Source organism: Cydia amplana, chromosome Z (genome assembly GCF_948474715.1).
Source record: "Cydia amplana chromosome Z, ilCydAmpl1.1, whole genome shotgun sequence".
Classification (NCBI taxonomy): Eukaryota; Metazoa; Arthropoda; class Insecta; order Lepidoptera; family Tortricidae; genus Cydia; species Cydia amplana.
The window spans coordinates 7708612-7852790 of record NC_086096.1 but is presented as its reverse complement, the minus strand read 5'-3'; the positions used below and the strand labels follow the sequence as shown (position 1 = coordinate 7852790).

The 144179-nt window shown below is 37.7% G+C and overlaps 2 protein-coding genes across 3 annotated transcripts; one reads left to right on the top strand and one right to left on the bottom strand.

Annotated features, from left to right (window-relative positions):
• Positions 1-42418: 42418 nt before the first annotated feature.
• On the bottom strand, positions 42419-118039 carry LOC134661689 (homeobox protein caupolican). Of its 2 annotated transcripts, none has more exons than XM_063517853.1 (5): positions 117331-118039; positions 84463-84789; positions 76312-76421; positions 43554-43852; positions 42419-43423 (listed from the first exon to the last, which is right to left on the bottom strand). In XM_063517853.1, the coding sequence occupies exons 1-5, from the start codon at positions 117370-117372 to the stop codon at positions 42909-42911; spliced, it is 1293 nt and encodes a 430-aa protein (XP_063373923.1). In that variant the 5' UTR covers positions 117373-118039; the 3' UTR covers positions 42419-42908. The 2 variants fall into 2 exon arrangements, with proteins under 2 accessions (XP_063373923.1, XP_063373924.1); XM_063517854.1 differs by having other exon boundaries at positions 84463-84773.
• On the top strand, positions 46981-49822 carry LOC134661584 (uncharacterized). Its single transcript, XM_063517713.1, has 2 exons — positions 46981-48657; positions 49049-49822. The coding sequence occupies exons 1-2, from the start codon at positions 46981-46983 to the stop codon at positions 49073-49075; spliced, it is 1704 nt and encodes a 567-aa protein (XP_063373783.1). The 3' UTR covers positions 49076-49822.
• Positions 118040-144179: the final 26140 nt, after the last annotated feature.

Sequence of the window (144179 nt, the reverse complement as noted above, 5' to 3'; positions counted from 1 at the left end):
TTTAGAAAGAATAAAAAACGGTTATTCCTTCTAACTTTTGAAAAATCGATCCAAAAAATATGAAAAAAATCATAAAAATAGTGCTTAATAAACTCATTCAAACAAAATTAAAGCAAACTTGATAAGTTAAGCCGTTTATGAGTTATCGCTAATAGTCTTCCCTTCTTATTTTATTTAAAAGCCTGGCAACCCTTATTTGTGACCGGATTTTCGCAAGAAACCCTATAACCACATAATAGTGACCGGAAAAAGATAGGCAACCTAGTTGATTTATATTGTACAAGTTGTATACTTTCCATTGGAACTTATTTCGTTTGTCAGACAGATCGGTGAAATTTGAAGAAAAAAATTTTTTTTTTCAAAAAATAATTAAAAATAGTCTTGACCATATTTCTTTAAGCAACCCTATTTATTTATGTTCAGGAACATATTTTCTTTCATAATATGTAAGTTTCATCCGTCAGACATATCGGTGAAGCTCGACCATCTTAGACTACAAAGGCTCCCCGGTTGGGCTCCCCTATTATCATATACAGTTTTAAATGTTATAACAACGTAATATTTATAATAACTAAGCCTCTTTCCATTAAATGCATTGCCTCGAATATATTATCATTACCTTCTTAAGTCATTCATTACCTTCCCCAGTAAAATTGGAAGGAAAAGAAGTGAATGAAACCGATATGAATGAAGTTTTGGAAGTTTTTGTCGCCTACATCAGTTGGCATCGGACCTTAATTTTGTAGAATAAACCATCTGAAAGGCGACACTAAAACACTTCATTACGTATAATTATAATAATGTACACTTGCTACTTACTGTATAAATCATGCGATGGCGATGAAGACTAACGAGAACCACACTCCTTCCCGACCCGAGAGATCGTATATATTTTCGCTAACAGCGGCACACGGGCGTCCGCTACGAGATCACGCGGCCAACTGACTGACGAACAATGTGTTGCATCGACGGTAGGCGCTATATACCCTCGCTATATAGCAAAATATAGCTAATCTATTTCTCGCGTCGGTAATGAAGAAATTACTTGAACCATACACTTATAAGGCTGTATAGTTTTTATTATTTATTTCTAGCTTCTAATATTATACGATTTAAAACATAACTAAATAAGTCATTTATTGAACAAACAACGAATTTTCTATTTGTAGTATCTTAAGGTTAAAATGTAGGTCAAAGTTATATCTTCACGCGTTACATGTAGAGATGAATGAAAAAATTGGGTGTTAATTGTACATATAAAGAAAATACATACCTTTTTAGAATTGTTAATTGGAGAGACATATACTTTAGGCCCTATGTTACAACCTTGCATTAACAGATATTTGAAAACGCCACCACATTTTTGGTAAATTTCCGAAAACACCGATTTGCACGAAATGCGAGAACGACCCTAGTATGTATGTATATGTCTACAAGAGATCGATTTTTAGAGATTGTACTTTAAATAAAAAATAAATAAAAAATTGAAAAAAACAATAGGTACGAGTACTTACCTAACAACTACATCCGACTAGCTATAGCAAAAGCAAGCTGTAAATAAAACTAAACTTTGGAGCTGCGCATGCACTATGGGTGCTAGTGCTGCACTCTGGCGGCAGAACATTGCAGTAATACCCCCTATTCACGAAGCCGCACCGTGGAAATACACGGCGTCGTGTCACGGCGCCATCACCGTTCACGGTTCCGCGCGCCGCGTCGTGGAGATTCACGGTGCCGCGTCGTGGAGATTCACGGTGCCGTGCCGTGGAGATTCACGGTGCCGTGCCGTGGAAATTCACGTCGCGCTTCATCGTAAAATATATATATATAGGTAGATAAAGATATGGTCAAACTTTTGATTTCCTGACAATTATGGTCAAAATTATAAAAATCTGTGTAACGTGAACCACTCTTAGCCACATTGACCTTATTCTTATACATATACTTATGCCTGTAAAATAAAACACATTGAGATCAATTGGGCAATACATAATACAGGCTGCTTTTGTAACATCTCATCTCAACTCAAGAACAGATAGCAGTTATGATAATTCCCTTGCGATGATTGGAACCCAGGACCTCCTGCTGCTCATAATCAGGCTAATAGGCCAATTCGAGTTTTAGTTATTCCATCTGTTTCCGATATGATACTGATCTGTCAGTGTCAAAAGTGAGATTTCTTCAACCAAAAACATGTACGTCCGAATTGGCCTAAGGGTCACTACCGACTAGGCTAGGAGTCCGTTACCAACAACACACACACTTGACAAAGTGTCAAAATATGATGAATATTATAACACACTAGCGACCCGCCTCGGCTTCGCACGGGTTAACAAATCAAATTATACAGAAACCTTCCTCAAGAATCACTGATCTATCGATAGCTGAAAACCGCATGAAAATCCGTTCATTCGTTTTTGAGCTTATCGCGAACATACAAACACACAAACGTCTGTTTGTGATGAGTTTACGGCGGGGGACTTTGTTTTACAAGGTGTAGTGATTTTGTCACGTCAAAGTCGTTGCACAGTTAGCTTGGTCCGACAAAGTATACTTAGTCGCTCTCTCTAGCGACTCACTCACTCAATTCCAATCGTATAAAATATAACCGCATAAAATTACGGCCTTAGCAAGTATGATCTTTAAAATCTACCCTAATATCTATTCGTACAATGCTACTGCATGGTGCACTAATTTAATAGGTAAGTAGTTGTATGTTTTCATGTTTGTATTCTCAATACCCAAGGAATAAATAACGATATAAAGTAGGTAACAAAGTTCAAATTCTTAACACTACGATATGATTGCAACACGCCGTCTCATCTATAATGTGCATACAAATGTGGGTGGAACACGCGAATATACGGTAGAGGCCACACTGACTAGTCTATGGCACATCCTTATGATAAGAAGAGAGGAGGAACGTACACATGTACGCCCAGTGTGACTACCCCTCGCGCCGACACATGTAAGTGGATGCTGACGGTTTTCACTCCTATTCTCTAGTATTACCGAATATTTGACTGAAAGCCGTAGCCCTATCTCCTTCACGCTTGTTTTATAAGAATGAGATGGAAAAGAGAAATCGAACCCGAAACTAAAGCGACGTCCGTTTCGACAAGATTGTCTTTCAGAAATTCGGCACTGTTCAGACTTTGTCGCGTACGTATTTACATGAGACGAGTAAGATTTTTGTATAGGATGTAGGCGAGAGAGGCTTCCGTTTAGCTGCGAGCGGTTACGGGAAAAAATTGTTTGACAACCACCACAATCGCTGCTTTTTTGTATGTCTTTTGTTTAGTGAATACGTTTATGTTACATAATACTTGTTCATAGCTTTAGTCCCAAGAAATCTCGAATACCCCGTTAATGTTTCTGTTTACATGACCTTTCCCTACCTTCATACAAAGATACCTAGTCCCTGATTAACGAGTGTTACTTAAATGAAAAGGAACCCGTCATGATAATTCATGTCACTCTGTTTGTACACCGCCGTCGTTCAACAATGCACGACGGGGGCAAAAGGGGTGATATTAAACTCAAAATCAATGCCGACTCCATTGTATGCACAACACGTCTGTACGAGGGGGAAGTTATGTCTTTTGCTTATACTAATAACACCACCTAAAAGGGTGGTTCGTTTCTCCGTGGCACCTAAACTTTGTATGTTAATATAAACACTCGTGTAGGCCTCCTTGCGAACACGAGAAATTCAATGTACATTAAATGGATATTATTATATAAGCGGACCCGCCGCCGAACCGGAATTATTTGTCGGGGGCTTGTTAGTTTGAGAACGAATTTATTACTCCGGTAATGGTGCCAAGTGCTAACTTTATTTCGTAAAGAAGCTGTTTTGGTGGATATGGGTTAAATTTTAAACTCTTTAAAATTAAACATGCGAAATTAACTCTGCCTCTTTGTCTGTCTGTGACGCTTAAACTGCTGAACCGATTGAGATGAATTTTGGTATAAGTATAAGTACTATAAGTAGATAGTTTGAGGACCGGGAAAGGATGGATAGTTTTTATCAATGCTCATCATTACACGCTGAATAAGTGATGGCAGAAGCTAATGAATATGCATCTACAATCAACTCTTGTAAAAATTAAGCTGATCTTATAAGCCTAGGTTCAAATAATAAATATTGGCTTACCTACCTAAATACCTCGAAAGATCTTATCAAAAACTCAATAATTTATTGCAAGATATAGGTAAATTACATACGATGATAACATTAAAAAAGCCTTATTGTTAATAGCGTTATAAAGCGTTGTATAATGCGTGTACAAAATAATATAAAATCATTCAATAAAAAATACGTGTGCTTGTTGGCCAAAATTACTATTTTCGTCAAAAATTTACGTTTGTTTTGATTATGAAGAGCACCACTGCTATTCTACGCAGGCCTCTCATCAATATACCTCTAGATACTTGAGTAAAGCTATTGTTTGAACACAACGGAGGAATGTAGCAAAAAGGAAGTTTCCCGTGGCGGGATCATTACAAAACCGCCCCATTTTCATTAAACGGGGCCTAGCCGGTGTCGGGTCAACTTTGAACAAATAGAGAGCGACAAACAACGACTTTATAGGCATTCACTGGGAGTTCATTACTTTGCTACATTACTCGATATTGAGTCGGTATATAGGTGCTTGTCTATGTAGGTACAATAGAGTTTGGTTGGTTGAATCTTCTATAATCAATTAAAATTACATTATGAACTAGAAGTAAGCAATACAAAAAATATTATTAAATAAATCTAACCGGATGATCCTAAATAACATTAATGTCCTATTTAAACTTACCTGCTTTGAACTGTTTGTCAATAGCGTAATCCGTAAACACCAAACTGTTAAAATCCGCTCTTTGACGGAATAGAGTTTGCTCAGGTGTATACCCTTTCATAATAACCAAGTTAAATAATATTGAGCCTCTTGAATGTAATTTCTTTAAATCTACATCCTTTATGTCAATTGGTGACAGCTCCAATGGCGATTTTAAATGGTTGTCGCTGTCCCAAATTGGATGGTATCATTGTATTTTTTTCTATGAATATATTTTATTCATTGTAGTGAACACGTAATTTGACTTGTCATTTTTAATTTAATAACTACCTATGAGCAGCTATCTATAGTCCAGTATAGATATTAAACAGAATGCCGAAAAAAACCTTCCGCATCGAATACTTATAAACGTTTTCAGTAGAACATTTAATTTCTATTTGTGGGAAAGCCGTGCGATAAAATTATAACGGAGCGTGAAACATCGCCTCGCTAAAGCCCCACAGGCTTACTAAGTCAACTCGACTGTAAAAAATACTTTACGTTCAGAGCTTTTGTCCTTTTATTCATATTTAATCTCCGGAGCGTCTACAAAAAACAATGATTTCACGGTACAGCATTAACGCATGTAGGCATAACAGAGTGGTGCGCCCGAACCAAAGTAAACACGAGACCATATATTAAAATGTTGTCAATCCTATTTACAGACATTTTACTCTGTGTTTATCTTATAAATCTATTGTGTGCATGGCGGTCGAAATTGTAGGATTTTGTGTCAATATTGACGCCCAGCGGGTTTGGTGCATTTAACAAGTCCCACCGGGACCGGGAGAGCGGCGATGCGCCGACAGCTGCGCCTGCCGCCTAGAGATGGCGCTACGAGCCACGAGGAATAATTTCCCTAACTTACAAGTTCGTCACTTCTATAACTCTCCACAGACTTGGTGCCAAAATGTGGATATGTTAATATCTTTGTACCCGTTTATGACTAATATCACAGTAATATGTCTAAAAATATCTATGTAATTATGACGTTTATGGGCATTTTCACTTAACTGTGTACCTACCATTAACGGCCGGTTAGCAATCGTTCCAAAACTGACGGTCAATGTCAAATCTCATTTTGTCAGGAATGTGACGGTTAGACGTTACTGAAACACGATAAGTAGCGCTTTAAAGTACAAATTAAAATGAAATTGACTTTATTATGGCACTCCACACTTTATCACGACAAAATCGGCTCAGAGTTAGCTCGATCCGACGTTAGTTAAATGTAATTACGTACATATCTAATAGGAGTAATAGGTTACGCATCGTATCGGATAAATACATTTCAATAACGTAAAGTATTTTGTGCAATAGGTAGGTACCTTACCTACATACCTACTTAATATCATTTTATTCATCCAATAACGAGTGCCCTTAAGGTGACAGTCCATTTCCAACCGCAGCTGCACTAATGCTCATTTTACTATGGAAATTGACAGTACCAGCGACGCGTTCAGTACCAGTAGTGCAGCTGCGGTCAGAAATGGAATGTTACCCTTACACTGATATTTTCCTAAATTTTATGATGCTACGAACCGTTATCGACACAGTAACTCATTACATTAACCATTTCAAAGCGAGCTTCATATTCTGCGTTAAAATTGAGTAATACAAAGACTTAATCAAACGGCGAAAATCCACACACATTTAAAGACATGGTAGTTAAACGCTTCATAAACTGAACTGGCTTGAACAAAGAGTTGTTCAGTAAAAATGTCGGGGGCATAATGCGAGTCGGGATGTCATTAGCGAAAGCTCGGCCTTTCTAATGCCTAACTGTGCACCGCCTTCCATTGTCAACTCAAATAATGAGCAACTAACGATTAAGCTTCTGCACTCCGTTCGTGCTACGGAAAAATGCCTTTTAAACCGCCAAACAACATTTGGAGCATCATTAAAATCAGTTTATAGAAGAAAGCTTCTTTCTCGCTTTGTAACTGTTAACCGTGCTTTTTTCACGATCGGAGTGTATGAAGTCCATTTCATAATTCAAAAAATTCAATAGTATTGGAAATAAAGTAGCGTAGAGATTTGGAAATTTTGAAAATAGACGTTTCTATTAGGAGCAACGAGGGTCATGAATAACCTACCTAAGTAGTTTGAACAAAAGTTATAGCGCTGTAAAGGAAGTCTGGCGTTACATTCGTTACCAGTACTTATACCGATGACATACAGTTTTCCGAGGTCAGGTCATCAATCATTATATAGGCTCAAGATTTCAGTTAGGTATGTAGCACAATCTTTAGTCTGTGCGGAAAGACCAAGAGTCGTGAAATGTATGGGATCGAATACATTCTACGACTCTTCTCTTTTCGCATAGACTCTTAACTACTTATTTTATCTTTCGTTTGTTCTTAGTTATGATCCGTTTAAAAATGTAAAAGGAAAATTATTAAAATATCTACTACATATAAAGTTGTGCTAACAGCTCCCAGCCGTCCGCGATGCATATATTTCTGTAGGTGCCGGCAATTATGTAGTAATTAGCTTGACAGTAATAAAAGGCGATGCCCGTTAGACCTCGGATCTTTACTATTTTTACCGCGTTTTTTCTCCCGGTAGACACAAATAGCAATCATTCAGTGAGAATGTTCCAAAATGTATCCAAGCCACACCGGTGTGGGCTTACCTACCGAGCGAACGTACCCTCTTGTTTGCATTCGTGTGATATATCAACGCCGGCGGATCAGGGCCGTCACATCTCAGCTAAGGTCATCCCCTCGACAAACAGTGCTGGCAAACATTGTCGGGATTGCTTTTCAAAAACTCCGCAAATGGCATGTCTGCTGACCTAAGAGCCGTGTCTGAGGCTTAGAAGTTTTGGTTTGATCATTTTGTCAATTGTTTACTTGGCGGGATTAGTAATATTATATTATGTGTTATAAAATTATTAAATCGTATACAGCCTGAAATTTGACGACGGACCTTTCCGGAAATGGGAGATAGTTTAGCCTCAGCTCTATATTTTCTGGTGTACCCTTGTTTTGTCGACAAACTTTTCATCGAATATTATTTCATCGACAACGATTCATCGAAACATTAGTACTCGTAATATTGTTTGGCGTTATTTTGTTTCATATACTATTTATTTCAATTTTTCTTACTGCGTAGAAATACTATTCAATGAATATTATTTGATCGCTGATTCGTTTCAAATTATTTTAATTGACATAACTACTAAACATTGCAATTCGACGTATTACTTTAATATATTTTTATATGTCGTAATACACATTTATACATTTTTCTGTTGTAAGAATTTTCAAATTATGTATATAATTTTGTCATACAAATATGTATAATAAAACTAAGTAGGTTTCGGTTAGGTTAGGTTAGAACTGAGAACCTACACAGAAACGAACGGCTTTCAAAGTACGTTTAGGTTAGGTTAGAACTGCGACCCCACACAGAAACGAATGGCTTTCAAAGTAGGTTTAGGTTAGGTTAGAACTGCGACCCCATACAGAAACGAACGGCTATCAAAGTAGGTTTAGGTTAGGTTAGAACTGCGACCCCACACAGAAACGAACGGCTACCAAAGTAGGTTTAGGTTAGGTTAGAACTGCGACCCCATACAGAAACGAACGGCTTTCAAAGTATTACAAATATTAAATAAATATGAAATATTACAAATTGAAATAATATTATGCGTAATAAATTTTATTAAATGCAATCCAAAATTAAATAAGAAAACCCGTAAAGAAATACCACGATATAAACTATATGCAAAAGAACTCAAGTACCAATTAAAAGTCCGAGATTTAAATTAACTAGTATCGATTCCTCGACGCAATGACTTGTCGATGAAATGAAAATACTTGAAACGTTGTCTTCGAAATAACATTCGATGAAATGTCTGTCGGCAATTCAAGGGTAAACCATATTTTCTCCATAGAAACTATGTTAATATGGGCAACCGTTTCTAAATTATGGCCTTTTAAACATCCATGCAAAAAACTACTTTGTTCTAACCCTAACAGGGTCAATGAACTTGTAAACAATCGTTAGACGACAGGTATGTTAAGTTTTGCCCCTTAGGTAGGTAACCTTTCTTAGGTCTTCTGGCTACTCGGTAAGAATCGTCGCAGGATTTATGTAAGCGATTCCAAGCGTGGGTCCCTTGTTTAGTTTTTGGGTGAAGTATGTACGTAATTTCTCAATATTAAATAAATAGTACTAACGATAATAAACAGTGCAAATGGTGACATTGATAATCACTTTAAGAATAAATTTAAAAGTGGAACGGACTAATGTAAAAGCGGGCGGGGCGGCGGAAAGCGCCGAAATTTTAAAACGTAACAAATATACGAGGGGCGTTCAAAATATTCTCGGTATTGATATCTTACGACCTCTTCTAAAATTTCTTTCGTTACTGGCCGTTAAGGTTTATTCATTGACATTAAAAAAAAGTATAATTCGAACCGAGATAGTCTTTTGTTTTTCTGCAATTGCTGAACAAACATGAACATCATGTGCGAATTGACAATGTTAACTAAATTAGAACATCGATGCGTGATAAAATTCTTGACAAAACGGTAAAAATCAAAAAACCATAAAAGAGGAAATGGATTGTGTTTACCGTGAGTCTGCTCCTTCTTTATCTACCATTCAAAAGTGGTCAAGCGAGTTTAAACGCGGAAGGGAGAGTATTGAAGATGACCCTAGACCTGGCCGGCCTGTAGTAGCTACTTCACAAGAAAATATTGATAAAGTGGAAAAACTTATATTGGAAGATGGTCGAGTGAAGGTAAAATCTATAGCACAAGTAACCAATCTCTCTATTGGTACCGTACATGATATTATACATGACCATCTTAATATGTCAAAAGTAAGTGCAAGATGGGTTCCGCGAATGCTGACTCGGCTTCAAAAAGACTTGCGTGTAGCTTGTTGTTCCGATTTTATTGACCTGTGCGGTGAAAATCCTGATGAGGTGCTGCAAAGAATAGTTACTGGAGATGAAACCTGGGTTCATCATTATGACCCAGAGAGTAAACAAGAGTCCATGCAGTGGCACATTAAGGGTTCAGCTCATCCCAAGAAGTTCAAGGTCATCCCTTCAGCTGGCAAGGTCATGGCCACGATATTTTGGGATTGTGAAGGAGTATTACTAATCGATTATAAAGAAAAAGGTGTAAATATCACAGGACAGTACTACGCTAACATTCTACGTCAATTAAAGGATGTAATTAAAGAAAAGAGGCGAGGAAAGTTAACCAAAGGTATTCTGCTTCTGCATGACAACGCCCCCGTCCATACTGCTCATATTGCCAAGGCAGCTATTGTTGAATGTGGGTTTAAAACTGTTACTCACCCACCGTATAGTCCGGACTTAGCCCCCAGCGACTTCTTTTTGCTCCCCAATCTTAAAAAGGATCTGCGTGGAAATAAATTTTCTGACGATGAAGCATTGAAGGCGGCAGTGGAGGAGCATTTTTACACGAAAGATAAAAAATATTTTTACGAGGGATTAAAAAAAATAATTGATCGATCTTTTAAGTGTATGAACATAGGGGGGGAGTATATTGAAAAATAAAAATATCAAACTTTTCGTACTTGTTTGTTTTCATTCTCATACCGAGAATATTTTGAACACCCCTCGTAAGAGCCTCGGTAGAGAGTACCATTTTGTACCATTTGGAGTTGAAACTCTAGGTCCATGGGGTCCTAGCGGGCATAAGTTGTTCGCAGAAATCGCGAAGCGTCTGGTTGACGTAACTGGTGACCGAAGAGCTGGCGGCTACCTCGCACAACGTATCAGCATTGCGATACAGCGAGGAAATGTCGCCAGCATCCTTGGTACAATGCCTCAAGGGCCTATTTTAGATTTAAGCTAGTTTTTAATTTCTTTTAGTAATACACTGTATATATCTTGTTTGTAAATAAATGATTAATCCAAAGTGAAAAAATTACTGCCTTGGGTGAGACTTGAACTCACTCTCCTCTGGATCGATACTCCAGCACTCTGCCAACTGGCTCAGTCACCAAGACCTCATCCAATGCCAGCAAATCTTTCCACCATATGGGTCTAGGGGACTCTAGCGACATCTCATAAAATAGACAAGTTTAAGGTCCCTTTTTATAGTTTTTCGTAAATAACTCTTAAACGGTGGCCGGTATCAAAAAATGTTCTATCACATAAGTAATCTATATACATACAATTTTCTACAAAAAACATTCAGTTACACTTTTTCGCTAGGATCAATATTTTAAAATATATTAAGGTGGGAAAGTCACGTAAATTTGTTCTAACGTAATCTATATTAGATTCCTTATAAAATAAATGCTACGTTTTTTCTCTAGGATCAATATAGATTATTTATGTAAAAGATATATTTTTGCTGTGGGCTACCGTTTATGAGTTATTTACGAAAAATTAAAAAAAAAAAAGTTCTTAGAACAAATAATACGTGTCTTTCCCACCTTAATATATTTTAAAATATTGATCCTAGCGAAAGAGTGTACTGAATGTTTTTTGTAGAAAATTTTATGTAGATATTTGTGATAGAACTTTTTTTGCTACGGGCGACCGTTTAAGAGTTATTTACGAAAAACTATAAAAAGGGACCTTAACCCCCCCCTACCCGTTAGCTTCACCCTCACCCCGTGGCGCAAAATATGATACTATAACGTTTAATTGAACTGCCCATACTTGCTAACCACTCCGCTTTCATAATGACGAACCCAACACAAACTGCGCATCAGGACACGGGCGACATTAAAGATTGCAATACCCTCCAATGTGTGACTTCGTGTGATTTACTGGCTTCGTAGGATTTAGAGACACGCCACACTCAGTGCTAACCTAGCGGTGTAGTGTTACTGTCTCCCCTGCCATAATGTACCTATTGAATCACGGCTGTATCAGGGGCATCAGGCGACATAAGTTAAATTTAATAGAGGTAGAGTCTGTTCGGAGAGAGAAGAGTCGTGGAATGTATTGGGCCCCATACATTTCACGACTCTTCTCTTTCCGCACAAACTCGAGAGGTGCTGAGCTCGGAACTGGCATAATGAGCGTACAATATAGGTAAAACTGCGGGGCCATTATAAAAGCCGCAGCACATACGTCCCTTAAAGTATAACAAGCAGCCAACGGCGCCTACGACCGAGCGGTTGGCTCGTACAATGAAGAGGAGGGAACTCCGCTGTCATCTGCTCTCAACATAATTAAAATCACTTTAAATAATGCCACTAAGCACCCAACCCTGCTGAGCTTTTATTTTAAAAAGTGCTATTAGCATTAAATTTAGTTTTGCGGATGATTATGTCGCTCTCAGGCCACGGAGGACGTTAACTGCTCACAATTTTTGTGAATTATTGTTCAGGCCGGTACTCCCTCGCTTTTATAACAGGCGTATTCCATTTTTTGGCTACTCGGAACATTAAGGTCTTGTGCACGAATAATGGAAATTGAATTGTTTGTAATAAAGTCAGAGTTTACATTTTTTTATTTCTAAAATACGGTAGGTATGTTGTAAATTTATATATTCTGTATTATCGGCTACTTGAAAACAATACGTACTTAGACATCTTTAGCCATCTGACATTAGCTATGTCAAAAATGTACCCTATTTAGATGAGTTTTATTGTTTTTTTACACACATATACGGCTTTTACACAGGTAACACCACGTGCAATCAGAACATAAAGTGTGCGCACAACACGCTTATCTGCTAAATCGGAGTCAAGGAGGCAAAGAGAAAAACAATCCCGAATCGAATTCTTTTAATTTATCCGGCGAAGTTTTAAATCGGTGTTAAGATTCAGCAGTCGTAACGTTTCTTCAATTATCAGCGTCGATCTCTACGCGCCTTACGATAGCTACCGAGCGAACACGCCAGGAGTTGGTCCCCGCTCCAAAAAGAAATAAAAACTAACATACTCTTGGCCATTCAATTGAAACCAATCGAAAGATCAATAAATAAAATTTCACCTGTTTCTTTGACTCATACAATAGTAATAATACCTATTCTTATTAAATTTAAATTCTTACCTTTAACTTAGATACTTCATTTGCGCAATGCATAATTAAAGTGGTAATTGTTGTTAAAACTATTTGTTTTGATAAGAAGCAGGATTGTAAACGTTTTTTCTCAAATGTGCACTACTTCTTCAATTGGAATAAAACTTGTTTCCGTTCCTGGAGCGGCTAAAGTGTTATATAATGCAATGTATATATATATTAGTATGCCAATAATTGAATTAACCATTAAATGCATAGTGTAGGATGCAAGCTACTCAATAAAATCTAATTGTATGCACAAGTATACATACGTATTTCGTTTTTGGGGGATTTTAAAACCGGTCATCTTAAAAATAAAAACCATACCTATATTTACAAGCATGCAACATAAGTGTTGTAATTGTAACTAAAGAAGTATGGCATTGCATGATCTGGTATATCTTTTTAACGAATGCACATTTTCAACCAGTTATTATATTTTTAATAATTTGCAGATATAATAATACTATAGGTAAGCAAAGAGCGTGGGCTCGCTAAGTGTTCAGGACCGGGGAAATGAAGTATGTTGAGAAAAAATGGACGGGCAGCAACAAACTGTCATTTACTTCTTGTTTGCCAAAGATGAATCGATCGTAATCCAAATATTGTATTAAATAATTACATCTAGGTATCTAAAACAAAATGCATGCAACCAAATATTTTCAGTTTTCCGGGCTCCCTGGATTTAAATAAGATTAAAACAATGACATTTCGTATTACCTTTTATGTCACAATAACGATAGAGTTATATGAGCAGTAAAACGTCCACGCGTTGCGGCTTTTACCAATGCACTATCTATAATTAAACAATGGGGCTGACCCGCGCCCCGCCGTAACAACCCAACAGCCGACATTTAACACATTCGGATAATCTCACTAAATCGCTTTAATCTCAACTTGGGACGAAACTTAATTCAATTCCACGTTAATTTACTTATTTGAAAATGAGAGTACCCGCGATACAGTTATCAGGGTAGGGCCAAGGGAATTAGGCCTAGAGGATGATCAGGATAATCTTTTTACGAATAAATGATTATATAGGTAGACCTTCGCGTTTAACGACGGTACGTTCAAGTTGTTTGTTTTTATGATTAGGTTGGACCGGAAGAGCCCGCTCTATTTGTTTAACTATGATTACGTGAGAATACTGTAATATCGCTTAAATTTTATTAAGCCGCTATATATACACGATGATTTTTAATCGGTGATCAGGAGTAGAAAAATATTAATTACTAGCCCAAATTAAACTTATTAGACTAGGTCTCACGCAATTGTCTCATTGTTTAATTAATTAAAAGTTAAAACATATTTAAAAGTAATAACCACTAAATACATGGTCATCCTACATGAAATAACTACGATACGTCAAAGTGCCATCGATATGGCGGGAAATTTGACGGATCTATGTCAATAAAGTGCATTAAACTTTATTAGCAAGCTAACAACTCTAACAAATAAGTAAAACGATTTGTTTTTCAACTGTACAATTTAATAAATAAATAAAAGCAACTGCATACTTAACCTAAAACATAAAAAAAAAACTAATTTTTAAACATAATTTAACAAGTGTTCAAAATGAGCACTGTTTTGCTCTTGACACAGCTCCGCTCGACGCCTATAATTGTTTTTTATTCTGTTAAGAGCATTGCTGCCCTTATTTCATCAAATGCATTGCATATTCTTTGGCGGAGTTCTTGTACCGTATTGGACTCTTGTGCATAAACAAATCGTTTCACGTCGCTCCAAAGATAAAACTCCAATGTAGTGAGATCTGGACTGCGTGGAGGCCTTGGGATGGGGCCGCCTCGGCCGATCCACCGCCCAGGGAATTCTGCGTTTAGGTACTCGCGAACCCTACGTTCGAAATGTGCAGGGGCACCATCATGCTGGAAATGTAGATTGTGTAAACTCTGCAGTGGCACTTCTTCCCTCTGCCACCATATGCCGTAGCAGATTAAGGTAGTTCCCTCCATTTAACCTACCTTCAGTGAAAAGGGGTCCAATTAATGTTCCATTAATTATCCCTGCCCACACATTTACCGAAAAACGCAATTGGAAAGCGTTTCTTCTGGTGAGACGTGGATTTTCTGCAGACCAAAAGTGCTCATTGTGGATATTAAATTGACCAACACGCATAAAGGTCGATTCATCCGACCACAAGATATTGGTTTCGAGATTTCTCTGGAACCACTGACAGAAAGCAACCCTTCCTTCAAAATCTGCTGGTAAAATATCTTGCACTGGCCGAAAATGAAAGGGATGTAAATCTGACGAGTTAAGAAGCCGCCACACGAAGGATTGACTTACACGAAATCTTCTCGCTGCTTGCCTAGTGCTCTTCGAGAATCCCGAGCAAAGAATCTTAAGATGCGTCGATCCAGATCGTAAGGATATGACGTCGAGGTCGGCCGGGTGCTTGAGCGTGTTTTGGAACTGTGAATTGTTCGAATTCACGTTTTGGTGCATGCGGTTTATGAAATTGTGTGTGGGAATGGGTATGTTTGAATTTCATGAAATAATTCTTAGGTTCGTCTTGAGCTGTTCGTTTGTATTGATAAACGTACAATATCGTAACGATATTTGAGTACAGATATGGCGCAGGCATGGTTTTTGTAGCAGATTAATTTACTTTTCTCATACAATATCATGACATGACAAGTTATTAGGTTATTTACTCATAAATTATCAATTGCCATTAAGTTTGTAAAGAGGCTATAACTCATAGATACCGATTAGTAGAGTGACAAGGATTTTAGGATAAAATTGATCTCAAAATTAAAATTATGCTTTAAAAAAACAAGTTTGTTTCCATGTAATTACGACTTCAACGTGATCTACATCAATTACTGAGTTGAGAAAAAATTGTTCCTGATCAGCGATTAAAAGTCATCGTGTACGTATATGTGTGAAATTGTTTTCGAAAATACAGTGGAACCTCGACAACATAAAACTTAAGAGTTGGTTTGACGATTTTTCATCCCATGGAAGGTATCGAGTTAAAGAGTATTTTATAGGTTCAAATGCTCGTCTTAAACAGGTTTCGGTTCTATAAGAATTTTTGACTTACAAAGGTAAAATCATTGAAAAACTTTTATATTACTTATTAGAGTTACATTGTTGATTTATTCGATTTACAGAGGGTTTATAATATATGATTATATACAACTTAACAATAAATCCATTCAAGTTAAACTTTTTGCCATTTTATTTTATACTTACACAGTATAGAGGCACCTAAAGCAACTAAATAGGTAGTAATAGTCTTATCATGGGTGTAAAATAATCGGTTATATTTAGAACATATTTAAATGTAATTTATCGTAAAGTTACTTCAATTTGTTACTGTGTGAATTTAAGTCAAATGGAAATAGCTTGAGTAAATAGGTATCAATTTGTCTAACGATAATCGCAAGCAGCATTCACGTACAATCAGTGACATCAGTAGGCTTAGATTTATGACGGAAAATCAACGTTAAGACGGAGCCGTAGGCGGCGAGTCGACTTTGGTAAACAGATATCTATCTACGAACATCTATTTAGTTAATGCAGCGTTCAGATTAAAAACAGATGAGGGTAAAATATCAAATAAATCTACATAATCTAATTACGCGGATAGGTTACACTGTACAAATAACGGAAATCAATATAATACTTACCTTAAATTTAAGTATACTTCCTTATATTGTTATGTGTGAAGCTGATAAAATATTTAGTCCTCTTTTCTCCCTGTGATTTCACTGTTTAGGTTGCCGTAGTCAACTAAGAAACCCTTTTAGTTTCGCCATGCCTGTCTGTCCGTCTGACATGTAGCTAAATGATCGTTATATGTTGTTGAATGATACGCAGACGTTGGAAACATAATATATGTATATTTAAAGTAAATCTTCATAAGATTGTAACACAATAACAGATATTTATTTTTGTAACGCTGTGAGTGCTGTGACACTTGACATAGAACTCTAGTCAAGATTCATAATAACCAACCTGCCAGTATAAATCTATACATTCTCAACACGCCTCCTTAGATTTATACATGGCAACACATTACAATATCAGTGGTTCGAAAGATGGAATCTTGAGCGTTACGAGGGTTCAATTCAAGGGTTAAACAAATTTTGCCGCCGAATGAAATAATTTTTCACTACACCAATGCGAGGAAAATACTAACTGTAAAAAGACCCCCAAATGGATCAAATTTCTTTGCCACTCTTGATATACCTACCTAACATGCATCTTTCTCATCAGTTTTTGAACAATAAAGAGTCTTTACGAGTTGGTGTGGTGAAAAATCTAATCTAAAGTAAAGATTCTAATCTAAAGGGTCGACTAGGTGCAATGACGGGAGGTTCTGGTAACAGGAGTTAACAACCTAATAACTGCTGTATTAGGTAAATTAGGTTATAGGTAGCTCGTTTACGGTCATTATTAGGTATATGTTTAAAAGGATACTATTAAAACTATTGTGTTTATAATAATTGTTTTTGATTTCTCGGTCGAACTCATATTGATGTGGGTAGGTTTTTTGTCTCATTATAGTATAGGTGTACCTAATTATATTAAGTAAATAATACATCAAAGCTTTTACGTGTCTGTTTGTTAGAAAAGATAAATCTTACTACCTGAATCGGTGCGACAGATAGTTGAAGCTGGTTGGAGCGGCGAGTATTTTTAGGTTACGTCAGATCGGTCCGTCTGCCCGCAGATATGCTGCCGTGTCCCGCTGACGTTAACAAATTACATCGACTGTCGACTTTTTGAAACAATATACAGTTGGCGTTTAACTTATCTCGAGACTTTTCGTTTCGTGTAGATAAAGTGTTGTAATACTAAAATGTCATTATACTCCGACCGTTCGGTACTCGTAAGTCACACAAATAGGCGACTATAGGCACCTTGACAAATAGTGAAAGCACGTAAAGCCATGGAATAGAGATTAAATTGGAGTGATTATGTCGCATTGTATGGAAGCTGTAGATAATATTTCTCGGCGACCCTCGGCGGGCATATCGTTTTAGTTAGTATCACAGTTATCGAAGCGATTTGTTACGTTATCTCAGTTACTTTGTTTGAGGTTGATAGGTTAACGTTAAGGTATGGTTACTTGGATCTACTCGTACCTACATATAAGTCATGGAGTTGTAAGCTTAAAAACAAAAATCCGTTTGATGGAGTTGGCTACATACATATCTCCTTTATATATGTAATTATGTATATGATGTACGCCTATGGTATGACCCGAACCTGCTTCGCTGACGTAGCGCAGCGTGTTTACTCTGCAGGAGTCATTAATACCAAGCCGTCGGCAACCTATGTCGTTACCTACTGTTTAATTAGACGACACTGGTTACGGGGTCCTTAATTACCTACCGACTCACCTGCGTTCGACTATTTGTAAGCCTTCGTCAACCACATTAAATACAGAATGTTAGAATTCTGAATGCATGACTAATAAATACTATTAACAGTATTGACCCTTACTACTACCTATGAAACGCGAATGAGGAAAATTTAAAAATGAACATTAGAACCAACCGGTGCTTTGTTGGTAGTGTGTATAATTTTGAATAGGATTAAAGTTACTAATCTGACACAAGTCTACGTAAGATAGCATCGCGGACATCTCGGCTCTTCATGTAACATATTGCCTTTTTAGACAAACGGTACGACACAGCCCACGTTCCCTAACAATCGGTGGGCCGTCTTAAAAAACTAATCACACGACGTTTTTTATTAGTCGTTGGGAGAGAAGTTAGAAGTGATTTGTCCAGGGCAATCTATCATTCGAGGCACTATGGGAATAATTAGTGTCAGCGAGCGCATCCGGACGGAGTGCGCGCCAACAATGAGCCCCGTGACGCACCATTCAAACAAACCATTAATAATTCTGAACGCTAGTTTTTCTTAGACGGATTCACTCTTGTAAATAAATGGTACAGTGGATTTGTAACTACCTACTTACGAAGACATTTTTTAAAGAACGAAGCTGTTACGTTAAATGTTACCGTCACGTCGCACATGGTGCTAACGCTAAGCAAGGCCATGCCAGTTCAGTTCAGCCAGTCTATGATGAGCAATTGACTCCTTCTTGGCCCATGACAATATTAACACTTGTTATATGAAGAAAAAGCATCTAACTGTTGAGTGATTCCATTTTGCAAATATTCACAAGTTGTTAAGGATTACTAACACATGAAGTTAAAGCATACGGCAAAGCAAACGGTCACGGTCGCACACCACGTTTTATAGGAACTGAACCGGTGTGAACGACCTCAGTTTCGAGATATGTTTTAATATGCATTTTAATAAAGCTTGTATTGTTTAGGCTGCCGGAATACATTAAGCTTTATGTCGTTGTAAGCAGCCGTTGCGGGCGGTGTTGAGCATTGTTCAAAAGAGTAATTAGATGTGTTCCTACATTACATTAGTGTACAAAATTTACAGATCCTCCATATTCACCGTGTTTGTTCGCACAGTGCTCAATGCAAGCCTTATAATGTTTAGACAGATTTGTCCAGTTGCAAGCCACAGTTAAGTTATTCATTGCCGTTTAAGGTAAAATATTGTATCTAGTTAATTGATCAGGTAAAACAAACCTATTATGACTATATAGTTTAGGATTTTATTAATTTACGGGATCTTATATTAACACCTAAAATAACGTATTAATTAGGTGCAAAAACTTACCGCGACGACACCATGCGCTGGTCACAAAGAGCATCATTAAAACATATTATAAATGAAACAACAATGGTGATCGACCTCAAACATTTCGGGAAGCGCATTCTCAGAGTAATAAAGAGTCCGTTCATAATTAGCGCTGCTTATTTAATATAATATCTAAAACGTGATAATAAGGAACTAATGTAAGCAAGATCGTTATAATAAAAATAGAGATTTCTTTATGTGTACAATTAAGTGGGCGAGCGTGTATTAATTACTTTACAGCAGCTGTTAACGTGTATGAAATACAGCTAGGTTCGCGGCGGGGAACCGTGTCGTAATTTGACTTTTAATAAAACGTACACGATTTCTAGCTTTTTTTTAAAGATAATTGAAGTCAAAATTGTAGACATTGAGAAACTGTGAAATATCTATTTGACTTGAAAATGAGTGAACCGATGTGCATAGAACGTGGGTAGTACAGTTATTATTAAATTATACAACGGGACTTAATCGCGTATAATTCAATAATGTGTAAAAATCGTGAAAGTTTAAATCAGTGTGTAGTACAGTTATGTTCATAAAAATGAATTTATATTTTCAGCGATGTTATTGAGTATGTCAGTTGTTGTGATACTAGCTGCTGTTAATTTACTTATAACAATATAACAACAACAATAACAATATTTTTATTTATAATTATAGTGTAGCAGGAAGGTTACATTGAACCCCGCACTAGGCATGGCCTGTGTCGCGGGGGTCATGATCATCACGAGTTACCAGAAATAAAATTTATAATTATATTAAACATAAGAATAGGAATAGGAAAGAGAGAGGAGTGTGTACTTGTATATGTGTAAGGTAGTTGTGAGGAGGTAGTGAAAAGTGTGTGAATGAAATCTAAGAATGTGTGAGTGTAAAAGTTTGTTAGATTTAAGTGTGTTCGAGCGTTAAGTATTAAAAACTGAAACTGAACTCGAAGAGGAATGAAGAAGTAATCCTATGAGAACGTGGAGTTAGGAGTTACTTGGGAAGGATTCAGAATTTCTTCTGATTCGTCGAAGTTCCAAAACTTTAGCAGGTTTAGTATAGAGTCAGACCGTGAAAAGTCTGCAGCGATTTTGATAGCCCACGCAGTGCAAGTGTCATTTTAAACGTCAAACTTCTATGAAATTATGACGTATAAATAACACTTACACTGCGTGGGCTATCAAATCTGCTGCAGACTTTTCTTGGTGCGACTCTACGAATTTTTGCCTCATTTACGTTACAGTGCCTAATGTCACAAATTTTAACTACTTTATTGTAAATGTGCGGGAAGAGAAATGCTGAGAAGCGCTGCGCAAAAGAAGTGAGAACACGAGGTTTAGGGATACTGTAAACTCTACTTGAGGTGAGCGATTGATGTTCCGGCAGACGACTGGCCATAATATGAGTATATAAAGTAACACGTAGCAAATACAATTTGCGAACACTCAGGACTTGGGCTTCTTTATAGAGGTCAACTGTTGGATATCGACGGGGTCGCCCCAAACAGACCTTCAGAACCGCTCTTTGTGCGCGCTCCAAAATTATCATAAACGATTTACCAGAGCCTCCCCAGGCTAGTATACAATAGTTTAAAATTGATTGACAGAGGGCTAAGTACACAGCTTTAAGTATCTGACCAGAAGCAGATTCACGTAAAAGTTTAAAAGTGTAGATGAGTTTACGAACCCTACCAGTAGTCGTCGAGATATGGTTTTTAAAATTAAGGTTTTCATCAATAATTACGCCTAAATATTTGAGTGAGGTGGTTCTGTTTATGCAGTTACAGGAACAGGCAGAAGATTGAGGGTTCGGTGGGACTATGCAACTGTGGCTGTGAACTTTCAAATGGGACAGAATGGATGATGGGCTGGATGCCGCTGTTTTGTGAAAGGCTATGAATTTAGATTTATCAGTGTTGAGAGTAAGAAGGTTTAGATTTAACCACTTTGACAGACGTTGTAACCCTGAATCAGCCGCATCTTGCGCATCCTGCCAAGAGTCGCCATAGAACAAAATGGCTGTATCGTCAGCGTAGCACAAGACTTCGCTGTTCATCAGCTTCAGAGTGAGAATATCGTTAACATACGCAGTGAAGAGCATAGGGCCAAGAATGCTACCTTGCGGTACGCCGAAAGATACAGGTTTGGAGGAACTGGTTAAATTTGCTATTCTGACACGTTGGCTTCTGTCCGTCAAGTAGCTAGAGAACCAGTTTAGGGATATTCCACGAATGCCAAAGCCCTCAAGTTTACGGAGCAGAATAGGAATAGACACAGTGTCGAAGGCTTTCGCCAAGTCGAGGAAAACGCCGATGCAACCTCTACCTTCGTCTAGGTGAGAAGCGACGGTATCTGTCAGTAGTTTAACAGCGTCCTCCGTAGACTTGTTTCGGCGAAAGCCAAATTGATGTTCTGACAGGAGGTGGTTCTTCTCCAGAAACTGGACGAGTCGCTTGTTCATAAGGCTTTCAAGTAATTTGGAGTAAGCCCCGAGAAGGGAAATGGGGCGATAGTTATTTGGCGTATCAGTAGGCCCGCCTTTATGTATAGGGATTACGACGGCAGTTTTCCATTCCTGAGGAAATGAACCCAAAGAGAAACTGAGGTTAAATATAGCCGACAGTGGGAGAGATATGATATCGCCGATAGCTCTCAAGAGAATATTATTCACTCCGTCATGACCAGGGGCACTGTTCGGGTCAAGACTGTTAATAAGAGTTAGGACTTCGGTCGGATCTGTCGGTTCTACACTAAAGGAACCTGAGGCATTATTAAATTTGGCAGTAATTACATTTGAAGCTAAATTATTCTGGGTGTCATTTAGTTTTAGCAATATTGCCTCTGCAAGTTTTGAACCGACAGTTGAAAAATGGATGTTACATCCATCAAGGGACTCTAAAGGGGTAGGTTTATAGTGAAGTAAATTATCAGCTGATTTGGAAGTTGTAAATGTTAATGAGAATAAGTTTACTTTAAGTTAGGTATTCACAGCCATTGTTTGCTTTGAGTTCTATAGAGCCAACACCACATACCTGTAATTGGGTGCCGTTACAAACAGTAACCCATCTATTTTCCACCTGTGAGTTTAGAGTAGAGATCCCGGAATTTGCACATGTGCTCGTTGGCTCCCGAGTCGATCACAAATGCACGTCCAGTTCAAGAGCTCTCCATTATGTAGGTAGGCATTAGGAGTCCTCGACACTCTTGGGTGTTGTCTTGCCCTGCAATCGTTAAAAAGGTGCTCTACCTTTCCGCAATAAGTGATTATAAATTGTTTTTATTATATTCAGTAACAAAGGGGCTTAAATAACATATTAAATATATACTAACTTATTAAAATAAACTAAAACTACAAATAAATTAAAATTAATACTAAAATAAAAGAAACTTACCTATAAAATAAAAACAAATCATAAGAAGAATACCCCATCCAGCAGGTCCGCCTGTGGCATGGTGCCCATTACGCTAGCGGCGTTTCCTCGCTGAACTGCCAGGGCGATTCGTTGCGAGAAATACGCGCCAGCCCTGGGGTCTCCTGTGGCGTCAATCAGTCATTCTTAAAATGTCCGGCTTTTTCACACTCAAAATATTTCAAACCTTCATTTTTATCACCCTTCTTGATGACTCTTGTGTTGTTATGTTTGCTCAGGAGCGACCTTGGCTTCGACTTGCACTTTACTGGCTCCTCCTCCACCAGTAAACGCGCTTGAAGATTCTTCAAAGTCCGCTCATCTGCTGCAACTGACTCCCACGCAGTAATAAAGTGCTTGTAGCACTCTGGTAGGCTAATGAGAGTATTCGTTATAACCATCTTCTCTGAAATGTATTCCTTCATCGTCTTCAGTTTATTAACGATTTCATCAACCGTTGTCAGATATTTCGCCATGGGCGCTTCATATTTAAGGTTGTAAATCCGTAAATTATTGGAGGTGACTAAAAAACAGCATGTGCATGCATAAAGGCCTCCAGATATGCCCTTCTTTTATGACTTATAGTATGCTACCTTATAAGGTAGCATACTATAAGTCATAAAAGAAAGGTACTATAGTACCTAGGTAACCTTCTAGTAAGGGAGAACCATTCGACAAATCGTGTTTGGTCGTCATTTTTTTCTTGGTACCCTCCACTGTCGTGACCTACCCTCATCTGCTTTAAAATGCTAAAACTACCCGCACAGTACAGATTTACTGAGAAACGAACATTTATAAATACTACTTAAGCTATAACGTAGTTTTATTTAGGTATCTTCTTCCACTTCCCTTGGGTCCTGCCTGATCACGAATGTTAAAAATATATTTAAATCTTAGGCTACGCTTTATGTATTGCGCATTATGTTAATATACGTACGTGTACTTATTATGTAGATATTACAATAAGCTGGCAATACAAAATTGGAAAGCGCGGCAGTTTGGGTTTCATAAATGTTATTTCTGCTTTGAGCTGAATATCAAAGTTGCAATGAAATCCGGTCGGGTTTTTCTGTACCTATCATTGGCGCGATTAAACAGAAGAAGACACGGATCCGTCGACAGATTTAACGAGGCGACCAAACAACGCCCTCTCAGAAATCTTTCACCTGAATATTTAGCTCTTTGAGTAAAAATAAATCCTTCCGTTTCTCGGAATAACAACAGTGTCAATTCGACGCGCTTTAGAGCAAAGATTATATTTGTCATCAGCGATCGCATTAACCGCGTCCGCGCAGTGTCTCGGTAGCTTCGCGGGCTGAAGGCTCCCACACCGAACAGATGTTTTGTCATCACGCCTTCACTATGAACGAGACTTTTTCCCCGCGGAAAAAATGTATACACACAGAAGACGCCTGTCTACTATTTATAGAGCTGTCATCTCAGCTTAAAGACCTAATGAGGCGTTTCTAATAACGTTCCGGGCTCATTCGGTCTCCCTGTTTGTTCACGTAATTACTATCCACACGCCCCGAGCCTCTTCATAGCGCTTTAAACACTCAATGGAAAACGCTCCTTCCTTTGCTAGGAGTCCAGAGAGTGATTCATCGATTAAGTAGATTATAGGTGATTATTTAAGTAGGTAATCATAGGTTCATGTATCTCCATCCCACCACTGTATTATTTATCGGTAGCTACTTTTTGACATTTGAATTCAGGGTCATTCGTCGACACGAGTAAGGCGAGTGACAATTTTATTGGCGTTCCTTTTATTCAGGATGCAATAATTGCACGCACGCAACGCATTCAAATAGTGACTCGCGTTACTTTTTCGTGGAACAACTCGTTATATCAAAAATAATCTAAGTACATAATCATACATATTGACGTAGACTGAAGATTGCTTCAGTAAGAAAACTTGCGTTTAGAATTGCACGATCAATATTTGGAGAAAACAACAAGTAGTAAGAAATCTGGGGCCCATTTCTCGAACGGTATTAGACTAACATTATTAGTCCACAAACTGGCAAGTCGTATGGGTTACCATGGCAACACACTAGTTTATAATATTAGACTAATACCGTTCAAGAAATGGGGCCCCTGTACGTGACATAATGTAATTTATGTAAATACAACTTAAATTCCAAGGTCTTTTCCTTAAACTCACAATAAGTAGGTATTTTTCACGTTAATGATCAGCATTGTATTCGCAAATCGCGTTTGAGATGGTTAGGGAAATAAAAGTGGATTCGGAAAGCCATCAACGGAAACAAGTCGCCGCGGAGCAAAATTCGTCGGGAGAGCGCGCGGCGCGGCCGCGGCGGATTTGAGAAATATTCCGGCATTAGTCCGGCCACCTGCCCGTTCACACTCAACCTCCGGAATTTTTCAGTATTTCCGATGCAAAGTTTCTCGTTAATATGCAAATTAACAGTTATCTGCACAGGGATGCGCGGATTTAGGGTCACTTTCCAACGCAAAGTGCGCATAATGAAAATTGGAAGTTCACGCCCTGTTTCTATTCCGACCCGTGTAACGATTTAGCATAATTATGAGGATTATAATATCACTGTTTCTCTTTTTAACATAACGATGTTTGCGTTTAATTAAAATAAATATGTAATTAAGCATAATTTAATGTTACTCGCGGTCGTAAAGCTGCGTATGTAATGTAACTTTCTGGTTTTTTATTGATAATTTTAGTTTCAGATGTTTACTATTGTGTATTGTTGTTATAAAGTAGGTACCATTTATTGGATCTTTAACGTTGGTCTCGTGTTTAATTGGCCTTTTTAGGGTTATTACCTGTCCAATGTACGAAATCTGCATTGAAGGTCGACAGCAACTTATAGACGCTGCGTCTGCGAAGTAACACTTCAATTCAGTCATGCATTGCCAAGCCTCATCATAAGCAAATATCAATATTCTGTTATCGTATCGTACAGTCAGCTGCAGAGAAAAAGTACCACCCCTGCATATAAACTTCTATGCAGGGGGGACCCCCCTCTGGTGACCACCTCTCTCTGCAGCTGACTGTATATGAGATGGGCAGGCACCATAGCAAAAGACATGAGGGCCTGCGACGTTTCAGGAGACGACATATCGTGATAGTCGGCCAGAAGAATTGTTTGCATTTTCTGGTAGTTGGACGTCTTTGTGATGCTTACAATGAGTTATTGCGTAAATTGTAGATTGGCCATTTACCTATATACATGTCCAATTTCGTAAAAGTGACTGCCACATTCGGGGACACCAAATTGGTGTTAAATAATCGTAAAAAAAGACATCAATCTAACACACTTTTTGGCAACAACTTTACCTATAGTTCGTTTTTTTTAGCATTAGAAAGAAGGTAAGCGATCTTGACATGTCTTTTAATTGAAAAACGCTTTTTAAAAATCAGTAACTTATACTTATGAAAGCAGAAGAATATAAATGATCGTATTAGATTCATAATTGTTACATATTTGCCGTGACTTATTTTTAAAACATGTTTTTCAATTCAAAGACACATCAAGATTATTTACCTTTTTTCTAATGCTAAAAATAACGAACTATAGTCAAAACTTTTTTTGACAACAACACTGCACACTAAATTTATTAAATTATATTATTGATTTAGCAGAGAAAAGTTGCGTTCACAAAAAAGTAGGTATATAGAGAATTAAATTTTGACATAAAATGATTTGAATCATCTTGTATAGGGCCTGTTAACATGATAATTATACTGTTATGTTGTGTTGTACCTACTAATAATGCAGTGTTGGGTGATGACGTTCCCTGTCTGTAACCCCGCATTACTTAAAGTCACGAAACTAAGCGAAGAGCACGTACCAACCCCGTGACGGAATTAGCCACATTAAGGCCCAACGAAAAATTGAGTATGTAGTCAGTACGGCCCGTAGTCCTACCAGTAGTACTATTGTTTTATACTCATTCAGACCCAAGTACTTAGACGACTTTTTTCATGTTATTGTATTTTATACAGCACCTACTACAGCACTTTGTTTTTTTTTTGCGAATTTGTTAAAGGGCTCACAGACAAAACAAAACAGTCCTTTAGAAGTTCGTAATTTAAAAGCGAGTAATTTAAAAACAAAATGATGGGTTTTCTATTAAGTCCTACTGATAGGACCGTGGTTCGCTATGACTACACAATTGTTGAAGGAGCTGGGCCTGAATAACAAAGTTAATAAGTACTATGGGTAGGACCTTGGGCCTTAGGAGGATATGTAACAATTATGAATCTAATACGATCATTTATATTCTTCTGCTTTCAAATATCAAATATCAACATTTATTCAGTAAATAGGCCACAAGGGCACTTTTACACGTCAATATGGAATTTACATACAGCAAAAAAAAAAACCATCAACAATTATAAAATACAACTAAGCCGTAAATATCAAATCAAACTAACATAGAGATGTATAAAGTCTCTAAATGTCGAATTACAAAAAACGCAATAACAATAGTACTTATTGAAAAAAAAAACCACAAAGATACAAAAACTATAATCTAAAATTATTTAGAGATGTAAATGTCTCTAAGTGTCATCATAACTAAAAGATTACAATATATAGTAGTTAATCAAATTATCCTTAGAGATGTATAGGGTCTCCAAGAGTCAAAATCCTGTATACCTAATTAAAACATTCATTAAATTAAAGAAAATGATAGTAAAAATAAAATAGCATACGAGAACCGAATGAGGTGTGTCCATGTAATTATCCTCAAAAATAAAGTTACTAAATATAATAGCTCGTGTTAGCTTAAATAGACCAGTCTCCACAAACAGCACCCGTTCACGAGTATGACGCGTATCTCAGCCATCGCCTCTCTCAACCTTCATTCGGGAAAGTGGCGACCCGATCAACAACGCCACCGTAAGCAAAGACTTTTAAGCGAGCATGACATATTCAAGCTGCCGGGCCATATTAATATTTAAATTGTAATAACGTATAGCTGTGAGACAACAATTTGTTCTTGTATGTTACATAAAAAACGGTATATCTTCACATAATTACTAAGCAAAATGCCCTATATTGACTAAGATATGTATAGGTCTCTCAAGTGTCAGAATCATTAAAAATATAAATATGTACGGGAACGCTAGACTGCCCACAGCTTTTGCAGCAAATATATTGGACTGTTCCGCGACAGCATTCTCGACTGGCTAATTTTCGGCCTTTCTTATGTAGAACTTATAGAACAAATGTTGGTTCTCATAGTTTAATACCTAGAATTTGTAGAGAGCATAACCTATTATATAAACAGAATAGACTTGACATATTAAAGATGACACTAAATCAGTTCAAAACATATCTACATAGACTCAAGACAAAACCGTAAATTCCATATTAAGTGTAACTTTTCTCATGTAATTATTTAGAATCCATCATTTGCTTCCTAGAGAACCTAACTCAAAAATTGTAAACTTATATTAATTTAGACTATGGAAAGTAGTATCAAGGTCATTAGTTATTAAGCTTATTTTCTGTATTCTACTACCTAATTTCAGCAACCTTGATTTATATTTAGTACCTACTAGTTTAGTACTTAGGATAAAAAAACATATGCAAGCAACATCTGTTACAAGCATGCCGTGTTTGCCTGTAATTGGGTGAATACTCTAGCAATATTATTTTATAATTTGTTATTTATAAGTATTTTTTGTATTGCACCTGTTGGCGAACCTAATAAATAAATAAAATAAAATGTACAAACAAATTAAAAATAAAATTAAAACTTAGAGATGTATAAGGTCTCCAAGTGTCAAAAACTAAAATTAAATTAAGCAATATAAACAATATACCTAATTAATCGAGAACATGATGGTCTCATGTGTCAATTCTACTGGACACTAGCATGATTAATTCACAATGAAAAGAAAAAATAAGAAAAGAAAAACAATACATATTAACTCTTATTATACTATCGAAATCAAGCTGCCGGCTTAAAGGCATCTCTATCATCTATAAAATCATTTACAGTGTAGTACGCCTTACTCAACAAGGAGCGCTTAATGTGTGACTTAAATTTGTTAAGTGGTAAATTCGCTATATCAGTGGGAACTTTGTTATAAAAACGTGTACAGTTTCCGACGAAAGACGTACTAACCTTACGGAGGCGGTGGGCGGGCACAGCAAGTTTATGTTTGTTTCTAGTGTTATAGTTATGGATATCACTGTTAAGCTTGAATTCGTGGACGTTTTTCCGAACATACATAATATTCTCAAGTATGTATTGAAATGCAAGGGTAAGAATGTTCACTTCTTTGAATTTCTCTCTCAGGGATGCTCGAGCGCCCAGTCCATAGATAGAACATAAGTACCTATAAGTTACTGATTTTTAAAAAGCGTTTTTCAATTAAAAGACATGTCAAGATCGCTTACCTTCTTTCGCTAAAGAAAACTAACTATAGCACGGTGGTGGGAACGTGGCCACTTTTCGTTACAAACGTGGTGACCATTTTTTTCGAAGTGCTCCGTGAGCGTATTACTTTGGTCGGTTTTGGCTCATCTTGGAACACCCAAACAGTCGACTGCTGTTTAGAATCCGGATCGTAGGCATATACAAGACTCGTCGCCACTGATAATGTCGTAAACGTGTTTAGAGTTTCCTCGGTTGAATTTTCGTAGAGTTTTGCGACACCATCTAACGCGAGCCGTTTTTTGGTCTTCACTGAGTAAATGTGGTATTCAGCGTGAGATCAATTTTTTTACGCCTAAGTGGTCATGCAAAATATTTTGAACACTAGTCCTTGAAATGCTCAATGAAGCTTCTATATATCTCACGGTATGTCGCATGGCGATCTTCGACGATCAGTTGCCGTACAGCATCAATGTTCTCCTGAGTCACGGCTGTTTTTGGTCGACCTTCACGATGCCTATCACTAAAACTAGAGCAACCACGTTGAAATTCTAAATACCAACGTTCCACGGTGCGGAGGCATGGTGCTTCATTATTAAAACAGTAGTCAACTCTCCAAAGCACTGAAGTCGCGTTAAACCTCTTTTGAAGTTGTAAAAAATTATCGCACGTAAATTTTCCTTCGAAATTCCCATTTTCACAACTGACTTGTCAACTTTGAACCGACGCTGTTCTGGAACGATACGGCCGATCTCGAGACATTCTTTTGTTTTCGAGTTCTAAATTCAAATATTTTACGATGATACTAGTTTTTTTTTTATAAAATCGCGGGAGGTTTGCAAACGACAGAACTTAAAAGGCAGCCCTCGTACTTATACTCTTCTGTGAGGCACGTCATGTTTAGTTGTATAGCATTTAATATTTATAAAAAAATAGCACGAGAGATTAACAGACCGAATATAGACAGAAGACATATTTCTTTTTTTCAACAGTTATCAACCATTCAAGTCACAAGTAGGTAAATAGTTTGGATAAGTACCTAGCAGTATTAAAAGTATTAAAACTCTTTTAACCAATTTGAGTAGGTATGTTCTAATATAGAGTCTATGCGGAAAGAGAAGAGTCGTGGAATATATGGGGCCCAATACATTCCACGACTCTTCTCTTTCCGAACAGACAACATTTGTTTGAAACTATTAAAAAATATATTTTGAATAATAATTCACTCTCCCCATCAAGCAAAAATTTGATAAACTAATGGAAACAATACTAATAGAGTTAAATTTGGACTACAATTACGAGTAGCTATGATTTTCGAAGATTAAACATGCATGCGCTTAATGATTCAGTTTGCATTCCGATTTCTCATATTGGCAACTATCAATACTGCAAAGATGATAAAGTGACATATGTATGGTCGGAATAATAAGTAGTAACTAAGGCAACATAGGTGATATAATTAAAATATAAACTTAGAGTAATCAATTACAGTATGATTTATTTTAACTGCTAATTTAATGTTGTTTTATTTATTTACTAGGATAGGATATCTAGGGGAAACTGGGGAGGGTTGATCACCCCTTTTGTTTTTTGCATACATTTTCTTAACTATTTGTAGTATTGAAAAACTTTATAGACCATACGATTCAGAATTTATCTCTTCATTAATAGTTTGAATTAGAACAGATTTGTGCAATAAATTAGACCATTATTTAATGAAAACCCATACTGTTGACTTTTACCATGTGTCCCCTATGTAAGGGAGACTTGTTTACCCCTGGTCGGGAGCCTTGATCCTAGGGGGATCAAGTGACCCTGGTTCTTGGGACACATGGTAAACAGATTTTTACCATGTCTCCCCATACCAGATTCTCATTGATTATATAACTCGGATCGCTATTAGCAATGCATCTATAATTTGTAAAATACACAGCAAACATATATATATTGCATCTTCCATGCTTTGAAGTTGTATTTCCGGTAATCAGATGTCTAAGCCGAAGGGATCAAGTCTTCCAGATTTGGGGACACTTGGTAAAAAGATTTTAAGCGGCAATGTCATATTTCGAGGGTAGTATCTACATTAATTTTTTCACTTTATCTACAGAAAATTAATATATGAACATATCAAACACATATTAATCCATAATCTTGTACTTTTAAAAAACAATGTAATCGTATTATCCATAAAACAACATAAAATAGGGAATCAATTTTTGAACCAAAAAAAAAGTTAAAAAAAAAAACAAAAATCTAAGTTATTAACATAAAATTTCTTGTAACAAGCTAAATTTTTTAAAGTTATTATGAAGGTATTTTTAGCGTCAGATACCTACAGCAATTTTAAATTTTTTACCCATCTCTGGTCGTTATTGTTTACTATAATAAATAAGTTTAGAAATTTACTGCTCACGTTTCGAGGACGGTGGTTGAGCTGCATAATCCTAAAATCCTTTCTATGGACCGTCGGTTCTATAGTACATAAGGTCGGAAAGCCATTGAAATAGCATTTCATCCATAAAAACAAATATCGCCGGTTGAAAACCAAATATCGTTATAAGTGTTGTTTGTCGACCGAGTAACATCCCCTGTGTGTAAAACGTTTAACTTGATAAACAAGACCATGTGCGGGTAGTTCGTAAAATGTTGATGTCTACTTTAGTTAGTCTTTTCAAAGGCCACGGGGATAATTCCGTTTTCGGAGTTCGGAGTCGGTTATATAATTAAAAACTGAATTATACGCCATTAAATCCCGTTTTAATAAACAATAATGAGTCAAAAACCTTGAAAGTTTAAATCAGTGTTTCTCTGGTCGTACTTTTGCGGCATGATTTACTAAAGAAAAGAAAATATTTATGATAGCTCTATGAATCATTTTGTAAGTAAATTTATTACAATGTATACTTAATCGCTTTGGGGGTGACATGATCCCGGAATCATATCTCCCCTGAAGAAAAAGACAAAGTCTCCCCATACATAGTAAGATTATAAAACGTGCCGTACTCGAAACGTGTGTTCGCGTATATCAATGTAATCCAAGTTAATCATCACTTCAATAAACAACAAATAAAATAAGCACACTTACTAACATCATTTCCATCTCATATTATAAAATAAATCCAGTTAAAGCTTACCGAAAATTGAATATAGTACGTAGAAAATCTTTCACCGTCCGCCATTTTTGAACCACTGACTTTTCTGATACAGTGCCATGACAGAACGTGAAGTTAGGAACGAATGAATGAGTGTTACCAGTGCAAAAAAATGTATCTCGTTTGGTTTGATTAAAAATGAAGTTTACCAAGTGTCCCCTAGGGATCGACCCTCCCCACCCTCATATTATGTGTTCAAAACCCGAACATTTCAAATGATATTGATTATAGTATCCAGTTTTTCTAAAGGTGACTTTCAGTGGACCGTTGATGTAAGAGGTGAAGAGAAGCTCCGAAAAGCTCGTTGCATTTTACCTAGAGATAATTCTTTACATATTGAAGAGACTTGACAATACATGTAAAGAACATTAGGTACCTATCTTTAACCTACTTTTGCCGAGATACCAAACTTCGTAGTAGACAGTGCCAATTACAGAAGGAATTATTTTAGTAACTACACGATGGCCATAAATACGTTGACAAAAATGTTTAGGTACGAGTAGGTACTGCATATAGTTGATAATTTAAAAAAATGTCTGCGTTTACGTATCAATGCTAAAGGAGAATATTTTGAAGATAACACGTTTTGTTTTAGTTAAGTAAATGATTTTAGTTTTCATTTTTCATGACTTTTTGTAAAACACGTATAAGTATAAAATTATTTCTAAAAATTGTTCGGTAACGTACTTTTGGGCCAGACTACCCCGTAATTACTAAAATAATGTTTCTTCTCGGTGAGCTTGCAGCGAAGTGTCGCCTCTGTATTTAAGCAGTGAATACCAAGCTTGACGTACTTACGCAGAGTCGCAGAGAATCCTAACATTAAGGACAATCGATTAATAGGCTCGGTGAACCCGCACAAGTGGCCCATGGCGGGTCTTTGGCAGCACGCACGGGAGATCGCGCGTCGAGTGGTGATTTATCGCAGGCCGCGTGATCTGCCGTTGTTTAGCGATCTATAGGTAAGTACTCTACACACCCTGCACGCTGAAGTCCTACAACAGTGCATTTCTACTAAACATGAAGAAAATGCATTTCATACGTAGTTTTTTAACGACTGTAGCATTAGGTACCTACATAACTTGGTACGAATTTAAATATGATTTTTTTTCATTTTCTGTGCCTATTTAAGGTAGTTCGTTTTTAGAATACCGTAAACGAAACATTAGAAAAAAACTCCGCAGAAGTAAGAACAGAATTATACTCTTATTACCCTACAGCCAGGTGCGTAAATTATTATAAATTAAATCCAATGTCACAGGAACCTACACTCTGCAGCGTCCCAACAGAGGTATTTGCACTACACGTTTGCAACAAAGTGACATGTCAATCAATGAGATTCCATTAATAAACATCTAATCGCACTTGATAATACTTTGGCCTCATCATAATCCTAAGTGTTTTAATTATGGCTTACAAATTAAGTTGTATATCTGAAACCAAATAACAAAGAAATAATGTTATGGTTTTAATTCATGAGCGCTCTAAATATGCCAGCTTCGCTTCGCCAGCGCTGATTGAGTCCCGCATTAATTATATTATAAATAAATCCTTTGAAAAAAGTCAACAATTGTTTATTTGAAATTCCAACAAAATAACATTTAGTCGGTATGACAAAACCAACGCTGCTCAGGATTGTTGGCGGAATACTAATATGGTTTAAAGAAGAAATAAAGAATCGCATAATGCTGTGTCGTATTTGTAATATGGACATCGATAAATCATAGGGAACCGACCACAATCGTTCCGATGACATGGTATGTCCACAAAAAGTAATACAAGCCATCATTCAGATGCCCCGTAGTATTGGGTGGGAGCCCGCTCTCCTGTTGTAGGGTTGAGCTCGGCTCGCCCCGAGGAGCGGAACAGGTCTACTGCATCGTGCATTTGTTTCATTGCAAAACCCAATTTCATTGCCCTGGTGCCTCTTGCAAAGTGGTAGACATAGCCTGAAGGTATCAAGAACCCGAGAACCCATAAAAGAAACTATACCCGAGTATAAATACCTAGTAAGTAGACCTCTATTCTTCTTAATTTAATTAAAACCCCGGCGTACCTAGTTGACAGCTTTGGGATTGGGCCACTTTACACTAGCAAAGGACGGGAGCAATCAAAGACAACAAAAAAGTCAAAAAACATTTAGTAGGTAGGTATGCGTTTTATTAATCAGGAAGAACATAGTTTAATCACATTTGTTAAAACGATCATAAAATATGACTTATTGAATGTGAAAAACTATGGAGTTAACGCCAAAGATTAAGTCTTTTGCCATCCTTAGGAAGCACGACTAATCCGGCGACAAGCGATATACAATTTTTGTTCTTCCTAAATGTTAATATGATGACCCTCGTCTCTAATTTATTTTCCTATTGTATCGACGAGAGAACAAGAGAAATTAAATGTTATCATAACAGGAATCGAATACGTTCGCGACATATTATTGATCGTGTGAAATTGGCGGTATCAGATTGGCCCATGAATACTAATTACCTATATGGTGCCCTTAAGTTGGCTTTGATTTGGCTTATTAAAAATGGTTTATTTTGACGTAGCTTATATTTTTCTGATTGTTATTCACCTGAAGATTAAGATTTACCTCCGACGTTTTGAAGACGGCGTTGTCCCCTAAAATACGCGATTAAATCCCGTTTTACAATTTAATTATATAAGTCCTTTTTTCCTTTTTCGTTTGAAAAATATGTTATGTACCTACTAAGTCTACTAACTGATAAATAATGCAGACTAAATTAACTGTCAAAACATAAAAAAAACTTTAGATGGGATAAGAGAAACATTGGGGTGAGAGAAACACTTGTGTATGAATCAGGACCTTATTGTTTAAATACGCTTTCCTACATTAGGTAAATATAATTAACAGGCGTCGATTGAAATTTATATTTAAAAAAATACCTATTATTTCGTTTAAAAAAACTAACCCATAATCGAAAAGTACTACATACCTACATATAAAAGGATGGTAACGTTTTAAAATATGCATACATTCCCTTGACGATTCCGACTCATTGTTCGTGTCTAAAGAAAAAGCAAAACACCAAGCAAGATGGAGATGTCCAATATTTTAGATGGCATAGCAGTCGCCGCTACGAAATCAGAATTCCTGCTCCAAGGATTCGTGCTAAACGTAAAATGAAAAATAGCCTGTAATTCAAATTGGTGTAAGTCTTTATTACCGTGCACGACATGGGACAGTATCGGATGTTCGAACAACGCTTTAGTAACCAAGTATGCAATAGATAACCATGTTTTATGCTAATCTTTTAAACAGAAACATAGCTTACAAATTTTCGAGAGCTATCGAAACGTGGACTCGCCTCACGGAAAAATGGGATATATTAAGAAGTTTCTGTAGAGCACGGAATTATGGGCAATCAGTGCTTGGATTGTTACGTTAACTTTTGCCCGTCATCGACTATTAAGTTTTCTTTGTTGTAGAAACATGTTGGACTATTTACACAACACGGGCTCTGAGTGAGCCTTTGTAAAAATAACTTGAGGCTTTTTACCAGCCGTCCCTGTCGGTCAGCACATATCGCTCTCACGAGTTTGAATGAAATGTTCAAGTCATTTGGTGGTGTGACGTTAGAATTTGCTTTTAATATATGAATCGTTTTGATAGCTTTATTATAGGAGTTGAACGACGGCGTTATAGACGGTTAAAGATACAACAAAGCGCGCATCTAGAGGTGACAATGAGTGGTGATTGCCTCGTGAGACTGTAATTGAAATGGGAAGTAAATAGTCGGACATGACGCATCGTACAAAAATGTTGATTGGCCTTGGGAACGTCTTGTTAAGAACACTGTAGAACTATCAACGTAACAAAACAATTACATATAAAAGAAAGTCAAACAATGAACAACGAAAAGCAATTATTTTGCAAACTCATTAAACATGCATTTATAGCTGGTCAAGCAAATCTTGCCAGTAAAAAAAGGCGCAAAATTCAAATTTTCCCTATCCTATATCCCTTCGCGCCTACATTTTTCAAATTTGCCGCCTTTTTCTATTGACAAGATCTGCTTGACCAAGTATATTTTTAATTTACAATAAATGTTATTGTTGTGGTAGTTATAGGACCTACACACGTTGCAGCAAAATGCTAGGTAGTTTACTTCTTATGAAGGCAAGCGATTTATTGCTCAATTGTTGTAAAAGATATACATTATAATAGGTACATAAAGTCAATTAGCTTGATCGTAAGGTTTGGCATCAGAATAATTTTAATTTAATACTTTTTAATATTATATATGCTACTTCAGCTATTACTATTTAATAGTATACCTACTACCACCCTACTTATTTACATGTATGTTCTTGCATTGGTCGACACTACAATTTTTGCAAAGGAGGTCAAACCAGGGATGTTGCGGATGCCGATTTTTTGACATCCGCGGATGCGGATTCGTATGTGGATTTTTAAAGGCTCACATCCGTGGATGCGGATGTCAAGATAGATATGTACATAAAAAACGTCAAATATTACATTTTAGTAATTTTTATTTCAAAAAACCGGCCAAGTGCGAGTCGGACTCGCGCTCCAAGGGTTCCGTACATTAAGTCCCACTCACGCTTGACTGCTCATTTCTAATAGGTTTTTTTGGCTAATGACTAAATTACCTAGCAGTCTAGCACTTACGCCGATGCTAAGACGTTCCTGTACCGACCTGTTCCACATCTGCATCCACATTAAACTCCGTGTCGATTTTATGCGGATGCGGATGGTGAAAATAATGCGGAAGTTCCGCGGTTGCGGATGCGGATATTCGCAACATCCCTGGGTCAAACCATCTTGAGTGTAAAAAGTGTGAGTATACGTACGGCCGGCGTCGGAACACATTTGGCAATATAAACAGAAACTGTATTTTTTTTACATATTTAACGGTTTAAATCCAAACCCACATCAAAGAGATTTTATTCGTTGTTTTCATCACTAAATTTGATTGTTAAATATAATGATCAAACTTAAAACTTCGTATCAAAATAAAGCGATTCAAATGTTTTTATTATTGTTTATTGAGCAAGCTGCTCATATCCGTTCATTTTTCAGAATATTTTCATTACAGCTTCACTGAATAGATGAAAGAGCAGCGTTAGTATTTTGTCTCGGCCTTTCATCTCACTCGGATTCATCGAATGTCAGTTTTTCCACGCGATATAATTTCATACTTTAACAAGCTCATTTAACATAAAGTTTTAAATCACTCATGAGGCAATGCTATTAAAACATCGTGAACTCTATTAAGTTCCAGCGGTGGATAAAAGTAATCGGTTCTCATGAACTCGATTATAATTCCGGCGTGTCCCTTACAACATTGTCACAGGCTGTGCTTCACACTACTTGTTTATTTAGACTGTGGTAGCCTTTCATCTAGTATACGTGAGCAAATAATGAATGTAAGACATGGCTGTCAGGGTTGCAAGCCACGGAAGCAAGGAAGAACGCAACTTTGGCCCATAGATAGTTATGGCGTGAAATGACACCCGAACAATTAGTCATACAAAAATTACATGAGTATTTTTAAGAGTAAGGAAGTGAGAAACATCAATCAGTCGTACAAAAATTACATGAGTAATTTTAAGAGTTAGGAAGTGAGAAACATCAATCAGTTTTTTAATATCTTAACTTATAAGCAATATAAGTTACTTTCATAAACTGTTAGAAGGATCCTTTGTCGTTCTTTCCAAAGCATTCATTGGCAAGAGCGAGTATATCTTCGATCCTCGACAACCCTAGCCGCTGACGTCAGGCCGGACACGGTACATCAAAGCTCGCCACTTCAATGATTTATTTAGGTACCTATCTATTTGCCGCGGCCCAATTACAGGCACGTACATTTCGTGCTTTTCCATAATAAAGAGTTCACCATCGAGGCCTTTGATGTCTAATTAGATGGCTAGATGAGCTGGTATTGTGGTAATTGATTGATTTATTCACGTGTGCTCCCCTTGTTTCCAGTGATTTGGATATGGGCGTTAGTAAAAATTAAATTTAAAACATAAAACCCGGGGTTACCGGTTAAGCCTGGAGTTACCATGGTTACCAGTAAATATTCGGTAAAATTTATCATTTAATGATAACGAAATGACGAAGGTAGCTCTAAATTAAAGAATAATGAACAAGACAAGCGGGAAATCTGAATACTACTAAGTGTGTCTATAAGTAATTCATTTTTTTTGTCTACTCTGCTTACTTGCCAATGATGGAACTAAAAATAAGATTTACTTAAGTTAGCAGAACATATTTACTTCAATTTTTTTTTATGAAATATGTTATAGGTAACTCATAGTTTTGTAACATTGGAAGATGGTTGGTAGCATATTACTTTGTTGTAAAGCTTCTTCGCTTTGTTTTGACGTCTTTTTTCCCGGGCCTATTATATACGTTATTTTATAATACAGTCATAATAACACTGCTACTTACTCTGTAGTGTTGTGTTCCTGATTGTAACGTTTCTACTGCTCCTAAGGATTAATAATACACAGGTCACAGGCGCTCATAGACCGCGGTGAGGTACTGTCTGTGATGAGCTGAGCCTATCTACATATCACGATTCGTTGGGCAAACTTTAGTGCGTGAAGTAGCAGCAGTAGCAGTAGCAGGAGGAATACAACTAAATGTTGGTAGAATGAGCATATGCATGCGTTATCTTGTATACTTGGCTTAGTAACAACTAGAAACTAATTTTACGATGACGACGTAAGTTGGGTTTATTTAATGAAAGGATGACAAATATCGTACTAATTAGTACTTCAGTGCAGTAAATTATAATTAGCGACTTCCTAAGCTAAAAGGGTTTCTGTTGAGTTTGTGGAAATGTGCGAGCAATCTTTTAAGTTTAATGAAGTTAGCAATATTTAATTGGAAGCGCTGGTGGCCTAGCGGTAAGAGCGTGCGTCTTTCAATCCGGAGGTCGCGGGTTCAAACCCCGGCTCGTACCAATGAGTTTTTCGGAACTTAATGTACGTGTGAAGGAAAATATCGTGAGGAAACCGGACTAATCCCAACAGGTCTAGTTTCCCCTCTGGGTTGGAAGGTCAGATTTCAGTCGCTTTCGTAAAAACTAGTGCCTATGTCAATTCTTGGGATTAGTTGTCAAGCGGACCCCAGGCTCCCAAGAGATGTGGCTAAATGCCGGGATAACGCGAAGAAGAAGTTAGCAATAATTGACTTAGTTTTGTGTTTCGGTTGAACTTGAGATCTCAGACGTTATTTATTCACTTATTTATTAATCTCAAAGTCAAATGGCGTTCTAAAAGATTTAATCATCTGTCGAAAGATGGCAGTAAATTTACTGTACCACAAAATGTACTATGACAATAACTCTCTATTACACTCTATTCTCTTTGCCCATATAGTAGTGTGATTAACCTACTTAAAAGAACAAAATAAAATATGTTATTTGTTTTGGATAGATGGCAGCACCATCTCTCTCGCTATACCGTTGTTAGAGCAAAGGATTCGTATAGGAGGCGCCCTTAGAGTTGTTCAAAGACGCCTAGCCTTTCAAAGATATCATATACCAGCGAATTTGTGACCGGTACTGCAGTGGCTGGGTTAACTAGGTCAGGACGTTAGTCGCGTAAGCTGAAGATGCGGGTTCGACCCGCCTCGCCTCGGCCACCGGTGGACTTGGTCACTTTTTCTTTAGTGTATGATATCTGTATCAATTTATAATGCTGGGTAAATCCGATAAATTATAACTTCGGTTTCTATGTTGAGTCCCTTTCAGCCCACAGTGCGCCGGGTAGTTGGCTACCCCAACTATTATAGTCGGTAGGTATAGGTATATTTAAGTACATCCTTAATTAGAATACATCCTTTTAGGCACCTTCTGGGCAGGCTCGCTCCATCGTAGGCCACGTCTTTGCCTCGGCTAGTCTGTGGCCATGAGTAAGCCCATTAATTATATATTAAAAAACATATTTTATTTAATGAAATAACTAAAGAATCATCAAGTCTCATAAAATCATTGACATCGCACCTTATCGGTAACACTCATCTCATTACCGGTAACATACAAACTTACTGGTTAGATTCCCAAATGGAAAGATACTGGTATCGAGAATTAATATTCTACAACCCGCCACTTACCTACATAGCTCTTTTAATTAAGAAAATAATGCTGCGTCATCTTTCTTTGCGATAATAAGGTGACATGTGTTACCTAGCAAAAAGACAAATAAAAAGCAATTATAATATTTCTGTATTAAATTTAATTGCATCTATTCACACACCTTTCTGGGGTAGGTTTTCAATGAGATTTAAGCTAACAAAACACAGTTTATATAGCCTTACTCGAAAACTTATATTGCATTTATAACTAAAACATGAAATGGGAGCTCACTTAAACAACAATAACAACAATTAGTTTTCGATGTTTTACAGTCAAGTTTCAGACAGATTTATTTACCTGTTCAAGAACGTACTTGTGCTGGCACAAGTACATAGTCAACAAGTAACACTTACATGGAACTAATGCAGTGGATCCCGAGGAGTAGGTACCTACTAACATTACTGATATGCCAACTAGGAAACGGCCTTTACCGAGAAAATATATGTCTGCACTCTAATTGCCGCGTCTGCAAATTTATGCGTTGGCAATTAAACGTCGTTTATTCACATTTTTTCACACAAAGGACACATCCCTAATTACCATATTTAACAACTACTGGATACCTACTCCAAACTGGACGTACTTATATCAGATTTTATTTCTATGAGGAATTGTAGAAAACTTTTATTTAAGTAACGGTGTTGACAACATAATTTTAAGGCATATACGTATGTGTAAATATACACAGAACAATGTTCAACTGACTAAATCATCCATTCAATGAGTCCCACTCGGATCCGAATGTATCCATCTCTGCTTAGAGAACTATTTCGTTGTTTATGTACAACTAACTCTCAGGGTTCACAATGTCATCTGTGCAGGTAATGTTATTTATTTACATCAAAGAGACCTCTAATACAGAAAATTTATTGCGTTTACCTCTCTTAAATATTCGCATTATTATTACAATATATACTTACAACAGGGACAGTATGTACAAAACTATAGACTCAATTTTGGACTTTCAGTCTCTACTTTTAAAATATTTTACAGTGTTAAGGAAATAAAACGAGGACACAACTATCCATCCATCGATCAACTTTCATACAATAATACAAGGCCATCTTAGACGTATGTAAATTCAAGTTACTTCGGAGACCAAATTCTAGTTAGTATTTTCGAACGGAATACTTGTGCAGGAGAAGCGCGACGCGGCGGGCTGCGCGTGCGCGCGACTCGGTCGGCGCGCCTCGGGGCTGCTCAGTGCTCTGAGGGCCTACCACGAAAACTGAAATTCGCAAATTGCGGGGATCTTTCTCTTTTACTCCAATGAAGGCGTAATTAGAGTGACAGAGAAAAATGCCCGCAATTTGCGAACTTCGATTTTCGCGGTTATAGCCCAGGTCGAGCCGCGCGGCGAGCGTGTGGCCCCGAGCCGCGCTCCTCCTCCTAATGTCTAAATTCTTTACTATATATGTATGTACCTACAGTATGTTAAAATATTTACGACACTCTAACGACAAATGAAACGTCATCAATAATGAAATTTCATTTATGTTTAACATAGACGATCATAGTCTTCTGACTAGAAATGAATTACTCAGATTTCGAAAATTCTCAACAAATCTGGTACTGGTAGTTATTTAAACTTAATATAAAAGGTTAAGGCTACTGACCTCGTAAAATAAATAGTTAAAATGCGATGTTAGATTTATCTAAAAACATTATTAAACAATATACATAATGTGGACGTAATTAAGAAGCTTATTTAGAAACGTGAAATTTAATATCAATATGAATTAGGTATATATCAGTAGGTACGCAAGTAGGTGCAATGCGCATGTTGCATATTGCTCTTGTTGTACATTATGTATTGTCATTATTTTTGACGTTTCTGAATACGCCTCTAGGCACTAAAATATATGGGAGGAATTTGAAAATAATAATTTACACTCTACATAGGTATAAATAAAAGTTTAAACAGTGTTATTTTATCTAAAAAAACGTAACACATGTTAATACCTATTCTTCAATTATAGATCACTTTGTTTAACCACCTCCGAATATAAATACATCAACGTGTTTGTTGCAAGGTCCAACTGGTTAGCACCTAGTATTGTCGGTCAGTCGGCCCGGCGCGGCGCGCGCGGAGCGGCCGGTGGCCCCTCCGCTCCACTATCACATTATTAAGCTTCTCTACCGGTGCACATTTATTATTATCATGTATAATGTATGTATACATATTTATAACATTAATCTATAGATTTATTTACAGGTGAGAAGGCCCTCGCGTGGTTGCGTGGCGACCGGCGGCACGGCGGCGACGGCGGGTCGTGGTTATTGTCGGTGCGCCAGCGGCGGGCGTGGGGCCGGCGGTCAGGCGCGCGGCGGCGGCGGCTCGGCCAGCGACGACGTGGACGACGAGGAGGGCGAGGGCGCGGGCGGCGCGGGCGCCGGGGCCGCCAGCGCCAGCGACCGCGAGTACTCGAGCAGCGCCACGTCGGCCGGAGTGGCGGGCGGGTACAGCCCGCGATACAGCTCGGCGCGCCCGTACGGGTGCGCGAGCCGCGCGGCCGCCGCCGCCGCCGCCGCCGACTGGTAGAAGGCCGAGGCGGACGGAGGCGGCGGAGGAGCGTCGCCGTCTTTACTCGCCATGTCCGCCAGTGACCATATTCGCGGCTTGGCGGAGGCGGGCGTGCTGCCGGGGGGCGCCCGTGAAGGCAGGTGCTGGTAGGCCGGGTGCAACGGCCGCTCGTACGGCTCCGGCGACTCAGGCCCGCTGTCCGCGCGCGACTCTGACCACTCCGACTCCGTCCTTTGTCCTAGCATATCCAACCTTTGCTGTGGCCGGTCTCCGTCTTCGCTCGAACCGGTTCCAGAATCCTTCCCATCTACAACAAAATTTATTACATTGTTTTCAATTCCTACATTTTAATTAAAGGTACATTAGTATTTCCCACATTTCGCCGAGCAATTGGGTCATAACGTGGGCTTGATTTAGGTACAGCTTATAATACATACCTAATACATCCTTGCCGTCGTTGCTCTTGTGGTCATCGTCATCATTATTATTGTCATCGTCGTCGACCCTGTTCCGTGGCTCCCACGTCATCTTGTTCTCCTTCTTGAGGCGGCGGCGCGCGTTGGCGAACCACGTCGAGACCTGCGTGAGCGTCATCTTGGTGATGATGGCGAGCATGATCTTCTCGCCCTTCGTCGGGTACGGGTTCTTCTTGTGCTCGTTCAACCAAGCCTTGAGAGTGCTCGTCGTTTCTCGTGTAGCATTTTTTCTTCTGGCTCCGTTTAGGTCCATTCCGTATCTGTTAAAAATAAAGAATTATGAGTAAGGATTAAATTTTAAACTGATTATGTCGTAATGGAATTATGAGCGTCACCAATCTTCGATAAGAAGACAGGCACGCAAATTTTCACCCCGGTCGAGGTGCTTAAATTTTTTATGGGAACAATCATGCATAAACGGCAGAGTCTGATTTGGGCGAGATTTAAGATAACAGTTTTGGAGACCGCCGGGCGGGACCCTCGCCGCTGCCCAATGAGAGCACCAGCATAATAATTGAAATCGCGATAAGCCATCGACTGCTGCGCCAGCGCTAAGCCCGGCTTATCTTAGACACAGCTAGCAGCACGCATTTGTTGGACCGTGCGCCCTTATTTGAATTGCCCTATCTTTATTACGATGCAATTCTCGTATCGCCAGCCGGCTTCAGTAAGCATTATTAATTAATTAAAATATTATCGTTAAGTTAATACAAATGGTCAATACTGCTACGACACTAACTAAATACATACCTATGTGTAGGTATACCTATACAAAAATACTCAATTTTGCAAACTCGAGTTTATCATAGCCGCACATTGTTTCAAATTTTATAACATTTTTGTTGTGGAGTGCAAACGTTCTGCCGGCTCCATATGCCGCCAATGCAACAGTCGGAAATAGAGTAGGGTGGAAACTGGGTATGAGTTGTATGGGAAATTAATAAAACTGTCACTTAAATCGTATAAGTGACGGGCATCGCCCCTTATCGCTGCACTCCGCGTTCCGTTTTGAGTCTTATGCCCGCCTCCCAGGGCTCCGATCCGCGCCTTCTGCGGCCGCGGATCAACTCGTACTACCCATTGTTAAGCTCGTTGTTGACTTAATAATACTCCTCACCCCGATCGACTAAAATCCTTATAAATAAACATAAATGAATAAAGTTTTTCTTATTTAGCAACGTGATAATCTACACATCTCTTCGTTAGGAAGAAACTTCGAGTGCAAAAAATCCTGCGGCGTTATGAAAGAGTGGCTCAATAGAAAGTTAGTTCACGTTAAATGATTATCTGACCGTAAAACACCGCTTAAAGGCGACATAAATTTAATGACGTTCGCGTCGGAGCGGGCCCCATGAATGAACTAACATCCATAGAATTGAAGTGACAATACGAAAGTGGAGCGACGCCAAGCTTAGGCGTATTCCACAAACAAAAAAACCTTCATTTATCCACGGCGTGCCACTTTCACAGCATCCGCGCTCGCGGGGGATACCGCCGCAAAGCGTGCATTTTTTTATTATTTTCCTTCCCCCGGCGCGGCGCAGCGCCCCGGCCGTTGCGGCTTCCCCTTCTCACCCTCACTCCTCCTTCAATTAAATCCCTATCTAACCCACCACCTCATGCTTCCTACTTAAACTCATAAAAATGAGATAAACACAAAAATATTGCTGGTACCTAAAGCTGTTGATATTAAACCTATTGCATCCGCGGTTAATTTGGACGTTTAAATTAATTTTTTTATGATTTTAATCACGAGAGGGGAGGAAGCGGCTTGATATAATCGTCATGAAACGCTTTAGCCGAGCCATTTCATAAAAACGCAAATCCGCTTATTTTCCGTTTGGATAAAACAGTTTGTGCTTTGTATCGTTAAAATGTAGGTACACATCACGAACATTAGGGTTTCCACGACAGGGAGGACTCCAAAAGACTTGTAAACCCCGATAATTAAGTAAACTCAAACCTTGAGTACTTAATTCACCGATTGAGCTGTTAGATTCTACATAGTTTATTTATTTTAGTACATTACGAAACAAGTGCGAATTACCTTTTCGCACGTGTATTGTACGACGTTTTACAGTATATAAATAAAATAAAACACATTAAAAAAAAAAGCCATTTATTCCTTAATATCGCTACATTATAAAAAAGAATTGACGGATACGAATGCATGCATTATTTACATTTTAATTTTAATTCATGAACAATTTACTTATAAATACATTCAAAATTTTTACATTTATGTCATTTATTTAATACTTAATTTGATTGAAATATGATTAAATTAACTTAATACAATTTATAAACTGAAATAAATGTCATATACTCAGAAAAAGTGACCCAAGCCTCTAGTACACAGTAGTATGACATTTATTTCAGTTTATTATTTATATAGTAGTGTGACTACTCGAAATAATAACAAATTAAAATATTTTCTGAAAATAATTTAATTTGTCCTAGTATATTAATAAAATTTAATTGTCAATTTGATATATGTATTATGTCTAAGATATTAAGGACCTCTCTCGAGTATAGGCCTCCTCCAACTCCTTCCATTTATCTCTTATTTTGCCTTTCTCCACCCATTGTTGTCCTGCTATTTTAATAATTTCATCTGACCACCTTTTTAGTGGTTTTCCTTGCCTTCGTTTTCCCGCTGGACCCGGCCATGTTGTCACTGTCTTTGTCCATTTGTTGTCATTCATTCAAGAAACAAGAATGAATTACAGTACATATGACCCTTTAAATTTTCGACATACGCACGTATAGTGCTAGTTACCGCAATAGGGCGGTAAATTAGCACCATATGTAGGTACTGTAAAAGTAGTTACAAGGAGCGGTAATTGAATTAATCGGTATACCTCTTTGGGTCACTGAGCCAGTGATGTATGTATGTATGTATGTTGTATGTATGTATGTATACTTAGGTGCAGCTGAAATCTAATCTAATACCTTTAAACGAGCAATTCTTGCTTATTTATTTATTTATATGTATATATATGTAGGAATGGAACGTAAGGGGATAGCGTGAAACGGAACGTAAGGGAGAGAGAAGGATGACAAGAGGTGCGAAAGGGACGGGGAGAACGATTTGAATGGTGAGCGAGCGCACGTGGATTACGGTGTTAAATATTCATAAAATTAGTTTATCATAGTTAAATAAAACAAGTAAAGTGATATTTTGGTTTTTAATTACGAGGCCTAACATAATCCCACATAATTTTGGGGGCTCGTCCGGGATTGCCTCTAAAAACCAAATAGTTGTTCGACGGTGGCACGTGGTCGCGCGCAACGTACCGGCGAAAGACGGCGGCGGTACCAGAACACGGCAAAAAGAAGATTGTTCTCCATTCCAACACGAAGACACGACGAAAAAATAAGAAGGTTGATGTACGACGATCAAGACGAAGAAAGAATTTTGAGTATTCTAAGCTCAGAAATTGGAGACGAGAAAATGGCGGCCGACGCGTGTGCTAGCCTTTTAAACCTCACTGTCATGACGGACAGTATTACGAAGTTTAGCGGCGACGATAAAGCGCACACGGCGTCGAAATGGGCGCAAGATATAGAAGATAACTCAGAAATCTTCAGCTGGACGGAGGCGCAGAAGCTCGTGGTGGCGCGTAGATCCTTGGTGGGCACGGCGGCGTTATGGTTGCAGTCCGAGAAAACCTTTAAGAAGTACGACGAGCTTAAGGCGGCATTGCTTAAAGAGTTCCCGGATGCAATCAACACTAAGGAAATGCACGAGCTTATGGGCAACAGAAAGAAGAGAAGAGAAGAGTCTTACTATCAATACATGCTCATTATGAAGGAGCTCGGTAAGCGAGCTAAGTTTCCGGATTACGTCGCGATACAATACATCGTTGACGGCATTACGGACTACGAACCTAATAAATCTATATTATACGGGGCTACTACTTATCCCGTACTCAAGGAGAAGTTGCTTTTATATGAAAAAATGAAAACTAAAACGAAGAAAGAAGACAAAGAAGCTAAACCTAATAAGATAGAAAAGGACACGAAGTATAATAGTTCATCGTTATCATCAAGTCGAAAAAGGTGCTACAAATGTGGTGAAGAAGATCATCTGGCGGTAACATGTACTAGAGGGGTGAAATGCTATTTTTGCAACGATTTTGGTCATATAAGCAGAGAATGTCCATCGAAATCCAAGGAACGCGGCGGCGGCGGCGGCGGCGGCGGCGCCGGCGCGGCTGGCGGTGCGGATTCGTCGGTAAAGCAGTCTCGCATAAGCGGCGCGGGTGAGAAAGCGAGACAGCAAGCATCTCCGTCGGTAAAGCAGTCTGCAGCGGTGGATATTCGTCGGCAGTCGGCCATGTTTGGAATACTGGCCAATGAGGAGGCAGACGTCAACATGGCGGATGACAGCGTTGACAGTTACCGGCATGATGTAAACATTGCGACTAAAGTTGACGAATCGAAGACGAAAACTAATAAGAAAAAGCCGATGAAGTCAATTAATTTGTGCGGAGTGGAAATACAGGCGTTAGTAGACTCTGGCAGTGGATTCAATTTGATAAATAAGGACTCGTTCGACGAACTTAAGGTGAAAATGTGTGATGATGACTCTGTGTTTACCGGACTCGGTATGAAGGATATATTTCCTTACGGCAAGTTCTACGCTAATATGATCATCGACGAGACGTGCTATGATGACACAATATTTCATGTTGTACCTAATGATTGTATGCCGTATAAATGTATTGTAGGTCGGGAATTTCTTGACACTGTGACCATGGTTATGTGCAAAGGTTCCGTAAAGTTCTTGCCACTTGAGGATGAGGGATGGCTGGCGCGTCTGGATTGTGTGTGTGAGGTATTCACTGTTTCAGATCACGTACGCGATGGTACGGTAAGGGAAGAGGTCGAGCGTCTGGTCGCCGAATACAACCCCGTGCAGACCAGAGAGGTGCCGATCGAACTGAAGATCATTCTCAAAGATGATGTCCCAGTGGCGCAGCGTCCCAGAAGGCTTTCCATCGTGGAGCAGAACATTGTGGAGGAACAGGTTAATGAGTGGATGCAAAAAGGAATTATACAGGTGAGTTATTCCGAATATAGTAGCCCGCTAGTCCTTGTCAAGAAAAAAGATGGTTCAACCAGAGTTTGCGTTGATTATAGATTGTTGAATAGTAAGATGGTTAAAGATGAATTTCCCCTGCCACTGATAGAGGATTTAATTGACAAGTTGAGAGATGCTAAGTTGTTCAGTGTGCTAGACCTTAAAAATGGGTTTTTCCATTTAAGGATTAGTAAGGAGTCTGTGCCCTATACTTCATTTGTGGCCCATCACGGCCAATGGGAGTTCCTGAGAGCCCCTTTCGGGTTATCAGTCAGTCCGAAGTATTTCATGAGGTTCATTACCACTATATTTAAAGAGTTGATGCAAGAAGGTGTTATGATGGTATTCATAGATGACATTATAATTCCAGCCCAGACGGAGCAAGAGGCGCTACTAAGGCTGCAACGGGTGTTGGAGGTTGCTGCGGAGTATGGACTTGAAATTAACTGGAAGAAGGCCAAGCTGATATGCCGAGAGATTGAGTACCTAGGCCATCTGGTTAAAGAAGGTCAAGTACAGCCAAGTCCAGAGAAGGTAGAAGCAGTAGCGCGATACCCTGAGCCTGTGAATGTCAAGCAGATCCAAAGCTTCATTGGATTAACCTCATATTTCAGAAAGTATATAAGGGACTTTGCACAGATAGCAAGACCCTTAACGGATTTGATGAAAAAAGATGCAAAGTTTACCTTTGGTCCTGAGCAGCAAGAAGCATTCAATATTTTGAAACAGAAGTTAACGAGTGAGCCAGTGCTCAAGATTTTCAACCCGAAGCTTCATACCGAACTTCACACTGATGCGTCAAGCCAGGCTCTGGCAGGTATACTTCTGCAGACCAGTGAAGATGGAGAACTGCACCCTGTATACTATAGAAGTAGACGTACAAGTGAAGCTGAGAGCCGATATTCGAGCTATGAGCTCGAAGCTCTAGCTATAGTGGAGAGTGTGAGGAAGTTCCACCACTATCTGTTCGGTATACATTTTAAGATTGTGACAGATTGTCAAGCTTTTGAGCTTACTTTGAAAAAGAAGGAGTTGACACCGAAAGTGGCAAGATGGGTGTTACTACTGGACCAGTATGACTATGAGATAGAGCATCGAGCTGGTGCCAAGATGCCGCACGCAGATGCACTTAGCAGGAATCCATATGTGGCAACAGTGGTAAGCCTACATGAGAGGATCGGTCAAGCTCAAGAAAGAGATGAAGAGCTCAATGCCATTAAACAGCTGATTTTGAAAGATGGGCATTACAATGACTTTTATGTGGAAAATGACATACTATACAAAGGAGACCAACGGCAACTGGTGGTGCCTAAGGTAATGGAGAAAGAAGTTATCAAGAAGGTGCATAGTAACGGTCATTTTGCTATGAGAAAGATGAAGGAAGCTATAAGCAAAGATTACTACATAAGAAACATGGATAGAAAAATAGAAGAGGTAGTGACAGGCTGCATACCATGCTTATTAGCAACAAGAAAGGAAGGAAAGCAGGAAGGATTTCTAAATCCTATTGCTAAAGAAGGTACTCCACTGCATACATTGCACCTGGACCACATAGGACCGTTGACAGAAACGAAGAAGCTCTACAATCATATACTTACAGTAGTGGATGCATTCACGAAGTTCGTGTGGCTCTACCCGACGAAGTCAACATCCAGCGCAGAAGTAATTAGTAAGTTGCAGCTACAGCAGCAGACGTTTGGTAACCCCACACGTATCATCACAGATAGAGGTACAGCATTCACTAGCGGAGCCTTTCAGAAGTACTGCGAAGATGAAGGAATCCAGCATGTGACGATTACCACTGGAATAGCAAGGGCGAATGGTCAGGCGGAACGCATTCACCGTATTATGATCCCCATGCTAACGAAGCTATGCATAGAAGACCAGTCTACTTGGTACAAGCATGTCGGGCGAGTACAGAGAGCTATAAACAGTACTTACCAAAGAAGTATAGATACCTCGCCTTTCCAGCTGTTGACCGGCACTAAGATGAAGTGCAAGGAGGATGTAGAGATATTGAACCTTTTACAACAGGAAACCATATCCCAGTTTGATGAAGAAAGAGAAAGTCTAAGACAGAAAGCTAAAGAACAGATACAGAAAATTCAAGAAGAAAATAAGAAAAGTTTCAATAAGAAGAGGAAAGAGAGCTCCAAGTACGAGGTAGGCGATCTCGTCGCAATTAAGAGGACGCAGTTTGGGCCAGGGCTTAAGCTCAAGCCAAAGTTCCTCGGACCCTATAAGGTAACCAAGGTGAAGCGCAACGACCGATATGACGTGGAGAAGTTGTACAGCGGCACCGAGGGTCCCAACAAGACAGCCACGTCTGCGGACTTCATGAAAAGATGGCCTGAGGAGGACTGCGAGTGATAAGGTAGTAGTCTAGCCCTTTTTCTCTTATTTCTCGATTGGCAAATGTTATAATTAGTATAAAAGACGGACCTTCTGCATATAAACTTGATCTCGTGTAGAAAATTCCTGGTTCCTAAAATTTTAAGCTAAGATGCATATTTTGTTATGTTATGGTTGGTTACATTTTAAAGGCAGCTAAAATGTTAAAAAGTTGTAAAATGTTCCTATGTTACTTATGCTGCCAGCTGTTTTCAATATGTTTAAAACGTACCATGAGAGTTAAAAATATTAGCAGTGTTTTCTAGATTTCAGTAAATTGTTAATGTGCCATATTAAGATGCTCAATTTTCTTAGATGTGTAGTATGCAGCAGATGTGCTTAAATTAATAGTAACTTTTTATTTCAGAGCATGGCACTATACTGATGTAAGATAGAGTTAAGATACTTACCGTGTACTTACCTTTACAATGTTGAATGAATGATGTGCAGATGAATGAACGTGTGAGTATATCTGGGGGCAGATAATGATGTGCAGGACAGCCGAGAATGTAGGAATGGAACGTAAGGGGATAGCGTGAAACGGAACGTAAGGGAGAGAGAAGGATGACAAGAGGTGCGAAAGGGACGGGGAGAACGATTTGAATGGTGAGCGAGCGCACGTGGATTACGGTGTTAAATATTCATAAAATTAGTTTATCATAGTTAAATAAAACAAGTAAAGTGATATTTTGGTTTTTAATTACGAGGCCTAACATAATCCCACATATATTTCGGGGATCTCAGAAACGGCTGTAACGATTTCGATGAAATTTGTTATATGGGGGTTTTCGGGGGTGAAAAATCGATCTAGCTAGGTCTTATCTCTGGGAAAACGCGCATTTTCGAGTTTTTATATGTTTTCCGAGCAAAGCTCAGTCACCCAGATATTGATAAATAAAATAGCAACCTTTCGAAAATTAAGAGGCAGGCTCTTATGGGACAAATAACTAAAGTGTAATTGTATACTTAGGTTTAAATATGAGTGATCATGCCGCCGGGGGAGTGACGCAGGTTAAAGGCTTCGGGATATAATGTTACTACACTTCGATTTAACCAATGACACCGTCGCCGGTATAGAGTTACACGGTGCCATATTTTGAGAGGTAATAGATGTACACCGTTTTCTTTACACGCCAGTAGGTTGAGCAACAAATTAATCTATGGACTAGAACTTCGAAAAAAAGTTGACACGCCGACAGGTTTTGTGTTAAAAGTGACATGGGACAGTGTCATATGAGGGAAGATCGTGTTACTGGCAGAACTCGTTCCTTCCCGCACTATCGCGGACAGACAAATTGTGATAATGTAGCCGTCAGACCCGTACATTATTTAACTGTGAAACGTTTTCAATGAAAACGTACTTAGGTAGTTTATGTAAATGCCATTTACATAAACTATCTAAGTACTAATTATTATAAAACGAAATATATACACGATTGTGTTATGAAACTTGTTATGCCAACATGGGAAAATAAACCAACAAACATCGCCTTTCATGCTACAAGTAAATTACTATGTTCGTAAAAATGATATGAGATAAAGCTAATTATTTTGCCTCGTAATATAGGAATGGGCGCACGCAACGACCAATCTCGGGGTTATGGACGAAGTTGTAAAAGGTACGATACAGGCCCTAAATATTGGTGGGTAGATAGGGCGGTCGGGGGCGCGGCACGCCAAAAACACATTATGAGCGGGCAAAGCGCCATTACGGCCAACCGCACGCGTCGCGCAAGCGATACCCGCCACCTGAACATGCTAGCCGGCGACTAATTGGTCAGCCCCATGCATAAAAACCCTTATAGAACAACTACGGGGGAGCCTCATGTTTCCGCCTAAAACGTAAATAAAACCCGAAACATTATAAGCCGAGTTTGGAAATAATTTAGATGACTAGTTACTTTGTGGGAAGGTAGTAGAGGTAACGCGCGCGGTGGCTGTGTAGGTGTAGCCACTGTAGCCTGAAATTTAGGAAGAGCTACGAAGCAAGGTGTTTCCGACGACACGACGCACCTTTGGACTGTGGTGCCAACTAAATGGCAACCCCTTCGTTCTAGAAGAGTAGACAATCAATACGAGTAAGTAAATTCATTGATATGAAGTCGCAAATAACGAGTTCACTTCACACATTACATTAGATAAAAATATCGTAGATCAATATGAGTTATGCACTGACCATCCAGCCTCTAGACATAGCATAGTCGCGCTACCCCCTCTGCCACACATACGGTAGCGTTACTCCATCTTCGAGTCACGCCTACACCGCTTACTTCAGTCGGCGGACCGGGCTCGGTCTAGAAACTTCGGTAGCTCGAAGAAGTTTTTGCTATCAAAAATGCATTATTGTTGTGTCAAATTGTGTGGCAAGAACACTAAAAACTCTGGTGTACAAAAAATGGCATTTCATTTCACAGGTAAGCCGATTTTTTAGAGAAATGGATAAAAAATATTTTAATTTAAGCGTCTCATCAAATTTGACAGCGCTTGAAACTCGATGACGTCTTTTAAGAAAGTCTCTTTCTATCGCGCTGCATCCGTATACATCCTTTCTTGTCTTTTATTACGTGACATTCCTAAGCCCAAACTAGTGATGTCCATATCCATAGAATGTGATTGTTTACTATTGACAAGGTAATTCAATTCAAATCGCATAGGTATTTGCGAAAAATTCACTATAAAACAAATAAATAATATGAGAATTACACTTACGGTCAGGTACCAATTTTCCCTTGAACATAAACGATATTGTCAATTCAGCACTACATAGGTACTCGTATTACTTTTAGCGATTATAAAAACATTGCAAATTTAAATTAATCACAAGACCAATTTTATACAAAAACACACGGTTGCAATTTAAAATGCATTATTTTGATTCCATTTTTGTTGAGAATAGTGCGCGTCGGTTTAACTTTTTAATTTTTGCTTTTTTTCTGTGTACGACTGCCAACATGGCAATGATACTTGAACATTCGGCCAAATAATTTAAACTTCATTTAGTTAGATTGTGTTAAATAACATTTCATTTACATAATAACAAATAAATATTTGATTTAAACCATGTAATAACTCTTAATAGAATTATACAGGGTGTTTTTTACAGAAGAATATTTAAGCACCCTTGTAACATCTAATGAATAGTACCTAGTAATTTTTCATGTCATGTCTTGCCCTAGCTAATACTTATTTATATTTTTATTTTTTCCCATGCCCTTTTTTTCTCTTGCCTTACCTTTGCTAAGTTATCTTAGACTTAGTAACTAATACATTAAAAAAACACTTTGTTTATACTTTAATATATTATTCGTAATTAGGGGTGAACTGAAAACCAGCGCTGTGACAGCTAGTCTGTAACACAGCAAATGCTGAGTCCATTCCTTTTGTCACACCATTGTTATAGACTTAAGAAACTATGTTATGTCTCCTATCTACATGTATAATTGTTTGTTTTTCTCTTATCGTTTGTGTATTCTTGTATGTGTGTGGCAATAAACAATTTTTATTCTTATTCTTATTCTTCTATTCTTTTTAATGGGTGGGTATACCTACTATAGTAGGATACCGCGAATACAGGGTGGATTTTCTTTTTGGCTCAGTGAGGGCAGCTACCAGATCCCGTACTGCTACGAGAAAACGGTCTTAAGAGACCTTCCCTCGATTTCAAATTAATGAAGATTGGCATTTACAGATTTTGGAAAAAACATACAGGATACGAGAAAAAGGTCATTTTTGACAAACTTTTTTTTTTATGCCAATCGATCCCATTCCTATTGAGGATCAAAAGCTTGTATGGAAGCAAAAAAAAATTTCCGGCTAGAAAAGCCACAAATCGAGGAAAACTTTTCCCATAATATTTGGCCAATCAGTCCTGTCCTGTTACATTTAAGAACCATAATACTGTATGAAGACATTGCTGTACGAATGATGGGCGAGGTAGAAAATTGTGAATAAAATTTCACATTTTTTTTTTTCTATACCACATAGGTGGCAAACAAGCATACGGGCCGCCTGATGGTAAGCAGTCACCGTAGCCTATGGACGCCTGCAACTCCAGAGGTGTTACATGCGCGTTGCCGACCTTTTTTTAAAAACCTGTACACTCCTTTTTTGAAGAACCCCATATCGTAGACCCTCGGGAAAACCTCGGAAGGGAGCTCATTCCACAGCCGGAGCGTCCGCGGGAGGAAATTCCTCTTAAACCGCACAGTACGCGACCATTTAGGTTCTAGGGTGTGTGGATGAACACCCTGCCGATGGCGAGCGGTGCGGTGATAGAAAGCTGCCGTTGGCATCATGTCAAACAATTCTTCAGAGCACAGCCCATTGTACAAGCGGTAGAACACACATAAGGAGGCAAGGTCTCTCCTCAGACTTAAAGGTTCAATACCGCTTGTGAGTTTGGGATCATCGACGATTCGTACAGCGCGCCTTTCTCGTCGAAGGGGGGGGGGGGTTGTTTTCTCCATAGTAAATGTATGGAAAAAGTTTTTATTAATTTGTGGCTTTTTAGTACATTACCGTAAGTCGACCCCTAGGAAACTATTGATACTGGATAGGAATGGAATCGATTGGCATACAAAAGTAGCATGTGAAAAATAAAAGTTTTCATTTTCATTCAAATATTATGGGAAAAGTTTTCCTCGATTTGTGGCTTTTCTAGCCGGAATTTTTTTTGCTTCCATACAAGCTTTTGATCCTCAATAGGAATGGGATCTAATTTGAAATCGAGGGAAGGTCTCCTAAGACCGTTTTCTCGTAGCAGTACGGGATCTGGTAGCTGCCCTCACTGAGCCAAAAAGAAAATCCACCCTGTATATAAAGCCGCAACCCGACTGATTAATTGACATAATTGCTCTCCCAGAAGGGGGTTCCTGGGGTATTTGACTTTGATACGGTCGTATAGAGGGGGTGGTTTGGTGACTTCCAGAAAAATCCGACTTTTGGTCTACCGGATTATCCGACTTTTGGTCACTAAACGGTGACAGATACGTGGGAGATGCTCGACCAAATGTCATAGAGGGACGCTGACAGTTTCTGAAGCCGCCATTATTTTTTCAAAATGGCGGATTCAAAATGGCGATCATTTTTCAAAATGCTCCCAGCGCGCTAAAATTTTGGTCACGAAAACTCGGGGTCACCTAGCTGTATTCCTATGGATTTTTTTTTTTAATAAAACCAATATGGCGGTAAAAATGGCCACTTATTTTTTATGAAAAGCTTCAAAGGTGAGAGATAGGTGGGGGGTGCTCGACCAAATGCCATAGAGGGCCCGAGACAACACAAATTGCATTTAAAAAGTTTCAAAATGTACTAACTAACATAAGAACACCTTGTAATACCATGGTTGCAATAAAGAATTATGATTATAATAATAATAATAATAATTCATTTATTTCGACCAACATAGGATCATATTACATTATAGTATTACATTAAAATTAAATATAAACTAAACTAAATTACATTGACATAAATTAAAATATAACAATTATATTACCTATATAACCTATTCTAACACAAAGCTTTAGAGTGGCTTGGACACCAGTACGTGAATCATATGACAGTGATTCAGGTACTGGCAGTCAAACCTCTCCGCGAACGCCCTCAAGATGCCGCTGGAACTAGCCCGCACTCTGCGCACCAGGGATGTACAGCGTTTCCTCATTGTAGTGTAGAAACAGTCTACCCTGGCCTCCGCGAACATCCCCGACGCACTACAAAAACGAGGTAGTCCCATCAGCACCCTGAAGGCGTTGTTATATTGTATACGAAGAGCGTTGTACTGCTTTTGCGTATAGCACGCCCACAGATTTGCAGTGTAAAAGGTAGTACAGAATGCTCTGAAAAGAGTCTTTTTCACCTCAGTGGAGCAACTAACAAATCTGCGGGCCACCATATTCGCTCTAACACACAACGCTCTCCGCTCCCTTTCAATGTCAGCATCATCTTTCAAGTCAGAGGTTACCACATGCCCAAGGTATTTGAATCGGTTCACCCTATTCAGTGGAGTTCCGTTTAACTTAATAGGTGGTACTGGTGGTAGTTCTTTACCTCTAACTTGAAAGACCATGCATTCACTTTTTTTGACATTATATGTCAAACCGTGACTGAGTGCATATTTCTCACATATATTTATTAGCTTCGCCAGACCACAAGGAGAGGCACTCAGCAGCACCATATCGTCTGCATAGCTTATATTATTCAGACAAGTATCGCCAATGTCTTATCTTATAGATTATGATTATGATATGATTTTTTTTTTCAAGTTGGTCTGAGCGCGTTGAGATTTGGCATGCGGCGAGCTTGGGGGCCCAAGATTAGTATGTGAATTATTTTGTATTAACACTCAAAATGGCGGCGGACACGGGCAAAGGAAAATTTCCAAGTAGGTTAAGCGAACCCGAAGAGCGAATATCAGGCTGCGAGGCCGAAGGCTGACCCGCCGAAGGCCCGAAACCTTCACCCCGACTTCCAAGCGTGCAACCCTCAGTAATTTAAAGCGAGGCCGAAGGGCGAGCTGCGTGAATGAAGTGCTTCCAAGCAGGGATGTTGCGAATATCCGCATCCGCATCTCGTCTCGTCTCGCGCTTCTCTAAATCCCATAAGACGCCTTTTTACCAATAGCTTATTTTTAAATTAATTATATAAAGCAGATACACCTGCTAACGAAACCACAACGTTATGGGTTAATGTTTTCGAACGAACGAATCAACATAGCATTCAAAACATGCTTGCATATTATTACTGTTATTACATTATTGACCGTGATTGACAATGTTATTATTCAACGTGTCACATCACTAGCGCCCGGCAGATATTTCTGTCTGACGCCCACGTGTGTTTGAACGGACCAATCACGGCACGGGACTCGCTCACCTCGTCCCCCGCACCCCTGTATTTTTGGCAGCATCGGTTTCATGAAAGAATTGGCCTAAGTTGAGTCTAGAGGCTGGATGGTCAGTGGAGTTATGCAAGTTAGGCAGGCAAAACTTATGTATGTGCCACGCCGGATTTTGTTCCATTCAATTGAAGGGATGTTTACAAAAACAACATGACTGACTACACTGGTTGACACCTGACACGATGAACAATGTTCTTAAAAAAGTGTCAACCGCTCTAAGCAGTTATGTTGTTTTTGTAAACATCCCTTCAATTGAAATGGTATTTTAATCGATTAAAGATTTAGGTTGGGTTGAATTGATAAAATTAAATATAGAATAATAAGTTTTTGTTTTTAAAAGTCAGTAATATATTTATTTGGTGAAATAAACTATAATAAAAGAACAAAGCATGAATATATAAAGATAACTAAATGAAAAAAACAAGACATAAATTGTCGTCATTATCTGTGGCAAATTATTTTTCTGTTAAAATTGTTAGTTGACCCGACCGACGTCCGAGCGCTGATAACGTAATAGTGGGCATGTATGTCGTCCGCACAGTTAATTAATTCAAGTAACAATCTGTCTTTGTACGTGTTTACTGGCTGTAAAGCAGCTGCACCTTTGTCATTGGCAGCGTAATCTGACTGAGAAACGTGACCCGCAAAGGTGGCGCGAGACGGGGGATCGATCAACCGCTTCAAAAACTGACTAGTTTTATCAACAATTCGATCTCCTTTAACTCCGTAAACAATGAAATAACTGTACATACCTTTATCCAATATTGAGTCTTTGTTTCTCATTCACAATAGCCAAAAAACGCTTATTTGATTACATTTATATTCTCAAAGTTACAGGAAGAAAAGCTAAAAGTTCCCATTGCATTAGCCGCCTATTGTTATCCGGATTAAAGATAAAAGCGATCTATCATATCAGGCTTTATTAATTCGATCATATTTATAACGAGCTGCGGCCCGCACTTGCTTCTTGCACTTTATTTCCTTCTTCACGTCTACCGCATAGCCGACAGATATATGTTCCTCCTAGCCACCTGAAGCCATAATCACCTGAAGGTAAGGCATGTCCAGGTTGACGTGTGCTATTTGCTATATTTCAAGCTACCTATTCGTATAACCGTTTCGTATTGTCGCTAGTGAAGATCCGACCTAGAATCACATAAAGTTAGCTCGTTGAAAATCAAATCGTATAATATCACCTATCGGCCTGGGTATATCTAGCCTTAAGATAAGAATTTTAAATAAATAATATAATATAGTCGTTACAGGTTATGCTTCGAAAAATATCAATAATATAACCATTATATATATTTCATTAAAATTGTCCTAGTACATTACGTTTTCACAATAAAACATAAAAAGTATCTGATAAGGAGGTTGTAAGGTTCAGCTGTAAATGTAAAATTGTGGTGACACTTTCCACCTTTTATATAAATAAGTATACGCTTTCTTTGTTTTCATAATGTTACATTAAAATAAAACGTTAAATAAAAGAGAAATAAGTGAATAACAATCAACATCAAGAGACAACATTACCGGGAGACGCAATTACGATAAGTTCTTGTTTTTTACAAGTTGAAGAGCTAAGGGCGGTCACACTGTTCCTGATGTCAACATTGAAGATAATTAGTAAGCTCCAAAGTACATTTAAAGAATATATTGTCGGGAGCTGCATCATAAACAGAATTTACGATGTACGCAAGTAAACATATGTTCTTCGTGTGCGATATTTGAAACAATTACTTATCAATTAATGTTCCGCAGTTTAAATGTATTTGTTTACGGTGACCAGGGACAGATAGAGTTCATCTGGGAAGATGACAAGAGATGTTATTTATCAAGCGTCAGTCGGCAGCCCGGGCGGAGCGCAGCCCGGGACGCGGCGCGGGAGCGGCGCCGGCGCCGATACGGGACCTCACAAGTCGACTAATGTGGAACGAATAAACTAGTGAAAATTAAGTGTCGCGACCACGATTCCTCTGCTATCTCGGGTCACGTCTCATTTTATTGCTGACATATTATTAATATCTCTGTGAACATTGAATTTTATGCCTCTAGGAGGCATTGTTTCACAACACGACCTAAAGTGAATTGTGCAACTTGTTTCATCAGCAGTCTGTGATTGATTAAAACAACATTTTAAGGAAATAAATACTTAACAGCATTTTTTTACATTTCATTTTCATGGAAATTCACTGAAAAATTTAAAGCATGCCTGTAGTGCATCAGCTAGCTAGAAAAGTTATGAAGTAAATGGAATCAACATAAGTAGTTGCCAATATCTTAGGCCCTCAGAGTAAGTAGCCTACTTCATCCATTTTAAGATAGTGACTGTCCAATACTAAAATATCTTAGATATTTAGGGGTTGAGAGTAGAGTTTGTTTAAATATTTATAGGAATGACCACTTGGACTAAAATGGACGCTTGACCTCTCTGTTGACTATATTAAATTTAAAGATCATTAAATGTCAGGTGGCAAGAATATTACTCTACCTATTAGGTATATTTATTTTTACTTTACCAAATTTACTACAAAGATAAAGATAAAAGATAATTTATTCAAGTAGGCATAATTACAATGCGCTTATGAACGTCAAATAAAGCTAGGTAGACCGGCTCCAACCCTACACCTCTGCCCCGAGAAGATTTAAGTCCCCCCTCAATTGGAGGAGGGTATCGGACCGGCAACAAACTCGGCGGAACACATCTTTTCAAAAAAAGATACATCTTATAATTAATATTGTCAATAATTATCATCGTAATGTATGTTGCATTACGAGAAAATAAGTAAAAAAAAAATACAATTTTAATTATTATAGAATTCACAACTTCAAGGGCGCTTAGAAAAATAAAACATACTGGGTAATTTTATCTTTCTTGGCATTATTTTTTTTTAATTCCATTCAGAGATCTAACGATAGTAAATGTTACCATACTGAATTGGCCTATCTATCAGCTTAGCACACAAAAAAAATCAAGCATCTACCGCAATAATTCACGTCACCATAAATAAAAATCTCATCGTACTCGGCGATAGGTGAAAAATTAAAAAAAATCATAACTCCAAAAATACGAAAAATCGCGGAACTTACATGGGGGTGATTCAGATAGCCCTCTAGGTCCTCTACCTCCCAGCTTCAGTATATCACTACTTCTTGGGACACCTTGTATAAGGTGTACAATTTGTATGGAATCATACAAACGTTTAAAACACCATTTATTATAATCTTTTTTTACTTATTTATGAATTAAATAACTCCACAACGGCAGACTATTTTTTCTTTCGATCTCAATCACCCAATTTACTAAATTCTTATTGGAACTTCGATTAATTATCATATATGTATTATGCATATTTTACAAATATTACAAAAATAATTGCACTAAAATTAACTATACTGGACAATATGAAATCAATGGCAAAATCGGCAATCATAGAGCAGATCTATAAATTCAACAACCATCAAATTTATTTTTACTCTGACTGGTAACAATTGACTCCAGCTGGTAATTATGATACTTACTGGTGACAGCAACCATAACTTGTAACAAATGCAAGGTAACCAACAAAATACATACATTTCCTATTATTAATTTACCTGCCCCGTCTCGGCTATCAGCTGATGGCGACACCATATAGTAGGAGATCCGGCATATATGGTCGACCTTCACCGATCTGTTTGACGGATGAAACTTACATATTATGAAAGAAAATATGTTCCTGAACATAAATAAATAGGGTTGCCTAAAGAAATATGGTCAAGGCTATTTTTAATAAATTTTTGAAAAAAAAAAATTTTTTTTTTCTTCAAATTTCACCGATCTGTCTGACAAACGAAATAAGTTCCAATGGAAAGTATACAACTTGTACAACATAAATCAACTAGGTTGCCTATCTTTTTCCGGTCACTATTATGTGGTTGCCTAGTTTAAACAGGTGAGTTTTTATCGATAATTGCACTCATCTGTCTGACGCTTGAATTATACATCAAAATGATGGTAATTTTATTGCGAATACAGTGGCATAGGGTTGCCTGCGAAAATCCGGGCACAAATAAGGGTTGCCAGGCTTTTAAATAAAATAAGAAGGGAAGACTTTTAGCGATAACTCATAAACGGCTTAACTTATCAAGTTTGTTTTAATTCTTTTTGAATGAGTTTTTTAAGCACTATTTTTATGATTTTTTTCATATTTTTTGGATCGATTTTTCAAAAGTTAGAAGGAATAACCGTTTTTTGTTATTTTTAAATTATTATTTCCGAAATAATACACTTTATCAAAAAATGTTGTTTGCAGACCCCCATTTATTTTTAAAGACCTAACCAACGACACCCCACACATTTTTTGATAAAGTGAACATTTTCGAAAATAATCGCTTCTAACGAAACAAAATGTAGGTGAGCATTCTTTTTTTCGGTTCAACCATATGATGTGGGAAAGATAGGCAACCTAGTTGATTTATGTTGTACAAGTTGTATACTTTCCATTGGAACTTATTTCGTTTGTCAGACAGATCGGAGAAATTTGAAGAAAGAAATTTTTTTTTCAAAAATTAATTAAAAATAGTCTTGACCAATTTCTTTAGGCAACCCTGTTTATTTATGTTCAGGAACATATTTTCTTTCATAATATGTGCGTTTCATCCGTCAGACAGATCAGTGAAGGTCGACCATATATGCCGGATCTTAGACTAATAGGGACACTGCTGGGTGTAAAGTACTCATCACTACATAGTATAAAACAAAGTCGCTTCCCGCTGTCTGTCTGTCCCTATGTACTCGTATGCTTAGATCTTTAAAACTACGCAACGGATTTTGTTGCGGTTTTTTTTTAAATAGAGTGATTCAAGAGGAAGCTTAATGTATAATTTGTAAACCAGTGCGAAGCCGGGGCGGGTCGCTAGTTGTGTAATAAACCCATCATCAAGTTATGTCTGGCTGTTGGCTTCCGGCCTCCTCGAGGAACAAACTTATTACATTTAACTTCTTCTAATAACCAGAAAGCTGTTTGTTCAGAATCGGAAGTACCTAGAACCGATTAGACTATTTTTTCTAAAGTAAAATCTTAAAGTTAAAAAGCACATAGGTTAACATATTTCACTGTGATTAAATTACTCAAAGACGTACGACGGACATTAAGGAGTAACTAAATGTAGATAGAACGACATTATATATGATGTGATATGATATGATATTTGTTTATTTCAATATATGTGGCTACATACGAATACCGATCGATGTATGTTTAGAATACCTGCGGTTTTCAGTAGTTGATGTTAAACGTTGTTTATATCTTAAGGTAATTAGGGCCTCAACAAAACATGGTGTAGGTAGAGTGTAAGACACTATCTCTGCCAAAACAGTTCGTGTTGTCATCAGTAACAGCCGACCACTAGCTAGTTAACAACAATGGCGGTCAGGCCGATACATAACCAGAACGACTAATTGATAGTAGACGGCGTAACATAACAACTAGGTATAGTAGGTATAGTAAGATACAGAGTTAGCCACTATCTAGTTTCAGTCAAAGTGAACACGCCTCCAATTTTGTCTTAGTAAAACGCGTCACGTTCTTTTGAGTTTGATTTATTCATATTAGGTACGTTAGTTCTTACAAATGCTAATTATTGCTTATCGTCTTATAGACGGACAGGGGCTATTCATGTTTCTAAAATCATAACCAGGAAAAATTTAAATGAATGACATCAGCCACGTACGTTCGTGGCGAAGCATGAGTCTCGTGCGCGGCTGACCGATAGGAAAAAGGAAAGAGGAAGCGTCCAATGCGCCTAGAATGAAATTAGCTTGTCGGTCAATTACTCCAGGCCCGGCCCGGGTTACTAATGGCGCGCAAGCGCTACCTGAATACGATACCGCTCATTGGCATGCGTCCGCGCGCACCCTTTATTGTTCTATAGATCGGTAATACACGGGAGGACTGGCATTTTGTGCTGTAAATCGTTGTCTATACACGTATCCTCGATTAACTGTGTGGTGCGGCAGTGGCACAGTGTTAGGACAAGTCGCGAGCGCTCCGATGACATCATGTCCGGAACGCGCCGCTGTTGGCCACACAGGAACGCGAGCCTTTGAACGCAACGGCGAGTACCTATCGTTACGAATCGCGGGTGATGACGCATCACCCTTCGTCGACCTCATAATGGATAGTTACGTTACCTAGCTTGTTGGGAAGCTATGTGCCTAGGTAATTGCGCGGTAATGTATTTTATGCAGAAATCCCGCCAATTGCTTTGGTAGCACTTAGCCGACGACATTGCGTTAATAATTACGAGGACAGTTTACTATGGCGGCACTGCTTATAGACTTTTATTTTTTGACTTCAACGAGGCTGCTCGGGGCTGGACTGGATCCACTGGCTCATTTATAGGCTCTAAAGTGTAATGCACTGTAGTAACCGTAATTACCAGAGGAGGTACCTATTCCTACTCTTAAAAGCTGTTTTACCAATTGAAAATAAATAAGCATAACTAAATACCTAGTCATTTGTTTCATGAGTATGGAACGACATATCGTGTTTTTCGTAATTTTTACGCAATGTATTATTATTTGTTTTATATAAAGCCACAGATGTATGCAACAATTAATAATGATATAATGAATTACTGTTCATAGCTTTATCATCTGTTTGATGTTTCGTATACCGTACGTGCTTACTCAGCGTTGACGACGAGGAAAGCGGGCTGGCCTGACCCGATTTCCCGCGGGAGCGAGATTGACAAATAGTCTTATTCTTACCTAACGGTCCTGAATGTCCTCTTTATATTACTCGCACTTTAAGCTTTTAACGAAAGCAAAGGCTTTTTATGCACTACTCTTTGTGAAGATGAAAATAGAGCAGTTAAAGTGATCAAGTTTGATAATACCTATGACGATGACGGAAAAAGAGTAATAGCAATACATATTACAAGCCTCAAAGATCGCAAGTTTACTTTTGAGAGCAACCATGAAATCACAAAAAATAGGTGTCATGTATATTTAATGTTTTTTTTTATATTCGATTCTATTGTCAAGGCGTTAGAGTGCGTGTTCAGATAATTTTGAGCGCCTCGGCCGCTCCGATACCTATATCGGAGTGCACAAGTCGATCACGATTCACGAAGCTTTAGGTATTCAGGCAATGAATCGGGAAATCGTGTATGAGCGAAAACATGATGTTGGTTCTATGTTCTAGAGATGTATTGACAAATCTATAAAATTTTAAATGCAGAGTAGTAATTGACAGTCCAGGATCTCCATCGTTCCGCGCTTTCGCGAGCTCATGTTCATGCATAAAATATGCAAGCATTTTTTTAACGAAATGAATCTGCCTAGAAAGCGACGTTGTTTAGTTAAAAATATGACTAATGTTATTGAGTTCTGTATTGTAATTATCTATTTTTCTATAGTTATAGTATCTTGTTTTTTTTAAAGACAAAGTTTAAATAAACAAATGCCTATCGCGAACAGGCCGCCAGGCGCCGTGTCATATTGGGAAGTTATAACCATTAAAAGAATACAATCGCAATTTCTTCCTGTCATAAATAAAGTTCGGCCGGTATGAGTAATCGTTACTTTGTGTGCACAATATCGGGCGGAGGCCAAATAGACTGGGACGTGCCGGGCATCCTGACGCTCTCTCGCATTATCACTTGCTTCGACGAAATTCGTCGACGTACCTACTCTTATATGGTGTGAGTAGTTGAATTTTCCGTTTGTAATTATGTCGGTGAGGAGCGGAAGTGTCGGCGTTGGTTGTTACACCGGTCACGGCGCGCCGGGTGACGGTGACGACCGGCTAACGGACACGCCGCCTATGGCGCGCCTTGGGGACCGTCCAGTGTCCGCCTCCATTAAATTTGTTGGTCCCGGAAAAGATACATTTATCTTCATATATTGGTTTCCCTTGCCCGTTGTCCTAGCTGAACCCTAAAATCGGCTGACCTAAACATGTTTGCATCGATCGATCGATGTAGGTACCGATGATGCCGAAAATTGTCCCGAGAGGAAATAAAATCCCACAAAATCGTAAAAAAATCCGTTCCAATATTTGATGAGTACAGATTTACAGAATCAATAAACTAGTACCTAATTACTAATTATGTTAAATCTTTCCATGGTAGCCGATTAGAACCCAATAAGATGAGACTGGAAATTATGGTTTATTTATAATTAATTATTATGTTGGGACTGTAGCCAGCCTTATGAGACTTAATGTAACTAGGTGGGTGTAAGTTTTAGTTTCTGTAGTTTATAGTTATTTGATGTAAAAATGTCCCAAAAAGGACACAAGATTTGAAATTTATTAAAAACAGATTTTTTTTTTCGTTATAATATATTTGTATATTATAAAATCTTGAAATACATAAAATAGGGTTATCTGTGGAACGGGTCACTGTTTGGTGCGGATTTTGGGCTGGAGGCATTATTGGACCATATTTTTTTCAAAATGAGGCCGTAACAAGCAGTTACTGTTAATGGAGCTCGATATCGCGACATGATAACAAGGTTTTTTCAAGCCGAATTAGAGGATATCGATGTGGAAGCCATGTGGTTTCAACAAGACGGGCCACTTGCCACACAGCCAGAGAAACGATGCAATTACTGCATGAAACATTTCCTAGTCGTGTGATCTCTCGATTCGGTGATCAGAATTGGCCCCCTAGATCTTGCGATTTAACGCTTTTAGACTTCTTTTTATGGGGTTATTTAAAGTCTAAAGTCTATGCCAATAAGCCCACAACCACTCATGCTTTAAAAGAGGAAATTTGACGCTGCATTGGAGAAATTCAGCCGCATCTATGCAAAATGGTCATAGAAAATGTTGACAAAAGAGTGCGTATGTGCCAGCAAAGCCTAGGAGGACATTTGCTTGACGTATTATTCCACAAATAACCCTATTTTATGTATTTCAAGATTTTATATACAAATATATTATAACGAAAAAAAAAATGAGGTTTTTATCAATTTCAAATCTTGCGTCCTTTTTGAAACATCCTTTATTTTGTAAATTAGAAATAAATATCACTCCATAATATTTTGTTTCTGTTATCAGCAAATCTGTATTTTGTACCTAATGTTAGAGATACTTTAATATCGAACAGACTGGTACATATGTATGTCAATTGTCAATTACGATTTTACGGAATAGTTATCTTGACGCATTGTCACACCCGTAAAACGTGTTACAGCTCTTAGTCAGCTCTTAAATATCAATAGACGTCAGTGACGTAGCACGTAACGTAACGTAACGTGTGAAATAAGGGCACTTGAAAATAAGTCAGTCATCGCACACTATAAATTAAGAGGCCTACTCGAGGTTACACCTATGACTGTGTTCCTGTATAAAGTGACTGGGGACGTGGGAGCGCGTTCCTACGGGTGACACCCGGGTGCTGCGTTCGAAGAGGGTTTGTTTGCGAGCGAGGTGCCGCGCCAGTTGTCCTCGCGCTAATTGTCGGAGAAGTGCCGCTTTATTATAACAGATGAAGGTGAACTGAACGATTTTACAAACTGAGGGCTTTGTTGCCACGGAGGGTAATTAGGGCTTTTAAATATGTTTGAGCGGAGTGTTTGCCTCTTGACCGTCCTCGAGCTTTATGGAGCAGCGTCGAGTGAAACGTTAGCGAGAAGGGACGTACGTACACTTTTTGTTGTTTAAATTATTTATGTCAGTATAGCTGGCCAGGTTTTCTCGTCGTGTTTGGTGGGAATTATATAACTGGTACGAGTTTGTGTCAAATCTAAATAGTAACTGAGTTACTTTTTAAAACACCGGTACGAAGTAAGTAAATAAGATTATTATGATAATGATAATTACAAATAGTACCTACTCAAGTTTATAAAAACATCATGTGTATATTATCAAACCATTTTCTATTCAACTTATTTAATTAAATTACCATAACCTTCTACCGTGTACGTATAATATTTATAAACCGATAAACAATTTGATACCACCCCTGACAAGCGAGGTGTTTAAACCCGAAAATAGTTAATTACACTCATTGACGGTCAGTTTTGGAGTGTGTTTAGTAAATATCACTACGAATTGTTGGAGGGAGTGATTAAGGTGTGAGATAGGTATCAGGCGGCAGGGCTGGCAAAGCCGGAATTTTTCAAGTTAAAATAATTAACAGTTTACCGTCGACTGTTTGTGTGTGATTTCAACCTCACAACAATTAATTAATATCACGGTGTCGTTTAAGAAACATTAAAAAAATAATTAAGAAATTGTCGAGCAGTCCATAACGTTGTATTTAGACACAGAACGGTATAATACATTATTGCCGAGGCTCGGAAGTAGGTAGCTACTTGCTGGCTGAGGATTCGTTTTAAACGGACGACCTTGGGAGTCCGTTTAATTGAATCCGGTCAGCAAGTAGCCTTCCAGCCGAGTCATATATAGTGCTTTTCTCAAAAATGGTGCAAGAAATGGAAATATTTTACAGAAGCAACGTTCTAATTTTCACAAAAAAAGTAAAACCATTAAAAAGATTCGCTTTGCCGCCTTTAAAAAAAATTGAAGTGTATTTTTCTGCTGAAAATACGCCAACCTATTTGAGACACCTAAAATAGTCGCGGTACCAACATTATAATAATAAGGGCTGATCATCTGTTTGGCTGTTTAATGGACGTATGCCTTCATTTCATATGGCCATTTAAACTTTTAAAAAGTTAGGAACTTGTTAAATAATGGAATTTGTATGCAACATTGCAGTCCCGAAATAGAGACTGCAATATTTTTAACTTTTTAATTTTTTGACTGACCTAAACTACACACTTCGCGACCTATTTTTTAACCGGCAACGTCGACTTTGCCGTCTATTTTTGAGAAAAGTATAATATTGTTCAAATTAGACTGTTAGGAGCCCATTGTGTTACTCATTTGTATTTAGACACGTCGTAAATAAGGAAATAATTAACTGCAGGTCGAAAGTGTCGAAATAAGGAGTTCAATACCTACTTGCGTATTGATATTTAAGCTAGCTATTAAAGTAGTAAGATGTAAAGTAAAAAAATATAAGTAATGAGCTTTCGAATAAAATATGGCATCCATCAGGTGCTGGAAATTAGCCGCCACTGAAAATACGACTTTATAAATTAGGCCAGTGGACAAGAAGTTAAAATTGGAATTTGGTACAAAATTTGTATTATATAACCTAGATATTATTCCACTGGACACTGGACGCCGCAGGGGTTAATAAGGCGTTGAAAGTTGGAAATGCGATGAACGAGTGCGGTAAGTTGCGAGTAAAGGTAATATTGAGCAGCGTGCCGCGCAGTGGCAACCCTAGCAGCCGCAAGCGCACCTGCCGAGCCGTCCTGAACCTCGTATTACCTCGTTATTAGCCCGAAGACGCCCCATATTTTATGACGTTTTAATTGTGTTATTTAACGCTTGTTATTTTTTCGACAGCTTACTTATACTTAGGACTTGAAAATAGATACCAGTCGTTTTTGCACTTTTAGATATACTGTTAATAAAATACGAACACAGCAGGGTCAATCAGAATAAGTGACGTGCACGTTCCGTTTTTAGATTTTTAGTTTATTATAAAGTTCAATTTATGTTGGTACCTATAAAATCCTGGATTATTTTTTAATTTGCCTATAAGAGTGTCCTACTGCTGGGCAATATTAACCTTATTAAATATTAACCCCAAATATTGGTTTCCTCCTTTTTTATTTAAGTCAATCAGAAACGGATCTTCCATATATCTTTTTTTTCTAATTAAAATTATTAATAAACTTAATTTACAGAGTCTAAGTAATCGAACGAGCGAGCGAAGCGAAGCGAAGTTCTTACATTCGACTTTGAACACGCGGCTGGCTAGCGGCACGTCTCGGCATTTCGATGTTTTTAAGCTGAACTGTCAGAAGATAGTTTGATACTCAATAACTTAAGTAAATTTGTTCTAATTTAAATGAAATTGGGTAAACGTGTAGTCGAGGGCATTATATTTTAGTCATTAAATTATGAGCAGGCCCGATCAAGAGGTTATTGAGCTAGAAGAGCTTAGAAGGCCAAAAAGCTGTTTGTGAGAGGTCTTGCTATTCTGGTCATTTTTTTGCAAGAAACATGGTCGAGTTTAGTATCAAATGAAAGTGCTCGACTTACACTTTTATAATATCGTTTTTAATATATACCATTTTGAAATAATTAGCAAGATAAAAATAAAATAGAATAAACATAATATATGTATTGACATTTGACAGGAAATATTTCGGCTTATCACAGATACAGTTTATTTTAATCTCTATGGTGGCGACTGTAATCCAGGGTAGGGACAGCCGTATACGAAGCCCTTTATTCGAAAAAATAGCGCCATCTATATTACTTGACGCTAAACTTGTAAAGGCGCTTTAAAATTGATGCAAAAAAGCAAATCTTGTCAGTAGAAAAAGGCGCGAAACTCAAATTTTCTATGAGACCATATCCTTTCGCGCCTACATTTTTTCTACTGACAAGATCTGCTTGGCCAACTATATTATATATACATACTACTCTTTGCTTAAATCAATTAGTTAAGGGCTCCACAGACCTTGCAATAAATCCACGCGATCTTTGATCCATTGCCGCCTATAGAGCGACATAAAATAGTAGAAATTAAATAAAATGGAACTCAAAATTGTCCATACTAAATTGTTGCCATGTGTAAGCATTTTACGTCAAAAATGTGACAGTTACGTAGAAAGTGGCGCCCTCATTTATTTTCTATTATTTTATGTCGCACTATACGAGTACCTACTTAGGTGCAACAAAGTCAATCGCTATTATAATTTTTGGTTAACCGCGAGTTCTCAGTTCGGGGCGAACTACTAGTTTATTAGATTCCCGCATTTTTCGGTACTGGCCGCCAGCCAACGTAGCCAACATGCCAATAGCTACCGCTCCGTAGCGATCGAAACGCAACTGTCATTATCACACTAATATAGAAGAGAGACAAAGCGATTCGATGGCGAAGCGATAGCGATTGTCACCTTGGCTAGGCCGCCAGGTTAGTGAACCTGTTCTGGCCTGAATTTGGGCACGACTTGTGACCTGCGACTGAAAGGGTCTTGTGTCGTAAATGTAATATCGATTCATTTTCTGTCGACCTTCGCGTGTTGAGCAACACTAATCATCTCTATAAAACTGTAGGTAATAATTGATATAAATACGGCTGCTTACAGTGATAAGTATGATCGACTTATACATGGTCTCATTTAAACATTAAAAATTATTATTCAATTTTAGTTGTCTAGGTTAGTTTTATTTTAGACTAGTTTGTATATCGTTTAATTGTAATTTTAAGTTGTTTTTATTTATTGTTTTTTTTTGTCATGTTTTTGTACCTTATATATGACTAAATTATTCAATTTTAACTTTACATTCTCCTATGACACCCCAAGTGATATAGGATATATATACTCGTAAGCTATATTATCCACGGCTTAAATACTTGAGGAGACTGGGTTTCGCTCAGTTACCTAATCCCAAGAACCTAAGACGTCGGACTAAAATGATTTAATTAAGGTGGATTTTGTACGTAAGAGGCACGTCATTTTTATAGTTTGTATCTCAGGTATAGTGTGACTGTTTAAAATCACTTATTTATAGGTAGGTACCTAAGTATCATAAAACTCATAAAAAAAGAGAATTTTAATTTGACTGTTTTTTGGAAATAAGTTTTTATTCACCTGACTGCTACTTTTTCTGTCAGAATTTATACTAGCGCCTAAGATCCATCTTATCTACCCATAGTCTTCTTTTACAAGTTTTTCCCCCAAAATCTTGGCCATATCTTTGCTCCCAAGCATGACGTGAAGCGTACTAAACAAGAACTAGCGACATCTAGCCATCAGAACCATGAAATATTTGGATGGGCAATCTCCCCTTATGGCCATCTACCCCGGAATTACCCTAGCTATTTCGATTTTAGTACGTGGTTTACGCCTTACGGTTTAAGTTTTTACTTAATGTGGCTTAAGGGTTTGCGCTTAAAAGTGTTCCTGTTGCGAATAGATGTGTTTTCAGAATTCATTTTTTTTAGAAATAGAAAAAAACACCTTATGTATTTACAGCTTAGAATAAATTTTAAAGTGGAAAAATTACTTGTGTGGGACTTGAACTCACGGCCTCTGGATTCTAAGCTTAATAGCATCGGTCGCAGACGTTTCTGCTTGTTAACAATTAACACCATTACAGCCATTTTATTCCATACTATATTACAACCAGTAGCAGATACAATTATTCATTAATATTTAACTAAACTTGAGTTGACTTACTTGACACGGTTAAAACTAACTCGTCTAATCCGAGCATTACGGAGGGGATTCTAATTTAAGGTAAGTATTCAGTCGGTGGTTGAAGTGCACGCGTCGTTAATCTTTATTCAGGGAAGACGGCCTCGCGGTGCAGTGGCAATTAAAAACGAATAAATCACCCCCATCGATCCCTCGCCTTAATGAGCTCTTAATAACAACTAATATTTGTTTTGAAAACTTCAACAGGTTTAAAAGTGACGGCTCCATTAGATGTAAAAACATGCGAGTCTTGAAAATAAGTTTTTACTATTTACATTTAGGTACCGACGTGATTATATGTTTTGAAAACCACCCTGTATATATAATTTTACAGCTCTATTAGATGTAAACACTACATACGGAGCTGAGCTAAACATAAAATTTTATATTTACCGAAATGATTATACAGTTAATGCGTAAAATACAGGAAGTCCTATAGGTACTATACGAGTTATCTAGTTATAAATTATTCTTTATTACAATTCACGAGCCTTGTTAAAAAGTTTTGTGGAACGGGCAGGCTACTTTTTCAAGGGAGAGCTAGGTTGCATATTTTAGGCCTTATTGTGAAATAAAATAAAACATTAATCACACTAAAATGTAATAGATTAGGTACATATAGTAGAATAGGTACATCTCAGAACAAAACTTGTAAAATACATAAACATTAATACTATACCTTGTGCACTCGTATTTGCGTCATTTGACACATGACACTGACAACAGCAATAGAACGTAAAATATCTTGCACATCGAAATTACAAAGGAAGACAATTGCACTGCGAACGTTTACGTTCTACGTCTTTTTTTTTAATTTAGGGTTGGCAGACACCACCGTTATGAATCGTTATGAATCGGTAGTCCTCTAAGTAAATCGATATAAATTTTTATTTTAGGTCGCGACAATTCAATTCAATTCAATGTTTTATTCATAAAATAAACATTTTACACGTCAACTTTTGAAACATGATTAAATATAGGTAAATGTTGTTATAAATCATTCATATTACAATAGTTATTCGATATTTATAACAAATGATTATTAAATTTATTATATCGTCGTATTATTATTTATTAACCATATAATTCTGGCTTTATTTAAATCTCAAATAAAAATTCATTAAACGTTACAATTCGATACCTCAGTCTAGGTGCCATCCAATCGTAATCGCTTGCTGTGACAAACGATTTGGGTTAGTTACATCTCTATATACGTCAGTCATAATGTGTCAAAAGATGCAAATAAAAAAAAATATAGTATAGCGTTTCTAAGGATTGCCTTGTGGTATCAGAAGACGGTCAGAAACAATGTCATGTACTAACAACAATAACAAAGTGGCCCCAGGGAAAATGTTAGTGATACCTACTCGTACCTTGTAATTTTCTCCAACAAAAAGTATATTATGCACAAACTAGGGAGCCTGTTCATTCACTGTCTGTCACATTATACGACAAGATCGTTAATTACACTTAATGGCTAATTATAATTATTCTCTTCTGTATAATTACATGAATTGCAATTGCCTAGGGCGTCGGGTTAGCCGTAGAAAAAGCATGAGAACTATTTTTTCATAAGTTTTTACGAAGATATGAATGACAATTGCATTATGGATGAATATCGTATGATCGGGTGAGCATGTAATTTGTCGCCTTTTTAAATATATAAAGTGCAAACCTATGCAAACGTTAAATTATATTGACTATATTTGTAGGTACAGCTCTTAAAATGATGTATTGTATTCTGAGGAAGTTACTAAAATATACTAACAATGCTTTAGAGATTCTTTTTTTATTTAGTTGATTGTGTTGTAAATTAATTATTACAACTGTTTTGCATTACACAGCATGGTCGAACACACTTTGATTGTAAATTAATCCGTATCCGTTTATCACTATAGCTGTTAATGTCATCAGCTATCGTCATTTCTCGACTGCTGTCTCTTATCAAAACGAATCACTGCTTCTGTTACAAACTGGATGATTAGGATTATATTAGACCTAGGAGCTGTGGTAGGATATGGGAACAGAATACACCGGGATATTTGCGAGTTAATGCACTGATAGTTAACCATCTGCCATCAAGCAAGTCACAAAGCATCAGGGTAACCCGGAATAGATATTAACTCTCAACAACAGGATTTTATACAGGATTCTGACTCTTGGAGACCCTATACATCTCTAAGGATAATTTGATAAACTATGTTATCTTATAGTTCTGACACTTAGAGACATTTACACCTCTAAATAAGTTTAGATTTTATTTTTTTCCATGTATGTTTTTTTTAATATTATTATTATAGTTTTTTAATGTAATTAACCTTATACATCTCTAAGTAATTGTAATACGTTAGTTTGATTTGGTAGATGGAGTTAGTTGTATTTTATAATTGTTGATGTATTGTTATTATTTTTTTGCTTGTATGTAAATTCAATGTTGACGTGTAAAAGTGCCCTTGTGGCCTATTTGCTAAATAAATGTTGAAGTTTGACAACAAACATACTCTACCCAGCGTAGGTACTACTAAGCCAGAGTTTATTTGTTATACGAATCATTAAGATAATAATGAAAATCGGTTGATTGCGATCTCAGGAAAGTAATAAATTGCCATAAACAGATGTATATTCCGCATTGCACATACGGTAAGTAGGTAGGTACGCGGCAACTGTCCCAATCTGATATCCGATACAACATTCATATCTAATAAACTCATGTTTTGTTACCTTTTTAATTCACCGCTATCAGCTTGCCTACACAAGCGTCCTGTCTACATCGCCTAACATATAAATACGGGCACTGATTAACTGTATCAATCGTTATAATAATGATAAAGTGCTTACTTATCGCTTTAACACGTTGCCTTGGAAATTCTGATGCCTTTGATTTTTACGGTTGAATCAAAAACACTCGATACAGGGTAAAATCACTTGTTAGTAACTTAGAGTCGGTTGCACCAAACTGTCTGTCACCGCTAAAGCGTTCGCAAATTTTTATTATATGTGATGTGTGAAGTTTCATAGTTGACTGCTGAGTGGTGTTGATCTGTCCATCGTCCGTCGTTTCTGGTTGGTGCAACTGGCCCTTAGTGTTAGTAACTGTGTCCCGTACAAAAAATAGCGGTACCTACAGCAGCGATTGACCCTGTTTATGATTATTGAGAAGTGACGAAGACTAATAAACAGAAAATATATATAGAAAGATAATTAACATAAAGCTCAGTGATTACTAGTGTACTTTATAGAATCTTTATAGGACAATCTTGATCTCACGAAGTGACAGAGGTGACAACTAGAATTACATACTTTAATTCATATACGAGGGCTGGGTGCCTAATAGCAGTAATAGCCAATATCGAACGATAGCGACGTTATAAAATGTCTCTCTCGCACTAATATATAGAGTGATAGAGATATTACATTGGCATCTTGGCTAGGCACCCTGGTCAGAAAGTCGTTTCAAAGTTGGTTGTTTGTTTGTAGGACTGTAGGTACCTAAAACTACTGTAATAACTAAGGCTTGGTTAGGTACTTACATAGTTAAGGGAACTGGATAACTAAAGTTATTGGTTTGGTAAGTAATATACTGTAGGTATATGCCTGTGTTCGAAGTACCGCCATATAACAAGCAAATGCGATTTCGTTCTGGAGTGACCCAACGTAGTGGGATAAAGAGAGTAACACGTGGGCCGGACACGTGAAGTGACAGTGGACGGGGCCCGGGTCGCTCGGACGCGTCGATGCTCATTTGTTCCTTTTTCATAGATTTGGACGTTTATCCTGTCGATAATGCACCCGACGGCGACTTATGTCCGTATGGCGAGAGCTCAATACTGTCCAGTGACGCTCCGGTGGGAGGCCGCTCAAAAATTAATTATGCCTGGCTCCAAACTCCCCGATACTGTCACTGGGAGTTAGAAATCAGGAGTGGCCCACGAGCAACGTGCATTTTAGATAGCTATAGGTTCATGAATACTGCACAATCATGAACTCTCGCAGTTGTGCCCAAACTGTCACGGATTGTTGACGCTATCTCGTTACATAAATATATAAAAGTACTCACCCGTTGAAGGGGTAGCCGGCGAATGCGGCGTCGTAGGGGTGGTACACAGTCGGGTAGGGCCAGCTCGCAGCGCTAGCCGCCAAGTTCTCCTTCAGTTCGATACCCGCTGCCTGTAAAAAAAAACATACATTTGTAACACCTACATGATCTTCCTACTTATATTCAATCAAAAGACTGATCTTATTATCTAAGCCGCGGCATAAAAAGCGCTTAAAATCAAATTAAAATATTTACTTATGCTTAACATTGGCGCATTGAACACAAAAACTTTAATTTAACCGGTTTGAAGTCCGAAGTGAATCTATTAAAACATCGTTTCCGGTAGCGTTAGCGCGATCCATTACGGGTCCTCGCCGGATTGATTCCCTGATCGATCGTTTAAAGTCCTCGTCTTAACTATTATACGAGCTAATGGGCCCAGATACAAGATGAGGGCATCAATCATCTACGAGACAAATGCACCTTTTTAAAGTTCCGTCACCGGGTTACTACTTTAATTTAATAACTAGGTACATATATTACTCTGTTACTAAGTTTCGTCACTTACCGTAAAATGGGATGAGTAGGATTCGCGGGGAGAGTTGGGTTATGAATGGGGAGAGAAGGGATGGAAGGGGGGTGAGATGGGATTTTAAAGCTACTGCTACAAAAATAATGTATTCCAATTTAAAATGGAGCTATTGTAATACTCATAATTAAAAAAAATCGATCCAACAAAGTTCCAAAATCCCCTTTTTATGAAAACCCAACTTACCCCAAATACGAGGGACTACGGGGTGAGGTGGGATTTCCTGTTTATCGTCAAAGTTATGAAATGGAACTATCCAAAATAAAATAATAACTAAAATACAAACGTCTGGAACACTTAGGTATTATATACCTACACCATTCAGTATGCATATGTAAAAAAAAATGTTATCGAGCTTTGAATGTCAGTTTTGCACCTACTCACCCCATTTTACCGTACTTTACGTGGCTGCGTTTGTTAAATAATCATGAGACATTTTTTAACCCTAAAACGAATTATAGGCACTTATAGGTAAGTATGTATAGGTACTCATGATAAGGCTAACATTTTTTAGCAAAGTGTAACATTACAACGGTTGATAATAGGAATTAGGAATAACATGTTTTAATATAATATTATAAAACCAATAAAAATGATATGAACATGAATAAAGTTTAATTGGTACAAGTTATCAAAGAAATTGCGTAAAAACTCTGACAGTAACAAAGGAACTGAGGGTCCAAAAATTTATAGCGACGCATTAAAATAACTCAGGAGCGACTCTTAATGCGGTCAGCCAGGATAAATCTATCAAAAGATTTTGTTGTCCAACAACTTCATTGGTGGCCGAATCGAAAATCCGATAATAAATTTTACTCAAGTACGACAGCGTAATCCAGGCGCTCTGTCGCTCTTTGTTGCTTAGACCTTTCTGATATAATTCCAGTTTTCTGTTACTACAAATAATCGGACTAAGCCGTGACGTGACGCGATTCTGCATTCGGGATTTATTGTAACGCGTCATGTTGTGCGGCTTGGCGACTTCGTCGATTTATGCAAATCTGCCAAGCAGGAACCGAAGCGACATTTACCTAAATACTTTTATATTAATATGATTATAATTATGCATTATTATAATTGATACTCTCTAACTTGTAATTTTTGATCGTTTTTCCCATTGATAAATCATAAAAATTATGCATAAAGAATAAAAAAGACAGTTTTAATATATTTAATTTATGGTTGATTACTTATTATTAGGTAGTCGGTACACTCGGTACTAACAGTTTACAAAATCACATTTTGGTCTTGACAAAAGTTTGAAGGCGATATTCCGACATACGTTGTAGGCTAAGTTAGATATTTTAAGGGCACATATCGAATTACATACTCAGCTTTATATTTTACACATACCTACTCGTAATGGGCAGTAATTACCTATATGATTGACTTTAATGGTTATTTAACATCATAAGTGTGTATATTGTGTATAAATACAGGAGTTGATTTATTCATGGGCCTAACTAATATTTTAGCCTATCAAATATACACTAGTTATTAAATAAAGATATAGGTAAGTTTTAAAGATAAACCGGCACTTAAGATGCAATATACTGGTGTTGTGTTGTGATAGTTGGTATCGTAAATATAGGTATATAAGATAGATATAATCAAAGGAACATGCTACCTATTAACTTTAAAAATAATGAGTCGTAGTCATAAAACCATTTACATTAGCATGGTGAACTTTATTTTTATGGAGCATAAATGTTTAGCCGTCAAATGATTCAATGGACGCACACGCAAAGGTATGAATAATTGAAAGTAAAACACAAGTTTCTACAAAACATCAATTCTTATATAAAATATAGTAGACTTCAGAACGTTTCTTAACTATGTATTTGTTTCTCAGCATTTTTTTACTAGAATTAGCACGTATAATGAACGCTGTAGGGTAGAGGTACCTATCAACTAAAAGTAAATCGGATAATAGTACAAAGTTGTATAACTATAATAAGTTGTTTTCAAGATTAGAAAATGTATGTTTGTTTACAGTATTCAACGCCCGCCCTTACAAAGACGGCATAGAACCATTTTATAATCTGACAACGAATTCAACACAGTACAAAAAAAGGCTATAAAAACATAACATTAGACTACCCTTAAAGAGTAAAAAAATAATGAATCGTAGACAAAATAAAAGGCGTGAAAAAAACACGGAGGCAGGATCCCATTGAAGGCGAGCAAGGAGCGAGCAAGTTCACACTTTCGCCACCGATGATATACGATCATATCTCCATGAATGATTGAATCATCTGCCGGGACACGTTCACGGCCCCACCTTTTAACACCTTCCTCCAAAAGTTTTACTACGCGCCATATATTACGCACCGTGGCTACTTTTATGTTGTTATGATCATTATCATTCAAAGTCACTACCCACACACGGCTTCGAGCTTCGTATAACACCAGCGGTGGTGCCGACTTGTAAGTTGCAGGACGTTTTGGTAGGCCCTTAATGCTTGTCGTAAAATTTCCTGTACTCATTCAAACGCAATTGTATTCATGAACCTATGACACTTATTATAGTGACTAAATATTTGAAAAACACCTATATAGATTTAACGGGTTTAAATGCAATGACCTATAAGTTTTACCACCATAAATAAGGTTGCTTGCATTTAATAAGTAAATAAAAACAGGATGTTTTGAAAACAAGTCCTAATCGGTGATAAAGGAATCGTCGAACATATAAAGTCGTTAAATCCGAATGGAGCTTGATACAACTTTTTATGAAATAACGGACAAAAAGGACATACATCATCGGATTATTCTAATTTATACGTGAGCTTTATAAGGTAGGTACACGTCGTCCCCGCGGTGGTACTTAGCGCAAGAGAACGACAGCATCTAAAAAACAAACTATTTTGACATCCGAACCTTATTATTTTTCAGTAATTCCTATTGTTGCAGGTGTCAAGAGTGAAATGAATGATAACCGGTAAGCTGCTGCGCTTTAGATACTAATAATCTTACAGAATTCGATGATATCTTGATCCCGAGGGATTGGGCTTCTTTAAACATAATTACTTTAAGACTTAATAAGATTTCGACAAAATTACAGGTTTATCGGATTACGGGACTGGTCGCGAACGCTAATACGAATCGATTTAAACTGATAGGCAATATATTTACTTGTAGGTACCTATAGTTTTTTATTTTGCCATAAGTAATACCAATTTACTTGAGTACCTATAATAAATGTTTTTGCAAACTTTTATTAGGTTTTTAAATGTGTTATACGGCGAAAAGCTAAACTCATCTTGTAAAGTATGTTATGTAGTCGTTATGTAGCACGTGCGTATGTAGCTGTTTTGAGCCATTTTGCCGAACCTCCACTTGTACGGTTTCTGTAGGTTAATCTTCCTTGTTTGAGGTAGTTCTCCGCTCATTATCCGTGCGGCCGCTTAACGCGCCTTAAACTAATTGCCTTTTGGTAATAGCTTTATGTGTTTTACTTAAAACTTTGTTATGTTTATATGTATGTATATCATCGTTCAGTTCAATTCGAACAGATTTGGTTATACATGTCAAACTAGTGGCTCTGGGACTGGACCTCGCGAGCATAAGCATTAGGTAATTTAGTATAAGTCTCACTAACATAAGATTAAAGGAAGTACACTAACACTATGGACATGGTCCGAAATAAAATATATTGAATTGAATTGAATAAACTTGCAGCGTAGTAATTTATTACCATGGTGATAGAGAAAAACATACATAGATTGCTCACTCCATACATCAGTTTTGATACCAAAAAGACTACATGACAATAGACTTGACAATAGATATAGCATATATATAGCACCGACCGGAAAGTCGTATGTTGTTGAGCATAAGACTCCAAACCAAAACCAAACCAAAACTGATGTATGGAGTGAGCACTCTTGTCTTACTATATTTCTCTATGACCATGGTGCTACTTAATTTTGTTTATGATGACCAAGAAATCTTGAATACGAACCCCGGTTGACAGAGAGGTTACTGCGAGTAGTATTTGTTGCATGTTCACTCTAGTACCTACCTAGCTCTTTGAAGGAATGCATCAAATTAGATATCACCCCTGAATATTTTCTATTACATACATATTGTGTAATCTAGTTCATAACTGTACCCAGGGCCGGATTAACCCTAAGTCAGAGTAGGCAACTGCCTATGGGCCCCGCCTCGGCTAGGGGGCCCCGGCGGCCCCGCGCGCGCCAAAAACAATATTTGTTTCATATGGCCAAAATTCATAAATATTGTTTTTATGGTACCTAAGTATTTATACCTAATGTCCAATATCAGTTTCTCAGATACACAATCATTAGATGATTAAATAAATAAGGTTATTTTATAGATTTAAAGTCTGTATTATCGAACTCGATTTTCAGGCTCCCGTCCCCGCCTAATACCTCATCAATGGAACTTCGGCCCTCCGAGTAACTTACTTAACACATATTATTGTCGAGTAACATTTGACGATTGGTTCGTGTCAGAGCGCTGCTTTCTTACAGTTCGAGCTTCGGCGTCGCTTTTTAACAAATATAAACATTAATTTCAGAAGCTTGGCCTTTTGCATCGCATGAAAGCTCACCTCGCTGGTTATAAGTACGCTTCGGGCTTGTTCAGTAATGTGGAGATTGCTGAGCTCGACCTTCAGCCTCACTTTTTACCTCCATTTTTGGTTTGTCTTCCAAATCTCCTCTTCTTCAGCTTAGCCTTTGACCTCGCTGCGCCAAGCTCGGCCTGCCGTCTCGCTTTTTAATACAATGGACATTGGTTGGCGTCTGTGCTCTAGCTGAGCTTATCCTGAACCACGGTTTTGACCTCGCATGAAAGCTCGGCTCACTGGGGAACTTCAGATTTTTAGGCCCGGCCCGGCCTTTTTAACACGCTTTCACATTTTTTTCACAAAAAATTTCGCGCTCCCTGCGCTCGCGTTTTTTTGCTGCTTTTCTGGTTGACCCTGTACCTACATGCTAGCTTAACTGGTGAATGAATAGTTATTTAAACCTATGGAATATCTATATTATTACGTTAATTTTAATCATGTGGCTCGGCGTATGGTCTTATGGTCGGACAATCGCTGTTCAGCCTCGCACAATATTTAACTACCTACCTATTGAGAAAAAAAGGGCTCTCCCCACACTTGACGCAAAAAGGAATCGGCAAAAACTGATAGAAAAAAGCTTTATGTCTACGCAATAAGAGTGAAAAAGACATCGCTCGGCATGTTCGGATCGGCTCAACCGACACCTGAAGGTTGAAATTAGAACCACAAACTTACTTCCCTGTACTGAAAAACTGAACATTATGTATGCAGAATTGACTGTAAGGGCCTAAGGGGGCCCCGAGCATTGCACTGCCTAGGGGCCCCGACATGCTTAATCCGGCCCTGACTACTGTACCTAATAACGTATCTACGCTGTTACGTCAGTAAATTAACATCTCGGTGGTAAATTATATCTAAGTGAGCATACATTAATAGTAAAGCAGGTGGTCAGCGAGTTACGCTGCATATTATTTTGTTTTAGCCTGCTTCCCCGAACGTGTTAACATGATGATGATGCTGAAGCTAAACTTCTTTGCATTTACACATTCCGATGATCTTGCATGTACCTACTGACTAGTTTATGAGTTAGAGGTAAATACGAGCCTGGCAAGGTACCTACTCTTACATGATATAATAGAAGTAAATAAATTTACAAGAGATATTAGCAAGTTCCTCCAATAAGGTAGTTGATTTTTTTTTTATGAATGGTATCAGTCGATCAGGTTTGTTTTGAGGATCAAATGTTAGTATGGGACCCATTGTCTTAAACTTCTTAAAGCAATACAAAAGTCACAAATTATGGTCAAAGTCTGGCACCCACACTTTACTGACGAAACGCTTCTAACTAAATGGCAATAAATACATCGTGACGTCACCTTGTAATGTTAGAAGCCGTTTCGATGTATGGAAAACAAGGAAATTGCGATTTTGTCGGTGAAATATTGCGTTTATGTATATTATTGCTTTACATTTTTTTTTTAATAAAATGTAAGAAATCGAATGGTACCTTTATTTTTTTCCTATTTAGACATTTTTTTTTAATCTGTAAGGACTTGTATTTTTTTATTATTCCCATATATTTTTTAAGTTTCCAATGTATTGTAATAAATTGCTCATTTTCTATCTACATATTTAACTAGATTTAGTTATAAAATTCAACATGTGTGCCAACAACCCTATTGATCTTATATTTTACTCCTTCGCATCCTGACTGAAATGTACCTACCTAAACATTGTAATTATTGTGTTCATGCATAATCACTACATTAGTACAAAACAAAGTCGCTTCCCGCTGTCTGTCTGTCTATCTGTCTGTATTTATGCTTAGATCTTTAAAATCTTTAAAACTACGCAACGGATTTTGACGCGGTTTTTGAAGTGAAAGCTTCTTTAGCGGCGCTGTGAACTTTTTGAGGTGGGGAAAAAATGTTAAACTCGAGACAGCGTAAGACGATCACGTGACCGTAAGACGGACACGTGACCTGATCGAAAAACTGTTACATGTAATGTCATTGAGTTTTTCTTTATTGATTTAAATGCCATCTAGTGAGTTTCGCTCTAACTGGTATTAATATAACTGGAGTACTAAAAGTGATGTGCTTAGGGGTTTCAAGTAATTAACGCTAGATGGCGTTAACCTCAATTATACATAGTGCATTTTGCACTAGTCATTGAGATAGAGTGACTCAAGAGGAAGGTTTATGTATAGTTTGTTAACCCGTGGGAAGCCGGGGCGGGTCGCTAGTATACAATAAGACACAATTTTATGAAGAGATAGATGATCGAATAAAGATGTAGGTAGAGACCCAAAATGAAGAAGGATGAGGAGGAAACAGTTAGGAGGAAACAGTGTAGACATAAGTTGTTAAACACGGATTTCGTAGCGGGTTTCGGAGGTCAAAATTGCCGACCTCAAGCCAACGAGCGTCTAGATTGAAGAAAAATAGTAAATAGGAAATGAAAAGTGTATCATGTGGATCTCGAGGTATTGTGATCTCTATGTAGGTATCATGATTTAGCAAACCCCACGGAAAACAAACGCACCTACCTATAGTTATACCTATGGTTAATTTACTAACGTTACTTATAACCTATACCGGGTAGGCCCTGTAACAGGAGCACTAAATGTAGGCTATAGTCCTCAAACTATATAACCAACAGTGTTCAACTACTTTTAAAAATAACTTTTATTTTTAGTACACTTTAAATATTGAATGTACCTATTGTGATCTTTATGTTTAAAGCGTGACAAACAACGTCAATAATTACAATGATGATAGCGTACACCTACATTAAAGATAATAATTATTTTGTATGAAAAATAGGAAGACGATTAAAAGTAACGTAATTTTTAAAAGTTGTTAAACAAAAGTTTTATCGTTTGGTAAAATATATATGTTTTTATTATTTGCTCCTGTTACAGGGCCCACCCGGTATATAAATCGAGTATTTTTTTATTGTAACTAACACTGTCTTGTTCTAAAGGAATCTTAACTCCCGCTAAGTGAAATTGTGTCCCAAGGCACAAGAGAAAACAAAAGATACTAACGGTGTTAGTGTAGAAAGGCGGTTGGTCGGCGGCCAAGGCAGGGAAGTAGGCGGCCATGCCGGCCGCGGTGGCGGCGGCGGCGTCCGAGTATGGCGCGCTGTACATGGACAGCGGCACGCCCGACGCCAGCCGCTGGTAGTTGAGGAACTCGTACTGGCAGGAACAGACCGTCTGGCCGGTTATAGGGTCCTGGAAGATGGGCCGACCGGTGTCGCAGCAGCGCGGCGCGGCGGGCGCGGGCGAGCCGGGCCGCGCCGCGCCGCCGCCCGCGCCGCTCATCCCGGCCGTCGCCGGCGGCGGACTGTTGGAGGCTGTCGATATGGTGCTCTGTAAGTTGTAAATTTTGAAATGCCTTTATGGCGCGTTTTCACATTCGCTGTTGCAAAAGTACACTATACACATATACAATAATGGTTAATGGAGGCCTCCGAACGCAAAGCGACAGTCGCACAGGCAGATGTAACGCTAACAAACATTGACACGGGCGTGGTATGCTGACTTGGTTACGTGCAAAATCTATTATGACCCTGCGAACGAGCCAACGGCTGAACTGTATTGATGAAAGCATAGACAATGCGATTAGCATAGCTCCCGATGATGGATAGTAAATGTGAATTAAATGTGAGTATGCAAAGGGGACGTCGGGAACTGGGCGTGCCGCTCACGTCGTCAGACGGTTCTCTACCCTTTTCTGTGTGACAAAATTAGATTAGACGTGGAAGCAAAACTAATATCCTTTGAAGAATTCATATTTAATAACAATAGGCTATTATTGTTGTAATAGATTTATTCGCCGGCCTACCTGAATCGATATCGCGGTCGCAGAATAAACATCCGGCGGTTGTCGGAGCACAATGCGCCACGGCCTTTATCCAATGTGCAGACTCGTACGCGGATAAATAGCTTTCTAAATATTTGTCGTTCGAATGAAAAATGGTCCCGGCTGTCCGAGATTTTATTGTAACTTCAATGGGATTAGGAACCGAGAAATGCCACCCGACCGCTTATGATACAACGCTCTGTCAATTTATTTCAAAGAAAATCGTAATTAATACGTCTTTTGTGCCCATTGCTGTTATGATTCCAGGATTTATTGATGTATGAAAATAAATTCCGTCTATGTGAACTTAAAGTAATAGCAAGACTGGATGTGATTGTGAGCGACGAGGAGGTTTAATAAGTCAAAGAGCATTGTTTCTTGTGGACGTAAGCCTCGTAAAGTAAAGGCGCGGTTAACTGTGAGGGTGGACTACGCTAAGCTGGCCCATGCGCCCGGAGTATGGCTTCACTCTCTCCCTAAACGCGCCATGCCACCCGCTACTTCGACTGCGATTCACTCGTTCAAACTTTTCCTGGTCTATAGTTACTTCAGTTTAAACACTAGTTTACCCACTCTTATCACACAGAGGCTAAAAACATTTGTTGTGTTCAGGGACTTATAGAGGTAATCCCGAAGCCGTTCAGCGACGAATCCCTGAATTACCTACATAACATGCCCTGCATTACATAGTTGTTTAATCCTTGCTCGCTAACAGTGTGCATGACGGGTTCTATGGCTACAGTTTGGATGTGGCTCGTTCGACTTAAAGGTCATGACAATAGTAATCATAGTGGTCTGAAGCGAGCCCGCAGCTGAAAACGATGCCGTTGATTAAAAGGGTTCAATCCATTCAAACGATACGAGTACCTAGCTATCTATCTGTCGAATGAAAGGACATAATTTCTGTAGTACTTGATCCTGTTCACCGGGCAGTGGCCGTTGTGATTGCTGCGCGTGTACCAGTCCAGTACCAATTTCATTGTCGGCCGATTGTTGTTATTGTTGATTAATTTAACAGGGATATTTCCGGCTGTGCTAAATTTGACAAGTCAGAGTAACTTTACCGTCTTTCTTAAACGTTTCAATCTGTATTGACTTTTTCTTATTGAAAAAAGTAAACATTTTAATTAGTTAGTGTAATCAAAATGAAAATATTTTTTTTGTAGCAGGCTTTTGTTTATCATTTATACTCGTAGGAGTGTATTGAAAAGTTCGAAATATTTACCATACAAAACACTTAGGCAAGATAAAAATTGACAGTTAGTTGCTTTCTTTATTATTTTGCGTTTTATTTACAATACTTTTTAAATAATATTTCTTGTACTCCTTGCAGCTTTGTCATTAATTCATTATCTAACCGCGATTAATTAGTGTAAGTATTTAAAGGGAAACGGTCGGTCGTCGGATACCGCGCGCTGTCTTAAGTATTGGTTGCGCACTTATAGGTGCTTATTAGATAAAGAACACAAAAAAGTTGTCATCATATCCTTTTCAAATATCGGACGGTTCGAGGATTAAAGTGCCGCTGCACCTTATCTACAGCAGACATCTTTTAAAAAACAAACACGAGAAGTATTCTCTTTTTGTCGTATTTTTTATCGTAACCCGCAGGATGTGTTAGAGTCGTTAAGCCCTTTTAAGTGTTAAACCATGTAACTGAATATTTGAGCGTATAAGGGACCCGATCTATTTGTTAAATAACGTAAAAAAATGTTAATCTAAAAGAAATCGGACCCAATGACATGAATTTCGTTAAAGACATCAGTCGGGCAAAAAATATCGATGACACGTTTGTCGCTCGACTAACCGTGGTGGCAGAGCGGTCCCCAGGTACCCGGGCTGGCCTCACCGAGACCAGCTTCTCCATAACATCTCATTAAAATATTTATTCAATTTCTACATTAACTCATAGCTGATTTCCCAAAAGGGATAGGTACAGCACGTTCAGTTAGTAAATATACCTACCTATGTCACGTCAATATGAAAGAGTTCAATGCATTACATGTTTTAGACCACGTCTGATTCTATATACATATTACGACTACTTACTAGATATTACGGATTTCGATTGTTAGACAACTAGACTTAAAGTTCAAACGGCATTTAACCACTCAAATTCAAAATTCAAAATTATTTATTTTTAACACACGTTTACAGATAGGTACAGCACGTTCAGTTAGTAAATATACCTACCTATGTCACGTCAATATGAAAGAGTTCAATGCATTACATGTTTTAGACCACGTCTGATTCTATATACATATTACGACTACTTACTAGATATTACGGATTTCGATTGTTAGACAACTAGACTTAAAGTTCAAACGGCATTTATACACTCAAATTCAAAATTCAAAATTATTTATTTTTAACACACGTTTACACATGTAGGTGCAGAATCCTCCTTTTAAGTTAAAAACTTGTGTTAGGAGGTATTCGCTCCTTCGCGCACACTCACAACACAAGTGGGTCACATCAAAGTACAACGAAATCAAATCTCGTAGAATTTAGTACAACCGGTAATAAATGAGTAGGCCAAGAAAGGTAAAGTCATGAATCGTATACACCTTATAACAATTTTGGACAGTCATTTTTTTATTAATTACAGATGTTTTAGTAGAATAAGCTCACAGAATAGACCATATCCCGCCTAATCCGCTCATAGTCGGTTAATGAAGAAGCATGACAATTTGATAGAGCTGATGATAAGCGTACGTCACGGCGGTTGCACGCGTTACTCGGCTTGAGAAAACCGCGCGATTATAACGTCCCGATTTTTTTCCATGAAGCTGATTTATTACCGGCCCGATTTTTATATTTGTTGAACAACAACTGTATCAGCTAACTCTGGTTAATTACTACATATTTGTATTTGTTATATCTGTGTTACGCTTTCTTGCGACACACAATTGGGTCTGTGTTCTGACTCTGAGGTTCCGTTATTTTATTAATAAAATTCCTTAACACAAGGAATGCGTAAGATAACATTTTACATGCGGCTTTAGTTCACTTTTTTTAATGCGAAGAGGTTTGTTGATGTACGACATTAATATACCTACTGTTCATTAATAAGTTCCTAGAACTGTGCAATAATTGGAACAAATCATGGAACTATGTCCCAATAAATGTTGACCTCTGCGCGTAAGCAAGAACTTAATTCGTCATGTTCATGTTAGTGCTCCGTACAAAACTTTGATCATGGAGCACCGAAGGAATTACATATGTATGTATTAGGTACCTAGGTATGTATTAGGTACCTAGGTATGTATCAGGGATGATTACTTTTTTTAGAGACTGTTTGATTTAGCGAAAAGCTTACTTTGCACACAATTTCTTTGCTTCTATAAAACCACCTTGCCAAAACCATCTTTTCCACCCATTATTAAAATCCATTTTTAGGGTTCCGTACCCAAAGGGTAAAAACGGGACCCTATTACTAAGACTCCGCTGTCCGTCCGTCCGTCCGTCCGTCCGTCCGTCTGTCACCAGGCTGTATCTCACGAACCGTAATAGCTATACAGTTGAAATTTTCACAGATGATGTATTTCTGTTGCCGCTATAACAACAAATACTAAAAACAGAATAAAATAAAGATTTAAGTGGGGCTCCCATACAACAAACGTGATTTTTGACCGAAGTTAAGCAACGTCGGGCGGGTTAGTACTTGGATGGGTGACCGTTTTTTTGCTTGTTTTGCTCTATTTTTTGTTGATGGTGCGGAACCCTCCGTGCGCGAGTCCGACTCGCACTTGGCCGGTTTTTCAAAATCAGAATCAGAATCCATTCATGCACAGGCTACCCTAATTCTAAGTCTTGTAACTGTGACTCAATACAGAATACTGCCCTAGTAGCACGGTCGCATTTTTATCGTTTGTCGGCATGCCTGTCACGTTCTAACAAGTATGCAAGTGCGAAAGCGACGGGCATAGTGATATTCGATAAAAATGGAACCGGTCTGAGCCCGCTGGTGTAATAAAATATCTTGGTCTTTTAGTAGATGAAAAACTAAACTTCAAAAACCACATTCATAAAGTCTCTGATAGAATAAGAAAGTCCATATTTATTTTCAAAAAGCTCCGTATCACTGCCGATGTTAATTGTATTTTGTTTTTCTTACTACGAGTATAAGTAGGTAGGTACTTCATTTTAATAAGGTTGTTATTTCAATACTTACTTTATAATGTAACTAGCTCAATTATTTTTACTGTAACTGGTTCCCCGAGATACAGGCGTAGCCTAGTGAGGTGACCCCTGACATATTCTGCTATGTGTTTTATTGATAATAAAATTTATTCTTTTCTTATACATTATTGATAATTCTATTTTATAATCCCATTCGCTCTACTTATCGGGTTTAACCTTCGATAATAACAAATAGCAATCGAGTGTAATTAACATGTTCCATTGGGAAATAACGAATAGTTTTTTTTTGTAACATCCGCTTGGGAATTTACAGTTTTTAAATAACAAAAACAAGTAAATATCAAAATTAAGGAAACTTCTGCTTAATATACCCGTTTATAAATATCAACTGTAAAACGACTGTTTTTAACCGCCTTCAAAAAAAAAGGAGGTTATCTTTGTTTTAGTTCCTAATTTATCACAATAGTCAAGTTGGTGTTCAAAACGCATAATAAGGTAGACGTAATATGTAATTTGAAAACACGCGTAAAAGGGGCAAATCTCATATGACAGATTACATCCGATGCCGGAGAAAAACCAGTTACTTAACGAAAACATGTCAATAATAAAAAGCACATAACACTTATGTAACTTGTTAAAGTGATGCGATTTTAATGTCATCTACACAAAACGGACATAAAAATAAGAATGTAGAACAGTTTTATTAGCTTTTCACAAGCATTCATATGTGTAGGCGTAGTGACAATCTGTCATGTGGTGGTGGCATTAGCGAGCCGTGTGATCCGTCCTTAATTGCGCACTGACGTGCCGGCCCCGTTCGCGTGAATAGGAAAACACTAATTAATTAACTAAGCATTCGTTTTTTCCTAATGTGTTTCCGACGATCTTAGATAAGTGCGGTCGGAGCAGCCGCGCGTGATTCTTCTATGTCCGACATGTGACTTTCGCGAGAGATAATCCTGCCGGGTATTCTCTTAATGAAGTGTCAGTCAACTCCCGCTGTGAGCCGTTAAGCTCGTGCACGCACCTTTCCTCCTGTAAACGAGATCAATTGTTTTCCATCAAAACTTATTTACATAAAATTGTGACTTAATTGGACAATTACATGGTGGATCGCGAGTGTCTATTTCGACCGCATCCTGTTGAGATATCCGCGCCGATAAGGCCGGAATTGGCCCACCCTCGAAATGCATAATGCCTTAAAGAAATTCACACCTTCCCTAATGAAGGTAGAATTAGGGAAGAATAAATATTGAAAGCGAACCGCCAGCCGTATTCTAATGCCCGCAAAGCAGTAATGTGAAGATAAATACGTAATAATGGTGTATAATGATAATGAATGCATATTAATATTACAAAAGTTGTCCGCTGGCTTCGTTCACGGCCGCCGTCAGATCTACAGGAGGTAGCCAAAAGCAAATAATTAAATGTATTCATTTCGTGCGTTTGGCGTTTTTTTTTTTTTTCATCATTTACTCGTTAAATATTGTTACATAATCTGACCTTACGTCGCATGAACCGTCGATTAGTATTTTTAGTAAAATATACCTACATTGATAGAAATATGGATTGAGATCGATTATCATGAACTGGCGCAGAATATACATATGACATACATATGCGAAAATATTGATACGGCATGATCCGACCTGCACCTTGAAAATAGGTATTTAAAGATTTTGAAGTGTTGTTGCAAGTACCTGAACTTTTCACGTAGACTAAAACCGTGTGTCTTTAAGTAGGGGAGCGGGGGGGCTTGTTGTAACAGTTTTAGGAAAAATGCCTGTATATTGTCTAAAATATGTATAATTTTATGATTCTGAGTATGAGGGTTTGTAAAGTATTTATCTAAGCACTAATTCCGATTACAAAATAATTTTATATGTTTACGCATCTTTTACACCAGACACTTTTTGAAAAACAGGGAGTTGTTACAACTTACCCCGTAATTGGGGCTTGTTGTAACAGTTTTAGGAAAAAGGCCTGTATTGTCTAAAATATGTATTAATTTTATGATTCTGAGTATGAGGGTTTGTAAAGTATTCATCTAAGCACTAATTCCGATTACAAAATAATTTTAAATGTTTTACACCAGACACTTTTTGAAAAACTGGGAATTGTTACAACTTCTCCCGTATTTTTTTTCAATACCTGGTCGAAACAGAGTTCGTATGCAGATCCACTCGCTTCGATGTCTCGCGGGGCAATGGCGGTGTTTACGTTATTCCTCGAGTTATAAGAAAGTCATTCAGCAAAAAAAAAAATTAAAACATTTTTAATTCTCCGTCAAAATTGAGCGTTACTACTTACCTCTGTTACATTAAGCTCCCCTACCTAATTATGAAGTTCTTATTTCTTGATTTGGCCAATAAGAATTAAACTGGCTCACATTGTCGAATTCTAATAAGAAAACGAGTAAGTATTCATCTTCTTAAACGAAACATCTGGGGACACCAAGTGGTGCAAGTGATTCTAAGATAGCTTTTATTACCTATATCTAATATAATTATCTATTAGAAAGATATTACCTAATTAATATTGGCATGACTTATAAATTCAAAACTTTTTTTAACAAAGGGTAAACAACTTCATTGTTTTATTCCTGAAAATTCATGATAAGGTTCCATTTTTAGGGTTCCGTAGCCAAATGGAAAAAAACGGAACCCTTATGGATTCGTCATGTCTGTCTGTCTGTCTGTCCGTCCGTATGTCATAGCCTCTTTTTTCCGAAACTATAAGAACTATACTGTTGAAACTTGGTAAGTATAGATGTATTCTGTGAACCGCATTTTTTAATACGTCATAAATCGTAAACCGCAATTTACCTTTCATTCAATTACTTGCTGCTACGGAACCCTTCATGGGCGAGTCCGACTCGCACTTGGCCGCTTTTTATTCTAAGTGTGGCTATATGAAATGAGGTAAGTCGATATAAGCTAACTCCTATATCCTATAGGGATCACTGTATCTAATACCTAGTTATTTTATTAGTCCAAAGTGGGCATTAGTATTTCCGTTACATACAAAAAATAGTAAAAATAAACAAACACTCTGTATTCCGTCTTCGTTACAAAGTGCGAGTGAAACAGAAAAGGTATAAAACGTGTCGGCTATTCATAATAGACCTTATCGGTCGGTGATCTGTTAGCAATGTGGGTAAAATACACTTGAATTGTTTTTTTATCGTATTCTTAATTTAATTATAGGTACTTCTTAAATATTCTACTTAAAGGGCTGGCGTTAAACCATGTGTATTTTTATTAAATATACTATAGTAAGATGAAACTAGGTTAAATTCAGGGCTCGGATACCGGTTAAATTTCCAAACCGTTATGATGTACTTGGCGTAAAACCTTTTCTTTTCGGTTTTGTTCGTAATACCGTTATTTTTAAACCGGTTTTTAGGGGAACGCTTTCATAAAGTTCTTGTCACATTAACCGGTTAAGAACGATTAAAACCGGTTTATTCCAACGCACGATAAACCAACTCTGTTTTCTTTAATTCTGGATTTGTAACAAACTTCTGCTTCGGGAAAGACGTTCATTTCATTCAGTGCATTAATAAAATTAGTTCCAAGTGCAAAAAATATATGATGGGTAAAGTATAAGTAATTTATATTTAAATGTTTTGTTGCAATCAAATACCTAATGGTGTGATTATATTTTGGTCTGTAATGTATCTATATAATAAAGGCTATAATTCGTCAACAATTTAACTGCGTCTATTGTCGTTACTAAAGTTAACTATACAGGGTGGATTTTCTTTTTGGGTCAGTGAGGGCAGCTATCAGATCCCGTGCTGCTACGGGAAAACTGTCTTAGAAGACCTTCCCTCGATTTCAAATGAATGAAGATTGGCTTTTACAGATTTTGGAAAAAACATACAGGGTGCGGGAAAAAGGTAATTTTTGACAAACTTTTTTTTGATGCCAATCGATGCCAGTCATATTGAGGATCAAAAGCTTGTATGGAACCAAAAAAAAATTCCGGCTAGAAAATCCACAGATCGAGGAAAACTTTTCCCATACAATTTGTATGAAAACGAAAACTTTTATCTTTCACATGCTATTTTTGTATGCCAATAGGTTCTATTCCTATCCAGTATCAATAGTTTCCTAGGGGTCACTTACGGTAATGTACTTAAAAGCCACAAATTAATAAAAACTTTTTCAATACAAGTGTGTCAAATCGCATGTCAAGTTTAGATTTTGCGCTTACCTAAAAAAAATTACAAGCGATTTCAAAGAATATTGGTTATTTTAGAAACTGATAGACTCTAAATTTTTTTTAATGGTCAAAAAAGTGACACTTAATAGTCATTAATTTGTCATGTTTGAACGTGAATCTTTGACTTTAGTCTTCTTTTTTTCCAACTCGTAGCCAAGTGAGAATGCTGATTTTTTAGGGTTCCGTAACCAAATGGCAAAAATCGGAACCCTGATTCTTCATGTCGGTCTGTGTGTCCGTCCGTCTGTATGTCACAGCCACTTTTTTCCGAAACTATAAGAACTATACTGTTTAAACTTGGTAAGGTTGGTATTCTGTGAACCGCATTAAGATTTTCACACAAAAATAGAAAAAAAAAACAATACATTTTGGGGGTAATAAACAAAAAAAAAATTTCATCAAACCCATACGTGTGGGGTATCTATGGATAGGTCTTCAAAAATGATATCGAGGTTTCTAATATCATGTTTTTCTAAACTGAATAGTTTGCGCGAGAGACACTTCCAAAGTGGTTAAATGTGTGTGCTCAAAACTAGTCAAAACAAAACAAGTAGTTGCTTGTGCCGTGACCTTGGGCGCGTCGTCGCTCGCTCGTCGAATAAACCGGTTTATTTAGGTTAAAATAAAGTTCTTTAAACGTTCGCGTTCTTATGAAAGTTCGGAGTAAAACCGAAATAAACCGGTATTAACCGCTATTTTTAAAACCGGTTCCGAGCCTTGGGTTAAATAATATAGCGACTACTTTGGTTATAATTTGGAAACTTGGTGAACAATACCTAATAGGAATCCTATAACATTTCTTCTTCTGTTTTTAGGGTTCCGTACCCAAAGGGTAAAAACGGGACCCTATTACTAAGACTCCGCTGTCCGTCCGTCTGTCACCAGGCTGTATCTCATGAACCGCGATAGTTAGACAGTTGAAATTTTCACAAATGATGTATCTCTGTTGCCGCTATAACAACAAATACTAAAAATAAAATAAGTATTTAAGGGGGGCTCCCATACAACAAACACGATTTTTTTGCTCTATTTTTTGTTGATGGTGCGGAAACCTCGTGCGCGAGTCCGACTCGCACTTGACCGGTTTTTTTTAATTTGTTACCTGTCTACCTCGAAATCTTCATAATAACCCAATTTAATAAAAAAAGTTGTAAACATTGCAGTCTCGATTAATTTAACAACAATGTTGCATACAAATTACCTACATTACTCGGCGTGTCTAAACTTTAAACTTTGAATCGTCTTATAATAGTAATCGATATTTTTTTTATTTTTGCACCTGTTTTGAGAAAACTCTATATTTAACTCATTTGTACCTAATGGCATTTGCAGGCTTCGTATTTATATGAAACGGACTCCCAAGGTCACCCGATTAAAATTAATACTCCGCCTGCAAATTTACACATTATCCGCCTGGACAATAATGTGCTATTCCAAGTTTCAGAGGCATGTGCTTAATGTTATACTTACCTCCGAAGTTGTGTACGCCGTTCACAGGTACTTATAATAAGTACAAATACCTATTTGTACCTACATACAACAGCTTCACCTTGGACATACCCAGTCACATTATTGTGAATACACCATTACACAAATTGCCCGGAGCTAATTTCTAGTCAGCGTATGCGTTAAACCGGTTTATTACTCTCATATTCTGCTTGTTCGTCTTTCGTGTTGTCATGTTCGCTTTAGGTCACTATGCGCTATTTGCATCCAGTTAATGCGGTTCGATAATTTTCTGACATGAAAAAGCTGTGTCATGCTTTTCTAGCTCTACAAGCTCCGCATTATGCTAGGTAATATCATGCTAGTTTTTTTGTGCCACTTGCTTCAATGATTGCAAATGTATTAGCTAAGGTGTTATAATGCATGCAAACTACTTAAATTCACATTGCAAAGTTTTAAATGGCGACACAGGTTGCTGGTTTTCAAATTGATAAAGAATTGACGGTTATTGGGTGCGTGTTTTATGACTTTTAGGGCGCTGTCGATATATTTTACGTCACCCCAAATATTAATATGCACTTGAAATGGCGATTGGAGTTGAATTTTCAACACGTGCTTTCCGACGCGCTCCGTCGTCGCCTTATTACAGTGTTTCATTCAAACAACTCATTCATAAAATTGCAACTCTTTTGCGAGCAACCGGAGCCCGCCGCGCTTCATCGCCCACACAAATACGGCCTTTTACCGCCACCTTTTAATTTTTATCGCATTCGGAAAAATATATGTTTAATTTATCTCGACAGCGTCGACCCGATTTGTGTGTCTTCAATCATTCTCGGCTTCGCATTGATTTCACTAATGAAGTTGTTGCGGATTGTTTTGTGATATTTACGACCTTTGCTAAGGAACAAACATGTGCTAGCTATTGCTTTCTAATAATAACTGGCACTTTATAGTGCTTAATACCCCTTCGGGCGATCCAAACACGCCGACACCCATAAACACCGAAATAGACTGGTGTTCATAATCACGACGTGAACTATATTTGCAACTAAAGTTTCGTCGACACTTATTCTTAAACTTAAATTTGATATCGGACCTACACTTTTGATGGGCCTGACATTAACTACTCCACGTCCAATTTCTGTCATCATGAGAGTTAGAACGTATAATTTACGGCAAATATGTAGCTTGTACAGTAACAGTAGGTACAGTCGACGTCAAAGATTTTAAGTACTTACTTTTGCATTTTACGCTTTTGTAATACATACCAAAAAAATATTAATCATAACTTGTAGAAAATAATTACATTACAGTAACACCTACTCTAACTTTGGTTACAAACGCCCGTCATTTAAAACAATATATTTTAGCTGTAGGTACGATTTTCCTTATGCACTAATCTGCAATTTTTATTACCACGTATGTACCTAATACAAAAAATTTACTGTACGCATTGACGGACAAAATAATCGACAGCTATTATAATGTCTCAGTTGGTAGTTTGGTATAAAGTTTTATTTTATTGGCAAGTAAGTAATGTAGTTACAACATGCCAGCTGAAAGTTCTCCTACTTGCGCGCCTGAGTGCTTGTATCGCACCAGCTCTTCATATTAATCTGGCGGCTGCGAGTCCTTTATCACTGCTCAAGTGCTCGCGTTTATCAATTATTTATGAAATGTGAAATAAAACTGTTCGTGTCGTTGCGAGTATTGAAATTTGAATTATCGGTTATTACGTGTGCCATTAAATCGGTGGCGATTCAAAACATCCCGTTCCCGGCCAGCCTTTATTGCCAGCCTGTCGCTCCTTAATCGATGACTGTGTTACGGAAATAACCCGTGTTACCACCTTTGCATTTTATACTTGCCCCGGATTATTGACCAGACCTTGCAGCTCATATACTGAACGTGCTCGTTTAATATTGTTGTTCGGTATAAAATTATTAAGTAAACTACAATACACTAATTTTTTGAGAGAAATATCCTCTATTTGCATAATGAGTCTCTTGACCGCATGTTACAAATGTAACCGATAAAATTGTATTGTTAATTTTAACTACATACCTACATGTATATTACCTAACTACATACTGGCGGTTACCATATACCTACGTCTACTCATTTCTCTAATGCTTTTTAATGACTTTCGAGTAAAATGTGTAGGTAGTAACAAAACAAAACATTCTAGGCATTGTATTTATAGTAATCAGGCTAATTATTATTACATATTTATTTTACTATTTGTTCACTATACGTTATTTGATGTATTTTTCTTCTTGTCAGTTACCCTCCGTGATTCTTCTCACTTGATGGTCTCATCGGAAGACCAGCGCTGGAAGCCACCAGCAACATGCTGAGATGAGGCCATTTCGTGCCACTTTAATCTTATTTTGTGTTTTCTTTCATATTATGTATTGTCTGTGCTTACGAATAAATTATATTCTATTCTATTCTATATTAGGTTGCTAATATAATTAATAATTAACCGTTTTAGGTACCTACTTATATTTATTCAAACTGTTTTAATCAAGCAGGAATAGACGGATCAAGTGCAAATTAGCAAATATGCTACATTTATTAAACTTCATAGAAATGGTTAGTCATGCTGGTACGTTTTGTCTTAGAATAATTTAACTACCTATAGTCTTCATAATACATTTTTCTGTATATATTTATTAAAAAAAAATCTACTTATGAATAAGGGGGCTATTCATAAAACTTTACAAGCCTCAATTATTAATTTATGTTTTACCTCTTTCTTACAAATACGTAACTCATAATGACAAATTAATACAAACGATTAATACACAGATAGGTAGCTAATTGAGCCTTGTAGCGCGTATATGAATAACACCATTGTCTATAATAGGTAATATTAATGTAACAAAGCTCTTTTTAAACAAATTGGTTTAAAAACAGTTTTTTGTATAGGACCCATTACCGTGCAGCTGCTATAGGACATAGTTCTATTTAAATAAGTTACACACAGCATTATAAACTAGTCATCCATATCTACCTAATAGGGAACAATTGAATGAAAATATTTAATTTATTGTTATTTCAAGTAGAAACACTACTACATACATATACGAAAGACAAGAGAACACCGTAAGTACGCCATTAAGGGATGCATATACATAGGTACTAGAAAAAAAACCTGCCAGGTGCGGACTCGCCCACCGAGGGTTCCGTACAAATTTAACTAATTTTTTATTTTTAGTTCTACAAATTTACAGTTTCCGGATTTTTCCCTGTGTTTGTAGTGTAAGACGTTACTTGCCTAATTTCATAGTTCTAATATTAGGTCAACGGGAAGTACCCTATGAATTTTGATTCCTTTGAGAGTGTTCATTTTTTCACAGCTTTCAGCCAGCCTATTATGGATAGCTTTATCCATCTTTATCCACGTGATAAAATAACTGTCACTGTTTAACACCGTGGGAAAGAAAGTGACGGACACCGTTTTATCACGCTGTCACGTAGACAAGAACGACCATCATATCCGTACAGGCCTTGGTCACTTTTTCATCCATATCCGTTTAGTAAGAATTTGGTTAAATCGAGTTCTATATATTAATTAGTTGGTACGTGAAATAGTAACAATTCGGGACAAATAACATAGCGCTATTCCTTGGTTTTATCCACGTGGTGCCTCTCAAGTCTATGTACTTACCTACCTAACCTACAAGTTGCGACGAAATTATCAATACTTAGTAATTAACGATATTGCGATAAAATATTGACTCTATTGTTTTTCACCTGGCACTTGATTCCTACTTATACATATAAATATTTTAATAAGGTATTGTCGACCCAGATCCGGCTAAATACACTCATAAAAAACCAAACCGACTCTCGTGCCACATTTTTGTTCTGTAACTTATGTCATCATATCAGTTGGCTAAGCAATTATTTCACCTGATGGAAGTGGATATATTTTTGGAATTTACCGGATATTGCTGATGCGTGTAAATGGCGCGCGAGACACACGGACGCGGAAAATGTACTGTTCGGATGTAGAACGTTGTATGTTTTAAATACGATTTGTTTATATTACCAACTAGCGACCCGCCCTTGCTTCGCATGGGTTAACAAATTATACATAAACCTTCCTCTTGAATCACTCTATCTATTAAAATAAACCGCATGAAAATCCGTTGCGTAGTTTTAAAGATCTAAGCATACATAGGGACAGACAGCGGGAAGAGACTTTGTTTTATACTATGTAGTGATGAAACTGATGAACACAAGCCAGGTGACCACAAAATTCATACGGGACGGTGACACGGGAAGTGTCTAGTCCATGAAAGTCAGAACGTCGTTGTATGATTTTAACAATGCATGCCGGAGTCTGTGTTTATTGTTTATAAATTATTTACAATTACTTGCACAATTAAAATGTCCTACCCATCACTAGTGCCTATGAAGAAATCTGTTATTTTGGATAAATTTTCTCATTCCATCCATCTTTATCACACTCGTTGTTAAAAATAAGGTCGTCTCTTACTCTTTCGGTGTGCGGGCGCTCGTTAGCACGTGCACATTTCTTGCTTGTCCAACCGCGACTAAAGGCAACTTGTCCAATTTGTCACAAGGAAAGCGCTTCAATTTTGGAACGCCTATAACCTATCTTGAGTTAATACATCATTGCCTAATAGGCGAAAAAAAGTGTCCCAAAATTTCCATACATTTTTCGATCTTTCCATTTCGCGACCGCCATACAAAGTCTGTGAAAAATGGTGACGGAATGGAAATAAAAACCGTAGGACACTTTTTTCTCCTATTAGGAGAGAAAGAGCTCGTGATTCTGAGTAGAAATAACATAAAAAATCCCAAATTTGAAAAAAGAGTGTAGGGGACAACAAAAAAAGAACGCCCAGATGAGCATCTCCTGTCATTGCTTTTTAATGTCTTTTTCAATAATTTCCAGAAAGATTTAGGCTCTTCTCTTGGCTGATGCCAGTGGTCACCGTTCACGATCTAGCGCCAATCTTTCTCTGAAAATTGTATCCAATAATTGTCATGCATGCAAATACTTCTTCGCTGTCCACGCTGTTAAGTTATGAATCGGGTTATGGGTGTCCGAGAGGCAATCCTTATCTGCTGTATTAGGAAAGGTTTCTGATTTTCTCTAAATATTACTTCTTTATGTATTTGGTATCCATTAATTTTCTAGTTCGTATTTGTTTATATTTACATATATATACCTATGTATTCATTGTGTATTTATAACTATATACCTATTTATTTATTATAATGTTTATATATATATAATCCATATATATATGTATGCATGTATTTATTTACTTATATTTGTAACAATCTGTATTCAATATTTGCATAATAGCTTTACTTTTAGTTGAACATTTTTGTTTCTGTCTTGTATCTATGAAATAAAATAAAATATTGACGAGATTATGCTAACAACATTTTAACATGTGCATGTAATGTGATATGGTTGACTTTAAGGCATTTACTGATTCTTTTGTGCATTAATAAAGAGGCGAACCGTAAGCCCGTGAGTCGCGCGGCGACGAGGTGTGAACTAATGGTATGTAGGCACCTCATCCGTCGCGACGATGCGCCCACGTCGTAATTGTCCTACATGTGTACCTATTTTAAGTTCATATAATAAACTTCCACGACGGTGGCGTCTGATTAGGGGCGAGACTGACAGATCTGTGGTCGCGACGAGCCTCAATAGCTGTTTATTGTGTATTACAGCCGCCGAGCGTCGACTTCGGGAGTTCGTAATGTTTGTCAACCCGGGCGTATCTTACCGCGTTTGATCATAAATAAGTAGGTACGCACGGAATTAGCGGCTAGTAGATATATATGACGATTATTGGCACGTAAATAAACGAATATGGCCGCGCCGCATACCGTCTCGGCCGACCTCTGGCCAGCACATACTTGTGTGTGCCTTACGCCGAAGCATAAATATACCGTCCCTTAGAATTCGCAGCATCCGCGTATGTAACTGCTAAACACGATCTTTTCGTTCCCGCGTTTGAACGTGAAATATCTTATTATAAACGCAATGCCTTATGGCACCGCATGTCTGTCCTCATTGGCGCGATTCAAATTAATCCCTATTGTAAAGTAAAAAGATTCATATTATATATTGTGTATGAATGCAAGGGCTCTTAATATGGACGGTGTGTCGTACGAACACACGCGCGCTGAGCCGGTTGCGACGTCGGTGTGTGTAACACTATCTCAATCCGTTGCCGTATACGTAACGAGAGACTACAAAATATTACTAACCGCGTGAACGGCACTCCCTTCATTTCGGAGAAATTAATTAAAGTTTCCGAGAAGCGAGGGTCTCATTCACCTAAGTATCTGATTAGGGAGAGCCGGTCGGGGCGCCGGTGCGATCTTAGGTGTCGGGTGTTCGGTGTCACACTGCTCCTCCATCTTCGAAACAATAGCTACGTGTGATTATGTAACTCATTGAGCCCTCGGGGGTTTGTTTTACAACCGTGTCATTGCAAGTGCCGGAATAGCGAAGTTTTTCAAACGATTGGATTGTGATAGACGTAACTGAACTGCACGAAACGATTTACATTATTTTTTGTATAGAAGTATAGTAATTACACAAACTAAGTTAAACATGGCATTCTTTACGCTGGTCGCTCGCGGAGCTCTAAGCCCATATCATATAACATTCTCTACAAAAGAAACTTGCACAACCTTTGACTCATTATAAAGAACAATAGCTCACCATACGAACGGTTACTTATTCATGGTACTTTATTAAAGTTGAAAAAAGAGCACCACCAATCGTTAAATTACGATTCGGAACAAAAAGGGGTCAGTTGAGAACCGACGGTCGACTGGGAACTGCAAAAATGACGAAGATTGTTCAGGGCTCATTATGAAGTTAAATGAACAGTGTTTGGTTTTGTTGCCGGTTACGTGTTCCGAGGCCGAGCACGCGTGTTGGGCCTAGGACGCGTCCAAATCCGAAAGGCCCTAACAATATACCAATATCATAGTCATAATACTGACTTGCTGCCTTCCTGTTGGCTAGGCATATGTGGTGGGGCACGGTCCCGGGCATAAATACTGAATAACTCAACTCCAACTACTAGGTACTTGACAACCATTCAAATTACTAAGCATGTTTTAGGTGTATTATAGTCAAGAGCATCAATTTGCCAAATGTTAACGTCGACTGCGATAGCGACTACCTGGTGTACCCAAGATCCGGAGCAGTCCACGGGACTAGTCATCACATTCTAGGAAATAAGGTTTCTCAGTATAGTCGCGTGAAAAACAAGTCCAAAACATAAAATGCTAATTCTTGAGTGTCCCATATTGACATCGGTTTGATTCTAATAGGTATTTTTAGTTTTAAAAATGAGTGTGAAATAAGTATTTTAAGTAAGTACTTATGTATGTATAATGAAATCAATCAAATCTTTTTGTTCTCGTGCTGTGCTCGCCTTAATTCAGTTCAGCGCGCGGTGTAAAGTCGCTCACAAAATATTAATCTGGAACCCGACTCTCGGTAAGCAAGCCTGACGAGTCGTGTGACCCAAATAAAAACAACTTTGTCACCTTTTGTTCCAGCTTGTTTCGCAAATGAAAATACAGCCCAGCGGCGGGGAAGTCGCGTTTAGCATTTGAAAGCTTCGAGATAAATTAAATAGGCTGACTTGAACACTGACGGATGGAATCAGATTTAATGGAACATGTTGGCTGGTTAAGTTTTAAACAGAATGTGAACTTCAGGACTAGCTTCAGCTTTTCAAAGCGGTGACCTTTTCTAGTAGGTACCTATGGATGACAAAATGTATCAAGCTCATAATAAGTATATCTACCGTGATCTTATTATGTACTCTATTCCACGACATCTTAATTATGGTGAGGTAATATAACTAATACTAGTACAGGCATCGAGGTAGAGTAGAAAATACGCAGTTGCTATAGGTAAGTATAATGTACCTACCTATAGATTACAGCTTATGTATGTTTTAGCAGAATTAATTGATAATATCTGGGTGACGGAAAACATATAAAAACTCGAAAATGCGCGTTTTCCCATATAAGACCTAGCTAGATCGATTTTTCGCCCCCAAAAACCCCCGTATAGCAAATTTCATCGAAATCGTTAGAGCCGTTTTCGAGATCCCCGAAATATATATATATATATATAAATAAATAAATAAACAAGAATTGCTCGTTTAAAGGTATTAGATTATGATTATTATGAAAATCATTTTATTTAAAGTTTAAACTTATGCTTATACCTAAGCTACGTTTCAATTTATCCGGTGTGTCTATAGGTTTCCAAAATATGTTGTTTTACTGAGTTTTTGGCCAGAAAATGAAATAGTATTTAGTAGTATAAGTAGTAATGATAGTACCGTAAAATGGGGTGAGTAGGGACAAAACTGACATTCAAACCTCGATAACATTTTATTTTTACATATGCAAACTGAATGGTGTATATAATAAGTGTTCCGGACGTTTGTATTTTAGTTTAGTTTAGTAGTTCCATTTCATAACTTTGACGATAAACAGGAAATCCCACCTCACCCCGTAGTCCCTCGTAATTGGGGTGAGATGGAATTTCATACAAAGGCGATTTTGGAAGATTGTTGGATCGATTTTTTTTTATTATGAGTATTACTATAGCTCCATTTTAAATTGAAATACATTATTTTTGTAGCAATAGCCTTAAAATCCCATCGCACCCCCCTTTCATCCCTTCTCTCCCCATTCATAACCCAACTCTCCCCGCAAACCCTACTCACCCCATTTTACGGTACAGTGTCGGCATGAAAGATAGAGGCAATATTGTATTTTCGTGTCGTAAGTTTGTTCTTTAGGTACATGTCAGTTATGGATAGTAATTAATTAGTAACTGACATGTATCTAGACAATAAAAATAAATAGTACCTACTTAATTTTGACAGAGATGAATAAATTTTCTTTTTCAACAGTCTCCCGTGGTCCACAAACGCTTTAAAGGGTTCGCAACGTCGGGGTGTATTTTAATAGTTATTTGTTTTACAAGGGGGCAAAGTTGTTGTTTAACCGCTCGTGCTAATATTGATGCCCGAGAAAGCGAACTATTCCAAAATTGAACCACGAGCGTAGCGAGTGATTCGAAAAATTGAATCTTGAGCGTTGCGAGGGTTTCAAAGCACGAGGGTTAAACAAAATTTGCCCCCGAGTGAAACACAAAAATTTTCACCACACCAAACCGAAGCAAATATTAAATGTAAAATATCAAACAATATCAAACCAATCACCCAAATCATTTATCATCCAAAATCATCATTTAAAAGTCAGTTCTACCAGCAAACTTAAGAAAACAACTCAAAATTTGCATTTGATTACTTTGCCTCACATGTGAATTACTGATAGCAAAGTGCAACTTTGCTATCCGTTTTTGAAGTGCAAAGTAAGCCTTTCCGAGCTGGTGTGGTGAAAATTAATTTAAACTCGATAAAAGTTAAAATATTTTTTTAAATTTTTGTTTTATATTATTTCTAATAGTATGGTCTAATGACTGAATGAATGACTGACTGGTCCTTGTTTGTTTTCATAATTGTATGATAGCACGTCATACCTACTTAAAGATACATATTATTATTAATCTTTTAAGTGATGTACAACACTCTACCAAGTTTGCGTTTGCTTTGACTGACGTAAATAAATGTACGCTTAACACACTTGCAACATGACCATTAAGTATGCGCGTGAATTTATACATATTATGTATTTAACTACATACTTAATCACACAATGACCGGTTTATTTTTAAGTTCAATTAGGTAGCGATTTAATATCATTAATAGCAACAACAAAATGGCTGCCGAATGGTAGCCATTTTGTTGACGGCGATACTACTTTTTTCAGAGGGGTGGCAGAATAATAGTCTTGCTCGGTAAACGTATTATTCTGGCTTTTGAGGGTCAATATAAAGTGAGTTTTTAAAATATTGTTTCCTAAGGTCACCCCCTCCACTAAAATGTTTATAAATTTGTTATTGAACTCGCACCGATATGATTCTTTATTAACTAGGTATATATTATATACACTACAACAAATAGCAGGTTATCAGTAGGTAACGACATAGAGTGATTATTTCACTTTAAATAAACATTGCACTTTCAGTTAAACAAGTACCTATCATTATCGTAGTGAACAATATTTTAAACATATACATAGGTGTTAATAATTATTACATAAATTAAATTTATTTTCACGTTTCACATGCAATATTTAAAATTGAGCGCCAAAACAATATAACTCGTTACAAAGAAAGAAAATACACTCAAACAAAACGGTTCTGGAGCGATACTAACTCGATGAGACGTCTGATGGGTGAGGTGAGAAGTAGGCAGTAGGTTTTGAGCGTACTTGAGTATATGGTAGTATTGGTAGTTAAATGATACATTTTATTGGGCGAGTAAACCGACGCCCGCGCATTCTCCTACCCAGAACGCGATTAAGCGTTTACTGCCCATTCTTATACTTAATTGCTGTTTCAAGAAAATTAAAACACGTCGAAGATCTTTGCATTCCCGGACAGCATGTAAGGGTAGGTTTATTCCAAAGAACAGATGTAGTAAAAATCACTGCACATTGATGACCACATTAAGGTAAAAAATGCTTATTGAAATGCTCAAGTTATAGGTACCTAAATAAAACAACTCTGCTTGACTTGTTCATTAAAAATCTGGGAATTAATCTTGACACCTGTTAGAATCATAAACGTATCAAAATAAGTGTGAGCTGTATACCTCGCAAATGAGAAGAGTGTCAGAAAATCTATAGGTACTTATGTAAAATCACTGGCATGCCTTGTGATTTGTTTCAGTTAAGTACTGGATTAAGGATTAAATTGATGTAAATTAGCAAATTATATAATAGTTTTGTGTTACGAGGTCGCCTCGTGTGAACTACTCCAGAGCTACCAGTCAATGCCAGGTCCGGAATGAACCGAGATGTTTTCACACATGCAAATATGTGTCCCAAATCGCCGGACTGGAATGTATCCCACGTCGTCCGTCTCCTGCGTCCAGAGCTATATAGATTTAGACACTCTTTATTATGTTATAATGACGCCCCTAACAGGGAATAGAGAAGTTAAAGATCAAGAAAATATTGTGTTGTCAGTAGTGGAGGCGAAAGCTCGGAAATAATGAGGATAATCCCCTTTGTTAAGGGAGTGCGTCCCTCGCATGAGGCTTCTTATCAACAAGATAGTGAAAGTAGATCGCGCACGCACTGCCCTGCTGCCGGGCATTATCTTTATTAACATTCGACTACTACTCACTTAGGATTTCACCGTTTTAATTATGACCCGAACTAAGTAATTGACAGATAAGTCTGACGAGTCCTATATTAATTCGACAGCCATGAAATTTAATAAACCGTTATCACAGAGCAAATACGGGTGAGCACCGGTTCTAATAATTTGCCAATAAATTAACCACTCAAAGATAATGTGGGAACCATTGGGGAATAATGAATTTATTGGATACCTACATAGTGGATGTTCGCACAAGCAGCGCGGACGGCGCGCGCTTAGCATTTTTGCGCTCCATTCAGTGCCCCCGCTGCTTTGTATCGGCTAAGAGCTCGCAGGCATTCCCTGCACGAGAATTAGGTACAATATTGTTGGCCGCACAACCTTGAGATGGAGAACGAAATACAACATATTAAATTGCTATCGTTTTAATCTTTTAGACCTCTCGCCATCGCCATTAACATGTAGAAATATGTTTAAGACGCGAGGTTGTAAAACTCATTGAGACAGAACGTAACGAGTTCAACTATAGTAGGAAGTTATTTATTTGTACGACTTTAACTGCAATAGGGAGTTATTTATTTGTTGCTAGAATTTTTTTAATTGGTTTTTAAATTAAATTGAGTACTTCTTAAAACTTAACAACGTAGATACCTACTTCATTTAGAACTAGTACTTGATGCCATTTATAAGACAAATAACAATGGCATGATGAATAACTTAAAGAGAAACGTGAAAACATCAAAATTTGTTAGGTGCTTAGAACATTTTTGTTATTAGTCGGGTAGTAATTTTTAAATTTATTAATAGACCAGGTATTTACCATTTATTCCGTAAAAATTACACTCCAGAAGTTTGTCATTCCCGAATCATTATAACTTTGTAATTTAAACAAGACCCAATACATTTATTAGATTTAAAAAGACACTAAGTATAATCATTTTATTTTGTTTGATAGAATTAATATTGATGTAGCGTTGAGTAATAAAATTGAAGTTGATAGGTAGGTACAGTCAGCAGCAGAAGTAGCCAATCGAGTAATGTCCTAAATGACTTACGCACGCGCATGATGATTTTGTAGGTATGTATTCAGTTAATTTTGAACACCTTGCTCGTATAGCAACTTTTACTACTGACGATTCCCAAAAAATAAGTACTTACGAGGGTGAATTGAAAAGTTTTGAGCCTAACCTTTAAAATAAAGACTTGAGTTTTTATAACAATTTTATTTCTCTACATATAGTCTCTAAAACTATCTATAGGTACACGTTTGCCACCTTGCTTCTAACTTGTAAAAAAAAGAATCTTCAAGGTGATCGAAATATTCAGTCACAGCTTCTTGTACCTTCATATCCGTCGAAACGTTCCGTCCTGCCAAGTGTTTTTTTAGGTTCGGGAAAAGATGATAATCAGAAGGGGCCAACTCAGGCGAATAGAGTGGATGCGGCAACAATTCAAGCCAATGCAATGCAATGCAATGTATTTGTGCCTAAGATTTCGCTACAGTATGGACAGGAGCTAGGTCTTGGTGGAACAACACTTTTTTATTATCATCTTCTTCTTCTTATTCAGGTCTTTTTGTTTTAATTTCTTCGTGCAGACGTAACGTAACGTGTAACAGGGTGCAATAGTAATCAGCATTTATGGTTTTACCCTTTTCAAGATAATCAACCATGATGACCCCCTTGCAATCCCAAAAAACTGAAGCCATCCAAACCTTCTTCGCTGATAAAATGGCCATAGCTTTTTTAGGAGGTGGGGACCCTGATTTATTTTCAGCTGAAATTAGTCTCGGTACCCACTTAGCAGAAACCTTAGAAAATCCAAAATCCTTGGTCATTATGTTTGTAATCGCTCATAGGAAATGCCAATCGTCTCCGCTATCTCTGCAACTTTCAACCGCCTGTCATTCATAATCATATCTAGTATTATATTGACATTTTCGTCAGTAGAAGCCGTTATTGGTCTACCACATCTAGGTTCATCTTCAACTGCTTCTCTGCCGCGTTTAAAATCTGCTACCCATCGTTTTACAGTGGCATATGATGGAGCAGATTCTCCTAAAGTCTGGCACGTTTTCAAAAAATTGCTTTGGCGTTAACCTTTTTTTGTAAGTACTTCATAACAGAACGGTGCTCAATTTTATCCATTCTAAAGGAAATCGCGAACCTCTTTTAGTAATTCGATCACAAAATGTGCAATTCTGACAGAATAAAAAAAAAGATAGTGCATTATGATAAAAAAATATGTAAGTCTTACGTCCCAGTATTATTTTTTCCTTTTATATTCATTATCAACCTCAGGCTCAAAACTTTTCTATTCACCCTCGTATTACAGTATAAACTAATGTGTAAATGAAACATAAGGTCAATGTGGCTAATTCCGTCATAGGGACTATTCCGTCCATTAGCGTTTTTCTCGAACAACGAACAAAATTGATAAATTCACATGCAAAGCAGCAATTGCTTTTGGTTTCAGCAATCAAAAGCAAATGGGTTTGTTCCTACGATTGAAAATCAAAGAAATATACGCTCGTGGACGGAATAGTCCCTTATGACGGAATTAGCCAAAGTTACCTAAAGTCTTAAACGAATAACGCATAGACAGATAGTCCCCATACGGCTGACCTGTCAAAAGTGAAGCCGAAACTCGATCGATGTGTGCGTGCGAGGCTCGTGTTTTACGCTCTACGCTTAGCAACACACACACATATATACAAAAACGTGTTGCCAGTATATAGATATTTCTCTCAAAGTGGGGTATTTTAACCACATCCTTAACACTTGGTTATTAATCTAATACCTTTAAATGAGCAATTCTTGTTTATTTATTTATTTATTTATTTATTTATTTATATATATATATATATATATATATATTTCGGGGATCTCGGAAACGGCTCTAACGATTTCGATGAAATTTGGTATGTAGGGGTTTTCGGGGGCGAAAAATCGATCTAGCTAGGTCTTATCTCTGGGAAAACGCGCATTTCTGAGTTATTATATGTTTTCCGAACGAAGCTCGGTCACCCAGATATTAATTTGTATGTTTGTAGATTTGATTTTGTAGCAAAAGCTATTTATGTTCCTTTTAAGGATTTTTTGCATTTCTGTACTTTGTGAAATAAGTTTTCAATAAAAAAACGGATACATTTTGACTATTTTTATTTAAAATGTGCATAAAATAATAAAAATAATACATAAATTTAAATAAAATAATGAAATACTTAAAAATATATATTTTTTATGCAATTATACAAGGAACTTCAATTAAGCGTATTTATTTTAGAATGTAAACGTCATGTCTCATTTTGAGGAAAAAAAAATCACTACACTGGCAACATTTATAAGAAATGACGGCTGAAGAAACTTAAGATTTTTGTATTTACGATTACGTAAAAATATCACATTAAACTCGATACTTACGCGTGAAATGTAATGTCAGTCTGTTTGTTAGGGTTCCGTACCCAAAGGGTAAAAACGGGACCCTATTACTAAGACTCCGCTGTCCGTCCGTCCGTCCGTCCGTCCTTCCGTCCTTCCGTCCGTCCGTCCGTCCGTCCGTCCGTCACCAGTCTGTATATCTCACGAACCGTGATAGCTAGACAGTTGAAATTTTCACAGATGATGTATTTCTGTTGCCGCTATAACAACAAATACTAAAAACAGAATAAAATAAAGATTTAAGTGGGGCTCCCATACAAAAAACGTGATTTTTGACCGAAGTTAAGCAACGTCGGGCGGGGTCAGTACTTGGATGGGTGACCGTTTTTTTGTTTGTTTTGCTGTATTTTTTGTTGATGGTGCGGAACCCTCCGTGCGCGAGTCCGACTCGCACTTGGCCGGTTTTTATAATATGATGCGTTGTGACACCCATTCACTGCACAAACAACCATCTTTCCTGTGTTTTTGATTTTTAAACGGGAGGTGTACACAAACCAATTTGACCTTGAGAACTGCCAGGGCGGTTCGAATACGGTGACACGAGTGCGACGTGACGTCGCACTTGAAATGGCTTCAAATGGTATGTACGAACACTCCATCTGTGCCTTATAAATCTATGCCTAAAGTTATCTTTCTAAAATGACTTTTATTGCTACCAAAAATACACAACCCACTTCAATTACTCCCTTCATTATAGAGAAATAATATCTGTGCAAGACTGCAGTTAAAGTTACGAGTAAACTTGTCCTTATCAATGAAGTTTCTAACAAATCTGACTTCATTGCAACACTCTTTAAATGAGATTTAACAATAAAGATATAATAATTTATCTAAAACATGAAAACTAGAGTCCAATGCGTATAAGATTTTACATAAATATATCTATTGTTGGCCGTTTAAAAAAACTATTTTAAAGAAAAAACCGGACAAGTGCGAGTCGGACCCGGACAAAAAAAATAGAGCAAAGCAAGCAAAAAAGCGGCCAAGTGCGAGTCGGACTCGCCCATGAAGGGTTCCGTATTTAGGCGATTTATGACGTATAAAAAAAAACAACTTACTAGATCTCGTTCAAACCAATTTTCGGTGGAAGTTTACATGGTAATGTACATCATATATTATTTTTAGTTTTATTATTCTCTTATTTTAGAAGTTACAGGGGGGGGGGGACACACATTTTACCACTTTGGAAGTGTCTCTCGCGCAAACTATTCAGTTTAGAAAAAAATGATATTAGAAACCTCAATATCATTTTTGAAGACCTATCCATAGATATCCCACACGTATGGGTTTGATAAAAAAAAATTTTTGAGTTTCAGTCCGAAGTATGGGGAACCCCAAAAATTTATTGTTTTTTTTTCTATTTTTGTCTGAAAATCTTAATGCGGTTCACAGAATACATCTACTTACCAAGTTTCAACAGTATAGTTCTTATAGTTTCGGAGAAAAGTGACTGTGACATACGGACGGACAGACAGACGGACAGACAGACAGACATGACGAATCTATAAGGGTTCCGTTTTTTGCCATTTGGCTACGGAACCCTAAAAACGGTCACCCATCCAAGTACTGACCCCGCCCGACGTTGCTTAACTTCGGTCAAAAATCACGTTTGTTGTCTTTCTGCTGTCTAAATCTTTATTTTATTATGTTTTTAGTATTTCTTGTTATAGCGGCAACAGAAATACATCACCTGTGAAAATTTCAACTAGCTATGACGGTTCGTGAGATACAGCCTGGTGACAGACGGACGGACGGACAGCGGAGTCTTAGTAATAGGGTACCGTTTGGGTACGGAAGCCTAAAAAAGAAGGACCATATTTATCTTCTTACACACACTATTATCTTCTCAATTTGATAGTAAATGTGTCTAATGTAAATCGCGACGTATCTACAATTGTATCGTCAAAAAGAGGCTAAATATTAATTGTTTATGGTTAGAGGACCCGTGTAAACGGTGTTAATTCAAATAAATGGAAAATTAAATAATTGAATGCTTCAAAATTAAGTTAACAAGTGTTTTCCCCGGTTTAAAGTGGTTTTCATAAATATATTGGGCACATACAAGCATATTTTCACATCACCTATTCGGAAAAGGGATTTTTCTTCCCTGCTAGGAGGGATCAAACTGGCACTTTTCTTTCCCGGTAAGAGGAAAGGCCCTTTCCCTTGTCTATTCTAGGACACTATTTTTCATAATTCATTATACATAATATTTTTTATACATTAAAATTTTTTTTGAAACATAATCGTTTCTTCATAGATAGGTGATGTGAAAAGTACCTAGTTTTTGTCAACATGGTAGCAAAATTATTTCCACCGTGGGCGTTAACCTCTAACACTGGAATCCCTCACTACGTTCAGGATTCTATTTTAGAATCCTTCGCTACTCTCGGGTTTTATTATAGGATTCAATGTACGCGCTTGTGACACAATCTACTATTTTGTAACTTAATAACGTGTTACCAAATTGCTTGCACCGTTTTTTTTTTATCGTATGAACATACAGCGTCAAAAATATCTAACATTATATAATAGCTTATAAAAAAGATATATCTATCTATACATATAACAATTCAATTGTGACAGACACTTTTTAGCGCAAATTGTAGATATATATTTGGAAAAGTATTCCAAGTTGGTAAATTAATTTGGTGCCTTGTTTCATCCATTACTATTTATGCTGACTGTACTTGTCTCACCTAACTTTTGACTGGCTAAACTATGTCTAGTTTCCAGTGACATTTATTTTTGAACAGCATTTCTGTCTACATATTTGTCACCGTGGAACTTTGTTAAAAGTTTTGACCAAATCATATAGGAAAAATAATTTTAGCTAGGGAAAACGCTTTTAACTTGTAACGGATTTATTTAGTAATACTTAATATATACCTATATATATATATATATATATATATATATATATATATATATATTATATATGTGTACCTACTTAGAGAATCTAGTAATATTTATACTTTATTAGTGATAAAAAAACATTAAAAAAATTATAATACCTAACATGATGTGCTAATGTAAATATATCTGTAAGGCAGTAAGGTATTTGACTACGAGTCAAATCAGTTTATTTCTCGAACTCTCAAAACGATTTTGCTACTATGGAATTTATATGAAACACTAAGCATGTCACGATCAATTTACCTACTCTTTATAGTTTGATACGGGTTTTAAAATATAAATTGTATCTAAAAATAACTGCTGTCTAGGTTAGTCTAATAATCTTCTGGTGCTTTACCGTAAAATGGGGTGAGTAGGCTTCGCGGGGACAGTTGGGTTATGAATGGGGAGAGAAGGTTTGAAAGGGGGGTGAGATGGTTTTTTAAGGCTATTGCCACAAAAACAATGCATTCCAATTTAAATTGGAGCTATAGTAATACTCATAATAAAAAAAATCGATCCAACAATCTTCCAAAATCACCTTTGTATGAATATATATATAAATATATATATATTATATATGTGTACCTACTTAGAGAATCTAGTAATATTTATACTTTATTAGTGATAAAAAAACATTAAAAAAATTATAATACCTAACATGATGTGCTAATGTAAATATATCTGTAAGGCAGTAAGGTATTTGACTACTAGTCAAATCAGTTTATTTCTCGAACTCTCAAAACGATTTTGCTACTATGGAATTTATATGAAACACTAAGCATGTCACGATCAATTTACCTACTCTTTATAGTTTGATACGGGTTTTAAAATATAAATTTTATCTAAAAATAACTGCTGTCTAGGTTAGTCTAATAATCTTCTGGTGCTTTACCGTAAAATGGGGTGAGTAGGCTTCGCGGGGACAGTTGGGTTATGAATGGGGAGAGAAGGTTTGAAAGGGGGGTGAGATGGTTTTTTAAGGCTATTGCCACAAAAACAATGCATTCCAATTTAAATTGGAGCTATAGTAATACTCATAATAAAAAAAATCGATCCAACAATCTTCCAAAATCACCTTTGTATGAAAACCCAACTCACCCTAAATACGAGGGACTACGGGGTGAGGTGGGTTTTCCTGTTTATCGTCAAAGTTATGAAATGGAACTACCCAAAATAAAATAAAAACGAAAATACAAACTTCCGGAACACTTATTATATACACCATTCAGTTTGCATATGTAAAAATAAAATGTTATCGAGGTTTGAATGTCAGTTTTGCACCTACTCACCCCATTTTACGGTATTTCATGAATAAAATTGTTGTTAAATAATTTATTTTAAATACAGTCAAATACCCTATTCCTGAAACTTGACTACCAAGGTCTACTTAGGTAAAATATTTAGGTAGGTAGGTACTATAATATTTAATAATGATAAAATAATCTAAATAGGTGTTCAAGACATAACAATACTCTTCTTCATATTATGGTACAGTCACGGTTATCAATTATTAAACCGTTTAAGCTAATATAGGTACTTACTAAAACAAAAATATATAAGTAAGTACCTAGTTGTTCAATACTTTTGCCATGAAATGTCCAATGTAAAGAAAACGCTAAATGGCTCAACAGTTACACACCGTGACTGTAGGTAGTGATATAATTTGTTCTAGACTCATAACAAATACTATAAACATAAAATTATAGAACATAATCTCAATACGTCCAATGTGACATTTAAGATAAGTAAATACAGTTTTCTATGTACCATTCTACTGTACCTACATACATTAGACCTAAGTATGGCATATAAGTGTCAATTCATTTGTTTATTCGAAAGGACATCAGCGAATAGCCACGTAGATTATGATCTATGCGTTTAGCCTATGGCCGGGAGGTACCGACAAGCGATAAACGCTCTAACGAGCCGAGTTTTTTGATGAAATAGGACGTTTTTCCTCTGAGCTGCGGAGAGCTGCCAACGTGTAAGCGATGTGGGCGGGCTCTACAACTTGACAACGTTTCATTTCTTCAGTTACTTAAAACCGTAGAATGTTCATGAAGTTTTACCGGTTAAAAAGTTTTTATGAAACTTTGTTTATTGTGAGTAATTGAGTACTATTGAGGATATGATTATAAAGTGATATGATATTATTAATCAGTATTATGCATATTTGAACTAATATAGGTAATAAACATGAAAATAAAAACAAATTAACCAAATTGAGGAAGTATTTCGTTTCAATTTTTTAATTCGGAAATATTTTAAATACATGGCTATTTCTAATACTTTAATAGTACATACCTACCTTAATTAAAAAAAAACACTTTGTCAAATAATTAGAGCAAAGTAGAATACCTATATGAAAGTAATAAAAGTAAAATCTGTATTTAATAAAATTGAAATAAATGACTACAAAAATGTAGGTCCATTATGAAGGCTAACTTTATTCTGATTTTTTTAGTTTTTGTAAATATTATAGAACTTTTGCACTGTAGTTAGGTACCTAATATATACAATGCAATTTTGAAACAGATTCAGATTTGAAAGATGAAAAGAAAATGGGCCACTTCAGAATTTCTATTTAAAGTGACCGGTTTTCAAGATTCCTGAGTGTTGAACGGATTAACCCTTTCAACCAACATAGGAGAGTCGGTAGCAACAGTATGGGTCAAAGTTGAGTCATGCAGCCTCAGATACGCGTATCCGGATGGTGTACGTGTAATACGTGTATCTCTATAGCAGTGCCAATTACCCGATCGGTAATAACAAGTAAGTTGCGCACAATGCCATCCATCACGCTGCCACTCGGCTTGTAACGTTAATCGCGTACATTGTATTGTCGTAATTGTTTATCAACGTGAAAATTCACAATCGTTTGTTCTTGTTCGAAACGCGTGAGTCAATTGTTTTATGTTGGATTTTCCTGTAACTTGTATATAGCGATCATAGTAGGGTTTTTTAAATGATAGCGTGTGGTCATTTAATCCCAGTTTGTAAAAAGAATTGGCTTAGGTACTTATAATTTTATAGGTAGGTACATGTTGCATGACGTAATGTTAGTGCCTACGCAAAAATAAATTATAATATAATTTATGTTTAGAATTACATACATTATTTATTTGTAACACATGCCTACCTACTCGTATATGTAAGTAGTCAGCAATACTATTAGCTTAGCACCTTTGCATAGGTACAAACGTCTATGCAGAGGGGTACCCTGTCTCTGCAGCTGACTGTACATGTTTAAAAACATCTAACGCAAATGATTTACAATGCAATATTAGGTACTCACGCATACTTTTGTTTTAGTGCAGGTTGAAGTGATTTATAATGGGTTCAAAGGACCTCATCTCAAAAGTAATGAATTTGTAATAGGTATTAGGAAAAGTTCAAAATAGTCCCAAGCGCTAATTTTAACGTTTCCACTTAATGAAAACGGACGCCTTCAAATTTAAGTTTCTTATAATTTTATAACGATTTTTGTGAAAAGTAGTCTATGAAATCTGTCCCGCGCCAGCTGGCGCGGTGGACGGGTTGATAGTTTAATTGCTTCCTACGACAGTCTGACAACACCGATGTTTAAACATCGTTTATAGTTATGAATTTTACAGGATCTAATACCAGATAATTACTATAATCAAATCATAACTTTAAAACAATTTAGACTAGCATTTATAGACTAGTTAGGTGTATGAGCATTATAACTAGAATGCAGTCAGTCACTTTAGAATAAATAAATGAATGCTTGTGATTTCTATATAAATAAGCGCAAAAAGCTGTGTTTAATAACTTCATCTATGTATTAGTACTATTAGTGTATAAGATAGCGAAAATATCTACGTAAAATTTATTTATTTTAGACATGATAAAAAGTAAAAACCAATAGGAACGTGATTGTGATAAGACGGCTCTCCTCAGAATCCAATTGCCATTATTCTCCTTAGTTACTAATTGGATGTTTCTAACTTACTAATGAAGGCAAGCAGTGTAAAAACAACTTGTTTGACAATGATGGATACAGATGAAAATTTGTTACGTTATACGTGCTAGATTATTAAAATAATACTGTTTTGTAAGTGAACAATTGTACACGTAATATAAACCAGGCACAGCGTGAGCTCTGCCGGGATCTTGACTTGGAATTAAAAATGTTTATTTATTTGGGCGTAGAGTTGAAAACTTTTATATTTTGACATGAAATGTTTGTGTTTGTTTAGTGAACCATTCGCACGATACCTAGGTGTTTAGGTTATAACGGAAACTTCTAGTTTTACATGTGCCTAGTTTTACGCAGTCAACTTGAGTGTTGCGAATTCGGACAGATAAAAGTAATAGGTAATTATTCGTGTAACATCACATGTCTTCAAATATTGGAACGAATTAAACTGAGTTTTTTTTTTATTTCAATGGGTGAAATGAACAATCCAGACTGTAATAACATATTTTAACTTGAGTAACTATGTCAGCATACCACAACACAGGCTGTTTATTATTAGACAGATTTAACTAAGATCGCTCAGCAAAGAGTTAAATCAAAACTTTTTAGTGATAAATAACTTTTGGAAACTACTTTTATAGAGTTGTTAAATCTGTGTAAAACTTTGAGTAAATACCTGATTGGGCGGAGATCCTCGGAAGGCGAACTGGGACGTCATTTTTCACTTTTTATGAACAATTTAAAAAAAATCCACGTATTTTCCGCGTCACTGTCCGTACACTTCACTGTGTCATGTCTCGCGGGTTCAGCCGGCGCATCCGGCGGTGCAGGCTGGCCGGGCGGCCGGGCGCCGGATCGATGCGTCGGGAGCGGAGCGGACCGCGTGGTGCACGGCGCGTGGTGGCGCGCGCGGCGGCAGTGGGTAATGCGGTAGCTGCCCGCCAGGTGATAGTAATTGGCGCCGCGGTCTCGCTCTGCCGTCAACCGTCCCGCTCGGCGCGCACACGCACACTGCTGCCTGTGTGCGTGCACCTCACCGCTCCTTCTTTTCACGCTGGCGTCGCCGTTTGACCCCGCGCGCTGACGACGCTCTCGATTTTTGCGGTGCGGTGGGTGGCGCCCGCGGCGGGGCGGCCCCCACTTCGGCCCCGGAGGTGGGGGTAGATGCACTCCTTTTTTAAAGCTTCTCTTTCTTTTCTCGTATTTTCTGTTAGTATTGGTAAGAAGCGGTCTCTTTTATTTTATTTTTTACATATTTATTGTGATAATTAACAGTGACGATGCGCACAACGAGCTAGTCGGTCGAAGCGTCGACTTAATGATAGCTTCGCATTTGATTAAAGGTAACCACGACATTTGTAATTTTTTTTCGATTGTAAAGGGGAGCGAAGCGAAGGCACGGTGTGTGGATGTGTACGAATACTTACCTCTGTCCCTGAAAGCGAGCCAATTTAATCTTGCCATTCCCGAAGTTACATGGGTACTTATAAACAATTATCTCTTTCGTGTGATGAGCAATAAATCTGTTTTTAAGCGCTACAATCGCTGATGGGGACCACACCACGCTACTGTCTTATTAAACAGGTACCTAGGCACTTAGTTAAGTACTTAGGTAGGTAAATGTGAATTAGACCAAAGTAATTATAAATGAATATGAAGACGTCGAATTTTCCTTTATGAATAATAAAATATGATATGGTCGAGGAAATCAACAAGACAGGCCGACTGCCTACATAGTAGAGCTCTAGTTCATTGACTCTTCGGGTCACTATACTTACTTACGCCGCGACTTTATCATAGAGGCCGTAACGAAGCCCACACACTTAATTATCAACTTAGTAGAAAATATAATATAATTTTCAGATGAAAGAGCCCAATTAAATAACAAAAAAACTCGAGATGTAAGTAAATAAAAATAATATTTACTTCATTAACTTTACAAGTTATACCTAGTGTACTAGTGACGTCCCGCCATTGAGCGCACTCGAACAAGCGTCGGTCAATCTATGACACCGCAGATTAACGAAATAAAAAGCGCAACGTTCCCAATCGATCTGTTCCCCTCTTCTTTCTTATCGCGCGAATATTTCACACTGCACGCATACCGACCGAAAAAACTCGCACACATATAAAATATTCAAACGGTATAACATAAAATAAATTATCTTAGGTGAGTATGAGAGTGTTTGCGTGGCCCCCTCCCCTGGGCGGGTCGGCGGCGACCAATGGGGCCCGGCGTCGCGCGCCGGTCGGCGCGCACTAGCGCCGCGGCCGCCGTGCCCGCCGCACGCGTCGCCACTATCACCTGTTTATTACAATTAATGATATCGGTACAGTCACGGTCACAAATATGTATAGCCATTTACGCTTTCGTTCCTAATGACTTTTTCTTAATTATTATAAATTTACAAAAAAGCTAAGTAGGATATGTGACCTGGGGGGTATAGGTATTCAAATTTGTAAAATATGATGTAATGCCAATTTGAGATTTGTTTGTGACACATTGTTAAAAATCGGTGCTTGTTTGTACACACAAAAATGGTCCATAAACTGACTTCTGGATAAAGATTTTGTATTACTTTTATTTTATATTAATTTTCTAAAAATATTATATTAAAATTAAATAAAAAAATGGTTTCATCTATAATTTCATGTTTTGCGAAACCCTATCTTTACTGGGCTAATATCAGTTTCGTATTGTTTCACATCATTTCCTTTTTGATCTTCTTTTATTAACAATCAACCCATAAGTACTTTTGGAGATTTATTATCACTAGGTATCTTGAAGTAGGTGCTTTAGGTAGGTAGAAACTTTTAATAACTGGAATAGATCTAAAAAGTCTAGACACTTGTAGGAGAAGGTACCTAATTACAAAGCATGACGTGAATTAGTTATTTCATTGAATTTTAAATAAATAAATAAATATTATAGGACATTATTGCACAAATTTACTAACTCCCACAGTAAGCTCAATAAGGGTTGTTTTGTGGGTAACTTACATAACGATATGTATACATATAATGTATAAATACTTAAATATATATAAAACAAATATACCCGTGTTCATCACACGAACAAATGCCCTTACCAGGATTTGAACCCGGGACCATCGGCTTCAGAGGCAGGGACACTACCCACCCAAGTACCCAAGTAGATTTTTTTAAATCTTTACATACCTATTGGTTTAATAATAAAGTAAAAAACTATAGAGACACAACTGAATTCTGCATCCTTACATCTGTACGCTGAAACTTAGGGATGTTAATGGCTTCCTTAAGTTTAATTTATGACTTGTTTTCATGGGTTTATGTTTATACTTTTGTTCAAACAAAAGTTCACACTGTCACTATGCAGGATCAAGATCAAAATACACAGAGTATCTCTTGATACTAATAATGTATTATTAACAATTATTTTGGTTTTCTACGGTAAATATGTTGTCCATAGTCCATAGTCAAGTCAAGACATATGAAGTCGGCATAAAAATGTAAACCTAACCCCAGTTTGACTGGACAGAAATGAATTTTAAAAACTAACGAGGCTAGATGCATCACTTAACGTGTTCCACGTGAAGGGATTAACATGGTTGACGTGGAGTTGTGGCGGTGGACGAACGAACCCTCCGCAACCGGCAACCGGCATCGCCACTCCGAACGCTGCGCTCCAACAACCCATTGTTCGAAATTTTATGCTTAGAAATTGCGCATTTAAAACCAAATGAACGGTGACTATAACTCATTCCGCAACAGATGTTTGCGAACCGCCACGCCGTAATCGGTGCTATGAGATTTCGCTAATTTTTTTCGAGAATATTAAGAGCTGCCAAATGTTAACAATCTCGTTTTAGTGCCTTTGATGTCCCCTTTGATATCACCACGTGTGCTCGCCGGCTCCATAACCACACGTCACTGTATAATAACCTGAACGACAGATTGAAATAAAATGGGAAGACGCATCGGCATCTTAAAAAGGTTCGCGTAAGAAAATAAAAAGAAAGTGAGCGTTATTTGTTTTAGTCAAATGAGTTTCTGAGGTCGGCTCTCATACATATCGAGTTCGTGGAAGGCTTTATTAGCGCTGCACCTACCGCCTCAAAGACACATCGCATTTAAATATCACACTGAAAGCGCCAATCTACATACGTCCTATTGAGCAAATCCTAAAAGTGATTTATACCGAGTCCCTATTCGATTGAAGCAGATTACAAATAATGAATAAAATTGCATACGAAATGAATAGACCTCACGGTCCGTGGGTGTTTGGTTGTTTGCGCGGGGAGGGCGCTTATTGCCTGCTAGCTCGCGGCCGCGGCTCCGCCCGCCTCGCCCGTCTAACTCCATCGCGTTTGATGTATGCTCCGATACCGATCCGACCAGCTAAACTTCCGGTGCACATAATTTCTCTGTGGAATTCATATTGAAAAGGCATTACACATAGTTTGGCTTCGATACGCGAGCATCATCTTAATCTAGCGTGTGATTTCTATATCAATTATCTGTTTAAGTTTGTAGGGGTTAGGGTTGAAGACGAAGAGTTTCTCGAAGGGTGAGGACAAGTTGGTGCGGCAAGACAAAAGAAGGCAGAAGCAGGAATGAGTCCGGGCGGGCGGCTTCCGCCCGGCGCGGCGCGGGTAGGGCGCGCATAGTGTAGCGGAAGGCCGCGCCGTAGACCTAATTGATACCAGACATTGCCAATCTGCTCATGCACCATTTCAATGATTATTCGCCAATTTTTGGTGATATTTCAAATGACTGCTTCATATTTCCTATGGTTTGATAGGTTTGAATCGGTGTGCTCGTTTTACGGTAGGCACCTAGGTATAAATTTGTGTTTTTTTAATGAAAACAATATTATATATGTATCCACAGTAGGGGCAGCAGTCATATTATCAGATATTTTTTTGAGAATCATTTCAATTCCGGCAGAAAACATGGTAAGTAAACTACCATCCGTGTTATTAACAGGCGTTTGTGGAGGTGGATCCGTCACTTCTGATGTAGGCGGAGTCTTAGTAGGGGTTGCCATTGCGATAAGAAAACCAGGAATTACTTTGACAAATTAATCGATTTTATTGATCACTTTCACTTACACTTAATTTCATTTCACAAAACACAAACAAGCTAAGTACAAGTGCGTCGGGCCGAAGCCACCGCCTTACTGACCCTTTTTTACCTGCGTACCAAATTTTATAACCTTGTGCAAACAAGTCTACTGGAGGGTAGTGGGGATGACGCGATGGAGGCGCAGGTGGTGCAGGTGGCGTGATGTTCGACCCGGCGCACCTGTTTACAAAGGTACGCTGGCGTTGCGCCGTCACGGCCATGCTGACAGGCGTACGTCTTCGTACGTTCACCTTTACTCATCTGGGAAAGAATAACTTAAGTTAACGTTCGCCCATCCTGACACAGTAACTATATTAATATGTGTTTTTTTTTTTATTTATGTAATAACGATCGATCTAAGAAGACTTTCACGCAGAGATATGTAACTGGTCCAGCCTTCTCGGCCCTCCAGTGCAAGCCTGGCCCAGTCGACTGACTCTTCAGGGTTGCTACCACTGGTCCGATCAACATTGATCCTGCAGCATCCCTTCAGTTTGTTCAAACTGGCCCGGAATTTGCTAGCCCGGACTAAGTTAGCCCCTTTAGCTAATTTACCCCCTTTTTTTTTACAAACAAATTTTATACCCCTTTTTTTATTTAATTTTTTTACATAACACTCTTTTTTTCTACGTTTCCCTATGTACCATAGCATCTGTGATTACAAGAGAAGGCTCACACTGTACAGACTCCTCTGAGGATGAGCGGGAATAATTACGACTTTGTAAAATATCATCAGTATCGATTGTTAATGTGCTGGGATGAGCAGACATTTTGTCACTATTACTATTAACTGCAAAATTATCTTGCATCGGGCAAGTTTCATGAACTTCAATATCGTTACACTCATTGACCGCCGTCACGTCATCATGACCAAGATTTTCTGCAACTTCTATTAAGCCCGGCAGCCCACGAGGTACTTCCCGTAATTTTTCGTGGGAATACTTAAAAACCCTATTCGTTCCATTAATGTGCATCAACTCATACCTATCATTATCTAAAACAGCAGTGACTTTAAAAGGTCCCTTATATTTGCGGTCCAATTTAGTTTGATGCCTTTCTTCACATTTTGCAAAAACAAAATCTCCTACCGAAAAGGGCCGTACTTGAGCTTTTCCTCTATTAAATCGAATGGTATCAGTGTGCGATTGTTTCTGAATATTCGTTGATGCATTCAACCTAGCTGAATCTAAATCAATTCTCGAAGTGTCATTTAAGTTCATCGATATTTTTGAAAGATCTAAGGAATTAGCTTGGATTCCAAACATTAATTCTAAGGGCGTGTAACCTGTGACTCTGCAACGGGTGCTATTTAAAGCTAATTGGATTTCTCCCAGTTGGTCCTGCCATCGGACTTCGGAATCACATTCTACTATAGTAAGCAGACTTTTAAGAGTTCGCATAACCCTTTCAACTTGTCCGTTAGCTCGACTAGCACCGGTTGCTATGAGATGAAGTTCAATATTGTTATCTTTGCAAAAGTTTTTAAAATTGATGTTGTCGTAAGATCTACCCCTATCGGCAATTATTCGCTTCGGAGCGCCAAATAAATGTACAGAATTTTTGATAGCATTGATAGCGTCTGTAGAGTTCAAAGTTGCGGTGTGTTCAAGAATAACATACTTGGTAAAGGCATCTATGATGACAGAGCAATACTCCTTACGCTCGCTTTTCCCGCTAAGTTTACCAGTCAAGTCGAGATGGATTGTGTGCCAAGGTATAGCTAATTTTGGGATTGGGTGCAAACGGACTTGTTGGGCTCCTGAGGAACCCTTGGATGCTTTACAAACTACACATGACTCAACAAATTTTTTCACGAATTTTGACATGTTTTGGAACCAATAGAGATCGTATAACTTGTCAAGGGTTTTTTCAAAACCGAGATGTTTTATTTCGTTATGAACCAGGTTAATGACAGACCAAATCAATGAACGTGGCAGAATCGGTAGCCATTTTGTGATTTTACCTCGCTCAATTTTTCGGAATAAGATACCCTGCCGGATATCATAGGTATGTGTCACATCAGGGGGAAGTTCGTTTGCTCGTAATTTAGACATAATATCAGATATTTCAGAGTCTCGTAATTGCTCTACAGATAACCAGCCAGTTTCTAGTTCAGATAAGTTCACAATTTTCACTCGATTTGATTTTGTAAGACACGCTTTTAACTCACACTTTTCAACAGGGTTGCGAGAAAGAAAGTCTGCGTGGGCCATGGTTTTTCCCTCTTTATAGACTATATCAAAATCATATGATTGCAATACAGCCCACCACCTGTGAACTCTTGGAGTTAAATCCTTTTTTGTATGTGAGGACTTTAGTGCATTGCAATCTGTGAAGACTGTGAACTTACGACCATATAGATAATGCCTAAAATGCTCAATCGATTTGACGACCGCTAATGTTTCTAACTCGTAAGAGTGGTAGCGACTCTCTGCATCAGTAGTTTTTTGACTGTAATAAGCTACCACATGGGGAACATTATTTTCCTTCTGAATGAGAATAGCACCATATCCGTCACTACTAGCGTCAGTATGGAGCTCAATGGGCAACAAGGGATCAAAAATCTTTAATACAGGTTCGTTTATTAAATGATCAACAATTATTTTGTGAATTTTGTCATATTCTTCGCTCCACGTTATTTTCCCTTTATTGATGGCCGTGAGAGGGTATAGCGGTTTCATGATTTTTGAGAAGTTGGGAATGAAACGGCGGAAGTACGTAGCTAACCCAATAAACTGTCTAACTTGCGTAGCGGTTTTCGGGGGGCGAACATTTTTGAGGGCTTCAATTTTACGAGGGTTTGGCCTGACCTCTCCTGCTGATACAACAAAACCTAGATAGTCTATTTTCTTTTTCATGAATGAACATTTTTTGAAGTTAAAAGAAAACCCAGCTTTAGATAAAGTATCAAGCAATTTATCAAGGCGAGCTAATCCCTCTTGAACAGTTTTCGAAGCAGCAAGGACATCATCCATATAAACCAAAATGCTGTCATCATTAAGAGGCTTTAGGGCCGTATTAATAGCTCTTTGAAAAACTTGGGACGCATTTCTGAGCCCAAATGGCATAGCTAACCACGAATACTGCCCCGAGGGTGTTACAAATGAAATTTTGTCTATAGAATCCTGATGCACTTTGATCTGATGAAAACCAGATGCCATATCTATGGTCGAAAAATAATGAGCTCCATTCAATTTGTCTATTTGGTCACTAATTATTGGTAAGGGGTAACTATCTGAACGAGTATTACTATTGAGTTCCCTGTAATCAACAACTAAGCGTTCTGAACCATCCTTTTTTTTCACTAATAAAATTGGGCTAGCGTATGGTGAAGAACTCTCGCGAATGATGCCTGCATCTAATAACTCTTGGACTTTGTTATTTACAATCTCAGATTCAGTTGGAGATAGTCTATATGGTCGCCTGTGCACGGTTTTGTTAGGGTCTAGTAAATCAATTTTAAGTTCACCTGTCGTAACACGAGAGGAGGGAAACTTTTGGATGAAATTTGAAGAATACTTGGTTAGTATTTTTATTAATTGCTCTTTTTCTTCACCTGTAAGGTCTGTATCAATCGATGACACGTCAAAAGATTCGGATTTAGAACAAGTGTTTACATTTTTGGATTTGGAAATGATTAGATTATCTTCTGTAATTTCAACCGAAACTCCCTCCTTCACAATGTCACGACCTAACAACAAATCTTCGCTTAAGTATTCGTCTGGCAGAATATAATATGTAACATCTAATTTAGTATCTCCTACAACCGTCGGGCATTTGATTTGTAACGAACATATAAAATTATTGGGACCTACACTATTGAAAACATAGGGTTCATGAAACTTTTCACCTTTAAGAAGATGGCTAATACTTTTTTTTGGAAGGCTACATTCTGCACCAGAATCAAACATAAAAGGTAATTGTAAACCACTTATCTGTAACACACCTCGCGCCGTCCTCGAACACAGGTTAACCTGTCTGCTGCCAGCGCCGCTGGTGCTGGCTGTGGCGTCTTCTTTCTTCTTCCAACGCATAGGACAAGCGGTGGCCACGTGTCCAGGTTCATTGCAGATGTAGCACGTTGTAGTAGATTTAGGTTCCGTTTTATTGGATAAAGGTTGATTTTTAGACACGAGGCGCTGTTTATCTCTGCATTCACTACCACGGTGACCTATTCTTCCGCAAAAGTGACATACGCCGCGAAATGGTGTAGATAGGCGTTGTCTCTTTGAGTCATTATCAAGACTGGGTGGTTCTTCAAATTTTCGCTTCAGAGTAAATCCACGTAGAATGCGAAATAATTGATTCTTCTTATTTATCACGACTGAATTGAGCTCCCGACGAATTTTGTCATCACACTGAGATAAGATGGAGATGGCAAATCCAGTTTGAACAAACTGAAGGGATGCTGCAGGATCAATGTTGATCGGACCAGTGGTAGCAACCCTGAAGAGTCAGTCGACTGGGCCAGGCTTGCACTGGAGGGCCGAGAAGGCTGGACCAGTTACATATCTCTGCGTGAAAGTCTTCTTAGATCGATCGTTATTACATAAATAAAAAAAAAAACACATATTAATATAGTTACTGTGTCAGGATGGGCGAACGTTAACTTAAGTTATTCTTTCCCAGATGAGTAAAGGTGAACGTACGAAGACGTACGCCTGTCAGCATGGCCGTGACGGCGCAACGCCAGCGTACCTTTGTAAACAGGTGCGCCGGGTCGAACATCACGCCACCTGCACCACCTGCGCCTCCATCGCGTCATCCCCACTACCCTCCAGTAGACTTGTTTGCACAAGGTTATAAAATTTGGTACGCAGGTAAAAAAGGGTCAGTAAGGCGGTGGCTTCGGCCCGACGCACTTGTACTTAGCTTGTTTGTGTTTTGTGAAATGAAATTAAGTGTAAGTGAAAGTGATCAATAAAATCGATTAATTTGTCAAAGTAATTCCTGGTTTTCTTATCGCAATGGCAACCCCTACTAAGACTCCGCCTACATATATATCTAACTATTATTAACGGAGTTAGAAGAATTAATATTCTATATTGTATCCACGATTATTTGCATCAGTGGATCAAGTAAGTACCTAAATGTCCTTTTTTAAGTTTTGCATCTCCACTTTTTCCTAGTAGGTTACCTACCTAAAAATACTTAAGTAATTCATTATAAAATACTTATAAACAATAAAATATAGGATCTCTGAAATCCTTAGTTCTCTTCTTGAGCGAGCATTTGTTTACAGATGCTTCAATAAAGACATGATGTTTTTATGCCAACCATTATAACATTTATTTTACGAAGCTTTTATTTAAATATTTATTCGTACTATAAGTATGATTTGTTAAAACCTAAGTTGTCCGTTAATGTTAGGAAATCATTTTAATGACTTGTTGGTATCGAAATGAGTTGAAATTTAACACACTACGCAATTTTACGGTACATTTGAGGTGATTTACGGTACCTACCTAAACGAGTACAAACACAAACGCAACGTTAAATTTGTTAAGTCGGCACTGAAGAAGAGAACAGTCGGCAATAAAATAGTGTTCGAAAACGAAATAAGCGATTAATAGGTACTTGAATACATATATTTATGTAATACTAGCGACCCGCCCCGGCTTCGCACGGGTTAACAAGTTATGCATAAACCTTCCTCTTGCATCACTCTATCTATCTATCTATTAAAAAAAACCGCATCAAAATCCGTTGCGTAGTTTTAAAGATCTAAGCATACATAAGGGACAGACAGACAGCGGGAAGCGACTTTGTTTTATACTATGTAGTGATGTTAGGATGGGTAGGTACTAATAAGCTAAGGGCCCGATTCGGATTTTGTAATAGACATCTATTAGATATCTTTTAGACATCGCCAAGATACGATAACGATATGTTTAAGATCTAACCTGTCAAATTTGACATTTCCGCGATTCTGGAGATACTCTTGAACGATTTCCACAAGATATTACTTAGCGATCTAATTCACATCTAATAGATATCTAACACGATCTAACGTAAAAGTGACATTGGTTGCCCGAATTGAGCTACAAAAGAGAACTAGTTGAAATCTAAACTATAACGTATCTAGAATGGATCTAGTACGTGTCGTCTCTTGTGAATACCTTGAAGTTCGAATACGGCAGTAAGCCGCCAGTATTATCGATGCCAGTTCTAGCGATGCCTCGGCCGCGTCGCAGCCGAGCACGCTGTTTGCGGACACGGCGCGGGCACGGAGAGGAGGGATGGTCATTTAGTGGCAGCCCCCCTCCGTGTCTGCACAGACTGATTAAACGATCTGCTGTCTGTGTCGAGACTTGTTTGTTTTGCTCCTCTCATCGATTCCACTCCGCTTAAGTGTTCGAGTGAGATTTTCTTTATACAAATGTATTGGAAATTGTATACTACTGTACTGTGTTCCTGTCTCTAGCATTATTTATTTTAAGCACACCGTTCGAGACTGGCGCTATTTTGTGTTAATTATGTCTCATTAATGTTTTTATCACCTTCGAGCAGCCTCCGCTCGTCTAATTACTATTTTTATGTCTTTGTGTACAAAAAGCAGCCGCGGATCCGAAAGTGAACTATATTACGACGGCTTTTGTGTGAGTTTGACATACAAAGCCTGACAAAGGCTAGTTTAGTGTGTAAATGTAAATAGATGGGGTATTGATGTTATGCCGACGCCTAAGTACTTTCAAATGATGATGAAAAATTTGCAACACTACAAACAATATTAATAAATAATTACTTAAGATAAATCGGTGAAGAGGAATAATAAAATATGTATTCTTCATTAACTACCTGTAGTAAGAAAAACATAATACGCTTAAAGTAAATCTACTGGTGGAACTACACAGAAGGGAGGACTGGTCAAACAATCAAATCTATTGGAAAGACCCAAGCCCCAAATCCGTATATGGCATAGCGTAGGTTGCGGAATATATGGCAAACCGCTTAGTAAGACTATATTCCAGCATTTTACAATTGGCGTCAACCAACCTTCTAGACAACTATTAAAGTAAGGTCATTGTGGCTAATTCCGTCATAGGGTGAAATCACATCTGTCAGCATCGAGCCGCATTTTATATATGAGAAATCGCTCGTTAGTATGAAGATGCGTACGCATCGGAAAGCTGAAAGCATGCGTACGCATCTTCATACTAACTAGCAATTTCTCATATACAAAATGCGGCTCGATGCTGACAGATGTGATTCCACCCATAGGGTATTTTCCGTCTACTAGCGTTTTTCTCGAACAACGAACAAAATTGATAATATCATCGAGAAAGCAGCGATTGCTTTTAGTTTCAGCAATCAAAAGCAGATGTTTTTATTTCCTACGATTGAAAATCAAGGAAATATATGCTCGTGGACGGAATAGGCCCTAATATGACGGAATTAGCCACATTGACCATACTTCAAGTAGGTATTCAAATATACCATCTATACATCCACATGATCCACACGAATAGCCAGGCGGCATTCTTGGCCCTAACATCTAAATATCTGACGCGACAACGTTTAGGCTGGTTGAGAACTGCAGGCAGGCAATTTTAAACGACCTTAGGTCTAGGAAGGAATAAGATTGTTTCAGACCCAACGTGGACATGCAGGACCTGCCGGTCTAGCCAAGGTGACAATCGCTATCGCTTCGCCATCGAATCGCTTTGTGTCTCTTCCATTATAAATAATAATATTAGCTAAAAATTGTCGAGCATTAGTGATTTTGTTTGCTGCTACATCTATTGTCAACTAGCAGAACTGATAAGGTTCGCTACTTGACGTTAGATGTTGACTACGAAATTAACTCGTTTTGGGTGGTTTTGGTAAGAAAACTGATGTATGGAGTTACCACTCTTTCTTTTTTTATATTTCTCTATGGGTAGGTATAGCCATATTAGCCATAATCAATAGGGAATGTACTAATAGTACGTATCGCCTAGATACTTAAACGTTTTTTATTGACTTGAGGGGTCTTAAACGTAAGCAGGTATGAATAACCTTATTTTGTTTATACAATTGTTTTTGCCTCTTAGAAAAGATTAAGAAATAAAAGTGACCCAAGAACCTGTAACTGTGTTTCCTGTAACAGGAGCAATAAATTAAACTGTAGGCTGTACTCCTCAAACTGACCAACATTTGTTCAGCAACATTTGAAAATAACTCATGTTTTGATTTTTATTACACTTTAAAGTTTATTCTAAGACGCAATGTATTGCAAATTTTGTTATGTTTAAAGCGTGACAAGCAACGTCAAACACACTGATGTCAGCGTACATTGAAGGCAATATTTATTTTGTATGAAAAAGAGGAAGTCTAAAGGATTCATAATTTTTAAAAGTTGCTGAACAAATGTTGGTCAGTTTGAGGAGTACAGCCTTTAGTTTAATTTATTGCTCCTGTTACAGGAAGCACCCTGTATATTTTGATATGGTTATGAAAATATTACAACATTTCCACAGATAAGAAATTTATGTAACAAAACAGTTAATCATAATGTTGGCCATTATTTACGGATTTTGAAGGCATCAACATCATAGAGGGTTTATGATATACTGTGTGTAGATAAACATCTGGGGGCACGGCAGTGCCCCCGCCAAGTCGAGCAAAACAAAGAGGCACGGCCGTACCATCCTTTTCTCGAAGCGATTCAGGCCATTTTCGACGTCCTGTAATTTTGTGCTGGCTGAAGCTAGAACCCTGAATTTTCAGTGACATATAGGGCTTAACATGCTTTAGATATATTCTCAAAAACATTAAATCTGAACTACAGTAACTACAGTTTAAGAATTTATTGTACGTCAAAGTTCCTTAGTTTCGACACTGACACACTCACTCACTCATGCACTCACTCACCGATCATCATACTCGATCTCATACTTCTAGCATATCCACAAGCTTCAAATTTTAAACATAAGCAGTTTTCAGCTTATCAAGCCATAGAAAACCTAAAAATATTGCAATATCAGTCACGTTTTAAAGAACTGCATAAGTAAGTTTGTAATCCCATATAAATATATGCTATTACAAAGTTACTGTTGCAGTTCCTACAAATAGTAGGTAAAGTAAAGGTACACTACGATGTACGATGTGAGTATGAATGAAGATGTGTTTAGTTATGATATGTGTATACATAGTATGGGTATGAGTACCCGCAAAGAAGGACTGCCTACAAAAAGAGATGAGATCCCATCAAAAACATTACATGTACAAAGCAGGGATGTTGCGAACATCCGCATCCGCATCCGCAACCGCGGAACTTCCGCATTATTTTTAACATCCGCATCTGCATCCGCATCCGCATAAAATCGATGCGGAGCTTATGCGGATGCGGATGTCGAACAAGTCGGTACAGGAACGGAACAGCGGCGGCGTAAGTGCTAGGTAATTTCGTCATTACCTATAACGAAATCGTCTAGATATCGTATAGATATTATACTGTACATACCACATCAGAAAAATTATGACCTATTTTCCTATACCTTTTTATTGATATATACCACTTCCAGGGTAGATTTTTCTGTTGTTGTACACGCAGTTAATAATAATGGGTATGTATGTTTTCTACAACTATTTTACGTTTCTTCATATTATTATACGCAACGTAATTCAGCATCTAGCACAGCCGAAAAAAATGGTAATTATATAAGCTATTTGCCGCCGTTCAATATAATGTACATCCTACAACGGAAAAATTATAACCCATTTTCTAAAACCATGTACCATTCCAGTAAAAGTACGGGTATATTTGTTCCGATTTTCTACGGTCTTTTCACTGGGTTTCAGAAGATTAAAAACTTGTTTATTGGTATATATTTCGTTTACTTTATCTATTATAATGGAAATGACCCCTAAAAAAACATACAATTTGACACTAGGGTTGTTAAACATACGTTCGATAAATACTGGCCGGGACGAGTTCGACGCAGCCATGGATAGATACAAACCGGACATAATCGCACTGAATGAAACATGGCTGAGACCGGAAGAAGAAAAATTCGTCCCTAAACTACCAGGATATACTCTAAAAAGCAACCCGCGACCATATGGAGCAAGAGGGGGCGGTGTAGGATTTTACGTCAGGAAAAACTTACAAGCAAGAATAAAAGAACACCCTCCGTCCGCTCTCGAACAAATGTGGATAGAATTACTAATCCGCGGCGTGGGACGCTTCGCTATCGGAACAGCGTACAGACCTGAGTCCGTATCTACTGACAGTGCCATAGATGCGCTCAATGAGTCTCTAGATATGTTCGCCACCTGCAACTCGGTTTTTTTGCTAACAGATTTTAACATAGATGTACAAATACAACAAAATAGACCTAATGCAAAAAAGTTACGTAATTTCCTAACTCAACGAAGTCTGGAGCAGCTTGTGAATGAACCGACTAGAATCACAGCAGAAAGTTCTTCCTTATTAGACCTAGTTATTACAGATAGCCCTCAGCTATGTAAGTCAGTACAAGTATTACATAACCCACAGATTAGCGACCACGCATTGATTTTAGTGAATTTACTGATCCCCAAACCGAAAAAAGTACCTAAATACATTTACAAAAGACTTCTGGGAAAAATAGACATGGTAAAATTCAATTTAGATCTTGGAGGTATGCCCTGGCAAGAAATCCAACAGATTGCGGACTTAGATAGTAAAGTGAGCCGATTTAACGAATTGCTAATAACCTTATTTGACAAACACGCACCTGTAAAAAAACTTCGCGTTGATTGCAGAAGTCACCCTTGGATAACAGACAACATTAAAAGCATGATGCATTTACGTGACAATGCTTTGAAAAGAGCACGTAAGACCAAGAAAGACTCTCATCAGCAATACTACAAGGAACTACGTAATTATACAACAGGAGCTTTAGAGCGGGAAAAAACGGCATACTTCACGTTTTACGTAAATAAAAACAGGTCGTATCCAAAACAAATGTGGAAACATCTTCGAAGCTCGGCAAGTTTAGGTGACACTGATAAACCTCCGATCCCGCAACATCTACAGAACCCTGACGGCATAAATCATTTTTTCTTAGATCTTCCAGGTAATGCTAACACTGACTACGAAATGCTGGCTTATTATGAAGAGAATAAAATCACTGAGCAGGTGTTCAACCTAACCGGCTGCACAGAGACGCAAGTTTCAAAAATAATCGCGTCTATTACTACGAATGCAAGTGGCCATGACGGTACGACAATTGAAATGATACGCCTGACACTAGACGTTACTCTACCGGTTATAACGCACATCATCAACACGTCAATCGTAACAAACGCTTACCCAGAAGCCTGGAAAATAGCTAAGGTAAAGGCGATACCGAAATCTAACAAGACCGAAGAATATAAAGATCTGAGACCGATTAGTATCCTGCCGGTACTATCAAAAGTTCTGGAAAAAATAATCTGTGAGCAGTTATCTAAGTATCTAGAGGATAATAGCCTGCTCCCATGTACACAGTCAGGCTTCCGCAGCAAACATGGAACGGCGACAGCAATAGCGAAAGTCACAGATGATATTATTGCAGCATCAGACAGGGGAATGGGAGCCATTCTGGTACTCTTGGATTTCTCGCGTGCCTTTGACTGCCTCAATCCAACATTGCTACTTTCCAAAATGGCACATTATGGAGTATCCCCGTCCTCATGCAAATGGTTTCACTCTTTTCTTACCAATCGAAAGCAGTATGTTGAAATGGAAACAGATCAGGGCGAAGTACTGAAGTCACAAACACTAGAAATTACACGCGGTACACCACAGGGCTCTATTTTGAGCCCGTTGCTGTTTATTCTTTACACAGCGGATTTAGTCATGAACATTGAACATTGTAATGCTCACTTATACGCGGATGATACTCAGCTATATTACTCTTTTGCGCCAAACGATTTGGATATTGCTCTTAAAAAAATCAACGCAGATTTAGAAGCCGTAGCGAAATGGTCAGGTAAAAATAACCTCATCCTAAATCCAGCTAAATCCCAGTACATAATACTAGGAAACAAGTGGCAGTGCTTAAAAATAAAGGAACAAAACCCCAGAGTATCGATAGGGACGGCGCCGGTCACGCAAGTAGACACAGCCAAAAACCTCGGGTTAGTCATGGATGGACAATTGAGATATATTGAACATGTAAATACTAAAGTCAGAAATGCCTTTTACCGATTAAAAATACTATACAGAATTCGCAAATATCTCTCAGAAAAAGTTAGGGAAATTCTCGTAGAAGCATTAATACTGGCACCCTTTAACTACGCAGACATAGTATATGGACCCAGGCTATTAGCAGATACAAAAAAATACATACAACGCATTCAAAATGCGTGTACTCGTTTTTGCTATGAAATTCCCAGACGAGCGCATATTACTCCTTATCTGAACGACAAGGCCAAAATGAATATGACAAACAGGAGGACAATGCATTTGGCCTGTGCAGTACGAAAAATATTAGAATATGAGAAGCCCCGTTACCTATTTGACAAGTTGAAATGGGTTAACGACACACGGTTCAGGTTGCTAAGAGGATGCACCAAGCTAGCGACACCTCAACACAAGACTGCCTTCTTCAGAGGGAGCTTCAAATTTGCAGCTGCAAAGGTCTGGAACGATCTACCCCCACCCCTGCGGGAACCCATGGCCTTTGTAAAGTTCAAGCGTTTAGTCCGAAGACACTTGCTAGACATGCAGAGCAAATTTTAGGTTTCCCAGACGGCACCCCTCTTTCTCTCTTTCTTCTTACTACTCACACACACACAAACACACACACACGCACACACACACACACACACACACACACACACACACACACACACTCAGTCACACGCACACACACGGATAGATATGTACATGCATACATACATATATATATCGGGGACGGATGGTCCCGATGGCGGTGGGCGCGTGGGGGTAGTACCTAGATGTATTACTTCACAGCCAAAATAGTAGGTATGCTACCCACGCATGAAATAAACATTCAGACTTGTTAACCATACTAGTGCCTACTATATTTCAGTACTAAATTATCAAAACGACCAATCACTATTCTAAAATGATTTTATTTAAAATAAAAAGATCACTTGAAATCGTTCAAATCTTTATTTTACAAAAGTAAGCTTCTAATGGCACATAAGAAATCAAAATAACACTTGGAATAAAACACTTAGATAAACGGTTAAAGAACGTGAGAATCTATAAACTTTCAGAATAATCCTTCAGGTATAAGCCTTCAGGAACGTAGCGAATTAGGCACGAGCTTGGCTAACGTCCGATCTCTAGCGCGGTCCGATCAAGAAGAAGGAAGCCAGTTCCAGCGGCGGAGCCAACCGCTCCCGCCTCCAATTCAAGTTGGTAAACCTGCCTGACCAGTCTACCAACATAACGACAAAAATGCCTGCTCGTGCCTACTTTCACTCAAGATACCCCTCTTGACGTTCCAAAGCCTTCTACCTGTCATCTTAGTTCATCAATACGCCAATAGATGGTGGCGTTACTCTCTACGCAACTTTAGGATTCCGTTACAAGCAAATAATATGTAGCCAAACATTGCTAATCGATTTTATACAGGCGTTTAAAGCTATGAACTGTAACACTGCAATACGTCCTTCTGGTGTCTCGCTCCGACACGGCCGTCCTGCGTTACACACGTCCTCGTGTGTGGGTGTATGCATTTGATACTGAAACAAAACATACAGCACAGTATCTCATCGCTCGGTCATTCCTGACCAACAATTTGGGTCTCACTCAAATTACTATTAAAATCAAACTTTGTTATCAATCAAACCAGAAAAAATAATTGTTCAAAATTACTTTAACAGTCCTCAATTCTCTAGTCAAAAATAGTCCATCGAGCAACGACTAAATAAAATAATCATCAGTAATCATCGCCGCTATCTAACGGATACACTCCAATAATCATCGCCTCCATCTGGCGGATACTCTCAAATTTATGTGAAAACAGAACAATCCCAAACATCAAAAACACAAATCACAACAGCTCTAATTCATTGCTCGACAGTATCACTACTATTGTCGTCAATATCAATTTACAGGGAAATTATCTGGCATTTAAAAAAAAAAAATTGGTCATATGTGATCTAAATTTTTGTAAGACATCTTAAAATAAATAACATTCTGAATTGATAGTTCCAATTTTACTCATATGAACACAATACATAAACGGGAATTCATTTTTAACAAAACAACACCAGTCCTTCGGTGCATTGCCAGTCCTTCGGCAGATACCAGACCCTCGTCAGAAGTAACCATCTCAGCCGCGTAAGTGCTACTCCTCGCAAAGAGCATTCTGCACATAAAAAGCAGACCACGTGCACCTCTTACATGCTCCGGCACTTCTGATGCGGTCACTAAACAATACCCAGTCCATCGGGCATACTTTCAGTCCATCGAAAGCAAAACAGTATTGCCCAGTCCATCGGGCGTGCCTTCAGTCCATCGAAAGCATGACAGTATTGCCCAGTCCATCGGGCGTGCCTTCAGTCTATCGAAAGCAAAACAGTAGTGCCCAGTCCATCGGGCGTAATTTCAGTCCTACGAAAGTACAAGCTTTCAGTCCGTCGAAAGCAAAACAATGTTAACAGTGAATTCCAAAAAAAAAGAAAATAAAACAGGTCTTTAAATCATGTTACTCAGAACCATTGGTACTATCAGCGTCAACTAATCAACTGAACATTACTGATCAAAATCACTAAAGATAGCTTTCTTCTTTAGCTTTAACAACAGAAACTCGCTCAAGACTTCTATGCAGAAGTAAAACATCTCAAAATAATCCCAACGAAATGGGAACTGCTCACCAGCTTAATAAAGTATGATGCACGCGACCAAGTCAAAGGTGGTGGTGGTGAGGTCCAACCCAAGCACGGAGGCTGATTCTTTCCGCTTGCCGTTGCCGTTGCTGCGGCAGATTGCGAGAGACACGATGTGGTTCAACATAGCTGGCTGTTACTGAAATCATCATTTGCACGGTATCAGGTTTATCATGTATGCAGGCTAAACTCAAAAGGTTTATGAAATGCAAGGTAGCGGACACAAAAAACATGTTTCCAATGTATACGGGACTTCAAAAATCTCAGAATTAAATTTAAACTTTAATGAGTGCGTTTTATTTCTTTCTATGAACAAACAAACACGTGTTCCAAAAATAAGTAACACGGTAAAATGGGCCAGTACGAAAAGTGACAGCTTATTAGTTACGTTCGACTGTTATGCTTCGCCATTACACTCAAAATAAAATTCACTAATAAACAATTAGAACGAAACCTGTCCTTTTATTTCCAAATCTCCAGCACAGAAGATACTGCATAGCCGCCTCTGTATCACGGGCGCAATGGCGTCCGCAAGCTCGCTCGGCTCCGGCTGCAGGACACTGTAACATTAATTTTCATATGCGTAGCTCATGTTTCCATAGTATGCACGATTTGTGATCTATCACGGCATTACGAGCAATAATTTGCCGCAATTTTATTAATTACTAAACGTTACAGGGTAAAGATTACATAATCCTATGCATTGGCAAATCAGCAGGATCAATTTCTAACGGTGCATTGTATTTTCATGAAAAAAATATTTTTTGAGGGTAGATGCACAAGTGAGCGATGAAATAATATCACGTCGCGACAGCCAATATTTGATTTTAATTAACAATATGGATTTCATACCAAAATAACTTAAGATCACTTAGATTTAAATGGATTTTAAAAATTAATTGTATTTTCAAATCAATTATTGAGGGTAGATTCGCAAGTGAGCGATGAAATAATATCACGTCGCGACAGCCAATATTTGATTTTAATTAACAATATGGATTTCACATCAAAATAAGTTAAGATCACTTAGATTTAAATGGATTTTAAAAATTAATTGTATTTTCATGAAAAATCAATTATTGAGGGTAGATTCACAAGTGAGCGATGAAATAATATCACGTCGTGATAGCTAATACTTGGTTTTAATTAACAGTATGGATTTCAAATCAAAATAACTCAAGATCGCTTTGATTTAAATGGATTACAAAAATTAATTATAAAGAAACGTGGCGATACCAGAGATGACGTCACGTCACGACCAGTCTGTTCGACAGCCCCAATCATAATTCACAATTTCACAATAATTCTCACCAAATAACAATGAATTGCACTCACCTTTCAATGAAGGTTAGACACGCGAGCTTACCATTTACCACGTGTCCAGATTATGGAATGTAGGTCACCAGAAATCACCACGCTCCCAGGTGGCTGTGTAAGCAATACATGAAACTCCGCATCCATCCCACTTGCTGATATCGGGGACGGATGGTCCCGATGGCGGTGGGCGCGTGGGGGTAGTACCTAGATGTATTACTTCACAGCCAAAATAGTAGGTATGCTACCCACGCATGAAATAAACATTCAGACTTGTTAACCATACTAGTGCCTACTATATTTCAGTACTAAATTATCAAAACGACCAATCACTATTCTAAAATGATTTTATTTAAAATAAAAAGATCACTTGAAATCGTTCAAATCTTTATTTTACAAAAGTAAGCTTCTAATGGCACATAAGAAATCAAAATAACACTTGGAATAAAACACTTAGATAAACGGTTAAAGAACGTGAGAATCTATAAACTTTCAGAATAATCCTTCAGGTATAAGCCTTCAGGAACGTAGCGAATTAGGCACGAGCTTGGCTAACGTCCGATCTCTAGCGCGGTCCGATCAAGAAGAAGGAAGCCAGTTCCAGCGGCGGAGCCAACCGCTCCCGCCTCCAATTCAAGTTGGTAAACCTGCCTGACCAGTCTACCAACATAACGACAAAAATGCCTGCTCGTGCCTACTTTCACTCAAGATACCCCTCTTGACGTTCCAAAGCCTTCTACCTGTCATCTTAGTTCATCAATACGCCAATAGATGGTGGCGTTACTCTCTACGCAACTTTAGGATTCCGTTACAAGCAAATAATATGTAGCCAAACATTGCTAATCGATTTTATACAGGCGTTTAAAGCTATGAACTGTAACACTGCAATACGTCCTTCTGGTGTCTCGCTCCGACATATATATATATATATCTATACATACATACCTGCTGGCATTTTGTCTTCTCTTTTGTCGTCTCTTTTAAGTATACGGTTTTTTTTTACTGATTATTGTGGCACTAATATTCTTCTTATTTTTTTTTTATATGTACAGATATTCTGGATTAAAATAAAAATAATCCAGATTATTGGTATTTTAATCTAGATTGTAAGATATTGTAAGAAATTGTAATGTTCAATATGTTCTTTCTCTTTTCATTTTTTCGATATATAGAGTGACACCTAGATGTACCTACAAGCACCACCAAAATCTGAGGTTTGTTTGTTTGTGACCGACACAACTCAAAGGCTCGGTCTGAAAACCAGCGCTGAGCCTCCGGCACAGCACATGCTGAGACTGAGACCTATTGCCTCACAATATTTGTAACGATAGATTAATTATTAAGTACATATGTATTAGCTAGTAAGTTTTTTTTGTGGCAATAAAATGTTTGAAGTTTGAAGTTTGAAGTTTAGATCCAGAAAAGTCGGCCAAGTAACTGTTTATTAAATATAACGCACCTATATTCTTGCTGAAAGACTAAAAGTTTCGTTTTTTAAATAAAAAAAATACTAAAAATGTAATATTTTACGTTTTCTGAGTACCTAATCTTGACATCCGCATCCGCATCCGCATCCGCGGATGTGAGCCTTTAAATATCCGCATCCGCGGATGTCAAAAAATCTGCATCTGCAACATCCCTGGTACAAAGGTGCAAGTCTCGCAACGCTTTTACTACAAAAAAGTTTTGAGATGTACCTTAATGTGAAACCAAGTCGGTTATTTTAATCAGTGCCAGGGGGTGTTAAAACCGTATCAATAAGATATCTTTAATTTGTAATACATATCTCGTAAATATGTGTAATGATCAAACTGCAATTAGCGCTAGCGTTATGTTAAATTAGAATTATTTCTAATAGGTGACGATGATCCTTATGTCATTATGCAGCCGTGCGATGGCCAAGTCATTATACGTATTAAAAATTAAAGATAATATCTTATTGATACGGTTTTAACACCCCCTGGCACTTAACCCAGTGAAATTGTAGAATTTTGTAACGTGGCTCTTCTGCGTCAAATCCGGTAGTTCTGATTTTTTGCAGACTTATTTATGATGTTGGCCCAATTAATAATCCAGGTTTGTGACCTCAAGCGCCGAACGCAACTTTGTCAAAAATCTTTTTGGGGGGGTAGGCACGGTACAATCTAGGCAAGGTAGCTACTGGGCCAAATCAGCTTTGTTTGACCTTAGGAACAATCGTGCCAAGCGGCATCGCCTGAGACAAAAGTGCATACTCACTGCACCCACTTAGCTTACGAGCTCAATTTCAAAAAAATCTAAATTTTGAAAGCCTTTATCTCGGAAACTGTTCAATCTACAGAGACAGTTCTAATCTCGTTTGTAGCAAATTTAGTCTTCTTTAAAAACGTTTAAGGAAGGTACTATCAAAAACTAGTCCTTTAGGGTTATAATCGCCCAAAACTAAAAAAAAAAACGAAATTTTCGCGGTTTTTTTCGATTTTTGACAAAGTTGCGTTCGGCGCTCGAGGTCACAAACTTGGATTATTCATTGGGCCAACATCGTAAACAAGTCTGCAAAAAAATCAGAACTACCGGATTTGACGCAAACGCAAAATGTATAAAATTACTGGATTAACTGGTTAAAATAACCGACTTGGTTTCACATTACACATCTCAAAACTTTTTTGTAGTAAAAGCGTTGCGAGACTTGCACCTTTTTACATGACTGATTTAAACTTTCACGATTTTTACACATTATTAAATTATACAACGGGACTTAATCGCGTATCTAAGTTTTAAGATTTACCTCCGACGTTTCGAGGACGGCGTTGTCCCCGTGGTCTCGGAGAAGACTGGCTTAAGTTGACATCAGCATCGTCTAACCGCGCGAGTTTTTCGAACTACCCGCACTTGGTCTTGTTTATCCGCTTGAACGTTTTGCGCACTAGGGATGTCACTCTGTCGACACACAACACTAACGATTAGAGATGCAACGGATAGTTGTTTGGCCGGATACCGGATACCGGATATCCGGCCTGGACCCCGGCCGAATATCCGGTATTCGGCCGCCGGATATTCGGCCGGCGGAACTGTAACCTATATTTTGAGTTTTGCAGGTGCGCGTCGTGCAGGTTTCGACCTGTTTCGTAGTGAACGTTCGCGCGGACACATTTCTAGGATCGTAACGAGTTTTATCATGACATTAAGTACGTAGTAAGTTCGTTTATAGTTACAAGTGCGCGCGCGTATTTTTGTGTAAACAAATAAGTGTAATGTGTGACATTGGTTACGTATTCATTTCTATCTACTGTGTCGCTAGCATTATGACCGTGACTGTTTTTTAGATTCCATTTTTTACACCAAAATGTGTTAATTTTACTATCCGGTATCCGGCCGGATAGTAGGTCACTATCCGGTATCTGGCCGGATACTAAAGTAACGGCCGGATAGGCCGGATACCGGATAGTAACCGGATATCCGGTGCATCTCTACTAACGATATTCGATTTATAGACTGTCGATATTCGTTTACGCTTACATTTACTAATGACTGGATTCCATGTGGATGAGATCTTGAAACCCTCGTCCCGATTGAAAAACGAAAACGTGCGCAAAACGTTCAAGCGGATAAACAAGACCAAGTGCGGGTAGTTCGAAAAACTCGCGCGGTTAGACGATGCTGATGTCAACTTAAGCCAGTCTTCTCCGAGACCACGGGGACAACGCCGTCCTCGAAACGTCGGAGGTAAATCTTAAAACTTAGATACGCGATTAAGTCCCGTTGTACAATTTAATAATATATTATACCTATTATGTACGAGTAGGTACCTACCTACCGTCAGGTGCGAATGCCTCAACTTAACCTCGTAACAAAACTAGCGCGTCAAACGAAACAATACTTGTTTATAACAAAGTGAAATTATACATTAAAATTAAACGACTACTGTCGGATTAATAACAATGCAAATATTCATAATTTTCATAGTTGGCAATTCAAATGAGCATTTAGTTAGCACCGGGTCGCGACCCGCCGACTAACTGTTACTGTCCGCTTCGGAATGGAACATTGTTCGCGACAATCACGTTTATCACCCAATTTTAAAACGACCCAACAAATACTGTGAATACATTTCAAAATGTAAATACAACTGTTTGACATATTGGAATTTCATGTCCGCGGTGGTTGCCGAAGCCGAAAAGGATGTTTTTTTCCAACTACATATAAGTTGCCTATGTTTATGACTTATGTACACTTTTAAATTTATTCTAAGCTTAATAGCATCATTTCCAGACATTTCTGCTTGTTAAAAATTAAAATTACCTATGTTTGTTTAAGATTATTAGGTATCACTCTATCTAGTTAGATAATATGTAGATAGGTAAGTAACTACTGTGGCTAACCATGTAACTAACTATGGCTGACCATCCATTCTTTTCTATGTTATGTAAACTATCTGGTAATGTTGAACGATACACGATGGAAACTGTTATATTATGTATAAGTATTTTGTATTAAATTTGCAAAAATATGTTTTTTCATCTTTTAGTCGAGTGTGCTCAGGGCATAAAAAGGTCAACTACGGCGTTGCGTGAACAAGAGATTTCCTTTGGCAGGATAGATAAGATAAGATAAGATAAGATTTCTTTATTGTCAAAGTTGGTACATAGGGGAAGTCCGGGCATAGTGAACACCTTTACCTTTGACTTGACATAACAGAAAAATTTAACGAGGAAGAAATGAAAAAAGTATCAATAATAAGTCTTTATTTAATAATCTTTTAATTTAAAACAACACTAGCCTGCAATGTTTAACAGTTGCAGCAATTTTGAACAAAACGTAAAAAAAGATATTTTATTCGCTTTGCCCAGGGTGCCGGGCAAAGTGAAACTGGCCCCCGGGCAAAGCAAATATTACTCATAAAATCTTAGTGAACTTAATAACTAAGTGAAAATTAATCAACATAAGATCATTTCAATAATATTAATTAGAAAAAGCTGTCACAAGTAACTTTTGATATATTTTCACTGATTTCATAAGCATAAGTCTTCACGGCATTTCTGAAGACATTTTAACACAGCGAATCCACGTTCTGATAGCCATTTCTATGACGTCTGTTAGCCAGGAGCTATTATCGATCTTTTTTTGATATTTATATACCATCTGTAACAAAATATTTTCATAAAAAAAAATACCTAATAAATTCAAAATGAACACGCTATCCGCTTTGCCCGATCCACTTTGCCCATTCAGTCAGTTAAAGAAATTAAGAATTTAAAAAAAATAACCGTTGGATTGTTTTAAAAGAAATGCGTTGTAAAAGGAAGATACTTTAATAAGCAATAGAAGCGTCTTGAATTAAAATTCGAGATAATTACTGTGACAAAATAACATACAATGTACTTACCTTTCAAAATCGAATGTTTTGCACTAAAAACACTTTTTGACTCGTCACCGACGACGCTCACAGCGACCGCTCCCTGTGACGCTTGCCGCTCATAGAGCGAAGGATTCCGAACATCATATAGGCGCGTGGTGCGACAAAGTCGAATAGTTTAGCATTGGGAGCCCGAATTCGCTTTGCCTGGGGTGTTCGCTTTACCCGGACTTCCCCTAGGTCTTATAAATAACACTAAAGTCCATCAGGTTGCCCATTTCGGGCGTACAATTATAAACTAACCTATAGTGCATGCAAAAAACAATAAAAATAACATAACATCATAACGATTCATTGTCTATGTACATAAAATATTTATTTAAATTATAGAAACTTTTTGTTAACAGCCATTTCTTCAGCTTGTTTTTCAATCTAATCCCCTCTTGGGCCTTAATATATTCAGGCAAGTGATTAAATATTTTTATACCTGAGACATAGGTGCTCTTGCTTAGTATAAAGCTAGACGACCTAACTGTACAAACCTCATATTTATATTGCGATCTTATATTATTTTTCTACTCCAGCACTTAAATGTGTCAATTAAATGACTGACAGTGATATCTAAAGCAATGTCATTTGAATGCTTTGTCTATAGGCTCATAAGATGACTGCTAGCAGTCATCTTATGAGTATAATACAACTGCTTTATTTTTTTTAAAGATACAAGTTCCGATCATCTTGATTGAAAGAGATATGTTTTCATTTACAATAATAACTCTTTTTTTTTTTAAATAATAACTCAATTTTTTTTAAATAATAACTCTTTTTTTTTAATAATAACTCTTTTTTTTTAATAATAACTTTTTTTTAATAATAACTTTTTTTTTTTTTTTTTTTTTTTTTGCTGCAGCTGTCATAGAAAAAGTAATGTATGCAACAGCTCATAATTGGTTCTTAAA

Excerpts from the sequence above, each read along its gene's own strand:
- LOC134661584 (XM_063517713.1), top strand. The coding sequence starts at position 46,981 with ATGTACGACGATCAAGACGAAGAAAGAATTTTGAGTATTCTAAGCTCA. Across the intron at positions 48,658-49,048 it reads TGCAAAAAGGAATTATACAG|CCCAGACGGAGCAAGAGGCG; the intron begins GTGAGTTATTCC and ends TTATAATTCCAG.
- LOC134661689 (XM_063517853.1), bottom strand. The coding sequence starts at position 117,372 with ATGACGTCCCAGTTCGCCTTCCGAGGATCTCCGCCCAATCAG. Across the intron at positions 84,790-117,330 it reads GAGGATCTCCGCCCAATCAG|AGCACCATATCGACAGCCTC; the intron begins GTATTTACTCAA and ends TACAACTTACAG. Across the intron at positions 43,853-76,311 it reads GCCGGCTACCCCTTCAACGG|ATACGGAATGGACCTAAACG; the intron begins GTGAGTACTTTT and ends TATTTTTAACAG.